General features: G+C 38.4%; 1 protein-coding gene across 4 annotated transcripts; it reads right to left on the bottom strand.

The window, feature by feature from the left end:
- Positions 1-5,687: 5,687 nt before the first annotated feature.
- On the bottom strand, positions 5,688-80,351 carry MINPP1 (multiple inositol-polyphosphate phosphatase 1). 4 transcript variants are annotated; one of them, XR_008510198.2, is made up of 7 exons: positions 79,674-80,310; positions 76,715-76,912; positions 72,032-72,129; positions 64,124-64,257; positions 32,735-33,194; positions 16,683-16,736; positions 5,688-5,930 (listed from the first exon to the last, which is right to left on the bottom strand). XR_008510198.2 is itself a non-coding variant. In NM_001132701.1 (5 exon segments), coding segments are annotated over 5 exon segments (1,464 nt in total). In that variant the 5' UTR covers positions 80,311-80,351; the 3' UTR covers positions 31,888-32,797.
- Between the last annotated feature and the right edge of the window lie 24,498 nt (positions 80,352-104,849).

The raw sequence follows: 104,849 nt of genomic DNA, 5'->3' as shown, positions 1-104,849 counted from the left end.
TAAAAAAATAGGTTACTAACAACATATTTTATGTAAATAGTACCAAAATATAAAACAGTATAACCATCAATAATAAGACTACTGATTTTGCTATGTTTGGAGGTTGAGAAAAAATAAGACTATTGAATATGTTTCACTTCTTTTTGCTTAGTATATACCCTAACATCCAGTGTTTTAATGTGAAATAATTCTTTTCAGTGTAGTTACGTCATCAACCTGATATACTGGTTATTTTGTTTGTGTTTTTTTTTTTCCATCTTAGTGGCTACTTCTTTTTTTTTTTTTTTTGACTTAGTTTTGTTTTTTAATTATATAAAATATTTACCTAGTCACCAAATGAAAATTAAAAATGAGGTATATTTAGGGAAGATGGCCAGGCATGGTGGCTCATGCTTATAATCCCAGCACTCTGGGAGGTCAAGGTGAGTGGATCACTTCAGCCCAGGAGTTCAAGACCAGCCTGTGCAACATAGTGAGACCCTGTCTCTACAAAAATTAGAAAAAAATACCAGGCCTTGGCAGTGTGACTTGTAGTCCCAGCTACCAGGGTAGGCTGGGGTGGGAGGATCACCTGAGCCAGGAAAGTTGAGGTTGCAGTGAGCTATGATGGCACCACTGTACCCAAGCCTGGGCAGCAGAGTGAGACTCTGTTTCAAAAAATAAATAAATTACTGGGTATATACCCAAAGGAATATAAATCATTCTATTAGAAAGATACATGCATGCATATGTTCATTGCAGCACTATTCACAATAGTAAAGACATGGAATCAACACAAATGCCCATCAATGATAGACTGGATAAATGAAATGTGTTGCATATACACCATTGAATACTATGCAGCCATAAAAAGGAACGAGATCATGTCTTTTGTAGGGACAAGGATGGAGCTGGAAGCCATTATCCTCAGCAAACTAATGCAGTAACAGAAAGCCAAACACCACATGTCCTCACTTATAAGTGGGAGCTGAATGATGAGAACACATGGACACATGGAGGCGAGCAACACACACTGGGGCCTGCTGGGGGTGATGGGTGGGGGAGAGCATCAGAAAGAATAGCTGATGGATGCTGGGATTAATACCTGGGTGCTGGGTTAATCTGTGCAGCAAACCACCATGACATACACGTGTTCACCTACGTAATAAACCTGCACATTCTGCACATGAACCCTGGAACTTAAAAGTTGAAGAAAAATAATTAATTAAATAAAAAATAATTTTTAAAAAGTCTAATTTTTTTCCTTTTGCTCCCTTATATATTTTATTTTTGACTTATCCTTTTATTATTTTTAAAAATATAGACAAATGCTTATATATATATATATTCAGATTTCCCTCCATTTTTGACACAAAGAATAGCATATTCTAAATACTTTTCTGTGCCTTGCTTTCTTCACTTAAAAATATATTCTAGAGATTACTCCATACCAGTAGATAGAAGGCTTCCTCATTTTTGTGTAAGGGGGTGGGGTGTGCTGCCTAGACCATCACATGTTTGTACCACAGTTTATTCAACCAATTCCCTACTTATAGACATTTGTGTTTTTCTTTTGTTATTATAAATAATACTACAATGAAAATCTTGAGTGTATGCCATTATGTCAGTGCACCTTTGGGATAGATTTCTAGAAGTAGCATTGCCAGGACAAAAGATATATACATATATAATATTGCCAGAAATGAACAAATTTCCCCCCATTTGGTTTATTTTTGCATTCCCATCAGCAATGTATTAGAGAAGCTGTTTCCTTGTAGTCCTGCAAATAAAATATGTTGTCATCCTTTTGCATTTTTGCCATATGACAGATAAGAAGTGATATCTCAGTATAGTTATAGTTTCCATGTCTCTTATTTTGAATAAGGTTGAGCATCTCTTCATATGTTTAAGGGTCACAGACAACAAATTTTAATTCAAGTGTTTGCTGCTAATGCTGGTATTTTCTTACTTTTAAAGTTAGAGAGAACAGGATGAGTATGATTAGGTATGAAACAAGTTTACATTGAGGCAAAGGTCATGGACAATGTGCTTCTTAGAGAAAGTTCTGTGAAGTTTTCTTTGAAAGATTGCATAGACAAAAAATTTATCCATCAGATTTTAATGTGGATCCATATAGTTTCCTTACAGTGGCATCCACTCATTGAAATTCTTGTCTTTGGCTATGTATTAGATTCACTTAGAGAATCTTAAAAGAGAAAAAAAGAAGCCTGGGCTTCAAGTATCTACCTTTGAATATATCTGGGATAAGAGCTTGATGGTTATATTTTTTGGTTTTCTGTTTTTTGTTTAAGCTGAGATGATTCTGTGCAGACAGGCCTGAAAACCAAATGCATTTTTTTAATAAATATTTATAGGATGCCTACTAAGTGTCAGGGAATGAGCTGGCAGATGGGTGCTGAAGACACAGCAGTAATAAGACAGACATACCCCTTGCCCTCATGGACTACAGAGACAGCCAAAAAACATTTAATAAACTCACACTAAGTTGTCATAAATACTATGAAAGCACAGTGGGCTGAGATAGAGAATAGCAAGAAGAAATTCTTTTTGATAGGATGGTCAGAGAATGTCTTCCTGAGATGATGTTAAAGCTGATTTGCAGAAGCAAAATGGGCTTTTGGGCCAGATAGACCTAAATGTTTACGGGCTATTAGAACATGTGTATAATTATTATAAAGTACTGTGCTCAGAACCTGTTTCACAGTAAATAGCAGCTGCAATGATGATGATGATGATGATGACACTTTCTGTTCAGCCAGATCTTGAAGTCCCATTTCAGTCTAAACTGCTTTAGTAAGCCTGCCTTGGTGAATGCAGCCAACACTGATTTATTCATTCATCAAATGTTTATGGGACACCGACTGTTTGCAAGGTACTCTTCTATGCACTGGGGATACAGTGGTGAAACCAACTGAGCCTTCATAGAACATGTGTTCCATGAAGTGACTCAATTTGAAAATTATCTATCATCTTTTCTCCAGACTTTTCCGTTAGGATTACAAACTCTTGAAGGTCAGACATGTCTTCTTTTGAACACCTCTCCATAGTTTCAGGTAAAGACTGTGTTCTGTAGAGTGGTAGACTCAGCGACCTTTCAGCTGGTCCAGCATGCACCATCCACCCACCAGTGAAGGAATCTTAGACCTGGCAGTGCTATTGGGAGAGAAGAGAATAGATGCAGAGTCTGACATATTAAGAGCCTGAAAGCAAGATTCATACTTTGAAAAGAGGCCAAGAACCATACCATTTCAGTCTGCTGAAAAGTTGTAACGTGCCTGCTATGGTTTGAATGTCCCTTCCAAAACTCACGTTGAAATTTAATTCCCAATGTGGCAATCAATACTTAAAGGTGATTGGGGCTAGGCGAGGTGGCTTATGCCTATAATCCCAGCACTCTGGAAGGCTGAGGCGGGCAGATCACTTGAGCCCAGCAGTTTGAGACCAGCATGGGCAACATGGTGAAATCCCATCTCTACAAAAAATGCAAAAATTAGCTAGGCATGGTGGTGCACACCTGTGGTCCCAGCTATTTGGGAGGCTGAGGTGGGAGGATCACCTGAGCCCAAGGAGGTCAGAGCTGCAGTGAACTGTGATCATGCCACTGCACTCTAGCCGACAGAATGAGACACTGTCTCAAAAAAAAAGAGGTGATTGGGTCGTGAGGCTCTGCCCTCATGAATGGATTAATCCATAATACCCCATTAATCCACGAATCCATTAATCTATTCATGCTTAATGAATTAGTGGGTTAATGGGTTATCATGAGCATGAGACTAGTAGCCTTATAAGCAGAGGAAGAGAAACCTAAGCTAGCAAGCTCAGCCCCTAGCCATGTTATGTCCTGTGCTTCCTCTGGATTCTGCAGAAGATTCCTGCCAGCAAGAAGAGAAGGCTGTCATTGGTTGCACCCCCTTGACCTTGGACTTCCCAGCCTCCAGAACTGTAAGAAATAAATTTCATCTCTTATGAATTGCTCCATTTCAGGTATTCTGGTATAAACAGAAAATGGACTAAGACAGTACCAAACTCAGATCCTGTTGTTACAGGCTTTAAGCAATTGGTTCTTACAAACTTGTTGATTTTGTTATTGTTAACCAACCTCATGAAAATTCTTTTTAGGAGAATATGTTAATCAATCCTGAATAAGCTTCTGGATTTCTAACATTAACTAATTTTCTTTGCCTTTCCCACCATTCCCCCCTGCCCCCACATATGTGCATCCATATCCACATACTTTGTGGAGTTTATTCTTTTGTTTTGAAACTCCAATTTCTTCCAAGCCAGTGCTTCTCCAGCATAAAATTCACTGATCATACCAATAATTTATTGAGTTACAGTTCACTTAACTTATTAAGTATGTCCTATGCAATATTTGGGACATACTTAAACTTAAAAAGTAAAAAGTTATTTGTTATGCAAATCAAAACCATAATGAGATACCATCTCACACCAATCAGAATGGCTATTATGAAAAAGTCAAAAACAACAGATGCTGAAAAGGCTGCAGTGAAAAGGGAATGCTTTATACACTGTCGGTGGGAGTGTAAATTACTTCAGCCACTGTGGAAAACGGTTTGGACATTTCTCAAAGAACTTAAAACAGAACTACCATTTGACTCAGCAATCCCATTACTGGGTATGTATTCCAAGGAAAATAAATCATTCTACCAAAAAGACATGTGTACTCCTATGTTCGTTGCAGTACTGTTCACAATTGCAAAGACATGGAACCAACCTAGGTGCCCATCAGTGGTGGAGTATATAAAGAAACTGTTGTATGTGTATACCATAGAATACTACACAGCCATAAAAAAGGAAAAAAATTATGTCTTTTGCAGCAGCATGGATGCAGCCAGAAGTCATTATTTAACTTGTAAACACCCTACCAATTATTTTATTATCCCAGTTTGCTGTGACCTTTGACATAGTTGTAACTTGTATTATTGCCCAATTATCTTCAATGGAGCACCTGAGAACGAATTAGTTTCAGAAAACATTCATAAATGTCTGGAAGGCAAGGAGGGAGATGTGAAGAAAATTTGAGCCTCCCTTTTCTAGTTCAACAAAGTTAAAACCAGTTATTTTGAGAAGCCAAATTTGTGTGAAAAATAAAGTCATTTTATATGCTAAAGATGTGTTTGCCATATAAGGATGTTATTCCTTAAAATGTTTCCTTGAATATATTCTAGAGACTTTAAAAAAATCATCTAAAAGTTCATTATAATTCTGACAAATACAGAGCTTTTCTATGTCTTTCCTCCTTCACAGACAGACACTAGTGATTTCCAAGGGCACCCAATTAGATTACTGAAAAGAAATACAGTATTCTTGTCCTTTGGCTGACCCACTCATCATTCTGGCTGGAAACGTGTTTTTAGTGCCAGCAAACCATGATTTCACTGAGAACAAATATACTATTCCCTCTGGCTATGAGTTGTCCTACCACGTTCACTTTCTTCAGCTCTCTTGCTAAAACTTTCTAGATTAAAATAAATATTGGGTCAATAGATTGTTTCCAAAATGATATATAAATGCTACAAAAGGTGCTATTTACACTGGTCAGTAAATGTTTTAGAAACAACTGGCAAACTGGGAAACTTAGATATGGATAAATCTATGAAGACAATTAACGATTAAGCCCAAATGGTAACTCTCTAGGCAGAAGTACAAAAATATAAACAATCCACCCAGGAAAATATCGAATTTATTCTTTCATGCCGAAGAAATGACTGATGTGGTTTGGTGTGTCACTTGATGACAACGTGGACAAGGTGTAAGTCAAAAGGAAAGCTGATGGTGGCATCCTAGCCCTGCCGTGTGGGTGTGTTCTTCAAGGCAGATGAACTTCCTTCCACCCTCAGGAGCAAATTCCTTGTGTGTAGCAGTCCGGTTGAGCCACAGTAAGCAGCTGTTGGCTTTTCCTCAGTACGCTTGTGAGAAGGAGAGAGACAAACATAATGGGTAGGAACACTGGCTCCAGAGTCAGATTGCTGGACTTTGTCTCCTAGAACTTGGGCAGATTCTGACTTTGGACAAGGTACTTCTTGCTGAGCCTCATTTCCTCATCTGTAAATAGAAATCATAACAGTATCGACCTCGGGGTTTACTGCGAGGATCTGAGACTGTAAGTGAAAGACGTAGACCAGGGCCAAGCACAGAGTAAGCACATGATCTGTTAGCTTCTCCTGCTATTCTTTATTGCCTGTCAGCGCAACTGAAATGAATGGGACAGTAAGCTGGCATGCGGATGGACTATCTTCCAGCTTCTGACCACAGCCTTCCCTCAGACAGATTTCCATGAATAAGTTAAATCATAGTACAAAGGAGCAGAGATTTACATAGAGAGGGAGGGATGGCAGGGACTCAGGATTTCAAACACTTCTCTCCTTTTCCTTCCCTTCCCTGGGACCCCTTCCCTCCTTAGGTTCTTGAGAGAAACAAAAATAACAGCACAAAGGTCAAAGCCAAGAAAATACATGTGATAAGACTTTGACCTGAACTCCCGTGCAGACCATGGCGAGCTGAACAGGACCAAGATCCCTTTCACATGGCTGAAGGCAGGCCTAGGACCTAGGAGCAAAGCAGTTCTTCCAGCCCCTTCCTCCCAAAGCCCACATCCTGGTTCCCTGGATCTGACTACTCTCACAGTAAGAAAAAAGGGACTCCAGAAATAACTGGCACGTTAGCAAAGGGGTGACATGTTCTAGAGAGCAGGGGTGCCTCACCTATAGCCCCACTGGTCTAGGCATTCTCAGGAGGTGAGTGAGAGCTTTGGGACTCCTGGCCTGGATACGCCCACCAGAGGGAGAGGAAAAGCCAGAAGACAGAGCTGGGAGCAACCATCTTACCAGGGTCAGAACTTTAGCTCCTTCAATTCATTCAACACATATGTTGTCCCTTCATATCCATGGGGGATTGCTTCTAGGACCTCCCATGGCTAACAAAATCCAGATGCTCAAGTGTCTGATATAAGATGCTGCCATATTTGCATATAACCTATGTACATCATACCATATCCTCTAAATCATCACTAGATTACTTATAATACCTAATACAATGTAAATGCTATGTAAATATTGTTATACTGTATTGTTTAGGGAATAATGACAAGAAAACAAACTCTGTACATATTCAGTATAAATGCACTTTTTTTTTTTTTTTTTTTTGAGACAGGATCTCACCCCATCGCCCAGGATGGAGTGCAGCGACATGATTGCAGCTCACTGCAGCCTCATTCTCCCCAGCTCAAGCAATTCTCCTGCCTCAGCTTTCTGAGTAGCTGTGCTATAGGCATGCACCGCCATGTCTGGCTGATTTTTTTAATTTAATTTTTAGTAGAGACAGGATCTTGCTATGTTGCCCAGGCTGGTCTGAAACTCATAAGCTCATGCGATCCTCCTGCCTCAGCATCTCGAAGTGTTGAGATTACAGGCGTGAGCTACTGTGCTTGTCCTAAATGCATATATAAAAAATATTTTCAGTTTTCATTAGTTGAATGCACAGATGCAGAACTCAGAGATACAGAGGACTGACTATATATATATATATATATATATATTTTTTTTTTTTTTTTTTTTTTTTGAGACAGTCTCTCTCTGTCACCCAGGCTGGAGTGCAGTGGCACAATCTCAGTTCACTGCAACCTCTGCCTCCTGGGTTCAAGTGATTCTTCTGCCTCAGCCCATCAAGTAGCTGGGACTACAGGTGTGCACCACCACACCTGGCTAATTTTTGTATTTTGAGTACAGAAGGGGTTTCACCATATTGGCCAGGCTGGTCTTGAACTCCTGACCTTGTGATCCACCCACCTTGGACTCCCAAAGTGTTGGGATTACAGGTGTGAGCCACCACGCCCAGCTCCCCCCACCCACCCCCGACTATATTTTATTGAGCCCCTATTATGTGCTAGGCACTGGTTGTAAATGCTGAAACCTCAAGGTGACCCCAGTTGAAGTAAATTCATTACAACCACAAAGAGGAATCAAGTCCTTGACTCCTTGCACCTCAAACCTGCCCCCTAGTCAGTCAGAGCTTAACTCCATCTGTCTTCATGTTAATGCCTTTTGTCTTTGACCCTGACCCCCCCTCAGGCAGGGTGTCAAAGAGAGGAGAAGAGGGAGCAAAGGGAAGTTTAAGCATCCACAGCCAGCAAATAAAAGAGGGCACCAAGAGGGGATGTGTTCTCCCTGGTTTCGGTTTTGTCACAGCTAGGGTCAGGAGGCTCTGACCCAAGTGAGTATTGCTCTCACAAGGCCACTCTAGATTTTGACTCAAGGGATAAAATCCTCAGCCCCTGCCCCTCAGTTCCAAGTCATTATAAAGCGGGAAATTTCCCCTGACCCCTTCGCAGGTGGGAACTGGAGTGTGGGTGCTGGGGATAGCTGGCTATTTAGGTGCCAGTTGGGGCAAACTCCACTCACTGGAATCCATTGCACTGAACCCCTCACAGGAGGGAACATGCAGGTGAGTGGGTACGGGAGCTGGGCAAGTGTTTTTGGGCAACAGCAGGAGCAAAACTCCATGCAGGCCCTGCAGCAGCATCTAGAGGCAGGTACCCACGACCCCCAAAGTCCCAGAGGGCATCTGTTACAGTGCTCTTTTAGCTTTGCTTTTTTTGGACAGCTGAAGTGTTAAACAGCTCAGTGGACCCTCTGTCTTTTTGGATGAGGCGGTTGCTCTCCACCAGTGAGGGCAGAGGGTCAGTGTGACACCCTTTAGCGTCCACACCCGTGGCACCCAAGCTCTTGTTTGGCATCCAGGAAAAATCAGGTCACATGAATGAATTCAAGGATGGTAAATGTGGAGGATTTTATTGCTGATGAAAGTGGCTCTAAGTGGAAAGGGAATGGAGCAGGAAGGTGATCTTCCCACAGAGTTTGGCCATCCCTGGCCAGACTCCTGCCCAAAGCAATGCTGTCAAGCCATCCCTCTGAAGTCAAGCTGCCTCTCTCCAACATCAAACTGTAGTCTCTTATGTCCAGCTGCTTCTCCTCTTCTCTGCTCTGTCAGTGGAGCCTGGGGTTTTTATGGGCATAGGATGGGGGGTGGGGCGGGCCATGCGTGGTGTTGGAAAAGGCATCACATGGGAAAACAGGAATGCACGTTCTCACTTGGGGCCATGGTTCCAGGCTTGGACTTGACACCTTCACAGCTGAATTCTACCAAATATTTAAAGAAGAACTAATACCAATCCTACTCAAACTATTCCAAAAAATAGAGGAGGAGGGGATACTTAGAAACTCATCCTACAAGGCCAGTATTACCCTGATACCAAAACCAGACAAAGACACATCAAAAAAAAGAAAACTAAAGGCCAATACTTCTGATGAATATTGATGCAAAAATCCTCAACATAATATTAGCAAACTAAATTCAACAATACCTTAGAGAGATCATTCTTCATGACCAAATGGAATTTTTCCCTGGGATGCAAGGATAGTTCAACATGCACAAATTAATCAATGTGATACATAAAAAGAATGAAGGACAAAAACCATATAATCATTTCAACTGACTCAGAAAAAGCATTTGATAATATTCAACATCCCTTCATGATAAAACCCCTCAAAAAAATAAAATGGCATAGAAGGAACATACCTCAACATAATAAAAGTTATATACAATAGACACACAGTATCAGGCTGAATGGGAAAAAACTGAAAGCCATTTTTCTAAGATCTGGAATGCAACAAGGATGCCCACTTTCACCATTGTTAGCTGTTATTCCACTTACAACTAAAATTCCTAGCTAGAACAATCAGACGAGGAAAATATAAGGCCATCCAAATTGGAAAGGAAGAAGTTGAATTATCCTTGTATGCAGATGATATAATCTTATATTTGGAAAAAACCTAAAGAATCCACCAAAAACTATTAGAACTGATAAACAAATCCAGTGAAGTTGCAGGATACAAAATCAATATACAAAAATCAGTAGCATTTCTATATGCCTACAGTGAACAATCTGAAAATGAAATAAAAAAGTAATTCCATTTACAATAGCCACAAATAGAATTAAATACCTAGTAATTAACCAAAGAAGTGTAAGGTCTCTATAATGAAAACTCTGAAACACTGATGAAAGAAATTGAAGAGGACACCAAAAATGAAAAAATGTTTCATGTTCACGGATTGGAAGACTCAATATTGTTAAAATATCAATACTACCCAAAGTAATCCACAGATTCAACGCAATCCACAGATTCAACGCAATCCCTGTCAAAATACCAGTGACATTCTTCACAGAAATAGAAAAAAAAATCCTAAAATTTATATGGAACCACAAAAGATCCAGAATAGCCAAAGCTTTCCTAAGAAAAAAGAAGAAAACCGGAGGAATCACATTACCTGATTTCAAATTACACTACAGAGCTGTAGTAACCCAAATGGCATGGTCCTGGCATAAAAACAGACATAGAGCAATGGAACAGAATAGAGAGCCCAGAAACAAATCCACGCACGTACAGTGAACCCATTTTTGACAAAGGGGCCTATTATTTGATAGCAAAACAGGGTGACTATAGTCAATAATAATTTAATTGTACATTAAAAAATAACTAAAAAAGTATAATTGGATTATTTGTAATACAAAGGATAAATGCTTGAGGGAATGAATATCCCATTCTACACGATGTGATTATTACACATTGCATGCCTGTATTAAAACATCTCATGTACATCATAAATGTATACACCTACTATGTACTCACAAAAATTAAACATTAAAATAAAAAATTAATTTCTGAAACAGGCTGACAAAGACTTCAAATGTTTGAATGGTCAGAGAGATATATTGAAGATCAACTTGAACTTTAAAAGAACAACAAAAGCTAAAGTAAAAACAGGAAGAAATAAAATAGGTGAATATGGAAAAGAACCAATTAGAAGTATTGGAAATTATTTTTAAGTGGTCAGTGAAATCTTTAAAGATTAGTAAGAAATTTGTTAAAGAAACATCAAAAGATTGAATTAATTCTAGACTGGACAACAGTAGTAAGGAAATTACTAAAAGTAGCACAGAGAGATAAAAGTTTAAAAATATAAGAAAACAGCAAAAAGTCTTGGAGAATTGACTAAAAGGTGGACAGATGGAAAAAAATCCATCATATTAATATATCCAATAGGAGTTCTAGGAAAGGAGAATGGAGAAAATGCTTGAGAAATAATACTTAAAGAAAGAAATATTGAGAAGTTTCCAGAATTGGGAAAAGATATGACTTTTAGGTCTATCCCCTCATACTAAATAAGGGCAATTCTGTAATTACATTTCAGAATATTAAGGATAAAGTATAAAACCTAAAAGCTACCACAGCCTACAAATCAATATAAGAAATGGCAGACATTCCAGTAGAAAAATGGGCAAAAGAAATAATCACTTCACAAAAGAAGTTACATAATGGCAATTTTAAAAGGGGACTAATTTCATTAGTCATCAAAGAAATTCAAATTATAACTACTATGAGATACCTCAACACACCACAATAATGGATAAAATGAAAATGACAGGTAGCACTAAGTGGTGGTAGAATATCAGCCAATGGCCCTTTCACATACCGTTGGCGGGAGTGTAAACTGGTACAACTTTTTTGGAAAACCTTTTAGCAGTATATACCAAAGCTGAGCATACACATACCCTATGACCTGGCAATTCCATTCTAAATAAAATTGCATACATAAGTTCAGAAATGCATATATATGTTCACCAAAAGGCACAGAATGTTAATAGCAACACTATGCTGATAGCCAAAAGTTTTAAATTACACTAATGTCTATCAAGAAAAGAACAGAGAAATTATGATGTATTCATAAAATGAAAGATAATACAACCCTGAGAATGAATGAATGATGTCTCATGAAACAACATGAATAAATTTTATAAACCATGTTGACCAAAAGAAACCAAAGGTTGGGAGATAATATTTGAAAAACATATCTGATAAAGGATTTATATCAGAATATATAAAAAACACTAACATCTCAATAAGAAGACAACCCATTTTTTTGTTTTTGTTTTAACTGATCCATAATATTTACATATTTGTAGGGTACATGTATTTGCTACACGAATACAATATGTAGTGATCAAGTCAGGGTATTTGGGGTATCCATCACCTTACTTATCATTTCTATGTGTTGGGACCATTTCAAGTCCTCTCTTCTAGCTAATTTGAAATATACAATACATTATTGCTAACTATAGTCACTCTACTCTGCTTTTGAACATTAGAACTTATATCTTCTATCTAATTGTATGTTTATACCCATTAACCAACATCTCTTTAAGCCCCCTTACACTCACACACTGTTCCCAGTCTCTGGTATCTATCATTTGTATTCTCTACCTCCATAAGATTAACTTTTTCAGCTCCCACATATGAGTGAGAACATGCAGTATTTGTCTTTCTGTGCTTCATTTATTTCACTTGCATAATGACCTGCAGTTCCATCCATATTGCTGCAAATGACCTGATTTCATTCTTTTTAATAGCCAAATAGTATTCCTTTGTGTATATATGCATTTTCTTTATCCATTCATTGATGAACCCTTCAGTTGATTCCGTATCTTTGCTATCATGAATAAGGCTGCAATAAACGTGCGAATGTAGGTATCCCTGTGATATACCAATTTCCTTTTCTTTGATAAATACTCAGTAGTGGCATTGCTGAATCATATGGTAGTTCTATTTTTAGTTTTTTGAGAAATCACCAAACTGTTTTCTGCAGTGGTTGTACTAATCCATATTCCCATCAATGGTGTATAAAGAGTTTTGTTTTCTCCACATTTGCCAGTGTCTTTTTTTTTTTTTTTTTTTTTTTTTTTTTTTTTTGAGATGGAGTCTTGCTCTGTCACCCCAGCTGGAGTGCAGTGGCATGATCTCAGCTCACTGCAACCTCTGCCTCCCAAGTTCAAGTGATTCTCCTGCCTCAGTCTCCTGAGTAGCTGGGATTACAGGTACGTGCCACCACGCCTGGCTAATTTTTGTATTTTTAATAGTGATGGGGTTTCACCATGTTGGTCAGGCTAGTCTCGAACTCCTGACCTCGTGATCTGCCCGCCTCAGCCTCCCAAAGTGCTGGGATTACAGGCATGAGCCACTGGGCCCAGCTGCCAGTGTCTTTTTGTTGTTTTAAAAATTACCATTCTAACTGGGGTAAGATGATACCTCATTGTGTTTTTGGTTTGCATTTCCCTGATGATTGGAAGTGTTGAGTATTTTTTCATATACCTGTTGGCCATTTGTAACTCTTCTTTTGAGAAATGTTTATTCATGCCCTTTGCCCACTTTTTACTGGGATTATTTGTTTTCTACTTTTGAGTTGTTTGAGTTCTTTATATATTCCGGATACCAGTCTCTTGTCAGATGAATAGTTTGCAAATATTTTTTCCCATCCAACAGGTTGTCTCTTTGTCAATTGTTTCCTCTGCTGTCCTGAAGTATTTTAGGGTAATATAGTCCCTTTTGTTTATTTTTATTTTAGTTGCCTGAGCTTTTGAGTTCTAGCCATAAAATCTGTGCCTAGACCAATGTCCTGAAATGTTTCCCCTATGTTTTCTTCTGGTCATTTTATAGTTTCAGTCTTTAATCCATTGTGAGTTGATTTTTGTATATGGTGAGAGACAAGGGTCTAGTTTCATTTTTCCGCATATGGATATCGAATTTTCCCAGCACTATTTATTGAAGCGGGTGTCCTCTCCCCAGTGTATGTTCTTGACAGCTTTGTTTAAGTTCATCTGGATGTCAAAATGTGGATTTTATTTGCATTTTCTATTCTGTCCCATTGGTCTATGTGTCTATTTTATACCAATACCATGCTGTTTTGATTACTATAGCCTTGTAATATATTTTGAACTCATGTAGTCTGATGCATCCAGCTTTGTTCTTTTTGCTCAAGATTGATTTGGCTAATCTCGCTCTGTTTTAATTCTGTATAAATTTTAGGATTTTTTTTTCTAATTCTGTGACAAATATCATTGGTATTTTGATAAGGATTGCATTGAATCTGTAGATTGCTGTGGGTAGTACTGTCATTTTAATTTTATATTAATTCATCCAATCCATGAGCATGTGCTGTCTTGCCACTTATTTGTGTCCTCTTCAATTTCTTTCATCAGTGCTTTGTAGTTCTCCCTGTAGACATCTTTCATTACTTTGGTTAGATTTATTTCTAAGTATTTATTTTATTGTAGCTATTGCAAATGGGATTGTTCTCTTGATTTCTTTCTCAGCTAGCTCATTATTGGTGTATAGAAATGTTACTGATTTTTGTATGTTGATTTGTATCCTGCAACTTTACTGAATTTATTCATCAGATCTAAGAATTTTTTGGTGGAGCCTTTAGGTTTTTCTAGATGTAAGATTATATTATCTGCAGAGAGGGACAATTTGATTTCCTCCTTTCTAACTAAGATGCCTTTTATTTATTTCTCTTGCCTGATTGCTCTGGCTAGGACTTCTGGTACTATGTTGAATAGAAGTGGTGAAAGTGAGTATCCCTCTCTTGTTCCAGTTCTTAGAGGAAAGCCTTTCAAAATTTCCCTGTTCAGTATGATGTTAGCTGTAGGTTTGTCATATACAAAATGTATTATGTGGTGGTATATTTCCTCTATGCCTAGTTTTGTGATAGTTTTTATTGTGAAGGGATGTTGAATTTTATCAAATCCTTTTCTGCATCAGTTGAGAGGATCATATCATCTTTGTCCTTTATTTTGTTGATGTGATGTATCGTGTTTATTAATATGCATATGTTGAACCATCCTGGCATCCCTGGGAAAAAATCTCACTTCATCATGATGTATTATTTTTCTGATGTGCTGTTGGATTCAGTTTGGTTGCATTTTTTGGAGAATATTTGCATCTATATTCATCAGGAATATTATTCTATAGTTTTCTTTTTTGTTGTTGCATCCTTTTCTGGTTTGAGTGTCAGGATAATGCTGGCCTCATGGAATGAGTTAGGGAGAATTCCCTCCTCTTCAAGCCTTTGCAATAGTTTGAAGAGAACTGATGTTAGTTCTTCTTTGAAAGTTTGGTAGAATTCAGCAGTGAACCCAGCTGGTCTTGCTGGGGAACTTCTTTTTACTGCTTTAATTTCATTATTTGTTATTGATCTGTTCAGGTTTTTTATTTCTTCCTAATTCAATCTTGCTAGGTTGTATAAATACAGGAATACATCCACTTCAGTTTGTTGGTGTATAGTTGTTCATAAAGGTCTCTAATGATCATTTGTATTTGTATGGTATCAGTTGTAATATTTCCTTTTTTGTTTTATTTATTTGGGTCTTTTTTTTTCTTGGTTAGTCTACCAAGTGGTTTTTCAATGTTTATCTTTTCAAAAACCCAACTTTTTGTTTAGTTGATCCTTTGGGGTTTTTTGTTTGGTTCATTCGTTTTTTTGTTTGTTTGTTCTGTTTTTGTTTTTTTTGGGGGGGTCTCCATTGTTTTAGTTCTGCTCTGGTCTTTATTATTTCTCTTCTACTAATTTTGGGTTTGGTTTGTTCTTGCTTTTCTAGTTTCTTGAGGTGCACTGTTAGATTGTTTATTTGAAATCTTTCAACTTTTCTGATGTAGAGACTTATGGCTATAAACTTTCCTCTTAGCACTGTTTTGCTATATCCCATAGGTGTTGGTGTGTTGTGTTTTGATTTTTATTTGTTTCAAGACAAGTTTTTATTTCCTTCACCCATTTTTTCCATTACCAAATGGTCATTCAGGAGTATGTTGTTAAATTGCCATGTATTTATGTAGTTTCCAAAGTTCCTCTTGTTATTGATTTCTAGTTTCATTCTATGCTGGTCTGAGAAGATACTGGATATAATTTTGATTTTGATTTAAAAAAATTTTTTTGCCAGAACGTGTTCTTATCTGAAATTTTAATATTTAAGAATTAAAATTATTTTTTTTCTAACTTATGGTGTATCTTGGAGGATGTTTCATGTGCTGATGAGACAAATGTGTATTCCGTAGCTAATGGATGAAATGTTCTGTAAATGTCTGTTAGGTCTACTTGGTCTAATGGTCAGTTTAAATCCAATGTTTGTTTGTTAATTTTCTGTTCAGATGATCTGTCTGATGCTGAGATTGGGTTCTTGAAGTCCCAATTATTATTGTACTGGAGTCTATCTGTCCCCTTTTTATTCTTTTTGAGACAGGGTCTCACTCTGTCACCCAATCTATTAGGCAGTTCTCGCATTGCCATGAAGAAATACCTGAGACTGGGTAATTTATTTAAAAAAAAAAAAAGAGTTTTAATTAGCTCACAGTTCTGTAGGCTGTACAGGAAACAGTGCTGGCATCAGCTTCTGGGGAAGCCTCAGGGAGCTTTTACTCACGGCAGAAGGCAAAGCAGCAGCAGGCACAGCACATGACAATAGCAGAAGCAAGAAAGACAGGGGGTGGGGGGAGGTGTCACACACTTTTAAATGACCAGATCTTGTGAGAACTCACTATCACAAAGACAGCACCAAGCCCTGAGGGATCTGCTGTCATGATCCAAACATCTCCCACCAGGCCTCATCTCCAGCACTGGTGACTATAATGCAACATGAGATGTGGGTGGTGACAAATATCCAAACTACATCATTCTAACCCTAGCCCCTCTCAAATCTCATGTCTTTCTCACATTGCAAAATATAATCATGCTTCTCAACAGTACCCCAAAGTCTTAACTCATTCCAGCATTACCTCAAAAGTCCATCGTCTCATCGGAGACAAGGCAAATCCTTTCCACCTATGAGCCTGTAAAATAAAAACAATTTAGTTACTTTCAAGATACAATGGGGGTATAGGGTTTGGATAAACATTCCTGTTCCAAAACAAGGAAATAGACCAAAAGAAAGGGGCTACAGGCCCTATGCAAGTTTGAAACCCAGCAGGGCAGTTATTAAATATTAAAGCTACAAAATAATCTCCTTTGACTCCATTTCCCACATCCAGGGCACACTGGTGAAAGGAGTGGGCTCCCAAGGTCTTTGGCAGCTCTACCTCTGTGGATTTTCAGGGTTCAACCCCCAGGGCTGCTCTCATTGGTTGGAGTTGAATGCATGCAGGTTTTCCAGGTGCAGGGTGCAAGCTGCTGGTAGATTGCCCATTCTGGGGTCTGAAGGACAGTTGCCCCATCCCAGAGCTCCACTAGTCAGTGCCCCATTGGAGAGTCTGTGTGAGGACTCCAATCCCATATTTCTCTTCCACACTGTCCTAGTAGAGGTTCTCTGTGAGGGTTCTGCCCCTGCAACAGGCTTTTGTCTGGGCACCTAGGCTTTACTATACACTTTCTGAAATCTAGGCAGAGGCTGCCAAGCCTCCTTAACTCTTAAATTGTTTGCACCTGCAGGCTTAACACCACATGGAAGCCACCAAGGCTTACAGCTTGCATTTTCCGAAGTGGCAGCTTGAACTGTACATGGGTGCCTTTGAGCCAGGGCTGGAGCTGGAGCTGGAGCAGCTGGGATGTGGAGAGCAATGTCCCAAGGCTGCATAAGGCAATGGTGCCCCAGGCCTGGCATAGGAAACCATTCTTCCCTCATAAGCCTCCAGGCCTGTGATGGGAGGGGCTGCCAGAAGGTCTTTGAAATGGCTTTGAGGCATTTTCACCTTGTATATTAGCATTTGCCTCCCTTTTAGTTATGCAAACATCTTTAGTAAGTGGTTCTCCTATAGTCTGCTTTAATTCCTCTCCCCAAAAAGCTTTATTTTTCTCTACCACATGACTAGGCTGCAAATTTTTCAAACTATTACACTCTGCTTCCTGTATAAATATAATTTCCAACTTTAAGTCATTTTTTTGTTCCTGTAACCAAGTGTAGGCTGTTAGAAGCAGTCACACCACTTCTTGAACACTTTGTGGATTGGAAATTTCTTCTGCCAGATCCTCTAGGTCATCACTCTCAAGATCAAACTTCCACAGATTTCTACGGCATAAACAGAATGCAGCCAAGCTCTTTTCCAAGACATAACACACATGATCTTTGCTCCAGTTCCCAATAAGTTCCTCATTTCCATCTGAGATCTCGTCAGCCTGGACTTCACTGTCCATATCACCATCAGCATTTTGGTCACAACAATTTAACCAGTCTCTAATAAGTTCCAAGCCTTCCCTCATCATCCTATCTTCTTCTGAGCCCTCCAAACTCTCCCAACTTCTGCCTGTTACCCAGTTCCAAATCTGCTTCCCAATCTTCAGGTATCTTTATAGCAATATCCAACTCCTTGGTACCAATTTTCTGTGTTAGGCTATTCTTGTATTGCTATAAAGAAATACTTGAGACTGGAAAATTTATAAAGAAGAGAGGTTTCATTGGCTTACAATTCTGCAGGCTGTATAGGAAACAGTGCTGTCATCAGCTTCTGGGGAGGGTTCAGGAAACTTATACTCATGGCAGAAGGTGAAGCTGGAGCAGGTACATCACATGATGAAAGCAGGAGCAAGAAAGAGATTGAGGGGATTGGTGCCACACATTTAAAATGACCAGATTTCATGAGAACTCATGATCATGAAGACAGCACCAAGCCATGAGGAATCTGCTCCCGTAATCCAAACACCTTCCACCAGGATCCACTTCCAGTATTGGGGATTACAATTGAACATGAGATTTGGTCAGAGAGAAACACCCAAACCATATCACCCAGGCTGGAGTGCAGAGACACAACCACAGCTCATTGTAGTCTTTACCTCCTGGGCTCAAGCAATCCTCCCACCTTGGCCTCCCAAACTGCTGGGATTAAAGGTGTGAGCCACTGTGCCTGACCCCTATCTCTCCCTTTAAATCTAATAATATTTGCTTTATATATCTGGTTTCTCTGGTGTTGGGTGCATATATGTTTGGAATATTATATCCTCTTGCTGAATTTATCCCTTTATCATTATATAGTAACCTTGTCTCTTTTTACAGTTTTTGACTTAAAGTCTGCTTTATCCGATGTAAGACAGCTACTTCTGCTTGCTTTTCATTTCAATTTACATGGAATATCTTTTTTCATCTCTTTACTTTCTATGTCTCTTACAGGTAAGATGAGTTTCTTGTAGTCAGCATATAGTTGGCCTATGTGTTTTTAATCCATTCAGCTGGTCAATATCTTTTAAGTGCAAAGTTTAATTTGTTTATATTCAAGGTTATTATTGATATGTAAAGGTTTATTCTTTTCATTTTATTAAACAATTTCTGGTTGTTTTGTCTATCCTTTGTTCCTTTCGTTCTCTTTGTTTATCAATGTGGTTTGGTGATTTTCTTATTGGTAAGAGTTGAGTCTTATTTTCCTTTATTTGTGTCTTTGTTCTACCAGGAGTTGTTATATTTTCATGTATTTTCATAATGGTAGATAACATTCTTTCACTTCCAGGTATAGAACTCTCTTAAGCATTTCTTGCAGGATCAGTCTAGTGGTGATGAATTCCCTCAGCTTTTGCTTATCTGGGAAATACTTTATTTGTTCATTTATGAAGGATAATTTTGCTGGGTATGTCTTCTGCTGGCAGCTTTTCATTCAGCATTTTGAATATATCATCCCATTCTCTCCTGGCCTATAAGGTTTCTGCTGAGAAGTCAGCCGTTAGTCTGATGAGGGTTCCTTTATAGGTGACAAGATGCTTTACTCTTGTGTTTAGAATTCTCTATGTCTTTGACTTTTGACAGTTTGACTATAATGTGCCATGAAGACCTTTTTGCATTGTATTTGCTTGAGGTTCTCAAGAGACTCAAGTATCTAGATGTCTAAATTTCTTGCTAGTCTTGAGAAGTTTTTAGCTATTATTTTGTTAAATAGGTTTTCTAACATTTTCGTTTTCTCTTTTCCTTCTGGGACTCCAAAAGTTTAAATATTTGGTTGCTTTATAGTGTCCCATATGTCATACAGGCTTTTCTCTCTCTTTTTTATTTTTTGCTTTATTTTTGTCTGACTGGGTTATTTCAAAAGACTTATATCTTCAAATTCTGAGGTTCTTTCTTCTGCTTAATCTAGGCTATTATTGAAGCTTTTGAATGCATTTTGTATTTCATTCACTGAATTCCTCAGTTCCAGAATTTGTTTGGTTCTTTTTTATGATATCTCTTTGTTGAATTTTTCATTCATATCCTGAAATTTTTCTGATTTCTTTGTTTTTCAGTATTCTCTTGTATCTCACTGAGTTTCTTTAAAATCAATATTTTGAATTCTTTTTCCAGGATTGTTTTTGATTAGGATCTGTTCTTGGAGAACTATTGTTTCTTTGAAGATGTCATATTTTCTTGCATTTTCAATGTTTCCTGTGTTCTTACATTGATATCTGTACATGTTGTTTAACAGTCATTTCTTTCAATTTTATGAATTTGCTTTAGTATGGGAGGACTTTTTCCTGAAGATGTATCTATGGTTTTGGTTGGGGAGTGCACATTGACTTTAATTCTAGGTGCAAGCAGTAGGATAGTCTCTGTATGATTTCTTTGGCTGTAAGCAGCATCAGTAGTGTCTATGATTTCCTTGATGGCTTAGGGTACAGTTATTAATGGAGACTGTGGTGAAGTTTTGCTGGGGACTGAGATCCCTCATGGTCCAATCTTCAGACCCCAGTGGGCTGAGCCTGCTTGTCCTTGGGTCCCAAGGTGGCATATACTGGCACCGGTGTCAGCAAGTCCAGGCAGGCCAGTTCTTGAGCCTCCAGGTGGCTTGTCTGAATACCAGTAGTGGCAGTAATGGTAGCTGTGGGGGTGAGCATGTTCTCAGGCCTCTGGGCAGTTGGCATGTTCTAGGCAATGGCAGTAGCAGTACTGGGATGACTCTCTGGGTCCCAAGTGGTATGTGCTGCTATTGGTGGTGGCTGTGATAGCCTGGGTAGGCTAGTTTCCAGGCCCCCAGGTAGCATGTGCAGGTTAGTGCCAGCTGTGGTGGTAGCAGCAGGTTGGGTAGGATCAATCTCAGGCTCCCTAGAGGAGTGCTCAGGTGCCAGTGGTGGTGGGCTGGGCTTGGCAATCCCTAAGCCCCTAGATTACATGCTCTGACATGGGGTGGGGGCCAAGCCAGTCTGAGCAGACTTGTCCTCAGGCCACCTGATGGTGTGTGCAGGTGCCTGCCACGGTAGGCAGTGGTGGGGCAATCTCAAGGCCCCTGGTGGAATGCTCGAGTGAGGTGGCAGCAGTCATGCTGTGGCCCTGCCACTGGGGAGGATAGGGCACAATCATCCTACTTGTGTTTCAGCCCTGACGGCAGCAGTCCATGCTTCACCTGTGCCTTAGCCCTGGAGCTGCGGAGCCCCAGGGCAATGTGTAGCCTGTTGGGGGCTGGGCTGTCATAATGGTGTCTTGCTGTAGCTGCTTATGGTTTGGTGGAGGGGGGGAAGTGGGACCCGATGCAAGCTCCATCCTTGGAGCTGTGCCATTGCATGGTCTCCAGGTAGCTCCCTCTGTTAGTTTCAGGGCCTGGGAGGGCTCAAGAGCCCTCCTGTGGCTAAGATAGAAGAATATTGTGGTGGGAATGTGGTCTACTGGGGGTTTCTCACTTACCCTTTCCCCACACTGGGGAGTCTCTCCTGTCTCCCAGCTGATCCCAGCCAAGCAGCCTGCCTTACTTTCCTCTCCTTCCTTGCCTTAGGTGTTTCCTGTCACTTTTCTGTTGACTTCCAGTGTTCTCTCAGATGATCTATTTAAAGTGCGATTTATTTACTCACTATTTTGGTTTCTAGTACTGGAGAAGGCAAGTACAAAATGCATCTAGTCAGCCATCCTTCCTCATACAACACGCTTTTAAAATGGGCAAAATATTTGAACAGGCACTTTACCAAAGAAGATATATGAATAATGAATAAGTACATATAAGTACATTAAAATATATTCAACATGCAATCCTCTAAAAGACTTAGGAAAATTCTCATATGATGGTGATGACAAGATTTTCAAAATCTTTCCAACCCATCACCCCCACCCCACATAAAAACAGCAACTAAAGTGGCAAATGGGTACAGTGATATGTGCCTGTACTCACAGATACTGGGGAGGCTGAGGCGGGAAGATCACTTGAACCTAGGAGTTTGAGATGAGTTGGAGCAACACAGAGGGACTCCATCTCAAAAAAAAAAGGAAAGAGAAAATAGAAAAAAAAGGCTGGTGTGAAGGGAGCTGTTTCAATTGATCGTTCAGTCACAGATCAAACTCCTTGTTTCTAATTCTTCCCTCTTCTCACTACTACACTTGACTAGTCTTAAATAAAATGAAAAAACCCACAGACAACATCTACAACAAAACTATGTGGTAAATTATCCCCAATGTTAGTAACAAGTGCTTGGTGCTGCAACGAGAAACTAGCACTTAGACAGAAAATTTTTTAGCAAGGCAAACTTACTTTTGCAGAAGGGTGCTGCCTGCATCTGTCTGATTGCAAGAGCACATTGAACAAAGGAGAGAAGGGTTTTATTCCTAATGCAGCTTGTCTCTACTACTGTGTCCTGTCTTTGTTGGCTGGAGTTGGACCGCACAATCTAAACTGAACCTGATTGGCTAACTTGAAAGACAGCTTTGGCAGGAAGAGCCGTCACAGCGGGAGGGGTAAATTACAGAGTGAGTAGTAGATGTGGGCTCTGTAGATAAGGACTGGTGGGAGAGTTGTTTACTGGAACTAGGAGCAGGGAGGCACAAAGGATAAGGAAGTTGGACCTTGAAAGTAGAGAACAAATAAACTAAACAAACTAAACTTTTGAAGAGAAACTTCTCTTGGATGTGACACCCAAGAATTTCCAAATCTGATAAGCCACTGATGGTTATTAAGACCTCCACTGCATAAACATCATCTTTGTAGAAAGCAGCAGAAGGAAGCTTTGGGTAGCTAATGGACCTAAGAACTGAGGAACTCCCAAGTCACCCAAAGGTACTCACTGAAAATGCAGAGGAACAACAGACAACAGCTGTTGTACAATAGGTTTACCTTAAGTGATGAAAGGACTTGAGCAGGTGGGCCCTATGGGTTCTCAAACTTCACCAGCTGAAGTCCCCTTCCAGGATACACCCCTGCTTTGAGGAGACTCCCCTGGGAATAAAAATCCCTATTAAATAGGACAGGGACAAAAAGGGTAAAGGAAAGGGAAGATCCAGATACAAATGGAGTGGGAACTGAATCAGATCTTAGAAAGGACAAGAAACAGCCCTCCTGACCAACTCCTTCCTGCCACACCCCCCAAACCGAGGTTCAGAAAAATGAATTAAAAGTAGATATATAGGCAAAGCTCACATATCGGCTTCCAAGTCCCCAGGTGATGCCACATTTGTGGCAAGGTCATCACTGGGAGATCAAATTTTATAGTCAGGTCCTCAGATTGGGAAATATTTTCAAGCAATGTCTGTATGTAATAATATTTTACTGATATAAAAACAACTGGTGGTCATGTGGTGACTGCTGTCACACAAATTGTTGTGATGACAGTCAAAGTGGCATACTCAGTTTATAAGATGGAGTAGGACAGAGATCATTGTCATGGGCAACATATGCAACTTGCCTCTGACAAGTCTGCAGCAAATTCTTGCCTTCTTCATCCCCCATAAAATTCTGCATCATAGATATCTGATAAACATCTGCCAGCTGCCATTGCTGTGTGTGCAATGAGCCTGGCTTTATGGACTCTACAGTTGAGTTACAGGAGTGAGGCTGTGAGGGCTGGCATATGCAGATTACAACTATTTGACTAAATACAGATGGGGTGGAGGGTAGATTAGAGGCATAAAATTCTAATTCAAGAACACAAACCATCCTTCTTTTGGGAATCCTCCTAAGACGGAAGACTTCCTAAGGGACATTGTTTCTAAAACAGGACTAACAATTAACACATAACTCTATGTATGTACATAAAATATTTAAGGGCAAAAAATATTTTATCTTCAGTGCCTAATCCCATGCCTGTTAGGTAGTTATTGCTCAAAAGGGTTATAAAAGCAATGAAAGGGAAAATAAATAAACAATGTAACTATAGTTCCCATTATTCTGAAATCCAAACAACTTTGAATTTCCAACAAGGTCTGAGATGTGCTTTGCTTTAAAATTCTACAAATACATTTCTAAGGGACAGCAGAAGAATCAATTAACTTGTCCCACCCTCCTGGTTAACTCAGAAAGCCTTCTAGACCAGGTGCATAGTACAGTCAGCTGAGCCTGGAGAAACAGAATTGATTTGTCTTAGAAAAGGTCATAGAAGAGGCTGACACTTTCTTTTTCTTTCCATTTCCTGCTAAGCATGCAACTTCACAGCCTCAGTAATTATGGAGGCCAAGAATTATAGAGGCCAATGGCTACAGAGAAGGCCAAAGGGTAGCAGCATATTCGAAACATTTTTTATTGCAGTGGTGTGCAGAATCAAGAATTAGTTGCAATCATTCTATGTTACTGGAACAATCTGCACATCAAAACACCCCACATAAACTAGGTCCAAATTCCACTTCAACCACTGATATTGCTGTAACAAATTTGAATAGTGCTTATCATACGGAAAAAAAAAGGTACCTTCTTCTTTCATATACCCTATCTTTGTATAAACAGGTCAAAGAAGGAAGATCAGTCAAACTCAACATTGTTGTAATATGTGATTGCTGACGCCAGTTCTCTGCACTTTGGGCTCTTCCCTTACGAGGTTTAAATATATGCCCAGGCTAGGTGTGGTGTCTCATGCCCTGTAATACCACACTTTGTGAGACTGAGGCAGCAGGTGGATCACTGGAGGTCAGGAGTTCAAGACCAGCCTGGCCAACATGGTGAAATCCCATCTCTACCAAAAATATAAAAATTAGCTGGATGTGGTGGCACATGCCTGTAATCACAGCAACTCGGGAGGTTGAGGCAGGAGAATCGCTTGAACCCAGGAGGCGGAGGTTGCAGTGATCCAAGTTTGCCCCACTGCACGCCAGCCTGGGTGATAGAGCTAGACTCCCTCTAAAAAAAAAAAAAAAAAAAAAAAAAAGGCCAGAGGCAGCAGCTACCAAGGGTCATCTGGCGTTTTCTAGCATTTCTTTGATTCATCATTCATCAATTATTCTGTTTACTACAGGGTCTTCAACACAAAGTTGAAATGACCTCAATTTCCTCATCTGCAAAATGGGTTTTATACTAGCAACTTCACAGTGCTGTAAAGAGGATTAAGTAGAAAAACAAAGTACAACCTATAGTGCTTGGCAAGTGTAGATATTTCTCTTACCTAATGGCAACTATTATTTAATACATGATTTATTTTACAGATTACTTAATTAACATCAGGTACATTGCTGAGTATTGAGAATTACAAAGTACTTTGATACATTATGCTCTGTAATATGAGATGATTTTCTTTTAAGACTGGACTTTACTCACCTGTGTTTGCACAAATACCAACAAATACATGTACCCAGGTCTATAATAGTGCTTATAAAATATTTTGTAATTTAAACCAAAAAGTATTTGAGACAGATATCAATCGATTTAGGCTTATTTTGCCAAGGTTAAGGACCCCGCCCATGACACAGCCTCAAGAGGTCTTGAGAACGTGCGCCCAACGTGTTTGGGTTACGGGTCTTGGTTTTATACATTTTAGGAAGGCAGAAGTTACAAACAAAGGCAGAAATTGATACATGGAAGGTATACATTGGTTCAGCCCAGAAAGGCAGGACATCTTGATGTGGGAGGGCTTCCAGGTCATAGGTGGATTCCAAGATTTCCTACCTGGGCAATTGGTTGAAAGAGTTAAGCTTTGACTGAAGAGTTGAAGTCAGCATAAATAAATGTCAAAGTTGGGGGAGGTTGTGGAAGCCAAGATTCTTATGTAGATGAAGCTTCCATGTAGCAGGCTTCAGACAGAATAGATGGTAAATATCTCTTGTCGAAACTTAAAAGGTGTCAGACTCTGGAAAAGACCTAGCAAGGGAAGGAGATTCTCTACAGAAGGCAGATTTCGTCCACAAGAGACAGCTTTGCAGGGCCATTTCAAAATATGTCAAAGAAATTTATTTTGGGGTAAAATGCTTTGATTTCCTTCAGGGCCTGCCGATCCTGTACCAGAGTCAGGTTGGAATTTGGTATCTTATTGCTAGAGTCTGTTTTGTCATTGTTACGATCTCTATTTTCACATTAATGCTGGTCAGTTGTTCCTGAACTTCAAAGGGAGGATGTAACAAGGTATGTCCAACCCCTTCTTCCTGTGATGGCTTGAACTAGTTGTTCAGGTTTCTTGGAATCCCTTAGCCAAGAAGGGGTCCATTCAGTCAGTTGGGGGGCTTAGAATTTTTTTTTTCGTTTACATAATCAGTTTTTAGACCTGTTAAACAATCCTTTGAAACATCATGTAGGCCACAGGGCTGGAGGACAGCCATGCTTCCATGCTTCCAGCTATTTTTCAAGAGCTAGGCTGATAGCAACTAGACTTGAAAAGTGAGTTTTACTGACTTGCCTATCTCCAGCAGGTGACTGAGGCAAAAACTGGCAGTCTATTTGAGAAGTTCCACAGTGTTGGCTGGTCTACCCTCATTTTCCTAACTAGAAAAACCTGAAGTCTTGCAACCAGAGTAATAGGGATGTATTAATAGAATCCTAGCTGCTTCTGGAAACTATATCTAAATCTGGGAGTTTTGTGTATTATCTCTTAGTAAGGAAAAGGCAGAGAAAGCTGTTGTTTCTATCTTACTTTCTTATGTCCTGCCCCAAGGATCTCAACTTCTCTTCTCAGTCTTTTCAGTCTCATAGCACTGAAGTAGGAAGAAAAGCTGAGACAGTTGTTTCTTCCCACTATAAATGGCACTGGGTGGTGTGACTATCTAAAATAGACTAATTAGAAAACCAGGCCCTTAACCTAATTTTCATAATGCAAATACTGACAGAAAGCTTCAGGGAGCAAAGCTGCACAGACAGAAGAGAAAAAAACACTATCCTGTCTCACCAAAACTAGGCTTCTCATCTCAGGAAGGCAAAAGACAGAAAAATATCTAAGAGAAAGAATCCAACAGGTGTGGTGGCTCACACTTGCAATCCCAGCACTTTGGGAGGTTGCGGTGAGAGGATTGCTTGAGCCTAGGAGTTCAAGACCAGCCTGGGCAACATATTGAGACCCTGTCTCTACAAAAGATAAAAAAAAAAATGATCAGGGCATGGTGTCAAACATCGGTAGTCCCAGCTACTTGGGAAGCTGATGTGGGAGGATCACTTGAGGCCAGGAGGTCAAGGCTGCAGTGAGCCATGATTGTGCCATTGTACTCCAGCCTGGGTGACAGACTGTATCTCAAAAAATAATAATTAAAAAAAACCCACAAAAAATAGGAAAAAGAAAAAGAAAAAGAAACTAATGGTCTCTCAAAGGAAGAGCAACTATGGCTGGAGCAAAATTAGCTGTTTCCAATTAACAACCTTTTTATCAATTAAATAGATTTTCTTATCTGTACGTATCCAAGGATATATTTCACCAGTATATACTTATCTAATTTACATCAAAACTGTTATTTTTTCCAGAATATTTGTTGAAAAAGTTTCCCAAAGCACCCAAATTGTTAATGCAGAGAAAAATCTATACTTTCATTCCAACTTAATTTTCCACATTAGCCATCTTAGAAATAATGTTAAATAAATAGCCGAATTCAACTTTACCAGTAGTATTACCCAATTCAGAAGGCTGTCATTTTAATGAACAAATATTTATTCTCCCAGTACAACAAAGAAAAGTGTGAACATGGATTGCTTGGGTCCAAATGGCTTAAAATCTGGGAAAGGGCCGGGTGCAGTGGCTCATGCGTGTAATCCCAGCACTTTGGGAGACTGATGTAGGAGGACCACTTGAGCCCAGGAGTTCAAAATCAGCCTGGGTAACACAGTGAGACCCCATCTCTACAATAAACTTAAAAATTAGCCGGGCATTGTGGAGTGTGCCTGTAGTCCCAGATACTTGGGAGGCTGGGGTGAGGGGAACACTTGAGCTGAGTTCGAGGCTGCAGTGAGCTATGATGGCACTACTGCACTCCAGGCTGGGCCACAGAGTGAGACTCTGTCTCTAAAAATAAAAATAAAATAAAACCTGAGAATGTAGTACATGGAAGATGTTGAATTGAGGCTAGTTTAAAGAATAAAATTAAGAATACTTCTATCTTAAAATAATTTCAGTAATGACAAAATAGTTATAGTTTTTAAAATTAACCTCTTCCCAAGTTGTCCAGTATGGAACTCAAACTATATCTTTAACTTGAAGAATATGACATCTCTTTTCCTGATGTGGAGTTCTGTCAAAAATACTACTATTCTCACACATACACAGAACAAAGCATAGCTAAATAGACTGAAGAGTGAAAGAGGCTGCCACATGAACGGAAGGAAACAAATGAATATGAGAAAAAGAACAGTTAACAGAGAGTTGGGTGATCTGTGATCTAAGTTCAGGGTAATAGTTAGATATAAGCAAATTGTATATGCAAGTAATGCAAATATTTTCAGCTTACATTTGGCAAAAGACAGCCCAAATTCCCACTATCATTAATGAACCACATGAAATACCATCTTACAAAAACGTGTTCTAAAACTGTACAGTTTATATTCTGGTTAGGTTATATGTAACTCTCACATCTCTAAGGGCATGCATTAGCAGTTCTGCAGTTTACAAAAGGAAAGCATTCAAATAAAGATATAACAGTGGAATATGCCTGGAAAAAATGAACTACTTTTTCCCTTACACATTGAGTTTTGATTTCAGTGTTAAAATTAAGATCAAGATCATCGACAAAAGCAGTATCAAGTAAGTGTGTGTTGGAGAGCAGGAACTTCAAAATGATGACATGACCATAGAAAACAGTAAATACAATACAATGCACATGTAGCTATAGATGAGACAGAAAAAATGGCTAATGTCCATAGAAATTAATCAACCAAAACGTCAAATCATTAAAAATTAAATTTTGGCAAAACTGGGTAGTTTGGTCACCTATTACGAATGAACTCTTGTTAGCCAAAGATTTTTTTCAATGTTCAACTCTTCACATATCCTATCCTAGATAATACCTTTAGTTTTTATCTTGAGATTCTCATTTTAGACATTTCCTAAATAACACCAGAATAATATCACAACTTCTGTAACACTAGCAAAAATGGACCACGCTTAACCTCCATCCAGTATTTTCCTATGAAATATTTAAAATACATCTTTATAGAGTCAAAGATGACTATATAGTCCTATTGAACAATGAAATTTAATTCCTATGAAACTTTCATAGTCTTTGATATTTTGAAAAGTATTCAAAGGATACAAAATATTAAGTTAAGTGTTAGACAATAAATGTTTTCAGATCTTTTAAGATAAACTCCTTGAATAAAAAAAAACAAAACCCTAAGTTCATTCATCTTTATATGCCCACAGACTAAATGTATAGTGTTTGTATATAAAAGTACTCAACAGGCATTGATAAATTGAAGGTATTAATTTGCAATAAATGATCAGGATTTTTAAAAGTTTTGAAAAACAAACAGAGCAGTTAAAATAAATCACTAATTCAAGACTGATACAGAGAATGTAAGTCTTTGTATAGAAAAATTTTAAACTCCCACAATACTGCAAGCTTCCAGAATCAAGTATGCAGTGCAATGATGAATACTGAATTTTATGTTGATGGTTACCTCTAGGCAGGGTATAGGGGTAATAGAATCATGGAGGTATATAAAGTCCTCAAAACAGCTTATTTAAATCTAAAACAAATGTTATAATGTTAATTTTGATAAAACAGGATGGATATAGGTGCTCATCATTTTGTTTTCTTGTCTGCATATTTACATCTTTTTTAAAATGAGAACACCAGAACTTTGCAGAATCGGCAGTGTGTATTAATGCATCAGCAGCATTTACCAGCTAATCATCTATTTTATAAAACATCATTCATTTGAAGATCTCTGGTCTAAAGATCAGGGATCTCTGCATCTCAATTTCAATATACAGTTGTGACACTTAGATTTACAATTGAATACAATTTTTCCTCCACTGGTATTTAATTCCATGACTCACCACCCTATTGCCTGAAAGGAACCCAAATGGCATGTGTTAGTTTAATCCAAAATTTTTCAAAGTACATTCTCATTTACAATTGTCATAGATTGTAAATTGTCATAGATTATAAATGAGAAACTTTGAAAAATTTTGGATTAAACTAACACATGCCATTGGGTTCCTTTCAGGCTAGAGGGTGGTGAGTCATAGAATGTAGTACATGGAAGATGTTGAATTGAGGCTAGTTTAAAGAATAAAATTAAGAATCCTTTCATCTTAAAATACATTATTTCAGTAATGACAAATAGTTAAAGTTTTTAAAGTTAACCTTCTCTCAAGTTTTCCAGTATGGAACTCAAACTATAAATCTTTAATTGGAAGAATACGACATCTCTTTTCCTGCTGTGGAGTTACAATGTATGATGACTATAAATGAGAATGTACTCAGGTCAAGCAAGATAGAAAAAAATGTAATCTACTATAATGCCTCCTTTATTCATAATGCACAATAGAACATTAAAAGCCAGAGACATTCCATAGGATAACCCCATGTTTCCCAAGGTCACTTCAACCCAGGATCCTTTCTTTCTAACATTTATATCTTCCTTCTAGAATTTGTGTTCTGAGGAGAATATTTTATATATCATATCCATTCGGGAATAATTCAGTTTCTGAAAATCCCATGTTGAAATGGTCCTTTTTCATTTTTTCAGAGCACACATACTATATTTACAGCTCCCAATGCTTGTCAGCTTGTTTCTTTTACTTACTCATTAGTGCCACTTTTTTTAACCTTAGAAGATCTATTCAAAAAGGTATTGGCAAGGTCACATAACCCAACAGTTAATATGATATCATTTTAAAGGTGTTCCTGGGTCATATTTTGCAAACCAAAAGCAACACGAGGTTTTCTTACTAATAGAGAAAGCATTAAAAATCTTTTTATCTTTTCTCTAAATTAGCATATGATAACTTCATTGGCTAAAAAACAAATGACTAAGCATTAACTAGAAAATATTTCCACTATGGGTGATAAAAAAGATCTTATTGCCATTTTTTTTTAAGTCTCAAACTGATTTTTCCAATTTTATCAACTGAAGTTTGGCTTGAAAATATCCTAATCCAAGTCACATATGACAATCTGTACATAGACACATGGATATCCTTAACATGTATTGGTTTTCCTATGGTCTGTCTCCTTGAAAGCAAAGTACCGTAAAACTAGTAAGAGGAGACTCCAGTAGGGGATTTTGCTGCATGTTGTTTAATAAGAGTAACCACATATTTTTAAGAAAAATCTAAGATTTTCCTTTGAAATATATTACCTTTAAGGTGTATATGAATTAAAATAAAATGCAGTAACAAATCCATTATTTGAGGAAATTTCTAGTCAAAGAAAATTGCTTTAAATTGCCAGGTGACAATAGCAAAGACTTGGAACCAACCCAAATGCCCATCAATGATAGACTGGATTAAGAAAATGTGGCACATATACACCATGGAATACTATGCAGCCATAAAAAAGGATGAGTTCATGTCCTTTGCAGGGACATGGATGAAGCTGGAAACCATCATTCTCAGCAAACTATCGCAAGAACAAAAAACCAAACACCGCATGTTCTCATTCATAGGTGGGAACTGAACAATGAGAACACTTGGACACAGGAAGGGGAACATCACACATTGGGGCCTGTCATGGGGTGGGGGGAGGGGTGAGGAATAGCATCAGGAGATATATCTAATGTAAATGACAAGTTAATGGGTGCAGCACACCAACATGGTGCATGTATACATAATGTAACAAACCTGCATGTTGTGCACATGTACCCTAGAACTTGAAAATATAATTAAAAAAAAATTAAAAAAAAAATTGCCAGGTGAGTCAAAGCTGCTTGAATTTCCAAACTTTTACCATCAATTATTGATTGTATTTTGACATGGAGAAGAGAAAAGTCCTGGTAGTAAAGTCACAAGAATTTTCTTTATTATAGCAAATACTTTCATGGCATTTGACAGAACTCAGAACTATTTATAAAGAAAGAAAGAAAAATCAAACAACCAAAAGATACATTTCATATAATAGGAAAATACAAAAATAGAAGCGAAGTGACAGAATGAAAAAGTTAGCTAAGCAATGGATTTGGAAAACTTCGATTCTAACTATCTGACTTGTTGCTAATTGTCCAAACATATAATAATTTAAGATGGTCTTTTGAGACTTCCTAGAAGTAAAAACGAATTACTGAGAAAATGTTCAAATATTTTATAAATAAATACCAAAAATATTTATTTTCATTGTACTTTCTGACTTGCTTCAGTGAAGGTGTCCTTTTACAACACTCTGTTTCTTGTTTCAAATTCTCATCTAGAGATGTTACTTTCTTCCAGAGTGATACTCCCAGCTTACCACAATATTCCTGATTAAGAAAATGCTAGAGCTGTCCTACCTGAGGAAAAGAAGAGAGAACTGCAGAACAATCTGTCAAGTTCCTAGACAGTTCAATCAAGTTAAGGATGGTCCAACTGAGATATTTTGTTACTCCAGCACTTTTCAAGTGTTATTATGAAATCATAATTCTATCTCAGTGTGAGATTTCTTATATAAGTAGGAAGAATTTCATTTCTGTAAACATTTGCAGGGCCAGCTGTTTCTCTAAATAGATTTGTTTCCCCTTAAGAGAGCTGCTCCAGTGAAAAACCTTTTCTTACATCTCATGTCCAAACCCAGAGAGAAACCCAATGTTTTTCTGTGAAAAGACAGAAATACTCAAGTAATATAAAAGCTTCCTGTAATCAAGGAATTGCCTACCTATTACAAGCATGTAATCACTCCTTGCAGATTCCTAAAGAATTAAAAATGTTCTTCAGTTACTCATAGTTCATCAGATGTACTGTTAGCCCTTGCTAATTCACATTCTTCACTGGTTTGACAACTCTGAAGGATGTCCTTGTAGTGGTTCCTCAGATCTTCATAAAATGAAACAGTTTCTTGTGAGTAAGCCAAAGGTAACACCTTTTCATTTAATAACATCTGCACTCGGAATTGTTCTTTAGGAGTCTTAGCATTTTCACAGTGGTAAAGCACAAATATCAGGTTCGAGGCATAAGGTACAATGAGACCGCTTCGGAACTTCCGATGCATTTGTTCTTTGTAATTGTAAGCTGTTAGAGGTTCCTTGTCTTTGAAGTAGCCCATGAGAGAAAGCAGTGGAAGAAGGGTCTCTGCATGACCAAACTGGAGGATGACTGGAGAGGAAATTGGCTGAGATCTTCAAACAGAAATTAACAGAAAATAAGGTATATATATTAATGTCATAGAACATAGTATTTACACTTAGGAGTAACTTTCCAATCCTTTTTTAGTTTAAATAATCCCATCTATTTTTTTAAATCTTTATATACATTACTCAAGCATACGGCTGAAATTCCGTGTGGCAGAGAACTAAACTTTTTATACTGAAAGTTAAGTTCCAAAATTCAGGATCACTGTACTGTTGTAAATCCATATAAAACAGTGTGCGTACATATTTTCCTTGAAGTTTAAAGACAGAGAAGTGTCTTACAGATATGGGAACTTGAAACAGATGTGTATTTCAACACTGTATTGCCTTTCTGTGCATAAAACTGAGCAACCTGGCCCTTAGTAAATATTACTCCATGGAGCTCTTTTGAATAAAGTGTTATTATTTTATTTATATCTAGGGAATAAGAACAAGCAATATTCAGTAAATGTCTTATCAAGTCTGAACAGGATTACACGGTAATTCATGTAATCCTTCAATGGTTTACAAAACCCACAAAAGGTTAGTGATGTAACCTATTGTGGCTGAAACAATGTGTCTCTGGTTGGGAGTGGGAGTATAAAGTGCCAGGAATACAAACCACTTTCAACACTGAGCGAAATCAATTCTTTTTCTTGAAGTTTTCTATGATTTTTTTTTTCCGGTAAAGAATTTTTATAAGAAGCAGTGAATGACTGCTTAACCTTTTACCTACCTTTATAGAAAAAAATACTATTTTTCTTAAATATAATTTGTAAACCTATTCAAACATGACTGTCTGACTTTTTGCCACCACTCATCAGGTTATCAATTTAGTGCATCTGGATTTTCTGGGAGGATAGAAGCAGCAGTTCTAGACCTTCCTGATTCCTTCGGCCCCCAACACACACAAACACAGCAAGCAGACAGCAAATCCAAAAACCCATGGGAAACATTTACAACATAACTAGGTGGAAAAGTATTCTCTATGCAACACTCCAAGTAGCATCCAACCTCAAGCACTAGATATTATCAGTATCTGTTGAAGAAAGCAGAGAGAAGCCACAGAGCATCTGAGCAATCTGAGAACAGGAGAATCCCAAACAGCCTACAGGTATTCACTGGAAGTGCTGTGTGTGAATTGGATACAGCAGCTCAAATTGGGAAGTATTTAGTCCTCTCCAGGACTTGGTGAGTGCAAGGCAGGCCTACAGTGAGGCCTGGGGCTAGAGAAACCTGGAGCTCCTATGAACTCTCCAAACACAGGGTTCACACTAGAGAAACTGCTGGGAGTGGAATTTCAGCCAAGCAGGAGAGGGACAGAAGAGATAAAGGAAAAAGTAAGTCTAGATGAAAGTGGGGGGAGGGGAACAGAGCCAGGAAATCTCAGAAAACAACCCATCATACTTCTGAACAGTACACACACCAGAATAGGGGGGGCTCTGTGAGATGAGACAAGCAATCTGACACAAACCTTTTTCTAAATGTTCAGGAAAACAATTCATATTAAAATAACTACAGAAAAGCATGTAAGAAAAATAAGGAGCAGAATAACTTCCATATATAAGAGTACGCTAAAAATATATACTCAAAAAGTACAATGAAACTGTTAACAGTATTTCAAAACAAACTAAAAGACAATTATTCACTACTTTCAGATTAATATTCTCTAAAAGGTGTAAAACTTAAAAGCCATTCATCAATAGGAGCGTACCAAGCCTCTCTTCATAACTGGTATACTTTAATTAGGTCATCTAAAATACCTAAAACCTGTATTTATTTCCAAGAAGCAACCTCTTAGGTCTGAAGTTACCAAGCAGTAGCATTCAGAACACAGCCACATTTAGTTTGATCAGCGTAAGTATTTTTAAATTTTACATTACTTATCAGTATTTAAAAATTGAGAGGTTTAAGATTCTTAAAAATCCAGATTTTTGCTCTTCTTAGAAATCTGAAAGATCTGGCAACACAAGTCCATATATACCCAAAAGACCATAATCAGCTAAACAGGAATAAGGTTACCCACCCTGTAGAGAGGGCATATACTTGTTGCACAGCACATGTTTCATTCCACATTGTCTAACATAGGATGAATTCATTCCTTTGTTACTTGCCTGGCCCCTTTATACATCTGAGTATATTCAAGTCTAAGCTAACACTACTGTCACCATCTAAATAATGAAATTTAATAAGGATACAAGTTAAAAGAAAAACAAGTAATATAAATATACTGGTTTACATTTTAAATCCTTTAGCCATTAGGTAGAAACCTCAAAGCCAGAAGCAATCCTAAATTCAACTTTCAGTTATTGCTCTCCATGGAATCTATTAGCACACAAAACAGGTCAGGGAGGATAGCAGTAACAGCAGCAACACCTCCACTGTCTAACCAGAAGAATTTACTGTCAGTAACTCTCTCCTCTTTCCCCCACGGAAGAACTCTAATAAACTGGGGACAAGATATGACAATATATCCAAACTATTGTCATTTCAGCAAGTGATTTATATGCCATTAGTAAACTTTACATTCTTTTTTCTACCAAGTGTCTGAGATCCAGTGCATAATTTACACTATGGACAGCTTCACTCAGACCAGCCGCTTTTTAAGCACCAAACAACCACATGTTGCTGGTGGCTACTGTGTCGGAGAGCACAGGACAGACAGTGTTATGGACAGTCTTACATACTTAGATTCAAAAGTTAATCAAATAAATAGCAAATAGGAGAAAAGATACAAGACAAATAAAAACACACACATGAAAACTATAAATTGGGGGAAGGAAAGAGACCAAAAGGGTTATGCACAAATTATGAGTTCAAAGTTCTATTAATTGCATCCAAGCTATAGAAGAAATGAAATCTAGACTGTGACTCAAATTTAAGTTGTAAATTTCAAGGTTCCTTGGGTTTATACAAAAGGCAGTAAATACCTTCCCCCCTTTTTTTACTGCCTTACTGTCAGTGATATGTTAAAATCAGTAAATTCTTCACAAGAAATTTGAGGAAAATTATACTTAAAAATGCTTATTGGAAGTTTTATGGGAAATCAAGGAAGTTTATATATTAGATTCTCACAGTAAACCATTCCATCAGAAATAAATTACTGTCTTCTACCATTTGATGAATCCAATTTGTTTTAAAATTGTATTTTAGAATTCCAGACAATTTTCAATAGGAAGGAAAAGTACTAACTTTTGATAAAGTCCATAAGTATTGATTATCTTCTTACATAGAGCAATGTCTATTATACAAATTTGAAACACACCAAAAAAACTCCCCAATATCTTAAAGGTGTAGTTAAATGCACTAGTAAAACAATAATAAGACAAGGGTAATAGTTTTAAAAAAGTAGAGCCATTAAAAGCAAGAACAAGATTTTGCTTAGAAATTGAAATGTGCCTATAGGGAATAAAACACTTATAATTTTATTTTTATAATTTATATATTTTTACAATAACCAAGTATAAATATTTTAAGTTTGTGATAATGAAAAGTATTAAAAAAGAGCACAATTTCATTCATAATAATTATTTTTCTACTTTTACCCTTTGTGACTTAACGTAGCTTTCTACTTAAGAAAAAGCCACTAGCTGATGATGCTCATATTCATACAAAAGGCCCTGGGCAAATTAGCACACTCAATTTTCCAAAACGTAATAAAGAAGAGACTTTTCAAAAGATCCATTTGGTTAATTTGTTAGATGTGACAGGCCCTGTCATTTCATGCCAAGTGCCAGGCACCATGCTAGTTTCTTCTTCTTGGAGGGGGAGGGGAGGGGAGAAGAACAGTGGGATAAAAGAACAAAAACACAAATGAAACATTTCTGGCTCTTGCAGATTCGCATGTGTCTGTTAGAGAAACCCAGAGAACAAATCCTTCTGTCTAAGGAAGAATTGAATGTGCTTTGCTGAGGAGGTGGTGTTTGAGCTGGGTCATGAATACACTCCTACTAAGTCTTAAAACAGAAATGCTGCTCATTGTAGCCTTAGCAAAGTAATTGCTTACCCTATGAGACAGGTTCTATCATACCCTTTTAGAGAGGGAAAAACTAAGAAGCTTGAAAGCTAGAGGGCATAACTTAGTTATGAGCAAATTTTAGGGCAAATTACTCAATCTCTCTCAGGCTTCATTCCTGCCGAAAGAAGATAAGCTACTTCCCTTGCAAAGCTGTTGGATTTGAGCAACAGAAAAATACTCGCATATTTGCTATCACATATTGATCGATGGCTCTATGGTAGTGTTTGCCACAGAGCCATCGATCAATCTGTGATAGCAAACAGCCACAGTGGCGGCAAGAGCCACAGCAGTTCTAGCAGTGAAGTGACCCAGCACACAAATTAGTGGTGTGCTGAGTTTAGAATCCAGGAGATGAGTTCAAGTCAGTTCTCCTAAAATATTAGTACCTAACACTTTATTCTAAAAGTAAACACGGTATCAAGTAACAAACTCATTTCATTGAATAGCATATTTTAAAATTCATCAGATATCCAAAAGTGCTAAAGATCCAAATGCAAAAGCAAAACCACAGGTATACCACAAATTAAATTGTACGGAAACAATTTATACCAAAAAATTTTACTTGGAAAAACCTTAATGCCTTTTATAAGAAAATACTTGTTTATGAGGAGTAGAGTAAATAATTTAGGAACTTAGTCACTTCTTAGTCACTTAAATTTACTTTCAAACCATTGCTGATTAAAATCATTTAAAATCAAGTAATCCCAGCACTTAGGGAGGCCATGGGCAGATCTCTTGAGGCCAAGAGTTTGAGAACAGGTGGGCCAACCTAGTAAAATCTCATCTCTATCAAATATACAAAAAAACTAGCTGGGTGTGGTGGCACATGACTGTAGTCCAAGCTACTCAGGAGGCTAAGGCAGAAGAATCACTTGACCCAGGGGGCGGTGGTCGCAGTGAGCCGAGATCGCGTCACTGCACTCTAGCCCGGGTGACAGAGCGAGAATCTGTTTCGGAAAAAAAAAAAATCATTTAAAATCAAATCAGTTCTTATTTGTGGGAAGAAACATAGTATTTCGACATACTGACTGAGGAAGACTCTGTTGTCAGTGCTTAGTAACACTCTTCAGCAACATGCAATTTGGCAAAAGCACATGTAAAATCCCGCAAAATTTTTTAAAAATGATATTTTTTTCCTTGTTTTTGTTTAAAGATACAGGAGCTCGCTCTGTCACCTGGGCTGGAATACAATGGTGTGATCATGGCTCACTGCAGCCTCGACCTCCTGGGCTCAAGCGCTCTTCCCACGTAGGCCTCCCAAGTAACTAGGACCACAGGAGCGCACCACCACGCCCAACTCATTTTTAAATTTTTTTTTGTAGAAACGGGGTCTTAGCTTGTTGCCCAAGCTGGTCTTGAACTCCTGGCCCCAAGTGATGCTCTCACCTCGGCCTCCCAAAGTGCTGGGATCATAGGTGTGAGCCACCACGCCCAGCTGATTGTTTCTTAAATAAGGCATCAATTCTTTTCCAACAATGCAAAGGCGAAGACCACATTTCTCAGGTTTTTCATCTGAAATGAACATGCAATAAGAAAAAAATATTCAATGAAAAGCACAGTTCTATAAAAAGCTGATTGAGATAGTTTGGCAGAACATGTTTCTCAAGACACAGGTCACAAGGACCCTGCCGATAAAACAGGATGTGGTAAAGAAGCCAGCCACAACCAGCCCGAATCAAGAGGGCAAAGACAGTGACCTCTGCTCATCCTCAATAATCCTCACTGCTCATTATGTGCTAATTAGAATACATTAGCATGCTAAAAGACACTCCCATCTGTGCCGTGACAGTTTACAGATGCCATGGCAACTCCTGGAAGTTACCCTATAAGGTCTAAAAAGGGAACGAACCCTTGGTCCCGACAATTCCCTACCCTTTCCCAGAAAACTCATGAATAATCCACTCCTTGTTTAGCATACGATTAATAAATAACCATAAAAAATAGCCAACCAGCAGCCCTCAAGGCTACTCTGCCTATGTGGCAGCCTCCCTTTTATTCCTTTACTTTTTAATAAACTTGCTTTCACTCTCCTCTTTTGGCTCACTCTTGAATTCTTGCCTCCATGAAGCCAAGAACCATGTGGCCTCTGGGGCTGAATCCCAATTTTGCCCTATGACATGATCACTAATGATGTAAGCCTCTAAGCAGATGAACAACGACAAGGGTGTATGCATCTAAATTTTTACTCTTGCTTAGAAGAAAGAGAATATGTCAATAAATGACAATTTTTAGTCATAAAACCAATATCTGGGCCAAATCTCCAATCAGTAATTAATAGCTATTTGGAACACTGCATTGAGAAGGATTCTGAGGTTGTATCCAGACTCGATGTGATCTATTTCATGTTTCTTACACATTCTACTCTCAATTCATGAACCTCCTCTCCTTGCCAATCAATCTCTCCATCTTTACCTTTGATTTCCTAGATATAACTAAAATGAGTTTGGTCATTTCTAAGACACTGGATTATAAGACATATTAAAAGAAGATATTTTAAGTTAGTATTATGTCCAGGTAAGGTTTCTTAAGAATAAATTTTTTAAAAAGAAAACAAAAGTTAATTTTATGATGCTGCATAATTTTTTTGCTTGACAATATCACTACTGGTAAAGTGTAACACAAACATGTATAAAACATATAATCACCTAAAACAAATTATCACTTCAAGACATATGTATAAATCACTCCTAAATGTATGTACACAAATCTTCACTGGACACAGGTAAGAATATACTTGGTTTGGTTTACGTCTTTTTTAAAAAAAAGTCAAGAAACTTGACTATTAAAAATCCCGCTTAGAGAAATTTTATCTCAGAGAAAAACAGCTTATAAAATAGAAAAAACTGCCATAATATTTCATATAATATGCTATCAACATGAAACCCTAAGGAGGTTTCATGAAACCTTAAGGAGGACATAGGGTTCATAAAACTGAAACCCTAAGGAGGACTTAAAATTACATTTTAGCAACTACATGTTTTATACAATTTTTAAAATCTGACTTTATTCTTGATTTTCCCATTTCAAAAACAGAATTCACTAAATGTCTAGGTTGAGGTTTCAAGGGTAAGAATTACGCACACCCTTAAATAAGTTGCAACAACTAAAAGAATGTTAAGTATTTTTTGCTTTATCTCAAAAGTATTTCCATTACATAACATCTCAGAATATAAATCACTAAAATCTTAAACATAAATGTTTTTCTTTGCTATTTTGTTTTTCTCAGCCTGAATTCAACTTAGTAACCTTTAATGGTTCAACGTCAAACTAGAATAAAGATAATAAAGATTACTTTGTAAAGTATTACTATTCATAAATAAAGTAATCTTTATTATTATCTTTATTCCTCTAGACTCCGTAAGAAAGGAGAGAGGCTTCTTTCTTAAGGTTTCAATGATATTGTGAAATATAATATATATTTGGTCTTTGTTCCCGTTTCCTGGTACAAAACTCCTAAAATCCTTGAAATCTCCAAAGTGCTGTCTTTTTGTATGCTCATGTTGATTGATAGCTTCAGGATGTGGCTGGTCAGCAAAAAGGCAAAGGCATGATTACAGGGTTAGGATTTTCAAGCCCATCCCTCAACCTCAGGGAAGAGGGAGAGGGGCTAAAGGTCAAGTTGATCACCAATGGCCAATAGTTTAATTAATCATGTCTAAGTAATGAGGCCTCCATAAGAACCCAAGAGGACAGGGTTTGGACAGCTGAAAATGTGGAGGTTCCTGGAGGGTGGTGTGGCCCTGGGAGGGCATGGAAGCTCCACATCCCTTTCCCTATACCTCATTTTATGTGTCATTTGTATCCTCTGTAATATCTTTTATACTAAACTGGTAAACATGTTTTCCTGAGCTCTGTGAGCCACTTCTGAAAATTAAGTGAACCCAAAGAGGGGGCTGTGAAAACCCCAACTTGAAGCCAGTCAGTCAGGTGTTCCAGAGGCCCAGACTTATGACTGGTGTCTGAAAAGGGCAGGGGGCAATCTTGGGGATTGAGTCCTCAACTTGTGAGATCTGATGCTACATCCACGCAGATAGTGTCAAAATTAGAGGATAATTAGCTGGTGTCTGCTGCTTATTGGTGGGGAACCCCCATCCCCCAACACTGGGTCACAGAAGTTGATACAGTTTGGATGTTTGTCTCCTCCAAATCTCATGCTGAAAAGTGATCCCCAACGTTGAAGGTGGGACCTAGTGGGAGGTACTGAATCATGGGGACGGATCCCTCTTGAATGGCTTAGTGCCATCCCCTTGGTGATGAGTTACTTCTCTGTTAGTTCACATGAAATCTGGTTGTTTAAGAGTCTGGGGCCTCCCCCTTCTCTCATAAAACTTTGTTTTCTTTTTAAAAAATTTATTCTTAAGAAACCTTACCTGGATATAATACTAACTTAAAACATCTTCTTTTAATGTCTTATAATCCAGTGTCTTAGAAATGACCAAACTCATTTTAGTGATCATAGCTCACTGCAGCCTTGATCCCTCAGACTCAAACAGTCCTCCCACCTCTGCCCCCGTGTAGCTGGGACTACAGGCATGCACCACCACACCCAGCTAATTATTTTATTTTTTGTAGAGATGAGGTCTCACTTTGTTGCCCAGGGTGGTCTTGAACTCCTGGGCCCAAGTGATCCTCCTTCCTTGACCTCTCAAAGTTCTGGAATTAACAGGCATGAACTACTGTGCCCTGGCCATGATAACCTCTTTTTCAGGTGGTTGCTCCACAGCCTGCTTGGATTCTTCTCCTGAAAATACTTTTTCTTTCTCTACCACATGGCTCGACTGAAAATTTTCCAAACTTTTAAACTCTGCTTCCCTTTTGTATATAAGTTCTAATTTTAAGTCATTTCTTTGCTCCCATATTAGATCTTAGGCTGTTAGAAGCAGCCAGGCCACATCTTGAATGAGGAAAAACTGATGAGGGTATCCCTAGGGCACACAGTACAGCCAGGTTCTTTGCTAGGATGTGACAGGGGTAACATTTGCTCTAGTTCCCAATAACATCCTCACTTCCATCTGGAACCTCATCAGCCTGGACTTCACTGTTCATATCGCTATCAGCATTTTGTTCACAACCATTTAACCAGTCTCTCAGAAGTTCCAAATTTTTCTTCATCTTCCTGTCTTCTTTGCCCTCCAAACTCTTCCAGCCTTTGCCTTTTACCCAGTTCCAAAGCCACTTCCACATCTTCAGGTATCTTTATAGCAGTGCCCCATGCCTTGGTATCAATTTTCTGTGTTAGTCCATTTCTGCAATGCTATAAAGAAATACCTGAGACTGGGCAATTTATAAAGAAAACAAGTGTATTTTGGCTTACAGTTCTGCAGGCTGTACAGGAAGCGTGGCTCTAGCATCTGCTTCTGGGGAGGGCCTCAGGAGGCTTACAATCACGACGGAAGGCAAAGGGGAAACAGGTTTCACATGACAAGAAGGAAATTGTTTTGGAGCTTTAAGATTTAAAGACTGGCTTGGCACAGTGGGTCACACCCGTAATCCCAGCACTTTGGGAGGCTGAGGTGGGCAGATCACTTGAGCTCAGGAGGTTAAGACCAACCTGGCCAACATGGCGGAATCCCGTCTCTACTAAAAATACAAAAATTAGCCAGGCATGGTGGTGCACTCCTGAGGTCCTAGCTACTTGGGAGGCCGAGGTGGGAGGCTGGCTTGTGCCAGAGAGGTCAAGGCTGCAGTGAGCTGTGATCATGCAGCCTGGGCCAACAGAGTGAGACTCTGTTTAAAAAAAAAAAAAAAAAAAGAGAGAGAAAAAGAAAAAGAAAAAGAAAAAAAGATTTAACAACTGCCCTGCTGGGTTTCAGATTTGCATGGAGCCTACTGCCCCTTTCTTTTGGCTGATTTCTCCCTTTTGGAATGGGATAAGGTATACCAAATGTCTACTACCACTGTATCCTGGGAGTAAATAACTCATTTCTGATCTCACAGGATCACAGGTGGAAGAAACTCATCTCCAGATGAGACTTTGTAGACTTCAGACTTGGGACTTTTGAGTTAATGCTGGAATGAGTTAAGACTTGGGGAACTATTGTGAAGGCATGATTGTATTTTGAAATGTGGGGATATGAGATCTGGGGGGCCAGGGTTGGAATGATATGGTTTGGATGTTTGTCCCCTCCCAATCTCATGTTGAAATGTGATTTCCAATGTTGGAGGTAGGGCCTGGTGGGAAGAGACTGGGACATGGGGGAGGATCCCTCTCAAATGGTTTAGCATCATCCCCTTGGTGATAAGTCAGTTCTTGCTCAGTTAGCTCATATGAGATTTGGTTGTGTAAAGGAGCCTGGGACCTCTTCCTTCTCTCACTTTCACTCCTGCTCTCACCATGTGGTACACTGGCTCCCTTTCTCTTCCACCATGACTGTATGCTTCCTGAGGCCCTCATCAGAAGCAGATGCTGGAGCCATGCTTTTACAACCTGCAGAACTGTGAGCCAATTAAGTGTCTCTTCCCCAGCCTCAGGTATTTCTTTATAGCAATGCAAGAATGGACTAACGCGGAAGCTGTGTTGACTACTGTTGTGTTGGTGTGAAGGCAGAGGAAAAACAGGGTTTGAGTTTTTTCCAAACAACTCCCAAAGAAGGAATAAGTAAAACATCTAACTCATAATCATGAGGTATAAAATTCAAGAGGACTTAGCCAATAATTTTTCAGGCATTTTAAACTATATGGTTCAAATCAAGGTCCCATTCATAGTTAAGAATTTCAGAATGCTCTTCTTATAAACAAGAATGACTAAGCAATGTATAAACGAATTTCTACTTCATTGTTTGAAACTCAACTGGCAAAATATCAAACTCAGGTATATAAAAAAACAACTGCCTCCAGGTAATTATCTATGACCAAAAGAGCTTCCAAAGAGCTAATATATAATCCTTCTTAAACAGCTGTGTTTGCCCATTTATAAGGATTACTCACATTTCTATTTTCTTTGACAAAGTTAAGTAGCATAGTGTCAAATGGAAAAACATATTATGTTTCTATTGCAAATATATAGACACCAAAAATGGAGACTTGGATACCTTCAACTGGTGGAAGCTGAGACAGCTGTGGAGTTTGTGTGTGTGCACATATACAATAGGGTTTGTTTGTTTTTATAACTTTTAAACACCAAAAAACAAATTCACAAAAGTATTTATTTATGATCCAATTTTTACCAGAAGCCATTAAAGGTATGTGCCAGGACTGTATAAAGTAAATCACTAATTTCTATGAAGAAGTGATTTGGTTCCAAGTCTATGAACATGCTGCTCTTTGCCCTGTGTCACAATTTAGAGTTAATCTTAAAAGAGTCCAATCTGGTTCTTAAACCATCTCCTAGGAACTCCAGTTAGTATATGCCCAATCACTATTTGAAGGAACCAAATCTCCAGGTTCTCCTTGAATACACCAAAATCACAAAGACGGTATGACAACTTTTCTGGTTTCACTTCCAACCTTCTCCAACAAACCAAAGCTGGTCTATGAATAAGCCCAAAATACTGGCAACAATAAACGGGTATGAGTATGTGTATATGACTGAATGAGGGAGTAAGAAAGTGTGTGTGTGTGGGTGTGTGTGAGAGAGAGAGAGAGACAGAGAGAGGAGAGAGACTGACAGAGAGGAGAAAGAGAGAGAAACACAGGCATGTAGGTATAGAAGGGCAAAAAAGAGAACAAATGTGAAACGAATTCCTTCTCAGTTGACACTCATAATTATGCTCTTCTTATATAAAACCCCTGCATATATTTTGTCATAAGATTGCTAAGAGCATAAAGATTGCTATATTTTATCTATGGTCTCATGTGGCTTTGTCACTACCATTCAATAAACAGAGTTGTGAGGTTCAGGATACCATGACAGAAAGGACCAAGTTTTTCCTTTAACAGAAGAATAAGCTGGGCGTGGTGGTTCACGCCTGTAATCCCAGCACTTTCCGAGGCTCAGAAGGGAGAACTGCTTGAGCCCAGGAGTTTGTGACTAGCCTGGGAAACATGGAGAGACCTTGTGTCTACAAAAAACCCCCACAAAATTAGCCAGGCGCTGGGGCGCATGCCTGTAGTCCCAGCTACTTGGGAGGCTGAGGTATGACGATCACTTGAGCCCAGGAAGTCGAGGGTGCAATAAGCCATGATCATGCCACTGCACTCCAGGGTGTCAGAGTAAGACCCTGTCTCAAAACAAACAAGCAAAAAATACAGGAAGAGGTAAATGTTTTTTAAAGGAGGGCTGCCAAGGCAATCACTCAATCCTCACTGCATCTGTGGTTCTTAACTTTCACGAAGGACATGAAACTATCTGAGAATCTAAGAAAATGGAACTTCGTACTAAAGAAAGGCATGTGGTCCATAAAAACTTGAATATAGTTTTGGGATTTCGGACTCTATACCCCAAGAATCCCTGTGCTATATATTATATTACAATGTGACATCCTGAGGAATAATGTGTCTATAATTCTGTCCCATATTGGTTTATATCCCCAGAGTCATATTCCACAAATGTCTGATAATTTTGTCCTAATACTATATTTAAAATGTCTAAGCAGAATGAATATTTAACACCAAATTAAGAAAAATTCAGATGTTCTGCATTCTGATCCAACTAGTCATAGTTCTCAAATTAACTTACATCCCCCATTACATTGTAATGACTACAATAGTAATTGTAATGACTATTCTTTCTTTGAGACTCTTGGCAGAAGTATCCCAAAGAAAAGGAATTACACCTTTAACTCTGCTCTCTCCCTGATAAAAATGCATTAAACTTGGAATGTTGCATTTTCCAAAAAGTGACAAAACCACTTGAAAAGATACATATTTTGCTTGAAAATGTAAACTATTAATACAAATATATGAAAGCAAATGAGTAATCTATATAAATGTCTGGATAGAAATATACAGAATCATAATGTTTTAGGTTTGAGATCTGGTCAACCCTTCTTATTTTAGGAATAACAGCGCGAAAATGATTAAGAGGATTACTGCAGTTCTCCAAATTACACCCCTCCTTTTACTTACAGAAACTGGTGAGGAGATTTTATTATGTCTTCAACCAAAAACAAAGTTTAAGTCTAAAATCCTGTCTTTTAATGAGGGTTGATAACTATGTGTGTGTTCAAAGTAGATAAAGGATACAAAGCAACTACTTCAAGTTATTCAAAAAGCTCAACCAGAAAAACAACTAATAATTGCATGTTTTCCCCCCAAATGTATTCAGCTAGATCTTTCTAAGCTCTTAATTCACATTTCACACTCAATTGATGTTATGCAAAGTATGCTTTTAAACATGATCCAGGAATATCAAATACAGCTTTACACAACTCATATAATTCCCATATTTATGTAAGTATACAAATAAGCAACATGAACTGCCAGATGCTTTGGGAAGAAAATTACCAGAAAAAAATTTGTTGTTAAGTCTTCCACATCTAATTGAAACATCAGTTCCAGTGAGTATTTGGAGAAGCACCAATCCAACAGTTTAACATAAATCAAGAACTAAAATGACTCAAGTATGACATTTTTCTTCCTTAAGCAAAAATACACTGAAACAGTTTCCACTTTCAGTCAAGATGGAGTAATAGGGACCAGATTTACTGTCCTACCTTAAAGTACCAGAAAGTTGAACAAAACATACAAAGTTTCAGACACTCAACAATAGTCACAGTATGAGAAAAGGAAGGCAAAGGAGGTGACTCCAACAACTGCCCCAGCTTACTGCCGAGTTTCCAGACTATGGCACAGGGAGGAGATGCCCAAACAGCTCGGGAAGTCGCCCTGAGCAGCTGAGATGGGAGTGAAGATTTAGGGGGGCCACACTGGCTGAATTCACAGCAGGAGTAACTGAGAAGAGAGTGCTGCAGACCAGCAGGGGCTCCCTTAAATTTTCAGCTGGCACTGAACAGCACATGCATATGAGAAAACTATCCAAATCCCGGAGAAAAAACAATGAAAACGAATAGGTTAAAAAAAAAAAAATTAGCAGAGCTAATTACAGATTACTCCTATCTATAATCCCAGTGACTCCAGAAGCAGAGGGAAAGGACTGCTTGAGCCCACCAGGAGACCAGCCTGGGCAACACAGTGAGAAAGAAGTAAAAATAAATAAATAAATAAAAATAAGTTCCATGTATTAAAAATTTTTTAAGGATTAGCCAGGCATGGTGGTATATGCATGTGGTTGCAGCTACCTGGAGGCTGAGGTGGGAGGATTGCCTGAGCCTGGGAGGTTGAGGCTGTAGTGAGCTATGATCGCACCACTGTCCTCTGGCCTGGGTAACAGAGTGAGACCCCGTCTAAAAAAAGAAAAAAAAATTCCCAAAGCTAACACAAAAAAAAAAACAGAATAGTTTTCACATAAGCCAGAGTGGGAAAACCTCAAAATATACAGGGTGCATATAAATACTCAGGGTGAAATGCCTCAATAATGGGGCAAAATCAGTCCATTAATATATATATATATTTTAAAAAAGGCAAACCATAGACTAAGAGAATATATTTCTAGAGCATAAATCTGACAAAGGACTTGTACCTAGACAACACACACACACACACACACACACACACACACACACACACACACACAGAGAACAGTAATAAAGATAACCCAGTTAAAAAGCAGACAAAATAAAGACTTCACCAAAGTAGACATATAGATGTAAATAAGCACATGAAAAGATGCTCAGTATCACTAATCATTATGAAAATGCAAACTAAAACAACAACAAAGTACTACTACACACCCATTAGAATGGTTAAAATTAAAAAGACCTGCCATATGAAGCGTTGGCAGGATGTGGAACAACTGAAACTCTCATACATTGGTGGGAAAAGTTTGGCAGTTTCTTAAAAAGTGAAAAATACGGCCGGGCACAGTGGCTCATGCCTGTAATCCCAGCACTTTGGGAGGCCAAGGTGGGCGGATTATCTGAGGTCAGGAGTTCGAGACCAGTCTGGCCAACATGATGAAACCCCATCTCTACTAAAAATACAAAAATTATCTGGGCGTGGTGGCACATGCCTGTAATCCCAGCTTCTTGGGAGGCTGAGCCAGGAGAACTGCTTGAGCCCACGAGACAGAGGTTGAAGTGAGCCAAGATCGTGCCACTGCACTCCAGCCTGGCCAACAGAGTGAGACTCTGTCTCAAAAAAAAAAAAAAAGTGAAAAATACACCTACTTAAGACTCAGCCATTCCATCTAATTAGGTAGGTTCCCAAGAAATCAAAACATAACATACAAAGATCACAAATATTCAGAAGCATTATTTGCAATAGCCTTAAAACTGTGAACAACCAAATGTTCATCAAAAGGTGAACAAATGGTGGTGGAGCTATATAACAGAACACTACTTGGTCTTAAAAAGGAATGAACTATTAGATTCATCAGCAACACTATGCTGAGTGTTTCACTATGCTGAGTGAAAGAAGCCCAACAAAAAAAAATTCACGATGATTCCATTATATAAAATCCTAGAAAATACAACTTAATGTATAGTGACAGAAAGCGTATCAGTGGTTACCTGAAAATGGGGTAGAAAGTGAATTAGAAAGGGTCACAAAGAAACTTGGATGTGATGGATATTTTACCTTGATTATGGTGATGGTTTCATGGGCGTATATATATATATATGTAAAAACTGACCAAACTGTACACTTTAAATATGTACAGTTTACATGAATTATACCTCAATCAAGTTATTAAAAAACACATCAAAACAATTACTAAGAGCTGATATGCTGAGATCAGTGAAAGAAAAGTCTTTGGTAGCCTACTTCAAAGACTCCTCATAAAGCCTTTACCAAACCCCAAAGAGTTCAAATTAATTCTCTCTCAGTAATTTTGTTTTTATCTGTTTTAGTGCTATTATACGTGTTCTCTAAACTGAGTTTGGAGACAATTTCAATGCATTCATCTTTGCATATACCCTCTGTTGCCAGCCAAATAACCTGAACATAGTGAGTTATCAAAGATAACCTGGAAAACGCTGTATATTTATTTCAATAGATTTGTCCAAATATTCTTGAAAAATAACAATAGATTTTACTTGTCTATGTTCTAATTAAGGAGAGAGATGTTTAAGTGTAAACCTCAGAATACGTGGAACTTGTTTAAAATTAACACGAATAACTAAAGCAGAAATACGAACAATCTTATTTTATTTATTTATTTATTTAGAGACAGGGTCTTGCTCTGTTGCCCAAGCTGCAATACAGTGGCACGATCACGGCTCACCCTAGCCTCGAGCTCCCAGGCTCAGGTGATCCTCCCATCTCAGCCTCGCGAGTAGCTGGGACTACAGGCACATGCCACCACGCCTGGCTAATTTTTTTTTTTTCTTTTGTAGAGGTAGGGATTACCCCTGTTGCCCACGCTGGTATCAAACTCCTGGGCTCAAGCGATCCTCCTGCCTTGGCCTCCCAAAGTGCTGGGATTACAGGTCTGAGCCACCACGCCCGGCCAGGAAAACTTTTTAATCAGCATCTAGATGACAGGTAAAGTATACTGTTTTTCTCTGGCATAGATAACACCCTATATAACAGCTTATTTCCCAACACTGTCTAACTCAAATCATCAAATTAACTTGGGCATTTTACATTTTCATTCCCACATAGGCCTTTGCTCAATACTCTTCTTCCTTGATGTCTTCCTTATTCTTCCCTAGCCAAATTTTGCCTGGAATGATTGTCATGATGGTATTAATAACAATTAATAAAATACTTAATAATTGTGTAAAGCATAGCGGTAAAAGATAAATGTGTCTTTACATGTATTTGTGTGATACACAGACATACATGAACACATAACTCCACTCAACCTTCTCAACATCTTGAAACATGAGTATTACCTGAATTTTAAAGATGACAAAGTTTTGGTTAGGAAACGCTGAACAAGGATTTGAATTTTAATAATCCTATGCCAATGCAAATTCCATTACACTACAGTGTCAATGATTAAGGCTCACCTTACATCTTACATCCACACAGAAGCCATTTCCAACTACCATGAACTGCAGAGATGACTTACTTTCCCAAGCATCCTTTCGCTTTTGACTAAATTGCTTTCTTAAGACATCTTCCTTACTAGACTGAGAGCCCCTTGGATGTAGCTGGTATAACTTCTTATCCATGTTTATGTATTCCCAGTGCCTAGCACTGTGACCACACATTGTATGTGCTCAAAAACTGCTTGCTAAATTGAAATGAACTGAGCCTTTAGTTATGGAGCCATGAAATAATTTCCTAACCTGTTAGGTGGTAGAAGCATTTCTTCTATAGAATCTCTGACACAGTTATCCAGATTCAACTAGCATATTTCCAAAATAGGAAACTTACTACTTCACAAAACAGCCTATTCTACTGATTTAACAGTTATTAAAAAGTTGTAGGGTTTTGTGTGTGTGAGGTTTCTTTCTTTAAAATAGTAACTGAAACAAGATTTGCCTCCCGGTTCTACTGTTGGGGTCAGCACAGAGTAGGTATACTCTCCAACTATAACAAGAACAGATATGACAATAGATTTAAGAGTGATTCTTACAAAACTGGATACAATTCAACAAGAATAGTTTTTTAAAAAATGTACAAAGGTAAAATAATTGTGCAGAAATAATGAATAACTACTTAATAGACCTACAATCTAATGATAGTCAAAAAGTGTCTATTCAAAAGGCAGCTGGACATTTGAATATGAATTCAGAGTACAGCCAGGCTAGTTATATAAACTTTTACTTATTAATATTTAGCCAGTACGTGGCGGGGCACTGTGGCTCACCCCTGTAATCCTGTAATCCCAGCACTGTGGGAGGCCAAGGCAGGCAGACCACCTGAGGTTAGGAGTTCAAGACCAGCCTGGCCAACATGGCGAAACCCTGTCTCTCTACTAAAAATATAAAAATTAGCTGGGCATGGTGGCAGGCGCCTGTAATCCCAGCTACTTGGGAGGCTGAGGCATGAGAATCACTTGAACCTGGGAGGTGGAGGTTGCAGTGAGCCGAGATGATGTCACTGCACTCCAGCCTGGGGGATAGAGTGAGACTCTGTCTCAAAAAAAAAAAAAAAAAAAAAAAGAAAATATTTAGCCAGTATCTTTCAACACTAAAGAGATTCCTAGCATTGAAAAGATTCCTGATACCCCTGGCTAAACTCCATGGAACTGTGACTTCAAAAAGTTGGCAAAAGACCTAGAATTGGCATACATTTCTAAGAACTTTAAAGCAGCAAGTTTCCCCTGTTACAATGGGCTAATTGACCAAATAACTAAAATCACTTGGTGTCACTACACATTTATCTCAATGCTGCCATCTTACGTTAAAATATGGGACTACACAGCTTTAAAAAGCCACACCTTATAGACTATGAAATCTGAAAATATCAATGATTTGAAACCCAACAAAAAGGTAGAAAAAAAGGTTAACACTGAGAGTTGAGGTATTTAGTAACAGTAAAAAATATTTTTATAGTAATTAACTTAAAATGGAAGATCTCATGAGGCAAGTAATTATAGACCCAAAATAAATCTTACTTTGAGAAAACATGAAGTAACTTGTTGAATTCCCCGAATCTAAAAAGATTATATTAACAGATCTATGGGGAAGGAGACAGTAAAATAAAATCTGGAGATACTTCATTTCTTCAGTGAATTCAATCTGCTTTTCTAATCACAGCTGCTTAAATAGAAATATCTGCTTAAATTTGCTGGTTTTAACTTTAATCCCAGTACTATAGTGGTGGTGCAAAAAGGAAAATAAAAGTCAAGTTCCTAATAAAATGCAACGAGCTGAATTTCAAGGGCCGGTTATATTTAACTGAAAATTTAACAATTTGCAATCTTCCATTTTTTCCATGAAGTAAAACCATGCTATTAAAATTATGTTGAAAAAAGAATTCAGTGGCACTGAAGAATGTCCCTGATTTAACGTTAATATAAACAAAAAACAATCTGCATACATATTAACATTCCAACAAGGGGTAGGGGTGGGATGGAGAAAGCAAAAATAGCCTGGGAACTTGGGAATTAAGTGAAAGTCATTTTGCCAGAAAATATGAATGTCAAAATACTCATTTATAAACTCTAATTCCAAATTTAAAAAAAGGATTTTAAGTCATGTACAAAAAAAAAAGGCTAATGTTTTGGTAGAAGAGATCAGGAAAAACACAAAGATAAACATTCTATTAAAAGCTTATAATTCTACCACACTGGTGCCTGACTGTCAATGTGTGGAGAAGAGCAGTAAGTAGGAACTCTCTGTACCTTCTACTCAATTTTGCTGTGAACCTAAAATTACTTTTAAAAGTCCATTAATTAAAAACAAACAAACAAAAAACAACTTACTTGCTCCTTGCTGAGCATATATTGATTTTCTTTAGAAGTGCTTCTCACAGCACTAGTCAATCTGTTTTTAGGAGAGAAACCTGATAGAAGTCTCAAACTGTACTTTATTCTCCTTTCCTATTTTAAGGTTTAATCTTAATTCAGCAAAATAAGCATCTTTTAAAATCCTCATCAGTCTTTTAGTACAGAGATACCCGGTCCCAGGAAACCATCTGCCAGTTTCTTCATCATCGCTCACTGCTGAGCAGTGTTTGTTGATTCCTTCTTCAGTTAGAACAAGAGGCAGTGGCCAAAACGATTTCCCGTCTTAAAGGGTCAAACTCTCTCTTTCAACTTCTTACATTGTTTCACAATCTTACACAAACAGTTATATCATTATACATGGCTTTTATAAAATGTTTTTATTTTCTCTAGACTGTAAGAGCCACAGTGCAATGACTTTGCCTCAGTCATCACTGCCTGACATATAAACATAGTAGCTGCTTTGTTGAATGAATTTTCCTTTCAAGCCACAAGAAAAAGCATAATCATCCAAAAGAAGTAAAAATGTTTTCCATCTTGCAATGAAAAGGAAGTTAGTTTAATAAATGAGGCCATAAAGTTTGAAAAGGATAAGTCTCACAAAGTACTTGTTTTCATTATTTGAACAATTGCCAAGGGGGGCGGGGATGGTGGAGGGGAAGGGTGTGTGAATATCTGAAAAAGACATTAAGGACATGTTTGGGCCAGAGAACTATCACATATAATACCAATACCATGTCTGTATATCATATTATACTAAGTGCTTTAATAAGTATTATCTCACTTGATTATCACAATTCTATGAGTCAGGTGAGGTATAGGTTGAGTATTCCTTATCCAAAATGTTCAGGACCATCAATCTTTTGGATTTCAAATTTTCTCAGATTTTGAAATATTTTCATATATATAATCTTGGGGATGGGACCCAAGTCTAGACATGAAATTCATTTATGTTCCATATACACCTTACACACATAGCATGAAGGTAATTTTATACAATATTTTAAATAATTTTAAAAGTTTCAACTACAACCCATCACAGGAGGTCAGGTGTGGAATTTTCGACTTGCTGCATCACATCCGCGCTCAAAAAGTTTTGGAGTTTGGAGTATTTTGAATTTTCAAATTAGGGCTAGGCATTCTTCATTCCTCTTTTCCAAAGTGAGGAATCTGCAGCATCCATAAAGCAGGACCAGGAGTCAAACCGAATCCAAGCATCTGCCTACTATGTCATATTGCCTCTACACCACAGAACTGCACCTGCTACTACAAGCCATGCATGAAAATTCGCCTCATTAGCTTCTCAGTTTATTAAAATACCATCAGCTACTAGCTACCAAAAATAGAGTGCTCAATTAGTTGCATTTTTCCCTCTGTAATTTATTTGTAGGTGAGATAAGCAAATTATAAGAAAATAAGCAAGATGAGGAGGAGGTTCCAAGATGGCCGAACAGGAACAGCTCCAGTCTACAGCTCCCAGTGTGAGCCATGCAGAAGACAGGTGATTTCTGCATTTCCAACTGAGGTGGCAGGTTCATCTCACTAGGGCTTGTCAGACAGTGGCTGTAGCCCACGGAGCATGAGCCGAAGCAGGATGGGGCATCACCCCACCCAGGAAGCACAAGGTGTCGGGGAATTCCCTTAGCCAAGGAAAGCCATGACAGACAGTACCTGGAAAATCAGGACACTCCTACCCTAATACTGCACTTTTCCAATGGTCTTAGCAAATGGCACACCAGGAGATTATATCCCGTGCCTGGCTCGGAGGGTCCCATGCCCACAGAGCCTCGCTCACTGCTAGCACAGCAGCCTGAAATCGAACTGCAAGGCAGCAGTGAGGCTAGGGGAAGGGTGTCTGCCATTGCTGAGGCTTGGGTAGGTAAACAAAGCCGCCAGGAAGCTTGAACTGGGTGGAGCCCACTGCAACTCAAGGAGGCCTGCCTGCCTGCCTCTGTAGACTCCACCTCTGGGGGCAGGGCATAGCTGAACAAAAGGCAGCAGAAACTTCTGCAGACTTAAACATCCCTGTCTGACAGCTTTGAAGAGAGTAGTGGTTCTCCCAGCACGGAGTTTGAGATCTGAGAACAGACAGACTGCCTCCTCAAGGGGGTCCCTGACCCCCAAGTAGCCTAACTGGGGGGCACCTCCTAGTAGGGGCCGACTGACACCTCATATGGCTGGGTGCCCGTCTGAGACGAAGCTTCCAGAGGAAGGATCAGGCAGCAACATTTGCCGTTCTGCAATATTTGCTGTTCTGCAGCCTCCGCTGGTGATACCCAGGCAAACAGGGTCTGGAGTGGACCTCCAGCAAACTCCAACAGACCTGCAGCTGAGGGTCCTGACTGTTAGAAGGAAAACTAACAAACAGAAAGGACATCCACACCAAAACTCCATCTGTACATCACTGTCATCAAAGACCAAAGGTAGATAAAACCACAAAGATGGGGAGAAACCAGAGCAGAAAAGCTGAAAATTCTAAAAATCAGAGCACCTCTTCTCCTCCAAAGAAACACAGATCCTCAATGTTTCTGTGTTCCAGCAATGGAACAAAGCTGGACGGAGAATGACTTTGGCGAGTTGAGAGAAGAAAGCTTCAGACGATCGGTAATAACAAACTTCTCCGAGCTAAAGGAGGATGTTCGAACCCATCGCAAAGAAGATAAAAACCTTGAAAAAAGATTAGACGAATGGCTAACTAGAATAAACAGCCTAGAGAAGACCTTAAATGACCTGATGGAGCTGAAAATCATGGCACAAGAACTACGTGATGCATGCACAAGCTTCAGTAGCTGATTCGATCAAGTGCAAGAAAGGGTATCAGTGATTGAAGATCAAATGAATGAAATGAAGCGGAAAGAGAAGTTTAGAGAACAAAGAATAAAAAGAAACGAGCAAAGCCTCCAAGAAATATGGGACTATGTGAAAAGACCAAATACATGTCTGATTGGTATACCTGAAAGTCATGGGGAGAATGGAACCAAGTTGGAAAACACTATTCAGGATATTATCCAGGAGAACTTCCCCAACCCAGCAAGGCAGGCCAACATTCAAATTCAGGAAATACAGAGAACGCCACAAAGATACTCCTCGAGAAGAGCAACTCCAAGACACATAATTGTCAGATTCACCAAAGTTGAAATGAAGGAAAAAATGTTAAGGGCAGCCAGAGAGAAAGATCGGGTTACCTACAAAGGGAAGCCCATCAGACTAACAGCAGATCTCTAGGGAGAAACTCTACAAGCCAGAAGAGAGTGGGGGCCAGTATTCAACATTCTTAAAGAAAAGAATTTCAACCCAGAATTTCATATCCAGCCAAACTAAGCTTCATAAGTGCAGGAGAAATAAATACAGACAAGCAAATGCTGAAAGATTTTGTCATCACCAGGCCTGCCTTACAAGAGCTCCTGAAGGAAGCACTAAACATGGAAAGGAACAACCAGTACCAGCCACTGCAAAATCATGCCAAATTGTAAAGACAATCCAGGCTAGGAAGAAACTGCATCAACTAATGAGCAAAATAACCAGCTAACATCATAATGACAGGATCAAATTCACACATAACAATATTAACCTTAAATGTAAATGGGCTAAATGCTCCAATTAAAAGACACAGACTGGCAAATTGGACAAAGAGTCAAGACCCATCAGTGTGCTGTATTCAGGAGACACATCTCATGTGCAGAGACACACATAGGCTCAAAATCAAGGGATGGTGGAAGATCTACCAAGCAAATGGAAAACAAAAAAAAGCAAGGGTTGCAATCCTAGTCTCTGATAAAACAGACTTTAAACCAACAAAGATCAAAAGAGACAAAGAAGGCCATTACATAACAGTAAAGGGATCAATTCAACAAGAGCTAACTATCCTAAATATATATGCACCCAATACAGGAGCACCCAGATTCATAAAGCAAGTCCTTAGAGACCTACAAAGAGACTTAGACTCCCACACAACAATAATGGGAGACTTTAACACTCCACTGTCAACATCAGATAGATCAATGAGACAGAAAGTTAACAAGGATATCCAGGAATTGAACTCAGCTCTGCACCAAGCAGACCTAATAGACATCTACAGAACTCTCCACCCCAAATCAAGAGAATATACATTCTTCTCAGCACCACATCACACTTATTCCAAAATTGACCATATAGTTGGAAGTAAAGCACTCCTCAGCAAATGTAAAAGAACAGAAATTATAACAAACTGTCTCTCAGACCACAGTGCAATCAAACTAGAACTCAGGATTAAGAAACTCACTGAAAACCGCTCAACTACATGGAAACTGAACAACCTGCTCCTGAATGACTACTGGGTACATAATGAAATGAAGGCAGAAATAAAGATGTTCTTTGAAACCAATGAGAACAAAGACACAACATACCAGAATCTCTGGGACACATTTAAAGCAGGGTGTACAGGGAAATTTATAGCACTAAATGCCCACAAGAGAAAGCAGGAAAGATCTAAAATTGACACCCTAACATCACAATTAAAAGAACTCGGAAACAAGAGCAAACACATTCAAAAGCTAGCAGAAGGCAAGAAATAACTAAGATCAGAGCAGGACTGAAGGAGATAGAGAACAAAAAACCCTTCAAAAAAAATCAGCGAATCTAGGAGCTGGGTTTTTGAAAAGATCAACAAAATTGATAGACTGCTAGCAAGACTAATAAAGAAGAAAAGAAAGAAGAATCAAATAGATGCAATAAAAAATGATAAAGGGGATATCACCACCAATCCCACAGAAATATAAACTACCATCAGAGAATAGTATAAACACCTCTATGCAAACAAACTAGAAAATCTAGAAGAAATGGACGATTTCCTGGACACATACACCCTCCCAAGACTAAACCAAGAAGAAGCTGAATCCCTGAATAGACAAATAAAAGGCTCTGAAATTGAGGCAATAATTAATAGCCTACCAACCAAAAAAAGTCCAGGACCAGACGGATTCACAGCCAAATTCTACAAGAGGTACAAAGACGAGCTGGTACCATTCCTTCTGAAACTATTCCAGTCAACAGAAAAAGAGGGAATCCTCCCTAACTCATTTTATGAGGCCAGCATCATCCTGATACCAAAGCCTGGCAGAGACACAACAAAAAAAGAATTTTAGACCAATATCCCTGATGAGCTTATCCACCATGATCAAGTTGGCTTCATCCCTGGGATGCAAGGCTGGTTCAATATAAGCAAATCAATAAATGTAATCCATCATATAAACAGAACCAAAGACAAAAACCACATGATTATCTCAATAGATGCAGAAAAGGCCTTTGACAAAATTCAACAGCCCTTCATGCTAAAAACTCTCAATAAACTAGGTATTGATGGGACATATCTCAAAATAATAAAAGCTATTTATAACAAACCCACAACCAATATCATACTGAATGGGCAAAAACTGGAAGCATTCCCTTTGAAAACTGGCACAAGACAGGGATGCCCTCTCTCATCACTCCTATTCAACATAGAACCAAATCATGAGTGAATTCCCATTCACAATTGTAGGGATGGGAAGGACCTCTTCAAGGAGAACTACAAACCACTGCTCAAGGAAATAAAAGAGAACACAAACAAATGGAAGAACATTGCATGCTCATGGATAGGAAGAATCAATATAGTGGAAATGGTCATACTGCCCAAGGTAATTTATAGATTCAATGCCATCCCCATTAAGATATCAATGACTTTTTTCACAGAATTGGAAAAAACTACTTTAAAGTTCGTACGGAACAAAAAAAGAGCCCGCATTGCCAAGACAATCCTAAACCAAAAGAACAAAGCTGGAGGCATCACACTACCTGACTTCAAACTATACTACAAGGCTACAGTAACCAAAACAGCATGGTACTGGTACCAAAACAAAGATATAGACCAATGGAACAGGAACAGAACAGAGCCCTCAGAAATAATACCACACATCTACAACCATCTGATCTTTGACAAATCTGACAAAAACAGGAAATGGGGAAAGGATTCCCTATTTAATAAATGATGCTGGGAAAACTGGCTAGCCATATGGAGAAAGCTGAAACTGGATCCCTTCCTTACACCTTATACAAAAATTAATTCAAGATGGATTAAAGACTTAAAAGTTAGACTTAAAACCATAAAAACCCTAGAAGAAAACCTAGGCAATGCCATTCAGGACATAGGCATGGGCAAGGACTTCATGATTAAAACACCAAAAGCAATGGCAACAAAAGCCAAAATTGACAAATGGGATCTAATTAAACTGAAGAGCTTCTGCACAGCAAAAGAAACTACCATCAGAGTGAACAGGCAACCTACAGAATGGGAGAAAATTTTTACAATCTACTCATCTGACAAAGGGCTAATATCCAGAATCTACAAAGAAAGAATTTAAACAAATTTACAAGAAAAAATTAAACAACCCAATCAAAAAGTGGGTGAAGGATATGAACAGACACTTCTCAAAACAAGACATTTATGCAGCCAAAAGACACATGAAAAAATGCTCATCATCACTGGCCATCAGAGAATGCAAATCAAAACCACAATGAGATACCATCTCACACCAGTTAGAATGGCAATCATTAAAAAGTCAGGAAATAACAGGTGCTGGAGAGGATGTGAGAACACTTTTACACTGTTGGTGGGACTGTAAACTAGTTCAACCACTGTGGAAGACAGTGTGGTGATTCCTCAAGGATCTAGAACTAGAAATACCATTTCACCCAGCCATCCCATTACTGGGTATATACCCAAAGGATTATAAATCATGCTGCTATAAAGACACATGCACATGTATGTTTATTGCGGCAGTATTCACAATAGCAAAGACTTGGAACCAACCCAAATGTCCATCAATGATAGACTGGATTAAGAAAACATGGCACATATACACCATGGAATACTATGCAGCCATAAAAAAGGATGAGTTCATGTCCTTTGTAGGGACATGGATGAAGTTGGAAACCATCATTCTGAGCAAACTATTGCAAGCACAGAAAACCAAGCACTGCATGTTTTCACTCAAAGGTGGGAACTGAACAATGAGAGCACTTGGACACAGGATGGGGGACATCACACACCTGTCATGGCATGGGCCTGTCACGGGGTAGGGGGAGGGGGAATGGATAGCATTAGGAGATATACCTAATGTAAATGATGAGTTAATGGGTGCAGCACACCAACATAGCACATGTATACATATGTAACAAACCTGCACGTTGTGCATGTGTACCCTAGAACTTAAAGTATAATTTTAAAAAAGGCAAAAAAAAGAAAGTAAGATGAACAAAAACATGGTATAGTAATACAAAGGAATATTATTCAGCCATGAAAAAGAATGATACATGCTACTGCTACATGTACAACATAGAAGAACCTTAAAAATATGATGCTAAATCATAAAAGCCTGTCACAAAGAACCACATATCATTCCATTCATATGAAATGTCCAGAATATGCCAATCCATGCAGACAGAAAATATATTAGTGGTTGCCAGGGGATGGCAGAGTGAGGGTGAATGGAGAGTGACTGCTAAGGCACAGCATATAGTTTCTTTTTGAGATGATGAAAATGTTCTAAAGTTGCAGTAGTGATGGTTGTGCAACTCTGTGAATATACTAAAACACTGAATTGTGCACTTTAAGTAGGCAAACTGTATATGATACAGGCATTACCTCATCTTGTGCTTTGATTTATTGTGCTTCATAGATACTGCATTTTGCCACAAATGGAAGGTTTGTGGCAATCCTGAGTTAAGCAAGGCCATCCGTGTAATTTTTCCAACAGCATGTGCTCACTTTGTGTATCACATTTTAGTAATGTATCACATTTTAGTAATACACAATATTTTAAAGTTTTTTTTATTATTACTATTGTTATATCTCTTATGGTGATCTGTGATCAGTGATCTTTTATGTTAGTTTTGTAATTGTTTTGGGGTGCCATGAACCCCACCCATATAAGATGGTAAATTTAAGTGATAAATGTTGTATATGTTCTGACTCCTCCACCGACCAGCCATTCTCCATCCTCCTTCCTCTCCTCCAGTCTCCCTATTCCCTGAGATACAATACTGAAATTACGCCAATTAATAATCCTACAATGGCCTCTCAGTGTTCAAATGAAAGCAAGACTCACACATCTTTCACTTTAACTCAAAAGCTAGATATGATTAAGCTTAGTGAGGAAGGCATGTCCTAAGCTGAAACAGGCCAAAAGCTAGGTCTCTTGGGTCAGTTAGCCAAGCTACGAATGCAAAGGAAAAGTTCTTGGAGGAAATTAAAAGTGCTACTCCAGTGAACACATGGATGATAAGAAAGTGGAAGAATGTTATGCTGATAGGAGGAAAGTTTCAGTGGTCTGGTAGAAGATCCAAACAGCTGCAAGATTCCCCTTAGCCAAAGCCTAATCCACAGCAAGGCCCTAACTCTAAATTCTAGAAAAGCTAAGAGATAAGGAAGCTGCAAAAGAAAAGTTAGAAGCTGGCAGAGGTTAGCTCATGAGGTTTAAGGAAAAAAGCTATCTCCATAACACAAAAATGTAAGTTGAAGCAGCAAGTCTTGATGTAGAAACTGCAAGTGATCCAGAAGATCTAGCTAAGATAACTGAAGGTCACTATACTAAGCAGATTTTCAATGTAGACAAAACAGCCTTCTTTTGGAAGAAGATACCATCTAGAACATCAATGTCTGGCTTCAAAGGATAGGATGACTCTCTTGTTAGCGGATAATGCAGCTCCTGACTGTAAATTGAAGCCAATGCTCACTGGTCATTCCAAAAATTCTAGGGCCCGTAAGAATTATGCTAAATCTACTCTGCCTGTGCTCTATAAATGGAACAACAAAGCCTGGATGACAGCACATCTGTTTTTACATAGCATGGTTTACTGGCTCTTTGAAGCCTACTATTGAGACCTCCTGCTCAGAAAGAAAGATTCCTTTCAAAATATTACTGCTCATTGACAATACACTTGGTCATCCAAGAGCTCTGATGGAGACGTACAAGGAAATTGTTTTCATGTCTGCTAACACAAAATCTATTCTGCATCCCATAGATCAAGTAGTAATTTTGATTTCATTATAAATTTTAAGAAATTTGTTATTAAGAAATACATTTAAGAAATATTTAAGAAATAAATTATTTAAGAAATAAATTTCTTGGGAGGCCGAGGCGGGCGGATCACAAGGTCAGGAGATCGAGACCATCCTGGCTAACAAGGTGAAACCCCGTCTCTACTAAAAATACAAAAAAAAAAAAAAAAGCTAGCTGGGTGTGGTGGCGGGCGCCTGTAGTCCCAGCTACTCGGGAGGCTGAGGCAGGAGAATGGTGTGAACCCGGGAGGCGGAGCTTGCAATGAACCGAGATCATGCCACTGCCCTCCAGCCTGGGCAACAGAACAAGACTCTGTCTCCAAAAAAAAAAAAAAAAAAAAGAAATTTCATATAAAAGAGAAATATTATTTATTTAAGAAATAAATGTCATAAGGCTAGAGCTGTCATAGACAGCAATTCCTTTAATGGATCTGAGGAATGTAAACTGGAAACCTCCCAGAAAGGTTTCACCACTCTAGATGCCATTAAGAATACTTGTAATTCATGGGAGGAGGTCAAAATATCAACATTACCAGGAGTATGGAAGAGGCTGATTCCAACCCTCATGGATGATAGGAAGTAGCTGCAGATGTGGTGGAAATCGCAAGAAAATTACAAGTGGTGCCCAAAGACGTGATTGAACACATGAGGAGTTGCTTCTTATGGATGAACAAAGTGGTTTCTTGAGATGAAATCTATGCCTGGTGAAGATGCTATGAATATTGTTGAAACGACAACAAAGGATTGTGACAGTTGACCAAGCAGTGACAGGCTTTGAGAGGACTGACTCCAATTTTAAAATATGTTCTACTGTGGGTAAAATGCTATTAAACAGCATCATGTGTTACAGAGACATCTTTCATGAAAGAAAGAGTCAACTGATGCAGCAAACCTCATTGATATTTTCTTTTACAATAAATTGCCCCAGCCACCCCAGCCTTCAGCAACCACCACTCTCATCAGTCAGCAGCCATCAACACCTGAGGCAAGACCCTTCACCTGCAAAAAGATTACAACTCTCTGAAGGCTCAGATGATCCTGGGCATTTCCTAGTAATAAAGCATTTTTAAATTAAGGTATGTATGTATTGTTTTTTAAGACAAAATGCTGTTGCACGCTTATTATAGTAAAAACGTAACTTTTATACGCACCGGGAAACCAAAAAAATTGTGTGACTCCCTTCATTGTGATATTCACTTTTTTGCAGTGGTCTGGAATTGAACTTGCAGTATCTTTGAGACATGCCTGTATATGAATTATTTCTCAAACTGTTTTAAAAAATAATGACCCTATGACACTGTAAAATCCTTAATTTAAAAAAATTCAATTATTTTCCAATATATTGCGCATCAACGCAGGGAAGCGATCTAATAATTTTAAAACATTTTCAGTAATTATGTCATAAGCATTTTGGTGTTGTCTTGTAAAAAAAACTTTACTAATTCAGAAAAATGGAGTCTTCTTTAAAAAAAAATTTTTCCACTTTTACCAAAAAATTATTTCATTCCGTTTTTTTTTATACTTTTGTTAAATACTCAGATTAAGTTTTACTGAAGCATAACTACCATGAAATTAATCAGTTTTAATTAGAGAGTTAGATATCTTATAACAAATGTATACAGCTGTGTGTGTAATCACCACAATCCAGTTTGGGAAAACTTCTACCACCTACAAAGTTCTCTGTGCTCAGCTGGGTGCAGTGGCTCATGCCTGTAATCCCAACACTTTGGGAGACCAACGGGAGAGGATTCCTTGAGCCCAGAAGTTTCAAACAAGCCTGGAATTGAGGTTCTATCAAAGGTTCAAGTCAAGAAAAATTATTTTTAATTGAAAATTATAAATGTTAACAAAACCTTTTTCTCTTTCAAAATAAAAATATGTTGCACATTCACAGCAGGAGCCACATAGAGTTCATAATTACACTATTTATAATAGCAAAAGATAGGAACTATCTAAATGCCCATTGACAGGAGTAGATGGTATAAATTATGGTATATTCACATTATTGAATATTGTACTACAGTGAAAATGAACTATAGCTATATGCAATAATATGTTGAATATTAAAAACATAAAGGTGAGGGGGGGAAACAAAGCAAGTCCCAAAAGACAATAAGCAGTATGATTCCAAGAAAAACTAAATATATTCTTTGGGCACCAATACATTCATAATATAAACTGTTTTAAAGAGGCGAAGGAATGACAAATACAAAATTCCAAAGAATAGTTTCCGGAGGAAAGGGAAAGGCAAGAGGAGGCAGGAAAATGGAATAGTTGAGGAACACATAAGTAAACAAATGCAAGTTATTATTAATATTCTAGTTCTTGGGTAGAGTGGAAGGTTCGTATAACTTACATATATGTTATCGAATTCTTTTGTATCACATTATATTAAAATATTTTTTAAAACACAAGCAAAAACTATTTTTTAAAATTGTTCATAAAAAATTTTCCAGAAGTTTAATAGTAACTCAAAATGTACTTCAAATTTTTTAGAAAGTTCTTACCTTTGTTTCTGTTCAACTGCTTTGTCCAAGTGCCGAAAGATATCCTGAAACAAGGTGCAGCTGGATCGACTGTTAATAGTATACCCATATCCTCTTTTCCAATATTGTTTCAGATCATTTAAATATTCTAATACCTAAAAAAATTCAAAAATAATTTCTAATATATTTTCAAAAATATAACAGATTCCCTGATTTAATAATGATTCCCTAAGAAATGGTTACAGTGTTTAATTACCATTCTGCACAAAATATAGTATTTGTCCTTTCCAGCATTTAAGAGTTGGTCCCAAAGGTTCATACCACAGAGAGATTTATGTAGCCTCACAAATTTGGATTGGGGGAATGTAGATGCTGGTGTGCAAGAGCAAGCCAGTGCTCACAGCCAATCATCCAAGGTCAGGACAGCTCAAGAGGGTGGAGTAAGGACATGGTGCTCACCTCTCCTTTCTTCTAACATTAAATTAAGATGATATTATATTAATATTCTTCTTTATTCTTTCTTCTAAATGTCAAGGATACATTTAGAAGAAAGAATAAAGAAGAAGAATATTCATTAAAGCACAGAAAGATACCATAGGTGGATGAGAAATGTTTAAGAATTTTGAGAAGGTAGAAGTCAAATAGAAAATGAGTTACTTTGGTTTATGTATCAGTTTGGTGAAAAAATAATAATAAAAGTGTACCAAGGATATGGGGAAATGGGTACTGTTGGAAGGAATGTATATTGGTATAGACATTCTAGATGGCAAATTGGCAAAATCCATGAAAACACACATACCCTATGACCCATTTAATTCCATTTCTTATAAAGTGATATTCACAGAGGAACACCAGAGAGAATGTACAAGAATGACTTACAGTAGCACTGCTTATAGAAGCCAAAAAATCCCCAGAAACAACTAAATTCCAATAGTAGGTAGATGGTTAAATAAACTATGGTATACACATACTTCAGAATACTTTGCAGTTATCAAAAAGTTCTATATTATAGATTTCCATGTACTGACATGGAAAAATCTCCAAGACAGAATGTTGAATAAGAACCCATTAAAAATAATACATACCCTATAATACCATTTATTACCAACACACACACACACACAAACACACACACATACACATTATACCTTTTATATTTCTAAGAATGATACAGATTATAAAAGTATAGAAAACGGTTTTCAACCTACCTATCACTGATTACAGTTATTAACCTCTGCTGAAAGGTCTGGAACCGGGAGCTGGTAATTAAGTAGCCTTTATCTGAGGGTTAAATTTTCCACTTATGTATCATTTGATTATTTGCTCTTGTAGAAGTGGAGAACTAAAACCTCTATCTAGAACTAAAACCTGTAGCTAAAACCACAACTAGGGGACTAAAATATGTAACCCAAAAGAGGTTCAAGATGACTGCAATAGTCACAAACCTTTCTTCCCAAAAGAGCTCCTAGAGAAACTAAGTGCAAGTCATAGTAAGTTTTAAGAGCAGGAGTGGGTCAGTGCCATATATAAAAACAAAACAAAAAATACATTAAAGGGGTGAGGAGGAGCTACTTGCTACACTAGCATTGCTGCCTACAATCTAGACTAGCACAGCACAATGGCAACTTGTGTCCCTTCCAAAGGCAGAAGTGTAGATATTTATTAACGAAGAAAAGGAGAATAGCTGAGGGTAAAAGGATGAATAAACGGGTTATAAATTGAAGGAAATGAAATATTACATGAACGCCTTGAACGAGGCTCAGAGCAAAAGGTGATACTGTTTCTTAGCTTAAGTATGACAGATGCATGAAATGGTGAAGCTATATATTTGCCAAGACCACTCCTGGTTCTGGAACCTGCCTGACAGGATTGACAGGAAGCCGGCAAACCTGAGTGGCCTTGCCCTGGAAGACATTCATACAAGATGATGGACTGGATTAATTATTAATGATTGTGTATATTCTTTTGATGTAAGGTATCCCTCTTTGAAAACCAGGGGCTGACCTGGGGTGTTATGATATGTATATATTGGCTTTCGTCCACACTTCCTGGTTTGTAACTCCCATATCCCTTGTTGTAGTCTTTTGGTATAATGCTGGGTGTGTTAGGCCTCCGGGGCAGGCCTCAGGAAACAGAATCTCTCTCTTGCCTCCCTTTCACCTGTGTGGAGGCAGAACTCTAATCTTCCTGCCTTTCTGGGAGTCTTAAGATCCTGCCCTGAAAGGGTCCTGCCTCATATCCTGGGGGGAAGGAATACTTCCATAAAAACCCAAGAGGACTGGGTTTAGAGAGCTTACAGATGGCTGAACATGTGGAGCTTCCTGGAGGGTGGCATGCCCAGGGAGGACATGGAAGCTCCACATCCCTTCCCCCATATCTCACCCTACTCATCTCTTCATCTGTATCCTTTGTAACATCCTTTATAATAAACCAGCAAAAGTGTTTCCTTGAGTTCTGTAAGCTGCTACAGCAAATTAACTGAACCCAAAGAAGAGGTCATGGGAACGCCAACTTGAAGCCAGTTGAGCAGAAGAGTACCGATGGGGCACTTGGGGACTGAGCCCTCAACCTGTGGGATCTAATACTACCTCCAAGTAGACAATGTTAGAACTGAACTGGAGGACATCCAGCTGCTTGTTGTGCAGGGGAAAGGTTCCCACACATTTGGTCACAGAAGTCTTCTGTGTTGATGATTGTGGTGGTGGTGTGAGAGTAGAGGAAAAACACGGCTTGAGAGAGTTTGTCCTTACACAAAGGCAATTAAATCAAGAAGTTAACAAAGAGACGTAAACGCTAAGAAATTTAAAAAGGAATTAGATAAAAGTCTGTTCAATCTATTCAAATAATAAAATCTACTATTAGAAATAAAAAGGAGGCAACTGAAGATTTTAAAAATTCTCACGTGCTTACTACTAAAACTTTATATTTAAAAAAAAAGGGCCGGGTGCGGTGGCTCACGCCTGTAATCCCAGCACTTTGGGAGACCAAGACGGGCGGATCGCGAGGTCAGGAGATCAAGACCATCCTGGCTAACACAGTGAAACCCCGTCTCTACTAAAAATACAAAAAATTAGCCAGGTACGGTGGCGGGCACCTGTAGTCCCAGCTGCTCGGGAGGCTGAGGCAGCAGAATGGCTTGAACCCGGGAGCTGGAGCTTGCAGTGAGCCGAGATCACGCCTCTGTACTCCAACCTGGGTGAAAGAGCAAGACTCTGTCTCAAAAAAAAAAAAAAAAGGCCGGGTGCGGTGGCTCACACCTGTAATCCCAGCAGTTTGGGAGGCCGAGGCAAGTGGCTCCCTTGAGGTCAAGGGTTCAAGACCAGCCTGGGCAACATGGCAACACCCCGTCTCTACTAAAAATACAAAAATTAGCCAGGTGTGGTGGCAGATGCCTGTGGTCCCAGCTACTAAGGAGGCTGAAGCACAAGAATCGACAATTCTACCAGACATACACCTTCAGAAACAGGTATACCTGTACCCCAATAAACATATACAATAATGTTTATAGCAACAAGGTTCATAATAGCCCCAAACTAAAAACAATGTCTACCAAAAAGATAATGAATAAACTGTAAAATACTCATATAATGGAATATTATACAGTAATGAAAATTAAAAATTGTAGCTATATGCAACCTCATAAATCTTTTTTCATTTTTAAAACTTTATTAAATTGTAATTTACATACACATGATGTAAATATACAGGTTGATGACTTTTGACAAATATAAACAACTGTATAACCTGCCCCCACCATGATAATACAATGACTTAATCACCCCCAAGAAGTTACCTCTTGCCCCTTTGCTTCAATCTCCTCTAATACTCTGCTACAGGTACATGTTTTACAGAATCCTGAGAAATGTCTGTGACCTCATAATTACCAATCCATTTGAGAAGAGGTACATTTTCCTGAAATTTGTAAACCTTTTCACAACACAACAGGTCAAGATCATTTTAAATTCCTCCCAGTTCAAATCCCTGCCTTCTAAGTAGCAATCTATAAATGGGGAGCTTTTTTTTAAACTTGTGTCGTGGGAGTTTGTTGTATGGATTATTTCATTACCCAGTTATTAATCCCAGTGCCCATTAGTTATTTTTCCTGATCCTCTCCCTCCTCCCATCCTCTGCCCTCTGAAAGGCCCCAGTGTATGTTGTTCCCCTCTATCCGTGTATGTGTTCTCACCATTTAGCTCCCAAATAAATCTTAAAAACTTAATGTTGAACAAGAGCTAGATACCAAAAGAGAAAAAATACACACTGAGTAATTCCATCTTTATAAAGTTCAAAAACAGATAAAGCTAAACTGTTTCTTAGGGAAAAAATAAATTAAACAATAAACTACCGTAATAAAGAAAAAATTGAAAGCAAAAATACACAAGTAATTATGGAGAAATAATTTCAGAGAAGGAAAACACTTTTTAAAATCAAAAGATATATTTGCTTAATTCAGCAAATAATGGATAACATAAATGACTTTTATAGGTATATTAAATACCAAAACTAATCCCAGGAGAGAGAAAATCTAGATATACTTATTAAAGAAGACACAAATTGCAAAAAAGCTATCCTACAAATTAACTTTCTCCTTTGTGCCCCACTACACCTTTTACGGGCAGTCCGCAACTTATGATGGTTTGACTTAAAATTTTTCAACTTTACAATGGTTCAAAAGCAATACACTTTCAGTGCGCTCCTTGACTTACAATGAGGCTATGTCTGGATAAACCCATTGTATATCGTAAATGTACTTCCAACTTGAGATATTCAATCTACCATTGGTTTATCTGGATGCAACCCCACCTAACTTAAGGAGCAACTGTGTATACTTCTATCACTGTATAGACATCCTATTGTCTTGCAATGGTTTAGTTACATGTCTTTCATTCCTTTTGGCATTCTTTGAGGACAATATCTATCTTATGTTAGTGTCTTTAGTTCCAAGCAAGTGCTTGTCACAGAACAGAAACTCAAAAAATGCTTGCTGAAGGTACACAAAGTCCAGGATATCTAATTATCTCAGAATTTCATAAATGTCTATTAATTTTTAATTGTAAAAAACATTCTTGGCCAGGTGCAGTGGCTCACACCTGTAAACCCAGCACTTTGGGAGGGTGAGGCAGGTGGATCACTTGAGTTCAGGAGTTCGAGACCAGCCTGACCAACATGGTGAAACCCCGTCTCTACTAAAAATACAAACATTAGCCAGGCATGATGGCACATGCCTGTAATCCCAGCTACTGGGGAGGCTGAGGCAGGAGAACTGCTTGAACGCAAGAGACAGAGGTTGCAGTGAGCTGAGATTGGGCCACTGCACTCCAGCCTGGTCGACAGAGGAAGACTCTGTCTCAAAAAAAAAAAAAATTCTTAACGAAGAACTTTAAACACATAAAAAATATAAAACAGTAGTATAACGCACCTCTGTGTACTCATCCAACTTCAACAATAATCAACATTCAACGAATCCCATTTCAGCTTTGTTCCTACCACCACCACTGAATTATTTTGAAGCAAATCCCAGGTATCATTTTATTTCACCTGTAAATACTTCAGTATATAAACCTATTTCACAGTGAAAGTCCTAAGCAGGGATAAATTATTTTCTATCAAATCGCTGAGGTAAATAATAGAAAATACCTCAATCAAAAGACAACCTTATATTTTTAAAAGAAGAATTTAATTTCTTTTCACATGTAAAAAGAAACTCTTATTCAATTAATTTAATAAACATGTATTTAAATTTTTCAAGTCACAGTCATTTAAATTAGAAGTTCTTTTTTTTTCCTTTTTTTTTCTGAGACAAGAGTCTTGCTTTGTCGCCCAGGCTGAAATGCAGTGGCACAATCTTGGCTCACTGCAACCTCTACCTCCTGGGTTCAAGCGATTCTCCTGCCTCAGCCTCCCGAGTAGCTGAGATCACAGGTGTGCACCACCACGCTTGGCTAATTTTTTTATTTTTAGTATGGACGGGGTTTCACCGTGTTGGCCAGGCTGGTCTCGAACTCCTAACCTCAGGTGATCCACCCACCTTGGCCGCCCAAAGTGCTGGGATTACAGGCATGAGCCACCACGCCTGGCCAAGAAGTTCTTTATTTACAAGGAAAAAAAGTACCTCTACAATAAAGAAATCAGGCAGGCACCATTGTAATCTAATGATCAAACATCACTGGCCAGGAGTGGTGGCTCATGCCTGTAATACCAGCACTTTGGGGGCCCAGGCGGGCAGATCACCTAAGGTCAGGAGTTCAAGGTCAGCCTGGCTAACATGGTGAAACCCCATCTCTACTAAAAATACAAAAATTACCTGGGCATGGTGGCACACGCCTGTAATCCCAGCTACTGGAGAGGCTGAGGCAGGAGAATCACTTGAATCCGGGAGGCAGAGGTTTCAGTTAGCTGAGATTGCGCCACTGCACTCCAGCCTGGGCAACAGAGAGACATTGTCTCAAAAAAATAGTAATAATAATCAATGACATGACAAGTGCACATCAGTCCTTCTGATATGATGCACTGAGAAGCATATATCACTTACGTAGTGCTCTTGTCAAAAATGTTTAATCTGAATCTAATCCTAAGTAAAAAATATCAGACACATCCAAAAACATTCTGAAAAAACCGGGCCTAGACTCTTCCAAAACGCCAATGTACAAAGGACAAAAGAAAGGCTGGAGCACTCTTTCAGGTTAAATGAGACTAAAAGAAATGCAACCAAATGCAATGAATGATCCCTTATTAGATCCTGAATCTTACAAAACAAAGCAAACAAAAACAGCTATAAAAGACTTAAGACGTGAAAATTTGAAAGTTGACTGTACATTAGAAAATATTGTGATATATATGATATACATAAATATGAACTATAGTATTCTGTATTGTGGTTATACAAAAGAATGTTCTTGTCCTAGATGAATGTCCAAGTATTTAAGGGTGAAGCATCCTGATGGTGGGGGGGGGGGAAGATTATATACACACGGGACAGAAAAAACGGCTCCCATATGTCCACATTCTAATCCCTGACATCCTATGAATATGTTACCTTATCTGATAAAAGGGAATCTGCCAGTGTGATTAAGTTATGAATCTCGAGATGGAGAGATAAATCCTGGACTATCTAGGTGGACCCAGTGTAATCAACAAGTATCCTTACGAGAGGCAGGCAGGAAGGACAGAGTTGGCGATGTGCCCATCAGCAGTTTGAGTGATAAGAAATGCAAGCAGCCTCTGGAGATCAGAAAAAGCAGGGTATAGATGTTCTCCTAAAGCCCCCTGAAAGAATACGGCTCTATTGATACCTTGATTTCAGCCCTGTAAGATTCAATATGAACTTCTGACCTCCAGAACCATAAGATAATAAACTTATATTGTTTTAAGCCAGTAAGTTTGTGGTAACTTGTTAGAGCAGCAATGGGAAACTAATATAGTAGAGATAGTGATAAAGGAAATGTAGCAAAAAAGGTTAACTGGTAAATACAGGCGAAGGACATGAGTGTTCACTGTAAAACACAGAACACAATTTCCCATGAAAACTGTTATAAAATAGTTGCTAGGACTTTGGAAACCCATTTATTCTCTCTGAGCTTTGGCTTCCCATAAGAAGAATCTGGGATTATATCAGCTCTATAATCCCTTCCAAGCAGTAAAATTTGATGATGGGTTAAAAGTAGGTCTGTAAATGGGTTGATTTAGAAATCAAATCATCATGGAAAAAATGTTTCCAGAGTTTTTTGAACCTAAACTATTTACAAGTAGGTGGAACCAATTTGAACCTTTAATCTCTCTTTATTTAAGGAAAATTAGGAGTTAGTCACAAAACAGTTTATGTTGCCTAACTACTCATTTTCTGAAAAGCTGCTTCAAGTAACCAAATGCAAACAAGCAAGCCAAAAAAATTTTTTTTAAAAGCAAAGAAACTGCAAAAATAATACTTACCTTTGCATCATCTATGTCAAAAACATCACACCAAGGAGATTTAACACCTTTAATTGCCAGGTCAAATGAACAGGTGAAAAAGGCTACTTGAAGTAAATCTGGGGGGAAAAAAGGGTAACATTTTGTGGGTCATTATTTTCTGCAATTTTTCAAAGGCTAAATATCTGTAGAATGCCATGTGTGGTACAACTCAATAAAATGGACATCTTCAGTTTGGGGAAGAAATAATTTAGTTTCTTCCCGGCTATCAAAGAATTCAGAGTTTTGCTCTGTATAATTTAAGGGTGCAGGACTGAACTATCAGGAAGAAACCATGAGGAAGTATAAATTTCAGTCCAATAAAACTAGGAAATTTTCTGTAATTGGTAACTTTTTTCTGCCTTTTTTTTTTTGGACAGGGTCTTGCTCTGTTGTCCAGGCTACAGTGCAGTGGTGATCACAGCTCACTGCAAACTCGGATTCTTGGGCTCAAGCAATCCTCCTGCCTCAGGTAATTACTCGTTAAGAGCATATTTGCCTAGCAATATCAACAAAAAGTATAACCCAAGGACTTGCTATATAAAACTTAAAATGATTTTGTTAATTTTAGAGGGTTCAAGGAGGGGGGCTAAGGTTATAAAGGTTTTAGTACTCGACTTGAAAATTACAAATAACAAAGTACATTTATTAAACAGTTTAAATTATACAATTCATTTTATAACTAAGAAGCAGCAGTAAGTACAGAAAAGATATAAAAGGAGAGAGAAGACTACAGAGATAGAGAGGGAAGGAAGTGCAAGGTAAGTGAGGGGGAAGGAGAAAGGAGAGACAGCCAAGGAGGAAAAGCACAAAAAGGGAAAAATCACACACTAAAGACAGAAATGTTGGTACCAACATGAGTTTTTCAAACTTAGCTGCTCAAATGATTTTGGAAGTGGATTTCAGAATAAGTTATCTAGCATTTTTACACTGCTAATTTGCTGATTACATTGAGATAAATATGGGTATTGAAGAGAAGGGATAAGAGAATGAACGCTTGGGCTATAAAAAGTACTCTTTGTTAGTAAATAAAAACACTGCTGCTCTCTAGTCAATGACAAGTGGGTGATATTTAATGCTAGAGAGAAAAAAAGTCAACTGCAGTGGTTGCCTCCATTGCTTTGATTTTTCTTTAATTTTACCGCCTTTCCTGTTTTCCTAAAGGAAAATGGGACCAAAAATCAACTGACGTTACATGCATTTTGCACTAGTTCTGAGTTTAAAGAATTCCTGAGGCAGTATATAATACAAAAAAAATGTATTTCATTGGGAATATACAGAAAAGCCATTCAAAACTTCGCTTATGTAAAGAAAAGATTTTATAACCTCAATACCTGATACAATATAGTGGCTTGTAAGTACCAGGTACATTTGATGAAAGGACACGGCTTATTTACACTCGAAGCTCTAATTCTGAAACTATGAAGTCAGTCCACATGGTATATTCTTTAACCGGAAGAGAGTTTACTGGAAAAAAAAAATTCACCAAAAAACTCTTCAGAGTACAGGGAGAAAAAGCATCAGATGAAGACAGGCTGAGACCTGACTTTACCACTAATTATCCTGGGTAAGCTCTCTTTAGTGTCAATTTCCCCACTTACAAAGTAAAGAGGTTAGATACACTATCTTATTTAAGTTATAGCTCTGACTTATCTGTTATGACCCTTCTGATTTCGTGGTCAATCTTTCAGAAGCTCAAAAATATTTCAGGTGGATAAGAAATGTAAATATTTAAAAAACGAAATAGACCCTTTCCCTCCACTCCCCTGAGAAAAAAAATAAAACGACAAAAAACGAAGACAATAGGAAAATATAATAATCTTGGGGTGGGAGGATTCCTAGACAAAATACAACACTCAGAAGCCATAATGAAGAGACAGATACGGCTATGTAAAAGATGTAAACTTCTGTGCAATCAAAGGCACCATCAACAAACCTAAGAGATAAGCAAGAAATTAAAATATTAGCAACATACAATAAGCAAAGGGCGAATCCTTTGTCAGGCAGAGTTAAAAGATACAATTAATATATCCATAACACATAAAAGGTATTTGTGATTCATAAGAAAACAAAAATAACCCAATAGAAAATGACCAAAGTTATGAAGGGGCAATTTTTAGAAGAAATGCAAATGGCTACTAAACATGAAAAGATGTTCACTTTCAGAAGTAATCAAAGAACTGCAAATTAAAGCTAGACACTATTTTTCATTAGTCAAATTGGTGAAAATTAAAATGACTAATAATATCTACTGTTGGAAGATAAGGGAAAATGAGCATTCTCATATACTGTGGATATAAATTTTTACTACACCTTCAGAGAACAATTTCAAAATATATGTCAAGATGTAAAATATTCATGTGTGTTAACCCAGCAATTTCACCTGTTTATCTTTAAAAAACATTTTTAGAAATCTATTTATTTATTTGGAGACCAGGTTATGAGACTGGCTAACTTTTGTGTCTTTGATAGAGGCAGGGTTTCACCATGTTGCCAAGGCTGGTCTTGAACTCCTGGGCTCCAGTGATCCACCCACCTTGGCCTCCCAAAGTGCTGGGATTATAGGTTATGCCACGGCACCCGGCCTCACCTATTTTATCTTACAAATAAACTCTCAAGTGTAAAAAACAGACTACAAGAATGTTCACTGTAGCATTACCTGAAAGAGTTAAAAACTAAGAAAAACTTCAGTAGGAAAATGGTTCCTATAAAAAGAATTTGGACTGCATTAGCAACAGCCTCTTACAGCAGTAAAATTCAATGATGGGTTAACAATTTAACTAGCATTGACTTACAAATCGAGTCATTCATATGTCCCATGAAATAACACAGGATTTAAAAGAATAAGACAGTTCTATATTTGTCTAGAGACAAATATATTGTTAAGTAAAAATAGTAAGTTACTGAAAATACATATAGCATCACCACTCTTTGTAAACAAAAGGGTATTTAAATAGCAAAAGTATTTATTGCGCAATTACTGCACCAGGTACTAAATGCTTTGTATGAATTAATCTTATATAATCTTTGCAATAATCCTACAAGACAAGAATAATTCCCACATTCATTTTACAGAAAAGGAAACTGTGGCATAAAGACATTAATAAACTTGTCAAAAATCACAGTTATTCAATAGGATAGTAGAGTCAAGATTCAAATGCAAATAGTCCAATTCCAGAATCCATTATTTTAACTACCATACTTAATATTGCTTCCAAAAAGAAGTTGCTGTCAGTTACTTCATCAGTAAAATACATAATTCTTGCCCATTCAGAGACTAAACATAGTTTTAAAAAAATCTTTTTCAACAACCTAACTGACTACTAACAGAATAATGGCTAGATATTGGTATAGATATAGAATGAAATACATACATTTAAAATGTAGGACTAGAATTACAAACATTACATCAAAAACAAAAAGTTGCATAAAAATAGAATTTTGGACTGGTATAAACTTTGATACCACTCTTAAATGTTTTAAAATCTGCAAAACAATATCCCATTTATGTATAAAAACTGGCATGGGATAATATAAATGCTCAATTCATGACAACAATTACCACTGGTGAGAAAGGAAGAAGAATGGGATCCAGGAAAGGGACCAGTAGACCTCAATTTATTTAAGGCAAGTAACTGAAGCACAAAGTTAAAATTGAGTAAAACCAAGTTGTGGGTATAGGGATGTTCACTACATTAGCCTTTTTTGTTATCTTCATGTTTGAATTATTTCCCAATAAAGTAAATAATTTTTAAAGCTCCATAGGCGATGCCAATGTACTGCCAGTTTGGAGAGAGAAAAAATTCAATTTCAAATGCTAGTCTAGGCATCTTCTTTTTGATCCTTATAAAGCATCCAGGCCCTGTGACTGATAAATTCTAATCTATTTTTTCCCCAACATCTACTTCCAGTCTTTTGGAAATTAATTCAGAGTATAATGTAATCTACAATCTTTGCAGGTATCTTTGTCAACATCTACCCTATGGAATATAAATTCCTGGAAAACAGAAAAAAATCTTATTTTCTTAATCTCCCGTTGCTAGGTGACCAGGTGCCCTGGTTTCCCACCTGCTTAACTGGCAAAATTATTAATAGTGTTCCCTTTCACTTTCGAAAGTGTCCCACCAGTTTGGATGGTAAGGTGCATGGCCAGCCCATCCACTGCAATAACTTATGATAGACATGACTGCTCATCTTCTCAGCATTGTTACATATAACTCAAAAAACATCATAGTACTTTGCTTTCCACTTTCTAAAACTTACCCCTCTTGCACATTAACAGGTACTTTTGAACTGCTTCAAAAGCTAAAGAATTTATATGATTTTTCCATTTGTATCACTTTATGAGGGGGAAATTCAGAAAAGATAATTTGTTTTAAAAATAATGCCTACAGTTGAGGCTTTATATTACTCTGCCCTCAAAAAAACTCCAGAATATAACTAGAATCTTGTACGTTAATTTAAATAACACTCAAAGAAGAATATGAATCTAAAAATGGTAAATAGTAAACACAAGGTATACAATTTTTTTGACCCAGAACATATTATTTTCTTAATGCAAATCAATTATGGGCCTTTAAAAAAGATTGTTTCCTTATGTTTTCATTTTCACAGTTCAAAATTATTTAAACTGTAAGTTCAAATAAAAGACAACAGACATATTACCTGCATTTAAATCATTTACTGGCACTTGCAAAGTAGCTGCAACTTTTTTTAAAATGTTCTGCATTTCTGGTCCAGTTTTGAAGGCTTCCACATGATAAAGAGCTGTAGCATTTTTTTCTACTTCAGTTAAAAACTTCTCACAGTGATCAAAAAATCTCATTAGTTTATCATTAACTGTTGGAGGTCCAAACTCCATATCTGAAAGAGAAAAAAATTTATATATATTTGTAAATCACTGACATAAATGACAGTTTCAAATTATTGAAAATGTTAAGTGTGAAAAAGGAACACTAACATCTTACTAATCTGCACAGCTGAAATAAGCACATATTGATCAGGAAACTCATAGGGTAAAATTATTCCCCATTTATAATGGCTGTAATGCATGAGAATAGCTAGAAAAGGCTAAAGAAATAGAGACTGAAGATTAAATGTGTTGTAGAGATGCTACACAATGAAACTGCATCATACATTAATAAGTACTGTTTCTGTCAGGCACGGAGAACTTTAGAAAGCAAACTAAAAATCAGCAAAGTTTCTACTTACAAGGTGAGAGAGAATTCAACATATGGAATCTATTTGTTCACTCTAAGCCAAAGTCTAAACAGAGTATTTTATTTTCTCAATTAACCTTCCCAACTCTGTGTTACTTTACAAAGATTCTGCTTTGGACAAAAACCACTGACAGCAGCACAAAACGCACTGATGTTTTGGGTCTCCTGTGCCTCACCGTGCTGGGCCTGTGACTTGGTTTATCTTTTAACTGAAGCCCCAGATAACTTTCTATTTAAAATTTAATAAATTACATTATGCCCCCAATTTGGCAACAAATATGTATTGGAGAAGCATTCATAATCATGCTTCAACTGGTGTGCCTTTTACGTTTTTTTCAAGTCATATTCAAAACACACATTTTTCAATCATTTCTCCAACAATTTACCATGAAAAGAACACCAAGTATATCATTTTTGTACATAAAATATGAGAAAATTGAATATAGTTTTATCTGGGCTTTGGATGTGTATGCAAAAAAAAATCAATATGTATGTTTGTGTCTCTCTTGAAATGGATAATTCTGCTCACTTTGTCAATTGGATTGCAATTCTTAAGAAAATATCTTGACTAGGAAAATAAGCGAACTTTGTCACCTTTTTTCTGTGGCCGCTAAAATATAATTTCCCAAGCGCATCTGGGTATTTTATCCTTGTTACTATCTAATTATTGCTAGTCTTTAAACAAAAACAAAGGCATTGTTCTGTTTCTACAAAACTACAAATCTAATTCAGCAGACTCCCTCAAAAGACCAGATGTACATAATAGGCAAAACTATTGTCTATAGAGAATAATAAAGTGGCTAGGCAAAGGGTTTACTATCCGACACTGAAAACGGTCAGGAGTGGGCTTATTCTGAACTGTAGTATTTTCATCCCTGGCTCTGTACTGAGAGTCAAATGCCAGTCTTCGTAATGCCATCTGAGAACAAAAATTCACTTCTTCCAGGAAGTCGCTATAGATATTGCGTTACATTAAAATATGTTCTGCTTTCAGCATTCTGTTAATTTAACAGATTTATGAGGAATTTTCACTCATGTTAATGGAAAAAGTATACATTTTTAAAAAAAACACAATTCAACAAATAACTAGACACAAGTCAGCTAACTGAATTACCCACAATAACATGACACAGAATCAGTGGAGAAATCCCTTACAGATGGTTTCACTGTTCAACAGCCACAGAAGAAATTACAAACCAGCCTACTTCTAGTTTTTCACTTGGGCTTTGAAGCTAAACAATAATCCTCACTTCAATTCTGGCCTTAAAAGTGATCAAGAAACTATTAATACTTGCTCATCTCTGTGGTACAAAAATGTTACATGTTTTTATTCTTATTAGGTATGTTATTGGACAAATGGAAGCAGTATAGCATAATGGCTAAGAGAGCAAGCTCTGAATCAGATTTCCTGGGTCCACAGCTAGCTGTATGAAAATGGGCAAATTATTTAATGTGTTCGTGTATCAATTTCCTCATCTTTGAGATAAGGGGAAAATACTATCAACTCCAGATTGTGGTTGTAAGGATTTTGTAAAATAAATGTGAGGCATATCTGGCATACAATAGAAATGAGGTGTATGCTATCATTATTATTTGTAACTATTACAACATTTTCTAAGAGAAAAAGACTCATTCTAGGAAAACAGAAGACTTGGATTCTAGACCTTAGAGAAAGACAATTAAGAAGGCATACTCTTGGGCTCGGGTTCTTCACCTGTGAAATAACGGGGCCTTACTAGATGATGTCTCAAATTTCGAAAAAGTGTAATTAATGGAATAAATGAGTTGTTACTGCTTGTGACCACGGACCACAGCTACAATGATGGGAACGCTACAGTAAAAACAAGAACAAAACTGCAGAAAAAAGGAGGACACAAAGGCTTGAGATCAGGTTCCTAAAACAGTCATCTGAAAAAGATGATGAGTTTAAAAAAAAAAGAAATAAGTAAAAACTAGTATCGGAAGCAAAGCCGGAGGAAGAAAATTCTAGATTCTGTTTTTTAAAACGTGCGCCCAATTGTGAAACTAGACGCCAGGGAAGGGGGAAGGGACGGGTTGGCGCTCGAAGGGGCAATTCAGTTTGGGAACGGGAGAGCAAAAATTGAGGGAGGCCTCGTCTGTCCCCTTTCCTGTTGGATCCCCAACTCTACTAAAGCAGGCAGCGTGTACAAGGTGCTGAATTTACACCTGATGAATTAATAAATGAACATACGTGTAAGGGGAAAAAGAGATAGCTAAGTCTGTAATATCCCTCGACAGGGAGGACGTAGCCCGAGGGATGATGGCTTGGGAAAAGAGGAAAGAGAACTGGGGGCATCGGAAAAGCCCAGGGTCTGGGGAAGGCGGGAGAGGATTCAGGGCGGGTGGGAGAACTGGGACAGCACACGGGCCGCCCGGGGGGTCACCTGCGACGTCGGGCGGCGGCAAGCCAGGGTGGTAGTGCTGCCACAGCCCCTGCAGGAAGGCGGCACTGCTATCCATGCAGCGGTGCTTGGAACTGGTGATGAGCCGCAGGCGGCCGTAGTTCTCACGGCTGAAAAGGGCCGGGAAGAGCGAGGCCAGACGCAGCGCCAGCTGTCGCATATCCTGCCGTCCCTTCTCTACTAGCTGCCCGTCCATCCAGTCCGCGTACCACAAAGGCCAGTCGGCCAGCGCTGCACCCAGGTCGCGGCTGCCGGTACTACCTGCCCCGCCATCCCTGGACCCGCGGGCCTGCAGCAACCCGTGCAGCTGCCTCAGCTTGCGGATCTGTTTGGCCGTGGGGTAGCGGGTGCCGTGGCGAATGAGGGCGACCAGCTGCACCGGGGTGCAGCTCCCCTCCAGCAGCTCAGGGTCCCGCCACGGAGCCTCGGGGCCCGACAACAGCAAGGGGTTGACATCCTCGTAGCGAGTCTTGGTGCCGAAATAAGGGCTGAGCGACGAGGCCACCAGGTCCCTCGGCTCTAGAAGAGAGCAGCGCGCAAGCGACGAGAACAGCGCCGCAGCCAGGGCCGCGGCAGGCGCTACGGAGGTCCGGAGGAGGCAGCCGGACGCGCGGAGCATTGTCGGTGCGGTCAGTGGAGGGCGCCGAGCCGGCTGCCGATGCCCAGCTTCCGGCTCCGGAGGGCAGGGGGCGGGTCTGGAGGGCGCTTCCGGCCGGCGGCCCTCGGGATGCGCTTAGCTGTCCTCGAGGAGGTACTAGCCCCTGGCGGTGGGTCCTGCGTCCCGACGGAAAGCTCCGAGGAGCCCTGTAGACTTGTGGCTCGGGTGGAGCCGGCGGAAAACCCCGAGAAGGTTGAGACAGCCGTGGCTGAGGTGGAGCCGGCGTCGCTGCCCTGGAGCGTCGGCGAGTTTCCTCTTAGCCGGAGCTTCAGTGATTGACTCAAAGACTCCTCCGCTTTTTTAGTTGTTTTGGGTGTGAATAAAGCCCGGACTAAACCTTAGTCGCCCACACTAAACCTTAGTCTCCCAGGCTGCCAAAACAGCACAGCTTTTACAGATGACTCTTACATCACCATCCCTACTTTGTGATACTGTGTTTTTCAAAGTTCAGTGCCTGAACCATCAGCATGAAATCTGCCTGAGACGGTTGTTGAAAATGCACATCGCTGGGCCTTGCGGCAGGATGCCTCTTGAAGCCCAAGGTTTTTGTTTTGTTTTTTCCATTTGAGTTTGAAAATAAACAGGATACAGTAAAGCAGAGAACTTGGAAAGGGGCTTACATTCTGCAGGAATTTAAGTCCTGAATCTTTGGTATAATCTTGACCTGGACTACCAGAGCTAACGCGGACATCAGTGAGACAGCACCCTAAAAGCTCTGTGCTTGTTGTTCCCGAAGGCTTAGCGAGTAGAGACATAGCAATCTAGAGAATTTGGGTGCATTGAGTCATAGCCCAACAGATTTACTCTATTATTAAGTATGAGCTAATCTGCTTTGCAAAGCAAACATGCTCTGTATTTACCACCACTCCAGATCCATACGTTCCTCATACATTCCTCCCATGTACTTACATACTCAAATCAAAAGCTGGGTTTTTTAATAGGTTATTGCTCAGAATCTTTGACCCCAAAAATCATAAATCTGAACAATACCTTGTTTTTTCCCACTTGAACTCCAGTTTATTTGCCAGCTGGGGAAATAATAAGTATTACAGAAGTCGTACGGTGATCCAGATTTAAGGAAATTGGGACCACGTTTTCGTAAGTTAGCTTTTCCTTCAAAGACACTATTACATTGCTCTGTGTAAGCCCATCACCATCTTTACTCCTTTTCTCTTTAAGTGTCTCCTTGGTTTAGAGAGGTGTGCCTCTAAGTTTAGGCGTGCCTCTAAATGTTAACCAAGAAGAAACGGGGCCAGCCCGTGAATGCTGAAAATTTGGAGGCGTTCTGTGCAGGAAACCATCTTTAGGGCAACAGATGTTCTTTTTGATATGCTATTTTGTAGCATGTCAGTGCCTGAATATTCATGGTCAGTGATATTTTTGTAGAACTTTGCTCAAATTAGCATTTAGTAAATATCTGCTCCTTCTTAAAATAGGCATTCTAACCCGTAAGCTCTGTAGGCTGAGTCGCCTGATAATATTTCTAAGTGCATTCAGCGAGCATTTGTGCCAGGTTCATCTCACTATATTTTGCCTAATACATATGCTTATTAATGATAAATTCTCACACCCAATCTTTTGAGTCCTTAGGGGTTACCAAGTGTTCCCAAAGTCATTATTCACTTCTTCCTTATGAAGTGATCTTTAGAGACTCTACTTATAAAATGTATGGCACAGTACACATTTTTATACATGAAATTTGCCCCAGTTTGATTTTATTTTCCTTATCCTAATTCCTCATCAATTAATTTTATCCTGTTTTATACACTTAGGTATATCAGCTCCTAATTATTTTGATGTTATGCCAAGATAACAAAGATAAAGTAAAAGTAAGCAATGCCTCCATGTTTTTGGCTAGGAAAAAGCCAAATATAGTATAAAGAAGACAAAGAGTACTTAAGCTTTGGATCCAGACTGTAATTAGCTCTGCCGCTTATTAATTGAGTGACCCAAGTTCTCTGGGCCTTAGTTTTTTTTAATCTGAAAATTGGTAATATTAGAACCTATATCATGGGATTATCATGACAATCAGAGATGATGTATTTAAAATCCATGTAATAGGCCGCTATAAATGATATTTTTATCATTACTAATGTTCAGTGTTACTATTCCTGTGCTAAGATGCCTAGCTTTCTAGCAATTACATGGATTACACTTACTCCCACTGAACATTAAAGTGAATGACTTTCACAGGCAACACATGCATCAAAGATCATTTCATAACTTTTCTAATAATAAAAATCCACTCATCTCACTTAAAATGGATGTCTATTCTTAGAGCACTAAGCAGCCTTTGAAAAAATTTAAAAAGGTCACAGGCCGTGCTCATGATTTCATGCCAGACCATGTCTCAATTATCTGGGCACTCTGTAAATTGGATGCCCTTTGACATAGGTGCCCACTTGGTCCAATCATGTAGTATAGAGAAGTTTGCATAATGCGAAACATGGCTATTCCTTTGCAGAGATCATGGGAAAATCGCCTCCCCTCATAAGAAATTGTGGGTATGGGAGCAATATATTTGGCAAATCTAACACAATACAAGAGGCAGAAAGGAAAATTAATGGTTCAAGATTCTTGCAGAGATAGGAGAGGACGGAACCAAAAACACAGGTAGAGAATTTGATTTGGGCCAGAAGGAGATGAGACCTTATCTTCTAAGAGAATGTTAGAAGGATGGGTAAACATGGGGATAAATTTGTAGATCTGGCAGGAGGGAGTTCATAGAATTCAAGCCTGATGGCCTCAGTTTCCACAGTAACATAGGAGACAAGTTTGAAAGATGGGGGAATAGGAATTAAGTCTTGAAGTGTGAAAATGGTTTGGATTTGCAACTGAGAGAAATGGGAAAGTAATGGGAAAGGATTGACAACTAAGAGGAATGGGAGAAACAAGTAGAAGTTTGTATGGTCAGTTCTGGAGATCCAACTGAGAATGAATTGTTAATGGTTCTGCAATTTTATTTAGAAGCAAACATTATCTGTTGTATTTTTTCAGAGTGGAAAAGAAAAAAAGTTTAACTTGATGGTCCTACATTAATGGGTCTTGAGTAGAACTTCATTTCTAATCAATCCACTATACTAAAGGATAAGCTCAATTATTTTTGCCAGATTATCCACAGGACTTCAAAAATAGTCATTCAGCTTTTAAGATTGCATGGTGTCGGCCAGGCGCAGTGGCTCATGCCTGTAATCTCAGCACTTTGGGAAGCTGAGGTGCGCGGATCACCTGAGGTCAGGAGTTTGAGACCAGCCTGGCCAACATGTTGAAACCCCATCTCTACTAAAAATACAAAAAAATTAGCTGGCTGTGGTGGTGGACGCCTGTAATACCAGCTGCTTGGGAGGCTGAGGGAGGAGAATTGCTTGAACTTGGGAGGTGGAGGTTGCAGTAAGCCGAGATCACACCATTGCACTCCAGCCTGGGCAACAAGAGCAAAACTCCGTCTCAAAAAGAAAAAAAAGATTACATGGTGTCATATATAGTATTTTAAGTTACAGCCATCTACTTTACTTTTAAAGAGATTACTAAGATAGTTTTCTGGGGACAAAACAATAAAGGAAAGGAAACAGCTAAATTCTGTAGTGAAACAGCAAGGCTCTCTATGTAAGCATATACAATACTAAGAACATGGTCTCAGAAGTTAGACTTTCTGGTTTTCAGATTCCAGCTTCATCTCTTATTACCTGTGAAATATTTAAAAAATTAAATTATTTTGCCACCATTCTTTTTCATTGTAAAGTGGGGATAATAACACCTAGCCATGAGACTGTTGAGAGGATTAAACAAAACAGCTTATATAAAGACTTTATGTAGTTCCTGCCCCCAAATAAATATCAGTTGCTTTTATTAAGCAGAATTAAAGGGTTTCTTATTATCACATCTCTCTTAATCAAATAAACTGACAAATAGTTTTTCATAGATATTTATTATCTCATAACTACATTAAGCAACGAACTTTGTGCCTATGCCAAGAAAGTTTGAGCTTTCTTATCTTTCTGCCCTGCTGTTGCATCATTCCTCTTTTAACAGTTGCCGGATGTTGAGTTAGTGTTTATTTGCTTTTTGTTGCAGTGGAAGCCAACAGAAGAGGGGTCCATGTGTACAGATAGGGCTGGAGTGATCCATGTTCCAACAGCAGTCCCTTTAACCTCACTTGAATGTGGAGGCTGCACAGGTCACAAGTCTGAAGACTACAAGCTACCTTTGCTTAAAAGGAACCACACCATCACTGATAGCTAACTGCTAGATTGTTCTCCAGCATATCAGAGCTACATTGAATTACTTGAGTTGTGCTTCAATTAATGTAGAGATCTTCACTGAACCACACATAACCACTGAAGTAACCTGCTGTTTACAGTCTCTATCATGCTTTGCCAAGAGAGTTATTTTACAGTGACAAAACTTCTCTTCTGGTGCCCTGACACATCCTAGGACTTTGATGTTGGTAATTCTTTCCCCCCAGCAAATGTTGGTTCTAAATCCACTGAACTACTTGAGAAACTAGATGCAAAATTGTAGTAGGTTTAAATTATCAATACTCTTTTTTTTTTTTTTTTTTTTTTGAGACAGAGTCTCTCGCTCTGTCACCCAGGCTGGAGTGCAGTGCCGCGATCTCGGCTCACTGCAAGCTCCGCCTCCCGGATTCACGCCATTTTCCTGCCTCAGCCTCCTGAGTAGCTGGGACTACAGGTGCTCACCACCATGCCTGGCTAATTTTTTGTATTTTTTAGTAGAGACGGGGTTTCACTGTGTTAGCCATGATGGTCTCGATCTCCTGACCTCGTGATCCGCCTGCATCGGCCTCCCAAAGTGCTGGGATTACAGGCGTGAGTCACCGCACCCGACCTATCAATATTCTTTATATGTTTTGCTATTCCCATTTAAAAGAGGGAAACTGTAGCTATACACTTTCTAGTCCTGTTCTATGGTGATTTTCCTGCACAAACCAACATTGTTGTTCAGAAATATAATTTCCCCCAGAATTACCCTCCATCCAAAACATATTGTTATTCTATCACAGAGATAAATAATGGCTTTCCAAATCCTGGTTAAAAAAACCAAACACTCTCTTCTTCTCTATATTTTTCCAGAACAGGCATAGATGATAGCAATTGTGTTTTACCATCTTATTTTTTTTCTGAAATGTTAGCTTTCTAGGATATGGAAATCTTAGGATTCATAAAAAATGAAACAACTTTTTGAAATGTTAGTTTTCCAAAATTGGACAATCTTTTTGAGCCATTCTATCTTTAGAACTATTGGTTAGCTGACTTTAGAGCCTTTAATGTTTCCTTATTATTTCAAACATTAGAGAACTTTCTTCCCTCCCACATTTTGAGACAGGGTCTGGCTCTGTCATGCAGGAGGCTGTCTGTAGTGCAGCGGCACAGTGTCAGCTCACTGCAACCTCCGCCTCTTGGACTCAAGTGATCCTTCCGCCTCAGCCTCCTGAGTAGCTGGGACTATAGGTGCAGGCCACCACATCTGGCTAATTTTAAACAATAGAGAACTTCCAAAACAAAAGTTCTTTATTAATTCTTCAAGAAATCTGTTTTTTACTTAGTCGATTAATGTCCATTTCATGTTGCCTCAATAGCCCATGTATGAATCACTCTTCTTTCAGATTTTGTTCAGTTTTGTTGTATGTAGACCCGTCTTTCTTTGATTGAGTTGCTTTGTCTGTATTATATATCAGTCAGTATTAAAACCCAAACAATACCTAAGCCAAAAAAGCAATGTAGGCACCTGTGAACTCACACACTTGGTTGCAATTGCTTCAGTAAAAAGGACAGTTTACACTCAAATTGAAGCAACCATTATGTTTCCACAAACAACATTCCTTATTATCCCACCTCACCTTTTCATTCTTACTTCCTATGCTGTCTAATCTGATTCGGTACAAGAGATAAGGCAGGTACTGCTAAATGATAACTTAGATGCAGGGGTCATCATGAAAATATTCATCCCATATCTTACATTAAGCAAAATACTAGCAACTGTTTGTTGAAAAGTATAAATGAATAAATGAAAATAGGACAGATAGGCAGTGTGGGAAGCTAAAATATGGAAGTGTTATTGCTTTGCTTTATGTGATATAATGATCTCATTTTATCTTCCCAGCTCTCCCAGGAAGTATGCAGAATAATATTTATCTCATATTGTGGATGTGGCAATCAAGACAGAGAGGCTAGATGCTTTACCTAAAGTCATCCAACAAATATTTGGTAGAACCAGTGCTAGAATGCAATAAATGGAAACAGAGTTTATTTCGGTGTTTCTTTTCCTGATACTTGCCCTATTCCTGACAAATGAATAATGGCTTCAGAAGGTGTCACTTGTTGCTAGGGATAAAGGATAAATTTTACCTGTAATACTGTAGCACTTACTATTAGTTAATGACCCAGTATGTATTCTCTTTTTTTCTTTGGAATCTTTGGAACGTGTAAGTATTTGCCTCCCAGGAAGCTCACTTTATCCTCTCCTCAGGAGAAAATCCTGATTTGGTCTAAACCAATCTTGGTAACTATCTTTCTTGCCAGTTTTGTTTTAGGAATGGGCACGCAACTCAGTTCTAGCCAATGAGATATGAGGAGCAGTCTACTGGGGAGTTTCTGGGAAAGTTTGTTTTTCTTGTCCTAATAAATAAACAAATAATGGGGTCACTGGATTGGAGATCCTATTGAGTCAAAGGAATATCGAATTTGACACAATAAAATAGTCTGGAAGGAAAGGAAATGATATTCAGTAAATGAAATGCTGAAAATTGATATTATGAAGGTGGCGCAGTAGTTGTTATTGATTAAATGAAACAGTTGAGATTAAGAAAGTTTAGCCAGGACAAGTTATATGGCACAAATCATTTCAGGTAAGGAAGTTAAAAAAACCGTGAGAGGCCAGGAAGTCCTGGTTCCAAACTTCTGCTCCTGCTGGACTTGAGCCCCACTAGCTTCTCATCTTCCACTAATCTACGCACCCCTCCCTTCCCACTCCTAAAAAGCTGAGCTCACTCAACAACTTTAATTATATTCAAATAAATTATTTTACACAGACATTTTGTTTTTAGTAGATGTTATTAGTGATTAGGAAAAATGAAAGAGATTGACATCTTTCAATTGACAGAGATGCCAATAATTTTAAGTATAATTTTTTAAACACTTTGTTCTTAAAATGAGAAAGAAATGCAAGGAAGGGATCACTACCCTGGGCGTTAGCATGTCCGAATATGATAACTAAACCTGCTGCAATTATCTTGCAACCAGGGAGGAGCTAGCTTGAAAATAAAGCCAACACAGTGAGATGACAAGCAGAAAGTGGAAAGAACCTAAGTCGTTGATGATGCTATTGAGCTGATGAATTAAACCTGGAGTGTATCTTCCATGGGCTTTTGTAAGGAATTAAAATATTTTTACTGTTTAAACCAGTGTTTCATTGTTTTCTGCAGAAATCCGAATTGGCATAAAGAAGCTATTGACCGATTAACCCCACTGCAACCTCACCTGACCCCTTAGGATGTCCTTTCATGCTTTTCTTGATTTTGTTGAAATTACGTATTGAGAATAATGGAAAATTACAGAAGGTGATTTTCTGATCCCATCTCCTTAGCTATGACCTTGTGTCTCTAGCTCATGATCATGGTTTATGAAGCATGGGAAGGACTGGGAAAAGTAGGAAGTAGGTAGCTAAGATGAGATGTCTGATGATGGAGTTTATTGGGGTCAGGACAGGTGGGTAGGCAAGGTGAAGTGTGTAAGCTAAGCAGGAAATGAAAATGAAAATCAGAGAGAAGGTACCCCTTCAGAACAGATTCTTAGAAAGCCATTATTAGGAACATATGGGCCACATCTTTGAGAAGAGTTGTGGAATTCACATTACAGTAATGGCATCACTTAGATTCATGCTCTTCTTTCAGGGAGATAAATCAATATTTATAGGATATCAAAGGGTCTTCATCATGTGTCTTAGTCTGTTTTCATTGCTATAAACAAATACCTGAGGCTGGGTAATATATAAGGAAAAGAGGTTTATTTGGCTCACACAATTCTGCAGGCTGTACAAGAAGCATGGCGCCAGCATCTGCTTCTGTTGAGGGCCTCAGGAAGCCTCCATCATGGCGGAAGGCAAAGGGGAACCCATGTGTCACATGGTCAGGGAGGAAGACAGCAAGAGAGGGGAGGAAGGTATCAGATTCTTTTTAACAATAAGATCTCATGGGAAGTAGGAGTGAGAACTTAATCCCATGAAGACAGCACCAAGCCATTCATGAGGGATCTGCCCCCATAACCAAAACACCTCCCAGTGGGCCCCACCTCCAACATTGGGGATCAAATGTCAACATGAGATTTGGAGGAGATAAACATTCAAACTTTATCATTGTGCTTGTTTTCTTCAGAAATAGACCGAATTGATACGTTTCATGATGACATTATGATCTAAAAATGAGAGTTTATTTCAGTTTGTCCTGTATACACCCAAGAGGTCCTGGATATTATTCTCTTTGTCTACCACAATTCCTGCAAACTAGAAGATGGCCTTAACATTAAATCTAGGGTGGTTCTGCCCAATGACCTTTTGTCTTTTCTCAGTGTCTTCCAAAGCACATAGTAATATTCTATCATGAATTATATGAAAGCTGTTTACATGGATTAAACAGTAAATCTGACAAACAGCCTGCTCTTTGATGACTCTAGACATATTTATTCTTACATTTTAGACATTTGAGGAAAAAGTCAAATTTCTTAATAACTTTATGTTCAATTGAGTTTGAAGCCATAAAGAGGAAGGAAATAATAAGGATTAGAGCAAAAATAAATGAAATAGAGGATAGAAAACAATAGAATCAATGAAACAAAAAATTAGTTCTTTGAAGAGATCAACATAGTTGACAAAGCTTTAACTAGATTAAGGGAAAAGAATACTCAACTACTAAAATCAGAAACGAAAGACACTACTACTGCTTTATAGGAATAAAAAGGATTGTAAGAGAATTCGTATAAGAGCTATATGTCAAAAAATTGGATAACCTAGATGAAATAGACGAATTCCTAGAAACACACAAACCAACAAAATTGACTTAAGAAGAAAGAATAAATCTGAATAGATCTATAAAAAGTAATGATATTCAATTTTGGTTGAATCAGCAACCAAAACTCTCCTAACAAGGAAAAGCCCAGGAACTGATGACTTCGCTGGTGAATTCTACCAAACGTTTAGAAACGAATTAACCCTAATCCTTCTCGAACTCCCCCAAAAAGTTGAGAAACAGAACCCTTTCTGAGTCATTCTATGAAGCCAACATTACCCTGATACCAAAGCTAGACAGAAAATACAAGAAAACTATAGCCAAATGTCCCCTATGAATGCATTATAGATACAAAAATCCCCAACAAAATACTAGGAAATTAAATTCAGCAGCCCTTAAAAGAATTTTACACTATGACCAACTGAGATTTATCCCAGAAATGTAAGAGTGGTTTAACATATGAAAATCAGTCAATGTAATACACCAAGTAATAGAATGAAGAAGTGAAAAACTCATGATCATCTCAATTGATATAGAAGAACATTTGAGAAAATCCATTCCTCCTTTATGATAGAAATGTTCAACAAACCAGGAATAGAAAGGAACTGTCTCAACATGATAAAGACCATGTATTAAAAACTCATGACTAACATCATTCTCAATGGGGAAAAATTTCAAGCTTTTCCATTAAAATCAGAAGCCATGGATGCCTGTGTTTGCCACTTCTATTCAACATAGTATTGGCAGTTCTAGCCAGACCTATTAGGCAAGAAAAAGAAATAAAATAAATCCAAATTAGAAAGGAAGGAGTAAAAGTATCTCTATTTGCAAGTGATATGAGTGTAGAAAGCCCTAAAGAATACAAAAAATAGCCTCTTAAAGCTAATAAACAAATTTAGCAAAGCTTCAGAATACAAAATCAACACACAAAAATCAGTCGTGTTTCTACACACTAGCAGTAAAAAAATCTGAAAAGGAAATTAAGAATTTTTTATTCACAGTAGTACACAAAAGAATAAAATATTTAGAAATCAATTTAGCCAAGAAAGCAGAAGACTTGTACACTGAAAACTACAAAGCATTCTGGAAAGAAATTAAAGTAGACTTAAATAAATGAAAAGAGATCCTGTGTCCATAAGTTGGAAGACTTAATATTGTTAAAATGACAACGCTACTCAAAATGATATGTAGAGTCAATGTAATCACGCTATTAAAATCCCAACAGCGCTTTTGGCAGAAATGGAAAAACCTATTCTAAAATTCATATAAAATTTCAAGGAACCCAAAATAGCCAAAATAATCTGAAGAGAAACAAAGTTGTAGGACTCACATTTTCTGATATTAAAATTTACTACATAGCTATAGTAATTGAAATAGCATGGACTTGGCACAGAGATAGACAATATAAACCAATGGAATAGAATCGAGAGGCCAGAACTAACACTCACATCTATGGGTAATTAATTTTCAGCAAGGGTTCCAGGACCACTCAATGGAGAAAAGGACAATCTCTTCAACAAATGGTGTTGGGGAAACTAGATATCCACAAGCAAAAGAATGAAGCTGGACCTATACTTTTACACAGTGTACAAAAATTAACTCAAAATGGATCAAAGACCTAAATTTAAAGCTATAAAACGCTTAAATATTAAATGCTATAAAACTCTCAGAGGAAAACATATTGAAAAATCTTCATGACCTTGGGTTTGACAATAGTTTCTTAAATATAACATTAAAAGTACAAGTGATGAAACAACTGATAAATTGGACTTCATCAAAATTGTGTATCAAGTGACACTATAAAGAGAGTGAAAAGATAACACAAAAAATTGGAGAAAATGTTTGCAAATCATATATCTGACAAAAAGCTAATATACTCAGGTATTTCTTTATAGCAATGCAAGAATGGCCTAATACAATACCCAAAAGAATTGAATGCATAAAGAATCCTACAACTCAACAAATAAAAGATTAATAACTCAATTTTTTTAATGGACAAAAGACTTAGACGCTTCTCTAAAAAAAAAGACATGTAAATAGTCAATAAGCAACTCAAAAGATGCTAAAACCACAATGAGATACCACTTTGTACCTACTAGAATGGCTATAATTAGAAGAAAAAATAACTAGTGTTGTTGAACATGTGGAGAAATTGGAAACCTAGTACACTGTTGGTGGGAATGTAAATGGTTTAACTGCTGAGGAAGATAGTTTGGCAATTCCTCAAAACGTAAAACAGAATTATCACCCAGTAATTCTGCTCTTAAGTATATACCTGATATAGTTTGACTGTTTGTTCCTATGCAAATCTCATGTTGAAATGTAATTAATCCCCATTGTTAGAGTTGGCACCTGGTGGGAGGTGATTGGATCATGGGAGTGGTTTCTCGTGAATGGCTTAACACCATCTCTAGCTGTCATTAAGATTGTGAGTTCTCACAAGATCTGATTGTTTAAAAGTGTGCAGCACCTCCCCACTTCCTCTCTTGCTCTGGCTTTTGCCATGTGACATGCCTGCTCCCACTTTGCCTTCCATCATGATTGGAAGCTTCCTGAAGCCTCCCCGGAAGCAGATGCTGCTATGCTTCTTGTACAGCCTGCAGAACTGTGAGCCAACTAAACCCTTTTTTCTTTGGAACTTACCCAGTCTCAGGCATTTCTTTACAGCAATGCAAGAATGGCCTAGTACAATACCCAAAAGAATTGAATACAACAACTTAAACAGTGACTTGTACACTAATGTTCATAGCAGCATTATTCACAATAGACAAAAGGTAGAAACAACCAAAATGTCTATCAAAAGATAAATGGATAGGCCAGGTACGATGGCTCACGCCTGTAATCCCAGTACTTTTCGAGGGCAAGGTGGGCAGATCACCTGAGTTCTGGAGTTCGAGACTAGCCTGGCCAACATGGTAAAACCCTGTCTTTAAAAAACAAACAAACAAACAAAAAGATAAATGGATAAACAAGATGCAGTATATACATACAATGGAATATTATTCAGCCATAGAAAAGAAGAATGGAGTACTGATACATGCTATAAGATGGATGAACCTTGAAAACATTATGGTAAGTGAAATAAGCTAGACACAAAAGGATAGTGTATGATACCATTATGTGAAATATTTAGAATAGGCAAATTCATAGAGACAGGAGGTAGATTAGAGGTTACCAGAGGTTACCAGGGGCTGGAAGGAGAGGAAAGTGGGAGTTTTTCTGAATAAGCACAGTTTCTATTTGGGGTGACGAAAGGGTTTTGGTAATAGATGGTGGTAACGGTTGCACAACATTGTAAATATAATTAATACCACCAAATTGTACAGTTAAAAATGATTAAAATGGCAAATTGAATATGTCTTTGTCTGTTTGTGTTGCTATAAAGGAATACCCAAGGCTGGGTAATTTATAAAGAAAAGAGGTGTATTTGGCTTATGATTCTGCAGATTGTATAAGAAGCATGGCACTGGCATCCACATCTGGTGAGGGCCTCAGGCTGCTTCCGCTCATGTCAGAAAGGGAAGGCAAGCCAGTGTGTGTGGAGATCAGATGATGAGAGAGGAAACAAGAAAGAGGGGGGGTAGTGCTAGGCTCTTTTAACAACTAGCTCTTGGCCAGGTGAAGTGGCTCATACTTGTAATCTCAACACCTTGGGAGGCTGAGGTGGGAGGATCTCTTCAGCCCAAGAGTTCAAGACCAGCCTAAAAAAAAAAAATCCCATAAAACCTAGCTCTCACAGGAACTAAGAAACCAAAAACTCACTCACCTGCAACCCAGGGAGGACATTAATCCATTAATCTATTCATGAGGGATCTGCCCCATGACCCAAATACCTTCCATTAGGCCCTACCTCCAACACTGGGTATCCAGTTTCAACATCAGATTTGGAGGCTCAAATACCTGGGCTACATACCCTTGTCTCTAGAAAAAATATATAAAATTTAGCTGGGTGTGGTGACACATACCTGTAGTCTCAGCTACTTTGGAGGCTGAGGCAGGAGAATCACTTCAGCCCAGAATTTCGAGGCTACAGTGAGCTATAATCATGCCACTGTACAACAGCCTGCAAGACAGAGTGAGACCCTGTCTCTAAAAAAATAAAAATAAAAATAAATTAATTACTTTTAAAAAGACCTCGTATTGCAAGTTGGTAAACATAAGTACATTTGTTGGGACTATGAAATAATTCACCCACAGGATCAATGTTACAAATGGTTATTTGCATCTCAATTTAGTTTGTTCAACCCAGAATTCACATTTGCCATAAAACCGTAGTCAATGATTCAATTAAAATACTGATAACCAAAGGGGAAAGCAACATGTTGAATCAGAAATAGTTTTATTTTTTATCAACTGGTGTCACCAAAGAAAAGCAGGTTTCACCAGTGTGGAACGTGAGAAAATAGAAGATTTTCTATTGATTGTGGAGAAATTTCAGTTCAGTTTCTAGAAGGTTAAATGCCCCAATTTTTTTTTTTTTAATGACTGTGTTAAACTAAATAATGGCTCCATTATTTCCATATGCAAATCCTCAGAATCTATCACTGTTACGTTATATGGCAAAAGGGAATTTGCAAATGTGATTAAGTTAAGGATCTTGAAATTGGGTGATTATTCTGGGTTATCTGATGTCCCCAATGTAATCACAAGGATCTTTATAAAAAAGGAAATGTGAGACAAAGGGAGAGAAGGTGATGTGATGAAGTAGAGGTCAGAGTGATGTGGGGGCTAGATCCAAGGAATGTGGGCAGCCTCTAGAAGCTGAGACAGACAGGGAAATGGATTCTCCTCCTAGAGCCTCCAGAAGGAAAGCAGCCTTGCCAACCCATTTGAAACTTATGATCTCCAGATCTATACAATAATACATCTGTGATTTTTTTTATTTTTATTTTTTTAGGCACAGGGTCTTGCTCTGTTGCTTAGGCTAGAGTGAAGTGGCATGATCTGGGCTTACTACAGCCTCAACCTCCCAGGCTCAAATGATCCTCCTGCCTCAGCCTCCTGAGTAGGTGGAGCTACAGACATGTGCCACCATGCCTGGCTAATTTTGTTTTTTATTTTTTGTAGAGATGGGGTCTCACTATGTTGCCCACCCTGGTCTCCAAATCCTGGGCTCAAGCAATCCTCCTGCCTCAGCCTCCCAAAGTGCTGGGTTTATAAGTGTGAGAGCCACAGCTCCTGGCCCATCTGTGTTATTTTAATGTTTAAGTTTGTCATAATCTGTTACAGCAGCAATAAAAAACTAATAAAATGACTAATTTTACTTCCAAACCCATTGTCTCCCTCCCTTAAAATAATTTTATCACAATAACTATTTTTATATTACAGTCACACACCACATAATGACCTTTTGGTCAATGACAAACTTCATATACAGTGGTAGTTCCTTAAGATTACAGTGGAGCTGAAAAATTTTTTATTGCGCAGATACGTCAAAGCTGACCATGGTACAACACATTACTTACATATTTGTGATGATGCTGGTGTAAACAAACCTACCGTGCTGCCAGTCCTATAAAAGTATAGTACATACAATATGTACAGTACATGGTACTTGATAATGATAATAAACGACTGCGTTACTGGTTTATGTACTTGCTATATTATACTTGTCTTATTACTTTAGAGTGTCTTTTTTATACTTAAAAAAAGTTAACTGCAAAACAGTCCTTCAGGAGGTATTCCAGAGAAGGCATAGTTACCATAGGAGATGGCAGCTCCATGCATGTTACTGCTCCTGAAGATCTTCCAATGGGAGAAGATAAGGAGGTGAAAGACAGTGATATTGAAGACCCTGGCCCTGTGTAGGCCTAGTCTCATGTGTAATGTATGCTTACGTCTTTTTGTTTTTTGTTTTTTGTTTTTTTTTTTATCCAATAAATTTTTCTTTATTTTTTTATTTTTTTATTTTTTTATTTTATTATTATTATTATTATTATTATTATTATTATTATACTTTAGGTTTTATGGTACATGTGCGCAATGTGCAGGTAAGTTACATATGTATACATGTGCCATGCTGGTGCGCTGCACCCACCAACTCGTCATCTAGCATTAGGTATATCTCCCAATGCTATCCCTCCCCCCTCCCCCCACCCCACAACAGTCCCCGAAGTGTGATGTTCCCCTTCCTGTGTCCACGTGTTCTCATTGTTCAATTCCCACCTATGAGTGAGAATATGCGGTGTTTGGTTTTTTGTTCTTGCGATAGTTTACTGAGAATGATGATTTCCAATTTCATCCATGTCCCTACAAAGGACATGAACTCATCATTTTTTATGGCTGCATAGTATTCCATGGTGTATATGTGCCACATTTTCTTAATCCAGTCTATCATTGATGGACATTTGGGTTGGTTCCAAGTCTTTGCTATTGTGAATAATGTGGCAATAAACATACGTGTGCATGTGTCTTTATAGCAGCATGATTTATAGTCCTTTGGGTATATACCCAGTAATGGGATGGCTGGGTCGAATGGAATTTCTAGTTCTAGATCCCTGAGGAATCGCCACACTGACTTCCACAAGGGTTGAACTAGTTTACAGTCCCACCAACAGTGTAAAAGGGAATCCTCCCTAACTCATTTTATGAGGCCAGCATCATCCTGATACCAAAGCCTGGCAGAGACACAACAAAAAAAGAGAATTTTAGACCAATATCCTTGATGAACATTGATGCAAAAATCCTCAATAAAATACTAGCAAACAGAATCCAGCAGCACATCAAAAAGCTTATCCACCATGATCAAGTGGGCTTCATCCCTGGGATGCAAGGCTGGTTCAATATACGCAAATCAATAAATGTAATCCAGCATATAAACAGAACCAAAGACAAAAACCACATGATTATCTCAATAGATGCAGAAAAGGCCTTTGACAAAATTCAACAACCCTTCATGCTAAAAACTCTCAATAAATTAGGAATTGATGGGACGTATCTCAAAATAATAAGAGCTATTTATGACAAACCCACAGCCAATATCATACTGAATGGGCAAAAACTGGAAGCATTCCCTTTGAAAACTGGCACAAGACAGGGATGCCCTCTCTCACCACTTCTATTCAACATAGTGTTGGAAGTTCTGGCCAGGGCAATTAGGCAGGAGAAGGAAATCAAGGGTATTCAATTAGGAAAAGAGGAAGTCAAATTGTCCCTGTTTGCAGGTGACGTGATAGTATATCTAGAAAACCCCATTGTCTCAGCCCAAAATCTCCTTAAGCTGATAAGCAACTTCAGCAAAGTCTCAGGATACAAAATCAATGTGCAAAAATCACAAGCATTCTTATACATCAATAACAGACAAACAGAGAGCCAAATCATGAGTGAACTCCCATTCACAATTGCTTCAAAGAGAATAAAATACCTAGGAATCCAACTTACAAGGGATGTGAAAGACCTCTTCAAGGAGAACTACAAACCACTGCTCAAGGAAATAAAAGAGGATACAAACAAATGGAAGAACATTCCATGCTCATGGGTAGGAAGAATCAATATCATGAAAATGGCCATCCTTCCCAAGGTAATTTATAGATTCAATGCCATCCCCATCAAGCTACCAATGACTTTCTTCACAGAATTGGAAAAAACTACTTTAAAGTTCATATGGAACCAAAAAAGAGCCCGCATCGCCAAGTCAATCCTAAGCCAAAAGAACAAAGCTGGAGGCATCACACTACCTGACTTCAAACTATACTACAAGGCTACAGTAATCAAAACAGCATGGTACTGGTACCAAAACAGAGATATAGATCAATGGAACAGAACAGAGCCGTCAGAAATAATGCCACATATCTACAAGTATCTGATCTTTGACAAACCTGACAAAAACAAGAAATGGGGAAAGGATTCCCTATTTAATAAATGGTGCTGGGAAAACTGGCTAGCCATATGTAGAAAGCTGAAACTGGATCCCTTCCTTACACCTTATACAAAAATCAATTCAAGATGGATTAAAGACTTAAACGTTAGACCTAAAACCATAAAAATCCTAGAAGAAAACCTAGGCATTACCATTCAGGACATAGGCATGGGCAAGGACTTCATGTCTAAAACACCAAAAGCAATGGCAACAAAAGCCAAAATTGACAAATGGGATCTAATTAAACTCAAGAGCTTCTGCACAGCAAAAGAAACTACCATCAGAGTGAACAGGCAACCTACAAAATGGGAGAAAATTTTCGCAACCTACTCATCTGACAAAGGGCTAATATCCAGAATCTACAATGAACTCCAACAAATTTACAAGAAAAAAACAAACAACCCCATCAAAAAGTGGGCAAAGGACATGAACAGACACTTCTCAAAAGAAGACATTTATGCAGTTTTTTGTTTTTTTTTGAGACTAGGCCTCACTATGTTGGCTCACGCTGGAGTGCAGTGGCTGTTCACAGGTGCAATCATATTGCACTGCAGCCTTGAACTCCTGGCCTTGGACAATCCTCTCACCTCAGCCTTCTGAGTAGCTAGGATTATAGGCTTGCACCATAGCACCTGGCTGTGTCTTCATTTTTAAACAAAAAAGTTTGAAAGTAAAAAATAAATAAATAAAAAATTTTTAAATAGAAGAAAGCTTATAGGCTGTGTGCGGTGGCTCATACCTGTAATCCCAGCACTTAGGGAGGCTAAGGCAGGCAGATCACTTGAGGCTAGGCGTTTGAGACCAGTCTGGCCCACATGGTGAAACTCCGTCTCTACTAAAAGTGCAAAAATTAGCCAGGCATGGTGGCGCACTCCTGTGTCCTAAACTGCTCGAGAGGCTGAGGCATGAGAACTGCTTGAACCTGGGAGGCAGAGGTTGCAGTGAGCCAAGATCGTGCCACTGCACTCCAGCCTGGACAACAGAGTGAGACTCTGTCTTAAAAAAAGAAAATGAAAAAGAAAAAACCTCACTGTAGTCTCCACCTCCTGGGCTCAAGCAGTCCTTGCACCTCAGCCTCCTAAGTAGCTGGGACCACAGGTACACACCACCACACCCAGCTAATTTTTGTATTTTTTTTTTTTTTTGGTACAGACAGGGTTTCACCATGTTGCCCAGGCTGGTCTTGAACTCCTGGGCTCAAGAGATCCTCCCACCTCTGCCTCCCAAAGTGCTGGGATTACAGGCGTGAGCCACTGTGCCTGCCCTAAGTGTACCACTTTATATCTTCTATAGTTTACTTTTACTGTACCTTTTCTACATTTAGGTACACAAATACTGACCATTATGTTACAATTGCTTACAGTATTCAGTACAATAATAGGCTGTCCAGGTTTGCAGCCTAGGAACAATAGACAATGCTATATATAGCCTAGATGTGTTGTAGACTATACCATCTATGTTTGTGTAAGTGCACTGTATGATGTTTGCACAACGATGAAATCACCTCATGATGAATTTTTCAGACTATATCCTTGTTGAGTAATATATGACCTTAATCAGGAATGATTCAGAGCAGTATTGTAATCTTGATGAAGATGTTGATGTAAATAATACTCCCATTTACAATGCACTTGCCAAATACAAGGCATTGCACTGAAAGCTTTACATACTTTATTTAAAAAAAAATTTACAACCTTTTAGGTAAGTACCATTAACCACTTTTACAGATCAGAAAACAGGGTCTGTGAGGTGAAATAATTTGTCATACAGTGGTGATGTAAATATGCATGTAATGAAAGAGAATAGGCAAGTCAGAAGTGATTTTTGTATTTCTTTTAATAGATTAAGGGTACTTACTATCAGCAAAAGAGTGAAAGTCTGACAGAAAAGAAAAAAGATGGAAAGAAATGTTGGGATGTGCAATTCCTTATGTTGGTTGGTTCAGTAGAGCTTTGCCATTGTTCAGATGGAGTTTAGGTAAGCAAAAGACGACCAGCCATTGCTGAGTATTTGAACATCAGATGTTCATAAGGCTTAGGTATTCTTAAAAGAAAAATTTATTCTCTTAAAAATTCTGAAAAAAATTTCTCTATATTAAAACTTCATAATGAACATTGCCACATTGTATATTAGGCACAGATATTATTTGTTGGAGTTTTTGGTAATTGTTATTTTTGTAACTGGAATATTTAATATATGTTTTATATATATTTGTTTTATTTATTTATTTTTTGAGATGGAGTCTCACTCTGTCACCCAGGCTGCAGTGAAGTGGCGCGATCTTGGCTCACTGCAACCTTTGCCTCCCGGGTTCAAGCGATTCTCTTGCCTCAACCGCCCCAGTAGCTGGGACTACAGGCACGTGTCACCACGCCCAGCTAATTTTTTGTATTTTTAGTAGAGACAGGGTTTCACTGTGTTAGCCAGGATGGCTTCGATCACCTGACCTTGTGATCCACCCACCTTGGCCTCCCAAAGTGCTGGGATTACAGGCGTGAGCCACCGCTATATATTTTGCAAACAATAGCAAATCTAGAGGAAATTCTCTGAAGTAAGAAGCAGTGGTACTTAAAACTGGCTACTTGTATTTATCATCTCTGTTTCAGTTTTTTAAGAAATTCAAAATTTTTACAGAGAGTTGATAAAAACATTTGATGATTTGGGGTGCAGATGAAGGATGGCTGGTATTTGAAAAATAAATAAATAAAGGCCTTCCTTGATTCTTAATGTTTAGACTGATGGCTTCAGTGGAGTTTCTTCCCTCAGACCGAATTCCAGTGATAATGTATCTGTTCTTGACATGAGCAGTAACTGGAATACTTAGGATTAAACAAAATATTAGACGTGCCAGGCCAGACGAGGTGAGGAAAGTCTAAAGTGATAAGGTGCTAGTCAGCTCAGAGTGGCTGTTTTAGATAGTGTAATACAGCAGACTAGAAACTTGTTGGAAAGGAAAGGTACCAGGCAGGAGATAAATGTACACCCACCTTAGCTAATGTAAGGAGCTGAAAACTCTATTTTGAATTTTTATCCTAAACATGGAAATAACATCCTTATGAGAAATTGAACACTAAATAGACATATTAAACCGATTTTGCTTATTGAGACATCTGTTCCTTCATTTATTCAACAGCTATTTACTGAGTGGATACTTGGTAGGTTTTAGGCCTTAGAATTAACCCAAGACAAACTTGTGAGGTAGGAAGTTGCATTTCAGTCGTCTCACTACTTTGCTCTTGAGACTTCAGCCTTCCCTTTCCTCCCTCAGGTTTTGGAGCTTAGAAACTAATAATATTAAAGCTTCAATGACAAGGCTGTTTAAAATAAAAAATGGTTGGGCTGGGCACGGTGGCTCATGCCTGTAATCCCAGCACTTTGGGAGGCTGAGGCGCACAGATCACGAGGTCAGGAGATCGAGACCATCTTGGCTAACACAGTGAAACCCCGTCTCTACTAAAAATACAAAAAACTAGCCAGGCGTGGTGGCACGCGCCTGCAGTCCCAGCTACTTGGGAGGCTGAGGCAGGAGAATGGCACGAACCCAGGAGGTGGAGCTTGCAGTGAGCTGAGATGGCGCCACTGCACTCCAGCCTGGGCAACAGAGCGAGACTCCGTCTCAAAAAAAAAAAAATAAAATAAAATATAAAGTAAAATAAAAAAATTAAAAAAATTGTTGTGTTCAGAGGGAGATAATGTGTTGAGGAAAGAAAGATGTTAAGCTCTACTACTTGTAGATAGGTGGAATTATTGTGTCCTTTGTATTGTTTTTGCATTCCTGTCATAAGATATTCCTTGCTTTAATACCATAATAAATACATAAAAATACACATAAGAAACTAAACAATGAAAAGAATGTGTTAAATAAATTTTTTTACCATTTCAGGTTTTTTTTCTTTCTAATTCAGTTAATCAGTCCTGCTTTGCTTGTTTGTCAAGGTTCTTCAACTTGCTTAAAAACTTTTGCAAATTGGTCAAAAATTAATCTTTCAAATTACTACAGGCTTACAAAACTTTTATGCACCATGCAAACATCATGAGATGTAGTATGGGAGGTAAGGAATATTTAACCTGCTTCAAACTTTAAGTATTGGATATTTAGATTGTTTTCAATTTTACCCAATTACCGACAAAGTGGAGCAGATATAACTGATTAATATTTTTAAGCAAATATTTTGACTAAAGTATTGAATTGTTTTGGGGTCTTGAAGGATATAATATACTATGAAAGAAAAGTAGAAGGTGCTGATGATACAACAAATTAGGAGGACCTATTTTGTCATGGGAACTTTAGAGAAGACTTTTTGAAGAAGAGTCACATATCCTACCTCAATCAGTCTACAAGCGCAAGGAAACAACTTAGAGTCCGACAAAGTCATATTTATAGATTCATTGCAGTGAGGGAGATCACACACAGAACTGTGAGGCATCTCACTCATCAAACAAGGAAAAGATAATCATTATAGGATTTGGGGGAAGAGTAGAGTTTGGGTGAGATTTAAATGAAACCATTTAAGTGGCTTTTGATGAACTCAAAGCAAATCAGGAGTCAACATCAGGTCTGGGCAGGATCCAGGGTTCTGCTTCCTTGAAAACTAGAAAATTAAGACAGATATGGATTATTGTGTCCAGAAGCCCTTTTCTTAAGCTCTGTGGCTGGAATGGAAATGGAGGCTGATTCTCTGTGTCAAAGTGTTTTAGAGTCTCCAAGACACTATGATGTTTTATGTTATAATAATATAATTTCAAACGACAAAGTTTCTTTTCTAATGGCATATAATTTTAAAGAACAAAGTTTCTTAGCAAGTAAGAAAACAGTAATCACTCAAAGAATGGGGTTGTTATGAAGCTTTATCGCATGTCCTTGGGATAACTAGTTTCCTGTAAATTTTGCAGCTAGTTTTATCAATGTTTATTAATCCAGCCTGATGAGTGATGGAACAGATTTTTACTTTCTAAGTCCCAGCAAAAGCTTCCCCTAAAAAGAGAGAACCAAGCAAGAGACAGGGGAAAATAACTTTCTGGAAAGAACAAAAAAACAAGCATGAAGGTTGTGAGCTGGTTCTGGACACATTTAAGAACCTGAAAACCAATAGGACAATAACACAGGCAACAAATGATTTGAAATGATGGAGACATAGGGGCAGATCTTTCAGGAAGCTGCTAGCCTTAGTCAGGATTTTACATTTGATCAAAGAGTAGAGGGAAGTCACTAAAGGATTCTAATCAGGGGAATTAACGAATCTTCATCTTCTAAGATAGAGAATGCATTGTCATAGGCAATGGTGGAAGGTAGATGACCATTTGGAAAGTTGTTGCAAGAGAGGATGATAGTTTATACTAGGGTGGCAGCAGTAAAGAAGGCAGAAACTGAGAGATTCAAGACAAAATTTTAGGTAGAACCAAATGGTCTTCGTGAGAGTTTGAATGTGTAACATGAGGGAGATGGAGTCAGGGATAATATCCAGGTTCTGGCTTGAATATCCGAGTAGAAGGTGGCATCATTAAGATGTGGAAGACTGGAGGTGAGGCAGGACTGATGGAAAAGAACAAGTACAGCTGTAAACATCTTACATTTGTGCAGCATTTAAGTAAGAATGCCTTGAAAGCATTTGGGTATTTGGATCTGAGGTTGAGAAGAGAGGTTTGAGTTGGTGCTAAATATGGAGTCATAAGTATATATTCAAAGCCATGGAAAAAAAAGTAACATGAGAAGAGAAAAAGGATCAGAACCAAGTCTAAAGGAACCACCAAATCCAGAGGTGAACAGGAGGACAGGAGCCAGCAAGGAAGCCCAGGCACCATGAAGATGTCTGAATTCACTTATGAAAAGCTTGGTTTGATGTTTTGATGTTAACTCAGTTGTACCTGTCATCAATTTCTTAGAGAATCGAGAGCTGAAATATATTCTGAACTGCCTTCTATTTTTATTCACTGCTTTGTATTATCTGTAGTCATCTAGTTAGACAATTCCTTTCCTGAAATGCCTGTGATGGAAGCCAGGAAGCATTTATTTCTTTGTGAAGCATTTGGAAAATATAAACATGGCCGGGCGCGTTGGCTCAGGCCTGTAATCTCAGAACTTTGCCAGGCCGAGGTGGGTGGATCACGAGTTCAGGAGATGGAGACCATCTTGGCTAACACGGTGAAACCCCGTCTCTACTAAAAAAATACAAAAAAATTAGCTAGGCATGGTGGTGGGTGCCTGTAGTCCAAGCTACTCGGGAGCCTGAGGCAGGAGAATGACGTAAACTCGGGAGGCGGGGTTTGCAGTGAGCCGAGATCGCGCCACTGGACTCCAGCCTGGGCGACAGAGCGAGACTCTGTCTCAAAAAAAAAAAAAAACAGAAAAATATAAACATGCAAATGACATCTTATCACAGCACTGAACAGATGTTTTAAATTGTATGTATGTATGTATTTATTTATTTATTTTAGAGGAAGTCTTGCTCTGTTGCCCAGGCTGGAGTGCAGTGGCACGATCTCAGCTCACTGCATCCTCCGCCTCCCAGATTCAAGCTATTCTCCTGCCTCAGCCTCCCGAGTAGCTGGGACTACAGGCACGTGCCACCATGCCCGGCTAATTTGTGTATTTTCAGTAGAGACAGGGTTTCACCGTGCTGGCCACCATGTTGGCCAGGCTGGTCTTGAACTCCTGACCTTGTGATCTGCCCACCTCGGCCTCCCAAAGTTTTGGGATTACAGGCGTGAGCCACCGCGCCAGGCCGTTTTTAATTTTATTTTAAGCGTATGTTCTAACCACATCATTTACCTGCAGGTCCTTGGATTCAATATGTACTTTTGAGTCTGAGTCTGTGCTCAGGTTGTTTCTTCTGCTTAGAATGCCCACTCTTTCCCCTTCTCTACCTAATCAAGTCCTACTTAACTTTTAAAACCCAGCTCTAGTGGCATGCTCCTCTCTGAGCATTTTCTTGTTCTCATAAGGCATAACTAATCACTCCTCCTAAATACACCCACAGTATCCAGCTCATTCCATTAGTACAGATCTTTTCATGTTTTACTTTGCTAAGGTATCGACAAATATATCTGTCTCTACCATTGGACTATAAGGTTCTTAAGTGACCATGAGTTATTCAACTTTACGTCCCTCACACAGAGAACAAGTCTTGTTGAATTTACTTGCATGTAATTGGAGATGACATGGCAAAGAACAATGTGGATATACCCTGCTCAGCTTCAGATGAATGCTATGACATATGTAAACAAAATATTCAGCTGACTTTTAAACTTTACATCCAATTTTGACTTATATAGGATGTAAACTACATATATGTACATATGCTTCAGACCTTTGAACATGCTGTTTTCTGCTTGGCATATGCCCCTATCTTCTCTCTCCCACAAGTCCACCCATCTCTCAATTTTAGTTTGTAGGCTTTTTTTTTTTTTGAGACAGATTCTTGCTCTGTCGCCCAGACTAGAGTGCAGTGGTACAATCTCGGCTCACTGCAGAAACCACCTCCCAGATTCAAACGATTCTCGTGCCTCAGCCTCCCGAATAGTTGGGATTACAAGTGTGTGCCACCACGCCCATCTAATTTTTTCTATTTTTAGTAGAGATGGAGTTTCACTGTGCTGGTCAGGCTGATCTTGAACTCCTGG

The sequence above is a fragment of the Pongo abelii genome, chromosome 8 (assembly GCF_028885655.2).
Source record: "Pongo abelii isolate AG06213 chromosome 8, NHGRI_mPonAbe1-v2.0_pri, whole genome shotgun sequence".
Classification (NCBI taxonomy): Eukaryota; Metazoa; Chordata; class Mammalia; order Primates; family Hominidae; genus Pongo; species Pongo abelii.
Note: the sequence above shows the minus strand (reverse complement) of the source record. Positions and strands in the feature narration are given on the sequence as shown.

Coding starts and splice junctions, on each gene's coding strand:
- MINPP1 (XM_054521622.2), bottom strand. CDS start 80,310: ATGCTCCGCGCGTCCGGCTGCCTCCTCCGGACCTCCGTAGCGCCTGCC. Junction 76,913..79,673: donor GCCGCCGCCCGACGTCGCAG/GTGACCCCCCGG, acceptor TTTCTCTTTCAG/ATATGGAGTTTGGACCTCCA. Junction 72,130..76,714: donor AGTAAATGATTTAAATGCAG/GTAATATGTCTG, acceptor TTTTCCCCCCAG/ATTTACTTCAAGTAGCCTTT.